The following is a 127,643-nucleotide window of genomic DNA, read 5'->3' as shown; positions in this document are numbered from 1 at the left end:
TTTAGGTGATCTTGAAGATCAAGATCCAGAGCTACTGAGAGTACCCCACCTATTTAGTGTTTGGGAAGTGCGAACGTGCTTGCTGATGATCCTGATAGCTGCTACCGTGGAATCCTTGAAGAGCCATTGTTGGGTCAATAAGAATAATTTCCTTCCCATGACAAACCTGCGTGCCAGTAGGCTAGCCCAGGCCTGTGCAACCTTTATTACAGGAGGGCCAGATGTAAATAACTGGGTGAAGCCGCGGGCCGCACGTTTATTTAACATGATTTCTAGGCTAGTAGTTGCAGGCACAAAAAAGTAGTTTTTTTGTTATTCATGTTATTCTTATGGCGTTATTAGGGGCTATCTTCTTTCAGAAATAATAAGTTAAGACACATAAATTTCTGAAGAAAACTGCTATTCTAATTTATTGTGACAAAGTCTTTAAACGAGATCAGTGAGAAATTTGCAGCTGGCTTCTTTTCCCAACAGCATTTTTCCAAATTTGGTTTAATGGAAGTGCTCGCCATTCGAAGTCCATTTTCCAAGTGTTTGTCTGTCAGAACCGATCGATAGGGTGATGTCATGACGCCCATTTTAGAAAAAAATGTTCGCACAAATACGTTGAGCCAACAAAAGCCATTTTTGAAGCCATGGATTTTTTCAAATGTGGAAAGTCATCTTAGTGGAGATGTTTTCGGTGAAAATCGCTAAGATTCATTTCTAAATACTTTGCTTTCAAATCCTTTTTTCTCTTGAAGATCAATAAGTTCAAGTTATATCTGCTGGTGCTTTGTCAATGTCTGTGTTGAATGGCGAAGAGAACATACCAAACAAATGTTCATGAGATTTGAAGTCCTTGAAACGAGCCAAAAATTCATACAATGTTTTCAAGTTGGTCTGCAAATTCAGTTTTCTTCTCAGGATGCATTCCATAGTCTCTCAAAGTTGGAAAGTGAAAAATATTTCCTGTCTGTACGTGAGCTTTTCAAAGTCGTAGATTGTTCATAATGCCTTTTATGTGACCATACATTTTTACTTTCCACAAATAATTAAATACAATGGATTAGCGGTGGCCGGTAGAAGATTTCTAAAATGGTTAACAGAAGGTGTGAAATCTACAATAATCCGCTCCACAACAAATTGTTCCCACGTACCAGACTAAACTAAATTGTAAACACGTTGCGCGGGCCGGACACAATTCAGAATTGGCACATCTTCGCGGGCCGCACAATTTTTCTTCGCGGGCCGCACAATTTTTCTTCGCGGGCCGCATTTGGCCCGCGGGCCGCACGTTGCACACCCCTGGGCTAGCCTGTTGGTTCCATTCAGATGCGAATCAAAATTGTTGTAGCTGATAACTTTAGCATAGATGGAGAAAAAATTGTATGCACACAATAGGCCTACAAGCAATGAAAATAGCTCAACAAAGCATTTAATCCATTCCGAACCTTTTACAATGCAAAGTTAAGGATCACAGCATCAAATAATAAAGGATTTGCAGTCTGATTTGATGCACAATAGGTTATGCATAGGCTGTTCGATAGGTTTTGAGTCATGGTGGAGCGTAAACAATTCACTACAAATTTCTATGTGCTAAAACCACGTTTTCAACTCACAGCCGTTCGAGATAGACCTAGGCTACCGGTACGGGTTTACGTAAACAATTCTCAAAGCAAAGAAAATATTTTAGAAAATTGTTTCGAAAGTTGCAATCAGTGATTTTTTGAGTAGAGATCATGGGGTGGTGCGTTCCGGTTTGCAGCTCAAGTTTTCTTTCTAGCTTGCTTTTAAAAGTACCAACTCATCCAAAATGTCATTATTGTGGGCTAAATGTCTAAATTTGTTCCACAAGTCCCAACTCCACTCCATGAACTCCAACTAAATTTTGCAGTGACATCCATAAGCAGGAAGGTTTTACCTACATCCTATAATCTTGCATGAACATCTTTCCTCTTCCAGGCATGTTGGATCCATTATCATATAGGCTACCTGGCCAACGCAGTTTTTGAGGTCAAGGTTAAGTTGGCCAAGCAAAAATAGCAGGCTACACGTTTAGCCAAAGCAGCACCAGTTTTCAAGATAAAACAACAGAAACGGTAATGTGATACAGAAGCCGCCCGGTTAGCTCAGGTCCGCCCGGTTAGCTCAGTGGTTACGCGCCCGGCTCAAGATGACGCGGCACTGGTTCGACTCTCGGGTGTGCGCTTGAGCAACGCATTTCAGGGCTGCTCTTCATTCAGCGGCACCTAGTGAATGGAATAATTCCCCGGCAACAACACTTCAACATTCGGAAAACTTTACTCTGTCAATCTCGGTAACCGGCCCTGCGTCAAGAACCTCTGCAAGTATGCGAAACTACCAGGAATAACCAATCAAGGCTTTGTCAGTCCGAGGATAAATATTCAAAACTAACTAAATTAACTAACGAAAACGGTTAAGTAATACAGAAGTCAGTAGGCTAAGCTTAATCAGATCTTATGTCTTGAAGCAGTTTAACATAACCTACGGTACGGTACCTTATAGCCTACGAGAATGATTTGTTCTTGATTTGAAGTAGCGCATTAATCGAAAAATACTTGGAACTACGCATTTCAATCAAAATTTGTTTAGTTTTAAGTTGTTACATTTTTATTGTAGGCCTAGTAACAAAAATGAGCCCCTCTCAAAAGTGACAAAACGAAAAACTACTCGTTTTTCCTTTACAGTGATATGCTAGGGGGGAAAGTTGCCCGACTTCCCCCCTCTCGGAGCCCATGGGTGTACGGTACTTCTTTGATTTGTTTATCTTGGTGGAATGGTGGCCATGCCAAATTGCTTTCTTCTACACCAGGGCTTCCCAAACTGGGGGTCGCAACCCCGCAAGGGGTCGCGTAACGAACTTTAGGGGTCGCAGAAAGTGTACCGATTTTTCACAAAGTACTCTATATTAACACTTCTGTGCAAGTTGTAAACTTGGAGAGTGGCACACTCAATACTTCTATTTTTAGAAATTGATGTGATAAAGTGAAATCAGAATTAAAGCCTTTTTCTTGCAATGTGAAATAAGATAGCTTTCAAAAGTTAAAGCTTTAAAAGGCTATTTAGTGTTGAAAATTGGAGTCGTGATTTTCTAACGAAAAAAAATCAGACTGAGTCCACCATTTTTGTAATGACATCTGGTTTTTAAAATTAAGCTTAAGCTATTTATCAAATTTGCTTGCAAAACTGAACGAACTTAACGGGTCTTCCAAGCAGAAAACAGCAATGTTTTTACATTGAATTCTAAATTTGAAGCGTTCATCAAAAGTAAGGACAAAAAGTTTAAACATCTTGAAAATGCTTGAAAATGAACACTAGGTTGAAAATGGTCCATTTGAAATGTTCTCATTTACTGAAGACTTTTTGGCTGACAATGATGTAAAATCAAATGTTGTTAGACCTCTGGTTATTAACCATTTGTCAAACCCGTTGAAACAGTTTCAGAAGTATTTTCTACCAAATTACATTAGATCCGAAACCTAGTCTATTTATGAAGTTATGAACAGACTTAATGTTCTAAGCAAAACAGCCATCACAATGAACATCAACCGAAGTATACTAATTGAAATTACTATAGTAGGCTAAGTAACCAAAATTAATAGACGGTACTGTTATTAATATCAATTCAATATGATTTCAGTGATTATAACACAATGTAATAAAGTAGCGTATCCAATAGTTAGCGACGACATATTCACGAAAAGAAAATAAATTTATCAGAAATATCAGTTAATTTACTAGATTTAACACAAGCAATTTGACCAATGTTAAACGATTTCAACTATTGTTACTTTGACACAGTAATCTATTTACAACGCAAAAACAAAGTACCGGGTTGTGATTTAAAGTTTAAATTTTCTTGAAATTTATGAATTTTGTGCAAAAAGCTTCACACTTTTTGGCTTTGCGTTACAACGGAATAGGCTACCGCCAGGCCCGTAACTAGCTTGGAGCAGCAGGGGGGGCAAAAAGTATTCTAGAGGGGGCCCAACTTTTACCTTCCGAATCATGTACGAAAACGACGTTTGTACACAATGTGGGTACATTCACGCAAGAACATTAATCGTAGGCCTAATACAACGTTTACATTAGACTAGTTTATCATAGAAACAGTCAGTGGCGTAGCCAGGAATTTAGAAAAAAAAGGGAGGTTGACGGGCGGCGGGCAAAGCCCGACAGCGTCTTCGCCAAAGGCGACACCCAGCAGCGGGGGGTCTGGGGGGACCTCCCCCAGAAAATTTTGAAAAATTACTATGAATTTGGTGCATTCTGAGAGCATTTTCAACAAACATGTGGGTATAAATATTCCTGTAAAATGGTACTGTCCGGTGGCATAGCAAAATGATAAGATCATGTTTTCTAGGGCATTTTTCGGTAATAAAGCTAAGTCTCTATGTTTTCTTGTTGCTAATTCCTGGCTGAGATATTTGAATGTTTGGTATTGGCAAAACTCGCTCTTTTAATGCAGTTTCGTTTAAAATTAGGCAAACTTTGATTTAGAGACAACATTCTACCCAGTAGCGTAGCCAGAAATTTTGAAAGGGGGGGGGGGGTTGACGACCCAGCGGCGGGGGGGCCTCTCCAAAAATTTTTTAAAAATTACTTTGAATTTGGTGCATTCTGAGAGCATTTTCAACAAAAATGTGGGTATAAATATTCCTGTAAAATGGTGCTGTCCGGTGGCATAGCAAAAGGATAAGATCATGTTTTTTTCGGCATTTTTCGGAAATAAAGCTAAGTCTCTATGTTTTCTTGTTGCTAATTCCTGGCTGAGATGTTTGGTATTGGCAAAACTCGCTCTTTTAATACAGTTTTGTATAAAATTAGGCAATTTTTTTTTAGACTAAGCATCAATCTCAATATCGTGACGTCACACGTGTGACAAAGGGGGGGTTGCAACCCCCAACCCCCCCCCCCCTGGCTACGCCACTGATTCTACCACACCCTTAAACACACAATGTTTACAATTAAACACAAGAAAATTGAGTGTAAAACTGAAAAGTCAGCGAACAGAGCTAATTTAACATAATTTTTTCCAGGGGGTGCCAACGTTTTTGCAGGGGGGGCTTCGCCCCCCCTGCGCCCCCCTAGTTACGGGCCTGGCTACCGCTGTAATCAATGCGTTAGTGAATGCGTCTGTAGTGAATGCGTTACAGCGGAATACCGCTGTAATCAGAGAATGCTATTTTTTGTCTTTTTTTGCGTTGATTCAAGGTCTGCAGATTGCACGAAAGAATGATTTGCAAGCTAGGTAAGCAGCTGTCGGGTTCATGGGTTGTTCGCGCTCAAGCTTATCTAAAATTATAATTCCACCTCCCTTTTGGAAATCCGTGACTTTTTGACTTTAGACTCAACTTTGCAAGTTGCAAGCTGATACAGCGGAATACCATTTTGTGTAGAAAAGCTTCACACTTTTTGGCTTTGCGTTAAAGCGGAATATCTACCATTCTCTTAATTAGCAGTAGGGCTAACCGCACTCCTGCTGTTTGTATCGACGCACTTGTGTTGAAAATTTTCAGCCGCGAAAACTGAAGTAAATGCTAAGCACTAGTTGGGAGGATCTTCTCACCAACGATTTAATTACAATGACCAGCTAAAGGCTTCCTCAACCAAGCAAACATTGATGTAGAATCGTGGAAACAACTTGCCAGTGACATGTCACTATGGAGGAAAAAAACTAGTAAAAGAACGGAATTTTTCGAAAAAAACAGCATACAAAAAGCTCAGGAAAAACAAAACATTAGAAAAGACAAGCTAAAAAGACGACGTTCTCCGCCCTCCATACAATGTGATTATGCCCACGTCTTTTCCACATTAGACTATGGGATTCCAAAGCCACATCCGCTGCTAGCATTAACAAATATTGACCCACAACTGGACTTGCTTTGTAGCAAAAAGCGGTCGTATCCATCACACTGAATAAATGTGTTAGGTTTTTAGTTTCTTTTCCAGTAAGCTACGTGTAAATTGTAAAATGTAAAGTGGTAGGCTTCGAGTATCGTTAGGTTGTTTTTAGTTTTCATTCGAATTAAACCTTTCCATAACTATCACAAACGCATATTTCGCACTGCTTGTCATTTTTACCATGAAGGGTCGCGGAAAATTTTAGGAGATTGAAAGGGGTCGCGAGCAAAAAAGTTTGGGAAGCCCTGCTACACATAGCCTACGTTTCTACATCACATGCACATCTTGAAGTATTATGGTTTTGCCACCTTTTGGCTTTGTTTCTGTATTCTATTTTTACAGAGTCGTTTTGCTCGGTTTGAAACGAAACCAATGGTGGTTGCGTTGAAGCAAGATTTCCATTAAATTACACTATGCTTCTCATGCATATTTCATGTAAAATCACTGATCAGTTTTTGATGGTTACAAACGGATTAGGCTACGAGAACAAAAATAATAATTCATTAAACAAATTTGGACTGAAATCTCAGGCAGACTCCAGTTTTGTTTCAGTGGAGCAGCTCAGTGGCAACTGGTTGTCTTCGCCTCAAGTTCCGGCAGTTTTGGTTTCTCTTTCCGCTTCAGTTTCGGTTTTATGTTTTATTTCCGACCACCAAAGGTAAAAGTATTACTTGTGATAACATTGCAGGGGCTGGATAAAACAACAAAATGCAAATGCTAGAGCGTGCTCGACACTGGAATTGCTATGTAGGACCAGAAAAATTTAGCACGGTTGCAATGCTTTGTGTCTTTGTAACAATATATTTCACTTTGGTTTGATTTCAGGTCAGGTCATATTAAAAGTTAATAAACGCAGTCTTCTAATTTTATTTTCACTTAAGCAGCCTAATGCTAAATGGTAAAGGTAAGTTAAGTTGATAGGTTATGTTTAGTTTAGGCTACTTTAGATTTTGCAGTAGCTGTCGAGGCAACATTTGATAATTTGTTGTTGTCAACAAGGTTGCTTGTTTTTTTTTATATATTTCTAGCCCAATTGCCACTAAAAGTTACCGAAAAGTAAGCTCAATTATTCACAAGTTGAAACAAGCCCAAAAGTGTCTCAAAATTTAGAATTTGCACAAGTTAAAGTCAAAAAAACAAAATTTTAGCTAAATATGGTTTCTACTTTGTAAAATTTGGTTTGAAATGAAACAACTTGCACAAAACCCGCGACTCCGAAACAAAAACTAGCCCAATTGCGCATAAAACCGTCGAGCTGACAATTCTAGTTGACAAATGCTGCTGACATAGCAACGTTTTGGGCTGAAATAACTTGGCATAGAGAAGCCATAGGAAAAAAAAACATACGAAGAACTGTCTGATTTTGTTCAATACATTTTGTGCTTATCACAATTTCTTGCAGAAATTAAACAGAATAGGCTACCCAAAAGTTTGGGTGTTCATCAGGACAATTATCGTTTCTAGCACTAGTTGCAACGTTCATCTGATGAAAGTGAAAGTAAAAGCAACGACAAACAATAAATAGCAGGAGGCCTAAGTGAAGCAATATATCAACATGTTTGTCGTTGCTTTACTTTCACTTTCATCAGATGAACGTTGCAACTGGTGCTAGAAAGTAGAAACGGAAATTGAACAAGCATTCAGCCAGATGAACATTGTAAAATCAAAGGTGAGAAACATAACGAGCACTGAAATGTAAAATGCAATTTTGACTTTACGAGATAGATTAAAAAAGTTAACGAAGCATGCTATGATTACAAAATTCGAGAAACTATGCTGAAACTGTTTTTTATTGGCACCAGATAACAATAATGCGGAAACTTGTGTTATGTGGATGACATTTTTTGCAGAATCAATGTCCAAATTCTGGAGAAGAGCTTTAGTAGTTGCGATCCCTAAGCCTCACAAGCCACCAGAGGACCCAAGGAGTTATCGTCCGATATCCCTCCTCTGTGTTCCTTTCAAGATCCTCGAAAGACTGATCTATGCCCGCGTCAACCCAATCATCGACCCGCTCCTTCCAAAAGAGCAAGCTGGGTTTCGGCGCGGAAAATCCACTGTAGATCAGGTCACACTGTTGACCCAAGACATCGAGGACTGCTTTGAGGCAAAAAAGAAGGCCGGCGCTGTCTTTCTAGATCTCACAGCTGCCTACGATACCGTATGGCATCGCGGCCTTACTTACAAGCTGCTTCGCCTGCTTCCTGACCGACATATGGTCCATATGATTATGGAACTTGTCAGGAATCGAAGCTTCACCCTCACCACCGGCAACCCACGGCGAAGCAGACTGAGACGCCTGAAAAACGGCGTCCCACAGGGATCGGTCCTGGCTCCACTTCTTTTCAACATCTACACCCACGACCTGCCAACCACGGTCTCCGCAAAATACGCTTATGCGGACGATCTGGCAATTCTCCACTCCACAAAGTCGTGGGAAAATCTAGAAGACACCTTGAGCCAGGACATGCAAACCATCTCAGCTTATCTCCAGAACTGGCGACTGAAACTCAGCGAAACCAAAACTGTGGCGGCAGCTTTCCACCTACACAATCGGGAAGCTGATCGTGAGCTACATGTCCACAACAACGGAAAACCTCTGTCCTTCTGCCCCGAGCCAAGGTACCTTGGGGTGACACTAGACAGATCGCTCACATACCGCCACCATTTGGTGTCACTGCGCAAGAAACTGACATCCCGCGCTGCATTACTGAAGCGCCTGGCAGGCTCTAGCTGGGGGGCGAGGGCTGACACTTTGCGAATAGCAGCCTTAGCCCTTGTCTACTCTCCAGCAGAGTACTGTGCACCTGTCTGGTGCTGCAGTGCTCACCGCCACAACATCGACACTGCCATAAACAGCGCCCTGCGCACAGTGACCGGATGCCTGCGTCCCACACCATTGGACAATCTCCCCATTCTCGCTGGCATCCAACCTGCTGAGCTTCGTCGCGAAGAAGCCACTCTGTCCCTCGGTCGACGGGCACTGGAGCCTAATCACCTTCTCCACCACAAGATCTCTGCCTTCCCAAACGGGCACCCCCGCCGACTGAAATCAAGACACCCATTCGTGCCAGCCGCTCGGCTTCTGATCAACGAAGCTGATGAACAAGACATCTCTGCGGCTACTTGGGCAGACCATAAATGGAATTCTGAATGGAGGTCAAGCACCACCAGACTCCATTCATTCATCCCCGACGCCGACACACGCCCAATCGGCCTGACACTACAGAGACAGGCGTGGGTGCGCCTCAACCGTCTCCGTACGGGCGTCGGCCTTTTCCGCTCAACCATGCACCAATGGGGAATGGCTTCTTCCTCCTCCTGTGAATGTGGTGCCGAGGAACAGACCGCAGACCACATCATCAATGACTGTACCATCTTCAAGCCACCTAACGGAGTGGAAGGTCTGCGCGTCATGGATGATGAAACTAAAGACTGGCTGCTCTCTAGCAGCCTTCCAGTGTAGTCCGGGAACATCGTGAATCTGGGGTGGTAAAAGGATAGACCCTCGGCCCCAGAAGCTCAGACGACGACGACGACGAATGTCCAATTTGGATATTTTCCTTTTCTGTTATTTTTTTTATTGGCATGTCGTAATGCGGTTAGGCTATACATCAGTATTATATGTTGGTTTATTTTTGAGTTTATTTCTGTTCGAGATTAGTTTATTCTGGTCTTGTTTAGGTTCATTTAGTTTATTTTAGGAAAATCAAGATGGCAACACTGGTCTTGGACTAAAGCCAAGACCTTGGTAGAGATAGGAGCGACGATTGCGACAGTTTTTTTGATTATGTTAATTCGCTCAAAGATGTAGGCTACTCTGTTTAATTTGCTCAAAGTGCGTCTGGCAACGCGTGATCTTGATGTGGGTTGTATTCAAATCAATAATTGAGACAAACGTTTTGTATATCTTTTATGTAACATACAAAATCTTAATTTCTTTGGTCACTTTAAAATTAAATAAAAGTTTGTTTTTACTATTTTAGATTTAATGTTTGGCTTATAATCTTATTTATACCATAGTGCGGCCCACGGACAAATTCAAATTCTGAACGCAGACCTCGAGATAAAAAGTTTGCCTACCCCTGCTGTAGAAGAATGATTTCATGCGTTTTCAAAGTCATTTTGACGTCACAAAGGGTCAGCTGTGTCAATTTAATTTAAAACAAAAGTAGCGGTAGCGCGCTACTTTAGCCCGAGTAGCGATAGCAGCTACCACGCTACTTTTATCGATTAGTAGCGGTAGCGGATGCCTACCTCCAGAGATGTACGTATACGCAGCAAATTCTACGCCGTAAGTATGCGGCGTAGACTTTTTGTTTGCGCTAACGCTTGTGGCCACATTTTTTTGGATAGTTTGCGCTTGAGGCTACGCCGTAAAGTTTTCGCGGTTTTTTAGCGCATAGCGTCAACGCATACTTTTTAATGTATTTTTTTCTCTACAACACGCCAATACCTTTCAGCGCTGCAGTTGAAAGAATGTTTTCAATGGGCACAGACATATTGGAACCAAAACACAGCAAAATGTCAGATGAACATTTTCAGATGCTTGTGTTTCTTTGTGGAAATTCAAAATAAAACTTGTTTGTTTCGAGTGGTTTATACCGTGTGAATGTTTGGCACCTAGCAAACAAAATTAGTGTACGCAAGTGTATGCGCTGACGTTGACGCCGCCAACTTTTTTTACAAGTTGCGTTGACGCATACGGCGTATGGTTTTCGAACGTTTGCGTTTACGCTGACGGAGTCAATATTTTTTGTATGCGCGTACATCACTGCCTACCTCTGGCGGTGGGCCGATCTGTTTGTTAGCGACAAATTTCACCAAACCTATTGTGGCACCAATGTTATGGTCCATAAACTTTTAACCATGGGCTAATGTGCAATGACCTTTCTTTTTATATAAAAGATTTGTTTCATCATTAAAAAATGCGTGTTCTGCTGGAAGCCTGTAAAATTTCTCCAGCTTTGTGCATGATAGTCCTTTCCCAGACACCAAAATTCGTATTTTCTACATTGATTCATCGTCTGCAAAATTTAAATCAATGCGAAAATGGCGGATTTCGCTGTCTGGGACTGCACGCAATCAAAAACAGATGCTCGTGTCTAACATCTAGCCTACTCGTAATGAAAAATTAGGGTAAAATAGTCGTGAAATGGGCAGGGTTGGAAGTCGTTAGTCGAAAAGCAATGACTAGGCCTATTTCACTATTCGATGGTGCCCAAAAAAGCAATGACTTTTTCTCTATCGATGCTTAAAAAAACAATGAATAGCAATTAGCTTACTAAAAATAATTTAATTAAAATTAAAATAATAAATAATTACTAACAGCAGAGATGAAAGCAAGCTAGCAGTTTAACTTTATTAAGAACAGAAATAATAAAAATATCACTTATTGGTTAATTCTTAAGTTCGAAAACCGGAAGGGGACTAGGTCGGATAGTAATCCGAAAACTAAATCTCGTAAATTCGTTTTGACGACGAAGTAAGTGAACAACAAAAATGATTCAGCAGTTCTCCTAAATATCGATTAGTGAAAAACGAATAATGATTTCGTTGCTTACATAAAAAAGCAGTGAATAACGCGCATTCGATATTTATTTTTAAAAGGAATGGATATAAGCATTCGATATTCAGAAAGCAACGAATAACGCTATCGAATAGTGACAACTAGTCATTACTTCCAACTCTGGATATAGGTTCCTCTATAAACGTTTGGAGCTGTAACTGTGTTGTCACACAGTTATAAAATACAGCAGTTTTCATGATCTACCCTGTGATTCTTCTTCTTGCGTTTGAAGACGCCGCAGATCACGTTGTTACATCCAGGCGCAGCAGCCAATAGATTGTGTGTTCATCGAGCGTTGTGAGGTCCACATATCTGTTCTGGGGTCCATATACAGGACAATGGTAGATAATGTGATGTGCAGTCTGAAAATCTGAGCCACACGCACAAGATGGTGAATCGGCGAGGCCCCATTGGAACATGTTGCTGTTGAAACGGCCCACCCCAGTCCGCAGGCGATTGAGCTTCACCCACTTCATCCGAGGTAGTTCTGCTCCTGGTGGAGTGTTGGTATTGGGAAGGACTGTGAATTGAGTTGATCTCGCAACTTCTCTCCATTCAACTTTCAAATTTCAGAAATGTGAAAGTTGAATTTACGGATAGCCGCAGCATGTCGGGAAAACGGGGGCGAGAATTCAAGCGCTTGGGTTTTTTACTTTTTAGAGTGCGAGTTTAGGACAATCTGGTTGAGGAGGTGGTCATCCCTTGACATAGCTTGTAGGACCAGATTGCGTATAGGCTACGTAGTTTTCCATACGAAATCTACCTGGGGCGATGCCTGATAGTACCGGCAGAAAGTCAGTGGGAGTTGGAAGCAGGCAGCCAGTCAGGGCCGGATTAAGGGTTTATGGGGCCCTGGGCTGAGCTGAAAGTGGGGGCCCTTATCAAGTGACATTTTTCGCTAAAAATTAATGGTGGAGTGGGGCAACGACACGGGCCGAGTTGCATGTATCTGTGGCACCGAGTCCCAAAGAGCGGACCAGTGGCGTAGCCAGAAAAAAATGTTGGGGGGGCCAAATATTTGATGAATTGAAGAGAACAACAAAGTGTTTGATTTGAAGCCATCGCCACTTGATGTGCAGTGGCGTATCCTGGTGGATTGAAGCAATAAAAGTGGTAGGGGGGTTAGAGCGTGCCGAAGGCACGCGTATTCTAGGGGGGTCCGGGGGCATGCTCCCCCGGAAAATTTTTGAAAAATTACACTCAAATAATGGATTATAGCGCTTTTTGAATACACTTTTAGGGTAATATTTGTATGAAATTTATTAGCAGATAAACAGCTATTAACTTATTAAAGATAGCTCTTACACACAAACGGGCAAAAACTGTGGCTAAATTAGAGAACACTAAAAACTCAGCTACACAAAAACTCAATAACTACACAAAAACCCAACAGAGTAAGCCATTCTGAAATTGCTTCCACAAATTAGTTCAAAGAAACGTAAATCGCGTAAATTTTGCGCGATTTACGATTTGCAAAATTTATTGGTGTTATTCTGTGTGTCTAAAACAAGTCCTTGGAGGTGTTAATAGCCAGATGTCTTGGAAAACGATATAAATTTCTACAAACTTTATTATATTTTCAACAAAAGGCTCAACTTCGGAATCCAAACTTGGAAAATTTGGGGGGAGCATGGCCCCTTTCGCCCCCCTGGCTATGCCTATGCAGCGGATCACCTTCTTGTTTGTCCTCGGCTTGCCACCCGGTGCAGTAGGTGAGACCTGTCAGTGTATAACTCCGTTGCGGAAGAATGTGTCAATCTGTGGTGTATCAACAAACTTTAGAAGACTCGACAGAAGAAGAACTGCTGCATCATATCTAACTGACCATCTTGTATCAGATAATGTCTTCAAAACAGGCAAACCATCTAGGAATTTTCGATGGACTTGCCAACGATGATTAGACGAGACGAGCCATGAATAAAGGCTTTGCAACAATTCAAAAACCTCAGCGGCAGAACGGCATGTTTCTACAGGACATTTAGGCTACCGATTAAATTAAGTGAATGTGCTGTGCAAGGGACATAATGAGCTACACTACATTTCTCGCGCAGAAGAGCTTGAAGACCGTTATACTTGCCACTCATATTGGCAGCATTATCATAACTTTGACCCGTAATCCGTACCATTTTCGGATATGAAAGTATCAAATAAATATGTTTTTTGTTAAAAAAACGAAGAAAAATTGAATAACTGGGGCTAGGCAGGGGTGCTGCAGCACCGCAGCACATATGGGTGAGCCGTCCTTGCTTGTTTGAGATACGAATTAAAGCAGTAATCTCCAGCTGTGCAACTAAAAAAATTAATAGATTTTTTTCTTTGAGGTGGGGGCCCCCAAAAGTGGGGGCCCTGGGCTTCAGCACAGTCCGCCCCCCCTTAATCCGGCACTGCAGCCAGTGATTATTAGTCCAGTCGTTGAAGCGAAAAAAAGGGCCAAACCTTGACTTAATTGGTGTAAAGCTGAAACCTTGCACATTGTTTCTGTTGATTATGTACATTGACCAAAAAAAAATCCCCGCGAAAATCTTTTGGTGAAAAAAGTTATCCACCTTTTTTGAAAATCCGCTATTTTTTTTTTTCAAATTGGCGGATAAATAAAATTTGAATATTTTTCCGAAGTATCGTCATACTACGGCTTCTTTAAAATATGATATTATCATTGTCACAATTAATAAGCAAGTAGGTACTCAATAACAACTATATTTGACTTTAAACGAAGTGACATTAACAAAATATTATAAGCTTACGTATAATAGCCTGCCGGTACAATAATGTAGCCTATAATAGTTCCAAAAACGATAATTTTGTTCACTTATAGTCAGGTCAATATATGGTTTGACCCCAAAAAATTCCTACAAAAGGTTTTCCAACAGTTTTTTCTAGTATTTATCATCAAGAATAATATATTAAAAAATCTAGGAGAATCAGAGCACCGGAAATTTGTCATTTTCAAGATGGCCGCCAAAACAGTACAGTGACAATAATTCACTTAATATTCATGCTAGAGCTCTAATTCTGGCGTCTATCCCTAGGTTTAAGGTGGTAAGGAATTCATTAAAACAATTCAAAATGAAATTAACTAATTAGTTTAATGGAAAGACTTATTAAGTTATATGAAACAAAACCAATAGTAAAACACTGGCAGTACAAGAATCGCAGAACACTTATTAAGTTATTTACATTCAGTTGCTTAATAAGTCCTGGTCATCATCTTCATCCAGTAACGACTGATTGTAGCCTACGTATTGTCACAGGCATCAAGTTGCACTGTCCACATACTGAGGTACAGGGTAGATTATTCTGCCTACAGCTACACCTGGCAGTGCTACAGGCAGTTGTGCAGTTGCAGTGGATAATCTATAAGAGGAAATCTGGGTCCGCATTCATGTCCGACTCTGTTGTCACAAACTGACTGCCTTCCGGTTTCCAACCCCACCCGCAAGTTTCCATATCACTCTCCTGTCCTAGCCAGACCATTATTTAGTAGTAAACCCTTAAACAGTGAAATTTTGTTGACTCAGTAGGTTGTAGGTGTTCTGGTGTCACAAATGATTGAGAAGAGACGACTTTTTTTCTTAGTACTCTGTAGTGCAATGACGAGAGGGAATCCGTCCGCGTGCCCCCAAAAATCACAGCCATCGCTTGACAATCTTTCTTCACAATGGATGCTGCTGTCTGCTTTGGAAGAAGGAAGTAATTGGCACAGTCTTTCAGAGTAGCATCACCCTTTACCAGCTTGTGAAAGACAGATTTTCTTACCCACACCAAAGATTCTTGATGTTGTGTCACATCCAGTGTAGGCATGTAGAAAAAGTAAATGGGAACATAATTCTGCACCCATCACCATTTTCAGTTCGTTTATATGATACACTTTGTCAGCATTTCCTTTGTCGGAAAGAAAATATAGATCTTTGTTTGCTTGTTGCGCATAATGGAGAAGCAGGACCAACAGATCTATGTCTTCTCCAATCAACGTTGTCGAGTGTTACACTGCACTAACAACAGTAGCCTTCGCAATCGGAACATCAGCATCCCCTGGGGCATTGATCACTTCGCAGCCTTTAGGCTACCCCGAAGTGTTTTACTGATCGATTAGGTCGATCATTTTTTTGTTTGTTCATGTACATTAACGTTATCTTCGGCCACAACACCATTCACAATATTCCTCAGGGTTTGATCCTGAGAAAAAGGTACATAACCAGCCAGTGATGTCCTCTGCGTTTTATTGGCAAAGCGGAGTTGCATGATTTCAATCCTAGTCTTCTCTGTGATGTTGAGTTGTGATATGTTGTGCCTTAGAATCACACGGTTTGCTTTCTGACCCGGTGTCAAGGCAGCAATCATTCCTATCTCGTGGAAAGTCCCCTTCCCATCCAGGGTGATAATATTATGATCAACATTGTCAGCTGCAAATAACATTGTACTTTCGAGTAGGTCTATGTTCTCTAGAACAATGGATTCTGACGCTACACAATCAGCTGCATTCTTTTCAAACCTCAGGACTTCTGCGTAAGAAGAACAATATCCCATATAGTGTAAACTGTAAAGTATCAACAAGAAATCTCGACCTGTACAAATGACGTCCTTGAACAGCAAGACCAGTTTGCAATGGTGCAATCACCGCTCGTGGTCTGACGATCTGGTCGGTCGAGTGGTGAGAACGACAGCTTGGCCAATACTTGCAACCTTTTGCTTTGTGTCTTTTACTACAAATAAAGAACCCAACAGTGTTGGCAAAGTTTCAAGCAAGTGGGCTACATTAGAGCAGGACCGAGATTGAGTGCCGGTTGCGTAGCCGAGTGGTGAGAACGTCTGCGGGACTTTTGAAAGGACGTGCGTTCGACACCGCTCCAAAGCACGCGGCTGTGTCTCGGCAAAGACACTTAATGGCAAGCCAAAATAAGGGGAGCAGCTGACTCGAAAACTAGATGTCACTTTGCTGCTTCCTGTCGTCTGTTGTATCGCATCTATGATCGCAGTGTTACTGTATGTTATGTATCGCAATGGGCGCACATAAATCACGATTAGGCTACTATTATTATTATTGAGTGCGTCTATGCTTGGATAGCAGATGGAACATCATTTTTGATAAGCCTTGCCGCAGTTTTAATTATTTCTCTCTTTTGTGACTCTTCATTATCCTCATGCCTTGTTTTTAGGTAGCCTAATGAGATCGGAGGATTTCGGATGTCTTCTCTCTCATAGTGACAATGTCATGAAGGTCCTGACCTTTAGCTATATGAATAGATTCACCGTATACTGTTTCTATAATTGGGTCTTCAGATATTTTAATCCATAAGGAAGGCAATCATCATTTGCAAAAAACTCTTTCGTTTTAGATCTGAGGTCTGATATCGTTAACTTTTCTTCGTCATTCTGTTCAAAATGGGAACACATCTTTAGAAATGCCTGGTCCTGTTCCTCATCCTTCGGTCGCCCAGATTTTCGACGTTTTACCTCAGGTACTCTGCCGCATTACAAAGTTTCGTTAAATCCATATATAAAATTAATACTACAAGAATGATGGTATAAACAGTCTGCAGCATGCAAATCGCCACCGTAATATTCAATACGACCTTTCACGGCGAATGACAAATCGTCAGAACGTCTCTCACAACACTCTAATAGACTATAGTTCTTGCAAAAACATCTGTTTTAACTAAACTAAAGCCAGGTCTGTTCGTGAGAACTCGAGTCCCACAAAACAAACAATGAGTCTTACCGTGGAAATTGCCATCAAGAATTCGAACACTTCGTTTCCTCGTGACGCAGAACCCACTTTCCTCTCTGTTCTTCTTAAGCTGTATATCGATTGGGTTGGTGTAACGTTTAGGCCTACGACAGTCTATGTGTACTTTTCGACCAGCTGTCGCAACAGTGTTGTCCCCTCTATTAGTACTGGCAGCATTAATCCCATCAGCACCCTTTTGACGCAGTATACTGGAGGCTTCAGAAGCTTGAATTTCCTTGTCACAGATCGTAATTTCTTTGCAGGCATTTTCCCAGAACCCTTTTCCGTGTATCCGTAAACTTCTTCCGGCAATCACGGTGGACCAAAACTTTGCCAAATGAAATAATTGCAGTATGAAATTTACTTTTAAATGAGCACCAACACTAACACTAATTTCATAAAAATTGAATAATTCAGTATTTGTACATCCGCCATTTTGAAAAAAATGGCGGAATTTCGAAAATAGCGGATAACTTTTTTTCGCCAAAAAATTTTCACGGGGAGATTTTTTGGTCATTGTACACAATGAACAGAACCAATGTGCAAAATTTCAGCTTTACACCAATTAAGTCAAGGTAAAACCCTTCAACGACTGGACTATATTCTCACGGTAGTGTTGAGGGCAGTGTCAATTTGCAAGTGTGTAGCCTACGCTGCGGCACCAAGTGGGGAAGCATATTCGGAGGTGCTGTAAACAAGTGCAAAAGCACTTGTACGGAGTGTGGATGTACTAGCACCCCAGAATGTTCCAGCTAGGCATCTCAGCGTGCAGATAGCTTAGCTTGGAGGGCTTCAGCATGGTGTTTGTAGGTTAATTGTCGGTCGAGTTTCACTCCTAGGTAGGTGGGTCACGGGTTATGTGGGGGTGGGTTTCCGTTGAGAGAGACTAACAATTGGCGCGTAGATTCCATGTTGGCTCAGTTTCCAGGCTCAGTTTTAGCATCCACAGCTTCAGGTAGTCTGCGATTTGGGCCATACCTTGTGATGTATTAAGCCTACATAACATAGTCAGATACAGACGTGAAAGGTATAGATTGCAGGAAATATCAAGCTTGTCAGGGATTAATTTTGCTATAGGCTGGTAAGTAAATGCCGGATGTGGGCATACACATATAGGCTAACACAGTGGTGGATTTCCAGAAGATTAGCTTCCGGAGCGCTAGTTTTTTACTTTCCAAATACGCTAGGTTCCGTAGAAGAAATTCAGAAATATGTCTTTATAAGACTTTGAAACAACACACTTGATGTACCTAAAACGTTGCTAAAGTAATTATCATGGTCTATAGATGGTATAGCGTTGTTCAATGCAAATATTCATATTTTAGTGAAACAATAATACAAAAAAATACAAGTTATAGCCTAAAAAAAAAAAAAAAAAAAAAAATTTGTTTTTAGTTTTTTCCACTTTTGATTTTTGATTTTTCAAGTTATAGCCTAGCCTACAATTTTTAAGACACTTATCGTATTCAAAATCATAAAACCTCTGGCGACTTCGGGTCTCAATTGCCGGGTTACATCCCTGGCGCAACCAGGATCCAACATACTTCGCTGGTTAAAACTTTCCCAGTGGAAGACGAATCATTCGTATAAAGAGTAAACTTGAAACAGTTACAGTGTGTAGAGAAGCACGGTCAGATGTCATTATGAAGTTCATTTGTGAAAATCCGCGCTCACACTCGCTCGATGAAATTGGAAGGGATTATAGTGACGTTATCAAATTTTGAAGACTCTGGAATCTTCTTTTCGTAGTTAGCCTATATATTCACGAAGTCCTCTCACAGCAGCTTCGCGTTCATCTAAGCGCAATCTCTTTGCCACTTCAATGATTTCGTTTTCTCCGTGTGTCATTACTGTGTCCTCTGGCCAAATAGTTGAATCAAGTATTTTTCAGCTGTTAATAAATGACAAGTCTGTTGAATTCAACAAGCGATCTTGGATGGAATTTCCTGAGTGATTATATACCCTTCTCTGTTGGGTGAAAAATACCACCCTTTGGTAGGGTGGAAATGACCATCTTTCCCAATAGGCTATGGGGTGGGAATGAAAAAGTAGAAGTAGAATTTTTAGACCACCCCTAGAAGTGGTTAAAACTAAGTTACACTTTTTGATTTACAGTGTAGAAGATGCGGGGATTGATTAGCGGGCTATTTCTGCAATTGTTTACATGTAATTCTACACCTTTGAACTCTAAGTTTTCTTCAGCATCCTTAGCAATGCCATAATGTCGTCCGGGTTCGTTCCGCGTGTTTCAAATAATTTTGCAAGATTATTAATTTTGTTATCTGCATCTTAAATAGTATAGCCTACATGCTCTGTTTTACAGTTCAAGGCTTAGGCTATTTTGGATAATTCTTGCTAGTATTCGTACATCAAAGCCAAGTCCAACAAGAAATCCGTGGATGTTATCTTCTCTTGTGTCGCTAATAGCCCCCTTTTTGAAAAATTCGACAAGTGCTGGGAAATCATTCCAGACGGCACTAACTGTGCGGAAACTCGAGGCTACCCAACGTGTGTCCAGCACCCTTCCGATTTTCAACAACTGCACTTCAACAGCCGCTGCACATTCACCCAATTCCCTGCTATTGTTAGGAGAAGCGTGGTAATGGCTATAGCATTTGTCCATAAAAGATTGAAATCGATTCAAATTACTGACTGATTTTACAGCATGACGAACCGATAGTTCCAATCTATGGTTGCACAATACCACACCACAATGTCTGGAAATTAATCACGAAGCCATTTTGCTACACCATTTTGGCGACCTATCATCACAGCCGCGCCATCACATACCATACCAATCAAACAAAAAGATAAAAATGTTGTAGACATGCCATATGATTTTAGGCAGCTCTTCAGGGAATCATAGATGCCATTCGCCGTAAGAATAGCGAGCTCAACAAGACAAATACATTCACAGGTTCGCTTCTGTCAAGACTGATACGAAGATATATTATCAGAGTGAATACCCGATTTAACGTGTTCGACTCATCAAGAATTATGGATATACTTTTACTGAACAGGACAAAACATAATAAGAGTATAAAATATTTGAGCTTCCGGAACGCCGTTCCGGAGAAGTCAATTTTTTAATCAAGCTTCCGGAGCGGCGCTCGGACCGCTCCGGCTGAAATCCAGCCCTGGGCTAACACGAGGTTTTGTACCGAAAAAATCTGAGGAAGGTTTTAAGTGTGCTCTTGTAAATTTTTATGCAAAGTCGCCTGTGAACTTTATGATACAGGGTACAACGGTTAGCGGATTATTTGACAATATAAACTTTGATGAGAAGTTTTTGCTTTTATCTTTTCTTGACATTAATGACTTTGTTCTTGCAATTACCTTTTTTACTTTGTACTGCTAACTGTAACATTACTTGTCTCATTAGACCTCTGTTGTCTCATTAACATTGCTTTCTTGTTCACACAGCATCAGTGACAATGCGACTGTCGTTGAAGAGATTGCTTATATTGATCACGATTTTGATGTTTCCAGCCTTTTTGTTGAGAATGTTGCTTGAAAGGAGTGAAATAAGACAACCAAGCAAAACTGTCCAAAAGAAACTTGACTCTCAATGCGCTGAGGAATTCAAAAGTTTAAAACTGCGCAACAAGTTGCTTCATGCGCTCACACTTGGAGACCCTGACACATTCATGTTTATTATGAAAAAGTTTTTGCCAACATGCCCATTACGACTTAAATATAGCTCGTATGGCTATGGGTTGATAAAACCAAAACTTGAAACTAAAAGTACATTGACTACTAATGCCACAAACATTTCCTTTACTATAAAACAGCATGAAATTAAAAAGTCAACATTGAAACCTCTTTGTCCTCCGCAGTCTCCGTTACTTCGAAGTCACATTGATGTAAACATTCCCGGTAAGTAAAATGTTTAGTTTCTATTGATTTAATGCAACGAGATGTCACGTTGAATAATTGGTAGGCTAAGCCTGCAGGGGTGAATCAAACCAAGCAGGAGAATCAATGGAGTGAAACAAACTAAATGAGAGTGGGGATTTAGATATAAAAGTAACCTCACTTTTATTAAGCCAAAACTAAAGCCGAAGCTCCTTTCTTCTTTTATTTGGCAGCAGTGGCCGAGTGGTTAGCGCGTTGGGCTCGCAGTCGAGAGCCTGCATGTTCGACTCCAGCCACCCGCACTTGCTGTTGTTTCTCTGGGCAAGAAACTTTACGATAATTGCCTCTACCTAGTGATCGATTTCGAGTAATGGGTAGTACCAAATTTAAGTCATAAGTAGAGTAGACAACCGGAAACAGACATTGCAGTCGGCTGCAGCGTGGGTCAGGTGTACGTCGGAAGGCGTACACCGATGCATTGCGCTCAAGTCCGCTTTCCCGCAATGCAGGATAAAGATAATAAAACAACAACAAACAACATTTGATAAACTTTTATATATTTTGGTTGAAAGGATATGTAGCCTACAGTACGGCATATCTCTAAACAATTGGACCTTATCTCTTATAGCAACCTATAACTTATAGGGCATAGTGGCCAACTGAGTAGCCCAAAGTTAAACGTTTATCTGGAAAATTTTCGAACATCTAGTGACCTAATCCGTTCCTGGTGGCGACCACTTTTTAGCTTTGTAGTATCGGTATCCTTTGTTTAGCTGTAAATTCTTCAAGCTTGTAAATTGGCCCTTTTTTGAAAAAATACATATAGTTGGATGGACTGCACTAGGCAATAATTAAGTTAAAACACAATATGTTTTTATTCATTCATTGTATGCAGAACGTTCTAAACTTAAAGTGAGGAAAAAAAATAAGAAGAATATTAACTGGCCTGTTACGTTTGAAGAGTTAGCTGTTTCATATCCAAATCTTCAGTTGGGAGGATACCATTCGGGGCCACAATATTGTGAATGTCGTGGCTACAATGCAGTAATTATTCCTTATCGAAACAAAGAAAAATATCTCAGGTAAGTAGATTGATGCAAAGATTACAAAATCTACTTTATGACATTTCAGTAACCTTTCACATACCTACGTGGTTCTTACACTTTTATCCAACTTGGCCCCTTTAATAATTCTTTATGCTACTTTGCAGCAACTTCTTCGTGGAACTAGCTGAGAGAATTTTTGTATGTTGTTTCTGGTTGAGTAAACGAATAGTAATTAAATAGTCAATTAGGTTTAGTTAAAACTGATAAGAATTGTTTCCAAAAAAAAACAAAAAAAACTTACCGTATTTCTGCCACAACGAGACCTGAAGGCCTCCCCTGACCGATGATACAGTAAACAAAAACATAACCACTTGGCGCAAATAGCCTAACGACGAAAAACGATTTCATTAGCAATCGAGAGTTCTTCGTTCTGCAGTACTTTACATTACCAGAGTGGTATGAACAGTAGCGCGACAAAGAGGTCCAGAGAAGTAGGCTACTTTGGATCCGGCCCGGGATAATTTTGGCGGCCCGTCCCCTTCCCAATAAAGGGCCAGGAACTTGAAGAAACTGACACTTTTTCTTCGAATATGGTGTATTTTTGTTAAAATTATCGATTTAGACGACCGCATAGGAATTTCACTGGTACCGGACCCAAAATATCCTAACGGTCCTGGGTGTGAAAGTGGCCAGATCACAGTATAGCCTATATAGTTTACAGATTGAAATAAGGTGGATTGTTGTGTCAAACAGTGAGATCCTAAATGGAGTAATGAGGGTAAATGAAACCTATGCTACAATGCTTAGTTATTTTGAGAACAGGCGTTATTTCATCTTCTTTTTTGAAATAATTTAATGCATTCTTAAAAATGTATGATACTGTTTCCATTGGATTATTAGGGAGACTCAAAGACTTGTGCATAAACCCCAAAAGTTTCATGTAGCCTACCCCGTTTAAAGAATCCCTGTTTTTACATGAACACTTCCGAATGTGGCGCCAGGCCAGTTGAGAGGATAGTTTATGCCCGTAACGAAGTGAAAAACTGCTATTGTATTTTGACTAGTATTAAAATGTTATAACGATTACATGGATTTCCTATTTAGGTGTTTCCTTTACTACATTCATGAGCTGCTTCAGCGACAACAACTGTGCTACATTGTCATTGTGTCAGAACAGGCTGATGATGAATTATTTAACAAAGGTAACTTGCAGGACGAGTGGCTTGTCATAAATTACTGCAGCCCTGTGCAATCGAGAGTATTAGTTAGACGATTCACCGAGTTTTACAAATCGAGATATTATTACAATTCATATTTTTAAAACAAGATTTTTGGTTTGATTTTGATAGAAAGTCAAAAGAAAGGGCATAAGACAAAAATAAATGCAAATTTTGTTGAAGTAAAAACCAGGCCGAGTCGTAAATGGGTTACCAGGTTCAATTCGCTTAAAAAGTAATTGGTTGTGGGAATCTTCAACTTTGGACTAAGAAATCCTCCTTAAATTTAATTTGGCGGTTTCACATACTTGTAGAATGTAGAGGATTTGAGCTATTGATGTCAGGCCGGTCAAAAAATTAGCAGCATGAAAGCTTCCGGTTGTCGAAGTATTGTGGGCCTATTTATATTTGAAGCTTAAAATCACCTTGGCTTGGTGTTGAATTTAGTTTGTAAAGTCAGGCGTGCATCCATTTTGAGCTACTTAGTAGGTGCCATTGTTTTGTCACAAAAAAATCATACGCGTAACGAAGAATCCTCTTAGATTGCTCCTGGCTAGAAATGCCATGGTAGGAAAATGTTATTGTATGAGTAGCCTACTACGTGTAGTTACATGAAGACGCCCAATTAATCATTTTTGTTTAAAATGCAAAGATCTGCTCAATTTTGGCTAAATCTTGTTAAGACTGTTTTAAATAATTAATGTATTGGTTTATTTTGACATTCGAAATTTTTGGTGTCACCCATCGTTGGCTATGTATTTGTATCAGATAAAATAACAAAACAATATTTTTGCCTCGTCAATCGTCTCCCTGCTTTTCATAACAGTCATGGAGTTAAAGCTGGAAGAAGTTTAACGTGTCTTAAGTGAAGTCCAGTAGCGTTGACAGGGGGGTCCGGAAGGTACTTTTGGATCCTGGCCCGGCATGATTTTAAAGGCCCGTAACATTTCCAAGGGGTCTGGGAGTTTAAAGAAACCACTACGTATTCTTTGGAAGTTTAAATAGTCTATAATGCGTTTTTCTTGGAAGTGTCTTCATTTAGGACCCAAGGATCTCATTGGTAACCTACCAAGCACAAATTAAAGTAGTCCTATGTAGCTTAGTAGACAAAGTTATTTGCTCCAACTTCACAGGCCTGTTTTTCATTTGTTTCTATTCAGGTCAACTTATGAACACTGCGTTTGAGCACGCGAGAAAATTGATGCCCTTTGATTGTTATATTTTTCATGACGTGAATATTATAGCGGAAGACGACAGGATACTGTACACATGCAGAGGTAAACGTTTTGTAATAGTAGTTGTATCAGAGCCCCTAAAGCTCTGCTGTTATGATAATGCTAAGTCTAAAAGCTCAAGATGATACTTAGCGAGTAACTTGCAAGAGGGATTTCCGTTCAATGGATTTAGAGCTGATTAAAATTAACGCCCTGTGAAAAATGGCAGATCCATTATAATACGTTTCTAAATTGGCTACCTTTGGGCATTAGGAGGAATTATTCTGCAAGAGATGTTGATGCCTTTGTAGACTCGAACCTGACTAATTAGGTCTATAGGGTTTTCTATTCACAAATTTCATTAAAATCATCGCTTCATTTAAAAAGTGGCTTTCCTAATCTAAGCACAATTAGAGAACCCATACCCAAATCCACAAGACACTTTTCATGAATGAGTGAAAAGTAAGAAGGCAATACTGCACAAGTGCACAAGCATTAATAGGTGATAAGGTCGATCACTTAAATATAAAGAAAGTGTACAAAAAGTTTAATCATTTATTGGTTTAGAGTAAATTTAGAATATCGCAGAGAGAAGACAGATAACAAATTCACTGGATTGAATAGCATTATTCAAAACCTAACTTATAATAAACTAACACAGTAAGATAGTCCACATCGTCGTCGTTTGAGCTGTTTTCTTACGCAATGACACCAGGTAGTGACGATATGTTAGCAATCTGTCTTATGTCACTCGGAGGTACTTTGGCTCGAGCCAAAAAGACAGAGATTTTTCATTGTTCTTGACATTCAGCTACTTAGTAAGTGCCTTGCATGTAGCCTACTTGACTGCCGAGAAACACATCCAGCTCACGATTAGCTTTCCGATTATGTAGATGGAAAGTTGGTGCCACGGTTAAAAACGGGTTGTCCACACACGCGTATTTCACGGAGACCGTGCTTGGCAGGTCGTGGGTGTAGATGTTAAAAGGAAGTGGATCTAACACCAGTGGTGTTGACAGGGGGTCCTTTTGGGCCCCGGATCCAGGATGATTTTAGGAGCTCATACACTTTCCAAAGGAACCAGAAACTTGAAAAAACTACCGCGTGTTCTTTGGAATACAATATAGTAAACTTTCATTAGAAATCGTTTGATTTGGGGCCCGACGATCCCTTTGATACCAGGCCCAAATTATCCTCTCAACGGCCCCTGTCCAGGACCGATCCCTGTGGGACGACATTTCTCAAAGGTCACAATCTGCTTCGTCTTGAGTTGCCGGTGATGAGGGTAAAGCTTTTATGCCTGACAAGTTTGGTGATCATGCGCACCATGCGCGTTCTGGCAGCAGGCGAAGCAGCTTACAAGTAAACCCGCGATTTCATACAGTGTAAAGTGTACAGTGTACAATGTAAAGACAGTTGTAAGGTCTGACAAGAGTCAAGACAGCGCTGGCCTAAGTAACATGTTAGCATAATAAACTCAGTGGTTACGCTTGACCCAATAACTCAGTGGTTACGCGCCCGGTTCAAGGTCACGCGGCGCTGGTTCGACTATTGGGTGTGCACTTGAGCAACGCATTTCAGGACTGCTCTCCATTCAGCGGCACCTAGTGAATGGAATAATTCCTCGGCACCAACACTTCAACAACCGGATAACTTCACTCTGCCAATCTCGGTAACCGCCCTGCGTCAAGAGCCTTTACAAGTATGCGAGACTACCAAGAATAATCTATCAAGGCTTTGTCAGTCCGAGGATAAGGATTCAAAAAAAAAAAACTAAAATGTTATGGTGAACAACAACAAAAAAACAACTAAATAACTGCTTTAATAGGTCTTATGTTAAATGACTAAGAAATAAAATTTGGAACAGTTCTAACTGTTGGAATGAAATTTTAAATGTTAATAACCTATACGATTTTTATTTCATACAAACACATCATCTTTTTCTAAACTTTTTCACTTTTTATTTTCTCTGCTTCACAGAAGACAACCTCGTGCATTACGCACCATGCATTGAAAAACACAATTATACACTTCACGATTATCTATCTATTGGCGCAGCTGTTGGTTTCACAGAAGATCAGTTTCTTGCTGTGAACGGGTATTCCAATGAATATGAAGTAAGTCAAGATAAGGTATACCAATATTTTAATAGTATAGTTTGTATAAATTGCGATTTTTTTCAGTTTTTATACCATTAAAGATTGAATTTAATTTTGTAAGGATTGAATTCTTGGCAAGGCTTGACTTCTAAAGCAGTGCTTCCCAACAGGTAGGTCGCGCTATATACTGCTGTAATAACTCGACATTTTATAGCTTAGATTGCATAATGCATATATCGATATTGTATTGTTGATCATCATTTAGAATGACTATTTTAAATCAGAAAAACTAGTAAATCTATGCTATTTTGCTGAAGTCACAGAGGAAATAAAAGCCGACTACGCTCTCGCTTTCTTGGAAAATGTGGGTTGATAGCATAAGACTTGTCCAAAATGAAATGCTCATGAAACGACAAAGATGTTCAATAATAGCATCCAGAAGCGTGGACAGGGATTATCCAGCGTGCACTTTTGCATTCAAAGTGATTTTTTGTAATTCAAAAACATTTCAGGAGCAGAGAGGACTTGCCTACGGAAGGAAACTCTACGCAGCCATTCTTTTAACTAAGTTTATCATTGTTTACGTATAGGCTGTATACTATAGCCTGCTGTATTCAACCTACCGTATTTTTTTTAAGACAAACAATGTGTCATTCTTTTCTCTAGTTTTTAGTTTTTGTATTTTAAGGGTGATGCAATTACATGTTTTAGAGACGGCTTTTTTCATTGCCAAATTATGCTCTGAAAACGGCCCTAAAATCTTTTAGTTATTTTAGTTAAACGCTATAGCCCTGTGTATTGTATATGTAGTCAAAGACAGAGTTCAAACAGATTGTGAAGTCAGTCTGATGTTTTTGTATTCACACCTATGGTTTGAAAAACACTTTAGGCACCTTTACTAAAAAGGATAGGCCCACTAGTGAATTTCGGAGGCAGGGGGAAGGGGCGGGAGCAGTATGGTGCTCACACGGCTCTGTACGGTAGCCCTTCTTTTTCGTTATATATATTCAGAGTGCGATAATTTTGTTTAAAGTACTGTAATAAATTGCATATGATATTTAAACTTTCACAGAGAGGTTCGATTTATACTTTAATCTTGGGACATTGCAGGTTAACCGAACTGTTACAGTTTTCACTTATCCATTTAGTCCTAGGGCATACTATCATACTTTTCGTATTCACATAATAATAATTCAATCCAAAAGTACAGTTAGGCTACATACGCAAAGACAGTGAGAGTTTATATTTCACCAAATAGCCTCGGCTACCTTAATCCTTGGTCAGACTATAAAGTATAGCATTGCTACTCTTGATAAAAAAATCTCAAGTCATATCGAACGCTCTATACTTCCCCAGTAACAAAATCCTGCGTAGCCTACGCCACTGAACGTACCGTCAATACGCATGGTTTATTGGGTTGAGTAAGCTCACTACGTCGTGTACGCAAGCTACAACATTATATGCGACGTCAAGAGTATTATATCACATTTTTTGTTTTCAATACAAAATCTTTCCAATTGTGTAAACTATAGTTGCTGTAAACTAAAAAATTATCGTCAATGCAAACTGAGTATGGTAGATTAATCTTACACAATATGACTTATTGGTTAATAATTATTAGTAAATGGGGGTTTTTTCAATTTGTTTTCATTTGAAATCGAAAAAAAAAATCGAATGCCCTCCCTAGAAAAAATTCTGCGTACGTCATTGGTTGTAGCTTATACTGTATATATATAATGGCCTAAGGCCGAAACGGTATGCACTGTGCGCAGTTATGGACGCTCTTGGATTATGCCGATTGAGCACTTTACTGGAGACACCTTGCTGTGCATTGCGCAAAGCTCACTGCTAGCAGTTTGAGCACTTTGGCAAGGTTGGCAGTAGTACACTGCTAAGTAAAAGGTAGGCTATATAAATTTCCACCCCTAGGGGTGGTCTCTGTTTTCCACTCTATGCTTTTGTAGGGTGGATTTTTCCACCAAAAATGGTGGATATTTCCACCCTTGAGCAATGGTGGAAATTTTCACCCCCAAAAAAATCCACCCTAAACTGTACAAATTTCCACCCTAGTCTCTGTTTTCCACCCTAGGCCTATACACTTATAGGGTGAATTTTTCTACCACAAAAGGTGTAAAATTCCACCCTTCATCTGAGGTGGAAATTTCCACCTCAGTAGCATATACTCTCAGGCTGTCTAAATTTCCACCCTTTAGGATAGTCCTAATTTTTACCTTATTCCTTTTGCTTCAGTTGGAAATGTCCACTCTACAATTCAGACCGTTTTTTTTGTCGCATTAATTCGTGTTCTTGTATTTTTTTGTTGCACTTTCTGCCTCCCTATACGCCAGGTTGCTTAAAAAGTGTTCCTTGCACAAGTGTTTTTCAACCTTCTTTGAGCCATGGAACACTTTATGCATTAAAATAATGTTGCGGAACACCAAATCGGATTTTATAATATGAGCTAATCCATAATGCAAGAAAATAAACAATACAACAACAGTTTAATCACTTTCAGTTTTTCTCAATGCGATATTTGGGCCTGTTTGGATGAGCACAAAGTTGATATTCGGGCAGGAATTGCAGAAAGACAAACGCAAAGCCGTTGTGATTTTAATTTTCGACCTGTGTTCCATAGAACGCTAGTCCATTTTAACAAATTCTTGCGGAACACCTGACGATCTTTTACGGAACGATATAGTGTACCGCGGAACATAATCATGTTGAAAATCACTGCCTTACACCAGCACTACCAAATTGTTATTCAAAACTGATTTATTAAAGCTTGCACATGTGTGCTAATATCAACGGACATGTCACACAGGTAATTTAAAAGTTGTAGCGTTTCGACGACTTCTTGGGGAAGTTAATATCAAATATCCAATACGTCTACAAAAGCAGAAGCAGTGCAGTTATACCATTTTTTGGAGGATAGTTCCACAAATGGAAAAACGTCACACGGAGGTATATATCTCCGTGGCCTTGCCCAGTGTACCTACTGCGCTGAGAAGGCGGAAGGCCGAGCGGTGTGCACTGTTTTCAGTTATATGTATTTTTAATATAAACTAGAACAAAACAATCATATTATAGCTTATACTTACAGTATACTTTAGGAACTATTTTTTTCAGGAGTGGAGAGGTGAAGATGATGATATCTCAAAAAGAATACGTGCAAAAAAATTTCTAGTATGGAGGTCAAATAAAAACTACACAAGGTAGGCTATTCAAAATTGTCTAGTAAATTATTTTTTAAAGAATAAGTTAAATTCATTTTTAGTTTTTGTTATGTGTCATTATCATTTTCAACTTGCTACTAAAACTAGTCTGCTGTAACAAAAAAACTGAGCTCACTTGTGGGCTGAAATTAGAGACTTCTAGAAGTGGGCCAAATGGATATAAAATCACCTGCCCGGTGTCGAGAGCGTTAAATAAAAACGTTTCTAAAATGTTCATTCAGTCCGATAATGTTATCCTTGACTACTTCAGAAGACCACTGGTTGCAGTTAAATCTATCCTAGAAGTTTTAACACGCCAAAAAGTATTTTGAAATGAATTTTGTTCATGAACTTATTAATAAAAATCAAGGTGGCGTAAATTATTTGGAATGTGCGCCCTCAAATTATATAAGAACAAGTGTTGGTAGAAATGCAACAAAAATTTTGTTGACCAGTGTAATAACCCTACAGTCGACCGAGGTTTGACGGAATAAACAGCCTGGACACGGTTCTGGTTGACAAAGTCCTTTACAAAACACATACTAGGCTCAAAGTAAAAACCTACAGGGCTGGACTGCAAAAAGAATACGAAAGAGATGATACTGAAAGGTACAAAGACTCAATCTAACAAATGTGGAATAATCAAATAATAGCCTATGGTAAATACAGTAGGCCTACCCTAAACCAAATAACCTACTTCCTTTTCGTCTATTCGAAATTGATCATCGCTAATTAGAAGTTTTTCACTTGTAGCCATACAGAATCGTGAAATTGCTTTTTTGTGTAAAGAAATAGCCTGTTTTCATTTTGTTTGGGGGAAGCACTTTTGCCAGAAAAAGTCTTTACGATATAGCGCACTACTAGCCTAACCAAAATATTCTAAACTTTTCTTGAACACTCCATTTGTAGCATTTTTGTAGGAATATTTAAGTTTTACAGTAATATTCAACGTTTAAAACAACTTATGACGTCAGAGGGGTGAAAGGTCACAAACGCTAAATACTGTATTAAGATCATGGGGTTGGTTTTGGTTTTTGAATCCTTATCCTCGGACTGACAAAGCCTTGATAGGTTATTCTTGGTAGTTTCGCATACTTGTAGAGGCTCTTGACGCAGGGCCAGTTACCGAGATTGGCAGAGTAAAGTTTTTCGATTGTTGAATTGTTGTTGCCTGGGAATTATTCCATTCACTAGGTGCCGCTGAATGGAGAGCAGTCCTGAAATGCGTTGCTCAAGTGCACATCCCGAGAGTCGAACCAGCGACGCGTGTTGTTGAGCCGGGCGCGTAACCACTGAGCCAATGGGTTGACGACAAACGTCATATTTGACATTACCGTACTATTGCTTATTTGTGGGAGTCTTTATATTTAGACAAAACAAGTTATTTAGAAGCTTTGGTGAAAGCAGGATAGAAGCAAGAACGTGGCCTGGTATGGTATCTGAACAGCTTTTTGAAATACCGTAGACAATCTAAGTAAATTTTGAAGTCTTTGTGTGGCCTGATCCGGACCCTACCAAACCATTAGCCTAAAATGTAGCGACAGAGCCAAATCGTTTTTACTTAGTAATGTCATTTTGGTCTCAAGCACGCTTTAAACTTCACATTTGGTCGCTTGTGGAGCCTACCTTTTTAGACCCCTGCTTTTTAAGTTGCGGAAGTAGCCTATTAATTTTTGTATAAAAACAAACTGAATTAACCACTTCGTCCACGGCAGTGTTTCGGTTTGTTGCTACAAAGCAACACGACATTTTCTCATGGATTTTTTTTAAAGTGTTGCGCAGAAAAATAACGAAGGAAGCTCTGATGCAACGAAGCAACCTGGCACCTGACGACGTTTGTGGTCAAGCGCCAATCAGATGCGAGCTCCAAATCACATGATTGAATTTATCATCAATTTGGTGAAGAGATTTTCAATCCAATTGTTCCTACATGGCATTATGTCCGCATTTCTTTCTTGTCGATTGGAAAACGCGAAAAGCACATTATGTTTCTGCTATAGGTCTTTTCAAGTGCTCCGTTACAATTTTGATAGATTTTGTAGTAGGCTACGCTCAAGCAGGCAACTTCACGTAAGTTGGCTTCAGAGATTGTTTTAAATTCTTGACACAGTAAAGTTCAATTATCGCATTCATTAAGTTACACAGCCAATAATGTCATATTTGGTATCGCATGGGAGATGGTTCCGAGGTTGGAGCTTTAAAATAAATGAACGAGAATAAAATGAAAATAAATTTTGATCTTCAAGCATGTTGCTAAGAGTCATGTCAAAACACAGCCGTGGGCTCTCGAACCGACGTCCTTCCAATTGTCGTACAAGTGCTCTCACCCCTCCGCCATGCAGCAAACACTCGAGGGAGTAAGTCAATCTAAGTTCGCCTTGTTTGAATCCCTTGATAACCGGGTTCTATTAATAATATTGTGTTTTACTCAGCAGCAAATATATGCGTTGCTTGCAGTGCTTTACAAGACAGAGATATAGGTGTAATCAAGCGCCATATAATTCAATTGTTTATTAAAAAGTCTTTGATACGAGCTGACAGGGCATCGAACTGAAGAATATCGAATCAGGTGCGGTCACTCTATGCAGTAAGTTATCGAGCGGGAGCAACAAGATGTTTGGTGCAAGGCAATTAGGAAAATAATTTGGGTCGGTTCCAACGAGATCCTCGGGTTCCAAGTCAAGATATTTCAAAGAAAATTTAGTTGTATGCAAGGAATACGTGGTGATTACTTCAAATTTCCGGGCCTTTAAAACCGATACGGCGGCTAAAACCATGCCGGGCCGGGAAATTTTTTTCCACAAACTTTCTGTCTCATTTGCATATTTCTGTAAGTGCAGCCATTACTGGTTACCGCGCGTAACTGTTTTTACCGATTCATTTTTTTCGCGCGGTTTTCAAAGTCAGCAGCCAATTCTCGCCTTCCAGGTCCAAATCTAAACATTTAACTTAAAAAAAAACGTAGCCTGGAGACACACTTAGTTTAGTCAAATTTTAAAAAGTTGAGAAAAGAAATTCTGGTCACTCTAAAAGTAAGATTTTCCGAATTGATTAAGAATTAACCCTAACCCTACTTTTTTTGAAAAACTTTTGTGCATGGCAAAAATTAATTTAAAGGAAAAAAAAAGACTTCGAACCGTTGTCCTCAGAAACATTAAGCACAAGATGAAACCACTGAGCTAAACACGCCAACGAAAAAATGTTTACATTCACACGGTATTACAAACTCTACGCGAAGTAACAGAAAGTTCGTGGGGGAAAAATTCGCTGCCGGGTCCTGGTCCAAAAGTACCCTGTAAACGCCACTGGTTTGGTGTCTCTTCTGGGTAATTGAAAATAGCTCGTCGGGAGTTATCGTCCCTTGGCAAGAGCGGGCTTCTTGACAAAGCATACGGCCACCCTTGCATTACTAACACAAAGACTAAGAAAATTTCACACAGCAAATGTTCAACTTCCTATTTTACTATGCACTTCAATAAATTAAAGTATTTGCACTAAATATCATACATTCAACAACTGGTTCCATAAGCTTCGGTAAAATTCTTGCACTAGACGACTATCGCATGAAAAATGTCCACAATGCTAAGCAAAATGCATGCAGAACATCGGGAATTTCTGTTAATTTAACAGAAGAGAGCAACAAAAAGCGAAAGACCGCATTTCAATTCCCGACGTCCAAATAGGAACAATATTAAAGGTTTATATCGAAGTCCTATTTACAGTAAATGGAATAAAAGTAAAAACACTTAGTGTTGGTGTGGCCTGTCTAATGCGGTAATTAGACCTTTCGCAATGTTCGATCTACGTATATAAATTGTTTGTTTACTAACACGTGCTATAGACACGTAAAAGCTTCCTTATTGTAACTGACGGTGAGGTTTGGTGCAGAACAACAGAAAACAAAGATAAATTATTATTATAAAAACTTTGGAGGCATCGCCTACGTAGCAACATGGGTAGCTTTAACGTTTATTCTACGTCTGAAATCGTCAAATCACTGTAAAAAACTAATGTTGTGAACTGGGTGAACACAATTTGTCTCTATAATCGCATCTCACCACCGGTCAGACCCAGCTAGCAAAAGCTGTCCGCCTAACATCGTTCAGCGACGTTGAATTGATGTAAAATGGAAAGTTTTGGCTAGCTTTGAAAACAAATGCAGCTCGAACCAATAAAAATCCGAGAGAATAATTAAAAATATAGAATTCATTGACTAAAACCTTTATGAACGTATATTCGATGCAAATCGACGGTTTATTCACTACATGTCAGAAACATAAGCCTAAATAAATTACTAATTCTATAATATGACCTTCCCATCATCCCATCACCAAGCCATTGCCAAGTGCCAACACAGGGACCCACGACCAACAACTAAATAATTAAGCTACAACAACCCAGGCAGCAGAATCCGTCATTTTTACAGCAATGTGAAAAAGCGGATTTTGCTGCCTGGGAATGAGAACGCTACATAATAAAAAACTGCAAGAGACGGCACAATCTAACCAGTCGTCAAAAGTTATAGCTTTTTACATCATTTCAACGTCTTGTAATAGGCAACCCAAGCGGAGTGAGTAAAAGCTGGTTTTTACATATCACACTAACAAGCTTCGTAAATAAAATGCAAAACTGACAAACAACTCTTCCTTCCAATAAAAGCGCAACTGAGTTTGGGTCAACACTCAACGTGGACGTCTAATAGCATCTGGACTGGAAGCCAAACGTTCAGCCTCACCTTGCACGGCAAACAGGGATTGCCATATTGGCGGTTTTAACGTTTTTTTAATACATTTTCAGATTAAAATATGGCACGGTCGCAACACCTTAGTGTATGGTATTGGTAGTAGTCATGCTGTTGACAAAATCAGCCCAAATTGCAATATTATGAAAACACCATCAAGATTTTGGAAAAGTTTCCTTTTCAAAGCTGATGTTTTGTAAATAGGCTACTGCGCATTGATAAAACAGAGTTTTTAACACTATTTACAATGCTGAAAAAAAATCAAAATGCCAAAGCCAAAGTGGTCTGCCAAACGCATGAAAAAACGCTCAAAGTGCTAAAATTTGGAGTTATAACTGCCAATATGGCAATCCTGTTTGCCGTGCAAGATGAGACCAAGCGTTTGGCTTCCAGTCCGGATGCTGTTAGTGACGTACACAAACTCGACATCACCAAGCACCGAGTCATTCGAGCATCAGGCATGAAATCAACAATCAATGGCTCTGCTTCACAAACACTAAAACCCGTCATTTTTACATTGATTGAACGTCCGCAGACGTAAGAATGATACAAATGCTCCATTAAAGCGGCTGTGCCTAATCTTCGACTAAGTACGTAACGTTTGCAGACGTTGAATCAATGTAAAAAGAGACAAAATTTGCTGTCTGACTTGTCTTGGTTCGTACTCTCAGCCAGCATAACTTTTCATTTTTACATCGCTTTGACATTGACGGACGTCAAAAAAATGTAAAATGAGAACTTTGGTCGGCTGGAAAAGGTTTTCGAAAGGGTTATGTGATTGTCCGCGAATTAACAATGGTCATTATTTTCAGGCGGAAGACGTCGGCAGACGGGTATGAAAAGTTGAGATAGACCTTTTTACATTGTTTCAACGTCTATAAACGATCCAACGCAAGAAACGATTAAATAAATATAAAAAGACATGATTTTGTCAGGTGGGAAAAAGGTAGCACCATTGCCTTATAAAATCACTTTCCCAGACAGCAAAATCCGTCATTTTTACATTGATTCAACGTCTCCAGACGTTAAAGTAAAAATGACGAATTTTGCTGTCAGGGACCACAAGAAATGGAAGGTGTCAAAATTCGGCGCATGATGCGAATCTCCACCAATATACCAAACTTGGAACAACGGTTCGCACTGACACCATAAAACAACAGATCTTCTACGCAAATCGTTCACGACAAAGGTCGGGCATAAATACGCTTCGTTTTGCTATACAGTCAACACAAACATATTGCAATAAGTCGTTAAAAGATAATTCGGAACATGCACAGTAACGTTGCAACAACATTAAACTCCGTAATTTCTAAAATGATCTAAAGTGAAAAATCTTAGTTGACACAACAAAAGACGCATCTGACACCGCTCGAAGAAATACTCGATCCGAAGGTGTTCGCATAAAAAATCCTACCGCGCCTGGACGCTAGAGATTAACCTAGAAGTCCACGAATTTCCTTGTGCATGTGACACAGGAAATCCACGTAAGAAGCGGCTGTGCCTGTTCCTCGGTCTTCGACAAGGAAACGTTTGAACCAAGGTTCTAGTTTGTCTCTCTGTCGTACAATGGTGAGCTGAACAAAAGATATTACAATGAATACCCAATTGAAAGACTAACCAATGTGAGCTATCCCATTTACATTTCAGGCATTTATGGATTTAAACCAAAAATTTACGACAGTAACTTTAAGAACTCAGCCGAGGAATGATAAAATGTTTTCATTTCTGATTCAACAGCCGTGCATAGGGCTGTTTTAATTCTTTCACATTCGATGATTTTTTTCTAACTGGAGGTTTTAAATCGACTGCAAATAGTAAATTGATTTCTAGAGACTGAATCTCCAAAATACCTTCATTTGCCGAGACCTCCCTGCTTGCAGTTTGGAAATAACCGACCGGATGTTTTTCGAGTCGTCGTTGTCAAACACAAGCATGCTTCCCTGAAAGGAGAAAACCTCGTTTAGGAATTAAGTCACCATGTTATGATACAAATTGCAAGTAAGAACAATATTGTGAATGCGGGGTAGCGCAAACGCCAACTCATACTGTATTGTCGAAGCCTGCCGATTATACCGTTCACCTTATCGTAAAGACTCAAAACCAGCCAATCTCCATGGATGTGGATTAGGAAAGCTAATCGACGGATGACTGATCCGCTTTGTCAGTAGCGTTGGCAAAAGGGTCCAGGGGGTACTTTTTCATACGGGCCGAGAAAAGTGAAGAAAAAGCCAACTATTTTGTGCAGTTGCTTCAAGTCTATTTTATTTTGAAAACCACAGCTGCTTTTTATAAAAAACTACCTTTCTTAATGATTTTAACAAGTATTTCTCCTTAGGTATGGTTTTTCAATATATACTTTAGCGGTGTGTCATTTTTAGGCCCAAAAATGTTATTGGCACGGAGCCTAAATTATACTTTCAACGGCAATGTGCTTTGCTGTGAGCTTCTGTTTGTTTGCCTATTTACTTGTGATACGAGAAAATCAGCTGCCTTTGTTGGTCTTGAGAACCTGCTGGCATCCTTTACAGAATCATCATCAATGAGTTATGCACGCAGTCTACTGAATACGCCATTGTATTGGGGCATTAAAATAATCTAAATCTGCCCAGATACTCAAGCGTCTATTATTATAAAGACTAACAATAAGACAATGAAGACTCACCAAGTCCACATCAATCTGCGCCTGGCTTTGCACACCGAACACATTTTGTATCCAGGCTGGATCAACAGACTGCCCGACCCATATGAAGATGTTGACGCCATTCTCGAGAATGTAAACCTCGTTGTCTTTGAGCCGATCGTCAGAGCAACGGACGGCCAAGGGAAGACCGTCATCAGAGAGGGAAGAAAATAACTACAAATTGAAAGTATTAAGTGTTAACAGCAATGTTTTTACATAATTAGATATTGAATGAATGTACAAAAGAGTGAGTTTGTCAGCTGGGCAAAGCTAGCATTCTTGGAAGTACAAAACACACAGCTATGATTTTACACGAAGATTTCGTTACATAGCAAAGTAAAGATGCCAAAATTAACACAAGTTAATTTACAACAGTAATTCCAAACCTCATTGCAACCTCAAAAACTTGAGTATGGTAGACTATCGAACTCGGTACATAGCACTAGCAGTAACAGCCAATGTAGTCGGTGAAAGAAAAACAAGCCTAAAGTCTTACCAAAGGCATTAGTTTCGGATACAAAAAGACCTGGCTCTCAGCAACATCCATAGACATGATAAGCTGACGAAGATACGCCCTGTCGTCCGTGGATATGTCTTGGGATGAATGTATGGCGTCGTTCTGGGTGAATGACACACAAATTAACACGACTAACTTCAATTCTTGCTGCACAAAACATAGTGAGTTATAATCAACGATGTCAACGTAAAATGCTATCTACGTTATAATCAAACGGTTCCAGTGTCTTGAAAACATTTTCATGACAATATGTCTGCAGTTAATGCAATAACTATAGCATGTTTCGCACTTGCAAAAATCTTCAATATCATTATCAACTTGAAGCACGAAGACCAACCTGAACTACACTGCGAGGCTGCTAAGGACCAGCCCAACTTTGATCTCATAGTCTACAAAGTTGGAAAACCAACATTTCTACTTTATGAACAAAATACATCAAAACAGCAAGCTACTTCTTTGCTTTGCAGTCATCACTCAAAGTAGCAACTGCCCAGACAGCAAAATCAGTCGTTTTTTACATTGATTCAACGTCTGCAGACGTTGAATCAATGTAAAAAAACAACTGATTTGCTGTCTGGAATATGATAAAGAAAAAAACGTTCTGGCTAGCTAGTTCAGAGACTAGATGTTATGGATTAGTCAGAAATGAAAATGAACCTATGCCAAATGCCCACCTTTAACAAACAATTTAAATAAACGGGAATTAGCTTCATGCTTTCAGGCAGGATCAGTTGCCCGGCCGACGATGACGTCGCCACATATTTGCGATACATCGCTAACATCGTTGATGCTTGGGAGATGAGGTCTTCCCGAACCTTTGTGGGGGATGTGTGTAGGCCGGCCCTGGAGAAAAGATTAAAAAACGAGTTTTTATGTCTGGAGACGAGGAAAAAATGTTGGGCAAATAGTGTGAAAGTTATTTCTAAACTTGACCAAAAGTCAACCATAACCGGTATTATATAGGGATCCCAACGACCATACAATTCTTATCAACGACAAAAGAAAAAAATATATCAAACTGCAGTCTTTCTGGAGAGCTTCTTCATAAATTACTGCTGATAACGCAGAATCTGGTGAAACGTAACATCTAACCTGCTGCTTCTGACTGCAACCAACTGTACTTTAACGTTCTTGTGCTATCGTGGCTTACTTGACAGCTTTTTTGACAAAGTAGTTCATCAGCACATCCGTCTCGCAGTTTCTGTAGAGGTCGGCGTATTGCGAGCACACGCTGAGGTTGAGGTTATGGAGTCGAAGCCGCCGTTGCCCACTAACCGAAGTATACAGAAGAGCAACCTGAAAAGAAATCATGGGGTCAGGAAAAAGTCAACAGGAGTACAACATACAGCGCTTAAAGTGCCGAAACTATACTCACAATTTTACTCATGCTCGGTAAACGTTTCTCGACTAAACTATGATCATCTGTGACACCGAAGATGAAAGCAATATAGCTCTCGAAACGTTTACTGAACATGAGCACATTTTTGCTGATTAGACTCTGCACTCTTTACTAAAAAATGTGGGATTTTTAGCAAATAAGCAACCAAACAAATTTCTCAATAATAAATACCTTTCTTGCGTCGTTCCAACGTGTTTTTACATCCAGGCATGCAAATTTTCAGTTTGTGTAATTTTTACCTGCACGAATGCGCCATATTCTTCGGCTATTTTGTCATCGTGCTTGAGTTCAACGTGGATTGCCTTGTCACAATCAATGGCGGCCAGTTCAACGTCAGTAGTATTGTTCATGTACAAGGCTCCCATGAATTCAACAGGACGAATGCCTAGAGAAGAAAATCTGTGCTTGTTACATGTTGACGCAAAACTGAAGCGGTTACCCAGGCGGCAAAATCGGTCATTTTTACATTTATTCAACGCCTGCAGACCTGTAAAAATGACGATTCTGATGTTTGGGTACGAGAACATAAAATGTGGTAATTCACTATGTTTTCAAAACTGGAAGGGATTGCCTGCCAATCAAGATGGTTCGCTTCTAGCAGTAGCAGTACCCATCTCATGACAAAAAGCGAGAAAGTACAAAGTGTAATGTCGATTCAATGACGTCACACCTTTACCAGGTCAAAGTTCAACACTTTGTTTGACTTTGCTTTTGTGATTACTTAACGAAGCACACTAAGCAAGGTCACTGGAAAAAGCAGAAAAAACTATGTTCTGACAGTCGGACTCATCCAACGCTACACATCAAGCTTACTGACACACAACAGTGTAAGGAACTTTATAGCAATTAAAGGTATTGGTTATGCTATACATCATATTCACAACAATAGAAGTTGGAGAAAAAAAATATTTGAGAATTTTTTTAGCAGTTTTACCAGTGCTGGTCCTAATTCGCATGACTGCGTCAAACGCGATGTCCCGCTGGAGATCGTGAGAGAGTTCCTTGATGAATCTGTCACCATCTACCTCGGCTCGAAAGAAATTGTACCTGGACATAGAAAGAGCGGTTTTGCTTGCACGTTATATCCGAAGTGTTTGATTACGTGCCAAAAGATTACTTCTTACCTTTGCAGCTTGAATTCTAAGTCACAATTAAACAGAGATTATTTCATCAAAATAATTGACATATAAACTTCACATTAACTAGACACACCAAACAGACGTTTACACACTAAGTGCACCAAATCATAAACTACTCACTTAAACAGCTGGCCACCGGTGAGGAGAGGCACTTGGCCAAGGGTGGCCACATCTATGTATTGGTTAGGAAACAAGAAGAGATCTACACAGAGAGCTTGTGCAACGCAATCCTTCGCTAACTTCTCGTAGAAGTTTGATGACGGAACAAACAACGTCTGCGTCATATAAAAAACGTGTGCGTCAAATAACGTTTGCGTAACGACGTTTCCATGAAATGTTGAATTCAGCGGTAAATAAAAACGTCTGCGTCACGTTTTCCAAAATTTAAAAGTCAAGTGATTTTAAGATTTCAAACTTGAAAAAGTTGAAATTTAAATTTTCAAAAATTGTACAATAATTTGCATGTAATGTCTTTATGAGATTAAGTTTGCCACTTTTACAACATTGGATTTTTGAAACTGACCTTTTCCTTGTCCGTGCCAATTAACTTCCGATCATCTCTGTTCTTTAATTTGCCAGGGGCTTCTCCTATTGGAAGACTAGAATGGAACATAAATAACTTTGCTGCGCACTGTGCTGACTAGAAACAAAAACAAAGTATTTATATATGCTGAAACATACACGTTTCAAACAAAATATTTTAGCCTTAATTTTGCGACAAAAAGCAATTTCCTTTAAAAAAAAACAAATTATATAAGTTTTTTTTTCTTCTCATTTTGAAATTCACAAACAAAAGCACTGCATAAAACAGCAGTTAATACATAATGGATGTTGTTAGAAGCCTTATGAAATTTGAAACGGGAGTAACGATGATCATGTTACAAGGTAGAAGACAATCTTCTGAGTGAGAGATGTAAAAACCGACACATGAAAGCACTACCCGAACAGCAATATCGGATTTTGTTGTCGGATGTCTCAGTAGCAGTTATGAAAAATGTTTATTGTTGCACCTCACACGCCTGTCAAAATTTCTACATTGAAGCAACATTAAACGACGTAAGCTTATACGTAGGCAAGCCACCGAACATCTTCCAAGCTTACTTGGATGGCCTGAGTCGCAGCTTGAACGACAGGCGCGAAAACCAACTCTGTTTCTTCTGTGTCTTGAAACATTTCAGGTATTTGTTCCAGCAGACTCTCAATGACGTGCCTGAAACGTCACAACATACAAGGAATTGCCATGGCAACCAAGCATATCGTCAGTACTTCGTGACGTCAGGCCAAGACAATGAAGGTTTGGCACTTGCAACATTTTGAACTGAGGCTAATGCTCTTTGCACAACTGCTCAAAGTACACTCCATGAGCCAAACAGCAGCAAAGTTCATTTATGCATTGATTTAACGTCACGAAATATCAGTTTAACGCAAAAGAAACGGGTTTGCTTGATCAGCGGAAAGATCGAGCATTCCAAAATAAACAGGTCAACAGCTGGTTGCGCAAAAGTCCAAACATGGTTCCCAGATAGCAAATCAGCCGTTTTTTTACATTGATTCAACACCTACAGAAAAAAAACGACTGATTGGCTGTCTAGATTGAACCACAAACAAAATGCTAAAACGACTTTTTAAAAATTGACTTTGCAGTAGCCCAATTTTCTATTCATTTATGTATTTCGGCAACTTACACACACATCAATCACGGCAGATTATAATTATTATTATACTGGAAAAAAACGGACAATTTTGAGGTATCAACCCATTACAGAATAGGATGGATGAGGTGTCACTATAAAAAGCAGAACTTATTTCAAACAACCAAATACTTCGCGCTTGTATTCATTTCATTGCAAGTTGTATCCCTGAAGAAATAAGATGAAGCACAAATAATTTAACGGATCCGTTTCAAAATGTAAATCTCATCAAAATTTGTTTAATCTGACCATAAAAAATTACGATTACGTGAAACATACGTAGTTACCACTGAAACTTACTCACCTGGACTCTTCTAAATTGACCAGAAAACCATCTTGCAACGGTACAAAGACATCACTGACGTCAGATACGACCATCATCTGGGGTTGGGCAAGAGAGCTCTGCGATGAACCGTCGTGTAACCAGACAGCAAAACCCGTTATTTTTTTCACTCAACGTCTGCAGACGTTGAATGAACGTCAAATAACGGATTTTGTTGTCTGGGGAGGAATTGTGACAGAATAGATTATATACCAGTCAACAAAAGTTGTGGTTTTTATATCGTTTCAACGTCTACGCTGGAACGATGCATAAAATGGCGAGTTTTACTGGTTGGAAGGAATGTCAGCCAATATACAGTACAAGTGTTAAAAACGTATGTGGACTGAGCATTCCTACTACTCTAGGTAAGCTATGAAAATGGTCCCATCACACTTTATTCATTAGCACAACATTTCATCACACACGCGTTAATCGAAACGGCATTTCGTATAATACGTGTTTGTCACAAACGCTCTCCCTCTTTTCCAGTTGTTTACAGTGTTTACCAAAGCGGAAAATTATTTGACAAATTGCAAAACTTTATCTCGATTTGAAGTTTTGAAAAGATAAACAGTGTCTTCATACAGCGACTTTCCTGACACGAATACTTACGTTTAAATTATAAAAATGAAGAACACTGCTGTAAGTTATAAATCCAATCTTAATTGATGATTTTTCTTGATTTAATTCTCTCGGCAAGGTATCTAAAAGACCGCGCAGCTGCCCACATAATAATCCAACCAAACCGGATTTGATCGCGTTATAAGACACGTCTATGGCGAAGATAAAAGCTGGGGAGTTGGGAAATTTGTCGTCCTGTAATACAAAGTTATGCATTTTATGCGAAAGTTTGATACAATTCCGACTAAAAACGAAACAGTTAGGCTATTACAGATCTGGGTCACGTGGTTAGGGATAACACGTGACGTTAGAGATAACTTTCAGTGGTGCTGCAAGACCACACAGGGTGCTGTTAAAAAAATCTCGATCAGTTTTGTGAGACAAGTCACCATGCTTTGTTTGTAAACTCGAATATTTGCGGTCTCTTCATATCCTAACGAAATATTTTTGCACATTGTATGAAGCACATGGGTGTCGAAATTACTTTTAATAAAAAAATGGAGTTTGGCAACACTGTTGTCACAGGGCAGCAGGGTGGCCGCATACCAAGTTCTTCTTTTTAGTAGTGTTGTCTGAGGTAACTTGAGTACAGCTCCGAAGCAGTGAAGGTACGACACAAAGAGATGTTCTGTACTCTCTCAGTCAGTAAACCAGCTGTACGTTTACATTTGATGTTTATTCCATTGCATTACTTTGTTTACAAACAATGTAAATAGGTCTAGTTTCTCGGAAAAAGAGAAACGTTTTCTTTCCTGTCCTGAAAATCATCGCATCAAATTTCGTTCACTCACGCGGCAGTAGTCCTTGGTGGTGACGTATTCATAGGAACCCCTGCACAGTTCAGCACGCCGATGCTTATCCACACGCTGATTCATGTGGTCGATGTGATCGAAGTAGTTGTGAGGAGTCTGAAACCGAGTTAAAAATTAAACTATTTGTCTTAGAATTGCAGTCAGTGTTTGAGCGTACGCTGTACTTTGAACGCACCAGAAGAGTTCACACAGAGCTTCCGGCAAAAAACAAACAATTGGAAATTTTCAATACAAAAACAACATAAGAATACATCGCATTGCTCATAACAAATGGATAGTTTGGATTGCAAAAAATACCTTTAATCAGTAATTGTCCATAAGATATAGAGATATTATATCGTACTATTACATTATAGATACAAGACATTGATATGTGACGAATAAACGACACACTAAGGCGACGAAAATACAGGTTTATAAATATGCCTTTGTGCATGAATGATTGACCTATTTGAAAAGTACCTCTGTAATGGCGTTGCAGAAGACGCATTGAAACCTCCTTCCACCGTCAGTAAAACCAAACTGCGGGCACATGTATGCTTTGCAACGCTTACACCTGATTGGTCCGTCCTCGCCAGGATTAACAATGAAGGGTGGAGCTTCACCGTCACGTGGTCTGGCAAGAGGCTTGATGACGATGCTCATTGGTATCTGCAAATGCACGTCACTGGGTGATTGAAACTCTTCATTGTTTCGTCACAAGGAAGGTCATGGCAAGAACAACCCAAAAAGACACAAATTGGTCTTCCTCGATCACTTTAACGTCGCCAAAATTTGACTGTTTGCCGAGATAACGATTCGGCGCAACAAAATGGGTTAAGATTAGCACAAATAATATTATTTATAACAGTGGTTCCTGAACTTTTATTGCTGACAGGGCCCTAAAAAATTGTCAACTCTCACGGTACCCCAGTCAAACCAAACTTTGCAAGCGTTTGATAAAAGTAAGAAATCGATTTTTTTTTAATCAACCTGATAGCCAAATTATACTTTGATGCACGTTCGTGTGTATGCTGCAAATAAAATATGAACGCGACAGTTTTTGGACATTTACGCAGCGACCCTGACAAAACCTTGGGGCACATCAGATCACCCAATTTGGGAACAACTGACCATCTTTTTCAATTAGAGGCATTACAAAAAGCGTGTGTACAGTTGTCTCTTTCCTCCCATTTTGTTTCAAAGAATCCTGATCTTTATCTCAAAACAGGTAAAATATTCCTCTAATTATAATTTTTACTGAAAATGACATCGGGGTAATTCAAGTTAATTACGGTGTAAATAAAACAGGCATAACGTTTTCTCCAAGATTGTCCATATTCCATCAGCGTAAAATAACATGAAATCACGGCAAATTGCATAAAATATGTGGAACATAAAAACAAGATAATGAGGCAAAGAAAATGATACCATCAAAAGTTAATTATTCATGACGTAAAGACAGCTTGTGTGTTCGAATATACCTTGCATGTTTTCGCCATGTCAGCAGTAGAAGGGAGATTGTAGGTCGCACACCGAATATACCGAGGACTTGCGCTACCTGGTGAAAAAAACGTAATTTCTACAACATTTCACTATTGTTTGTCTCACCGATGTTACATCACGTAATAAAGACGCAATTATCTGACGTTAAATTTTCTTAAAAAATCACTTCCTTGTTATTTGTGTCAACTTTGCAATGACATAATACGGGATGCACAAGAAACTAACGCTTCATTGCGTGGGTGACAAATGTTGCATGTCCTTGCTACTTCCATGCGCTCAAGTGCAACACTGCAATAGCTGTTTACATACCATGCGCAATTGCGCTTATGCCATGTGTTGAAATTGCAAGGACTAAACTAGCAAATTCAGTCCTTTTTACATTAAACCAACGTCTGTAGACGTTGAAAGCATGTCAAAAATACTTGTCATCTGAGAAGCAATCAAATAAAGAGCGAACCTCAAAGATAAAGCAGATGCTACAAATATGAGATAATGTTTTTGAGATAACAATTCACGACCGAATGACTAAAAATTGTGGAGATGTGGGGATTTGTAAAGTCGCTAAGGCCCGACCGAATGAAAATGAAAGACGCCATACTCGAGTTTCACCATTGTCTGGGATCATCAGCGATCAAGGACGAAACTATAGAATGACAAACAGGCCCATTACATATTGATTCACAAATAAAACGACATACCCATATCTTCAACAGTGAAGTTTGTAGTAACAAAAGGTGGAATCAATTCTTTGCCCTCAGTTCGAAACGCTTCCCTAGAGCGGGTTAGTCGGTCATCCATAATAACCTGAAAGATTGAACAGAATCAATATTTTGTGCCAATGTTAAGAATTATAAAAATCATGCTTAGTAAAACAAACGCATAGGTGGAGTTAAATGAAGTTTAAAAAATGAAAAAGTTTATGAGGATTTTCAGCGAATTTGCTGTAACATCAATCACTTATTCAATTGAACTACCGGGTACATTATTATTCTTAAAATGACTTTCGCCGCTGAGTTTTTTAGTTGGTACTCATTAAATTGTTTAATTTTTTAGAAAAATTGTTAAACATGCGATGTACGCCAAATTTCAGAATTGTAGCTTTTATAATTTTTGAAAAAAAATTACATGTTTTAAATTATTTCACCCAACCGATCATAATCAATGACGTTAAGCTCATCAAACACATCAATAATAATGAATCTAACAATAAAATACATCGCTGGATATGGATATGGTAGTGCTTGCTTCACAGTAGATTTGCAGACTGCAATGGAATTAATCGAAAAGCAGCGTTTGAATAACCAAGTTTTACACGGGTTTATGTTTCACATCATTTCATATTTTACACCCTTTTAGTTGAGAAAACCAGGCCTTAAAACTCGTGTTTTTTTCCGGCAGCCATCGTGGCCTACCGAGAGCTCCTTCTCGGCGGACAAATCTGCGCGCTTGGAGGCCAAAATATAACATGATAGGACAAGTAAATAGAATTAAACTTGCAACAGTGTTACAATGATCACTTAGCGTTGTTGAAGTCTGGGCGACGTCCTGCTATAGAATCGTTGTACCACGCAATAACTGCTTTATCGGGATTGTAATCCGGTATTGTAGGACCATCTAACGACACTACATTGTTGCAACTACTCGCAGCTCAGAAGATTGTTTTAACTGCATTAAACCGCCTTTCATAAAACCTGACTATTTATTCCGTTATGATGCAGGTTTTTTTTTGCTGAGTCTTTTCGGTCATTTGTCTGAAATGACTTGAAAAATTTCGGTTATTTTTTATTTATTTCGGTCATTTTTTCTGATGAAAATAGTCCTTTCAAGTATAGCTGATACAAACCAAAATTTGCACTTCCTGACTAGCTACAACATTAAGTTTCGCTGAGAAACGTTGTCGTGTTTTATCTGAGAAAAGTTAGAACAGACAAACGTTTCTTCAACGTTCATCAGCGAAACTCAACCTTGCAACACCCGGCCGCAGCCATCTTTTATTGCACCGAATTGACTATATATTTTTTCGGACATTTTGACCGAATTGACTGCATTTTTTCGGACATTTTGCTAAAAAATCAGTCAATGACCGATAAATGACCGAAAAAAACAAAAAAACAGTTATGATGTCACCATTGAAGGTGTGAAGTCACTAACCCACAGCCGGAACATTTCTCAACTATGAAGACACGTGTTTTCCCCTCCGATTTCAACTAACCTAGTTCTCCTTTTTAACAACGATTCAATGTCAGACAACATTGAATCGATATAAAAACAACAACATTGCCAGCCTATGTAAATTATCACTTCGGATTAACACTTTGTTAAAATAAACGTCGGGAATTGCAAACAAGACTTACAGCGCTGGTGATCGCAGCTGGATGTATTCCATTTACAATATATAGGCCTACAATAGCAAATGTTCCCGCGCAATACTATAATGGTGATTATGAGGCGCTGACCTAATTCTGCGTCACTCTTTGATACTACATATTTTCGACATTTAATCCACGATCATTCTAATGCGAAATTAAATAATTGGCTAGAAGAAACCGGCGGCCAAACTTGGCCGACTGAGGAGGTAGCACCGGCGGTTATTTAAGCAGTACTTAGCGGCCATGGCCGCCGGTTGCTTTAAGGCTTGGAAAACCATGCCAATTGGGGGTAGTAAAAGTAGATCTTCAACTTCAAAGTCTAAAATGACGACTGTTTCACTATGAATAGTACAATGAAGCCTCGCTAAACCTGTATCGGACTTGGTATTGTATCCGGATCAAGTCGTTGTTTTGAGGAAGCTGGATTCTGGTTAGGATAGGAAGGACGTACACCGGGCTGGCCAGGAAAACCTATATCAAAGATAAAATATATCAATACAAAATGAGTTTCTCCTTGTAGTAACTAATAGAAAGGCAAGACAAAATAAAATGTATATACATCATAAAAACCTATGCAATCACACAATGCATCATTGCTATGGTGAGATTACCAGGTTGTGTGTGGGAGGGGTATCCTCCGACTGGAGAATGAACTCCTGGAGGAGCCTGTCCAGAAGGAGGAAGCATGGGACGTGGAACAGGTCCTTGTGGTACACCATGAGACTGCGAGAAAGTAAAAGTTAGATCAGACTTAGTAATTTAGCTGCACTGGCAAGTTGGTGCCAATTAACGCGCCAGGTAGTCTATCAAAAGTTATTAACTTCTTAAAAATAGATTTTATAGCACACAGTCATCAGCTGTGTGCACAGCACAACTGCACAAGTTTCACAAAGGTGGTGCTGGATGGATGAAAATCTAACCTTATTTTAACATTTTATCAAGTGAGTGCTTGTAAAACCTGGGCCTTGTAAGCTGATTCATTAGTAGTATAAAGTAGAAATCAACAAGTTTCAGACTTATGTCAAGACAGTGTACGACTACGAGGTAATGAAAGCTGACAATCAATTTGAGATGATTGCAAAAGATTGATTAAAACAAGTATAATATAACAAAAGCTTCGGAATTTTTTTAACACAATTCATTTATTGCAAAAATAATAAATAAAGGTAATTCCATGCTCAGTTACTAAGCTTGGGGGAATGTAAAAATTTTCATCACCCTAGCCCTTTGGTAAAAACGAAAGTTGAGTGGCCACTCCCTTTCTCTCGGCCACCTTTTCTTCAGCAACTATGTTCACCAATGTAGTACTTCCAGGGTAAAGGTGAGTGGGTTCATCAACAACCAGCTTAAGCCAGATGTCAAATCAAGTGTGCATTGTTGGAAACCCAACGCTTTATCTGATGCACCATTCCCCCGCTAATGTAATAAGATATAATAAGTCAGCTATCTTACCCCATAAGATGCGGTATTATTGCCAACTTGCATATTTTGCATTTGCTGTACAGGAGGTTGCAGTTGAGATTGTTGCAATGGAAGTGGTTGTGAAACAGGGGAACCGGTATTGAAAGCTCCAACTACATCATTAATCATACAATAACAATGTTTTCTTATACTGCATTAGTAAAAGTGACGGCAAATTGAAAAGCAATAAAAAGCATTCAATAAAAATATTTCAAGTAAATCTCCATTTGTATGTACCATGATAAATATCATATCAATCAATATAGATCATACGTAAACATTCTTACAAGCATTGGCTATGAAATTGTGTTTAGAAATTATGGGAGTTGCATCTCTCTATCACATTAGTGCTTTCAGCCATGACAAACTAACCCAAACATAAATGGGTAGCTATTCAACAAGTTACAAATTTTAAAGCAGAGCACAAACACAACTTGCAAACAAAACAATACCAAGAGGACCAGCAGAATAATTGTGGGATGGATGCTCTCCTCCAGCAGGTCGAGGAGCATGTTGAGATGCAATCGTTCTAGAAGTATCTAGTTGCATAGAAGGAGGTGGCATGCGGCCTACACCATTGGAAGGGGAAGCGGAGACATGTCTGAAATGAATTAACAAATATAGATGTAACTCTAGTAGTTAAGTTATGGTACAGAAGACATGACAGTTGAAAAGTTATCTTTTGCATCCAACTGCCTAAGATAATTACAGCACACATTTTTGTTACACATTTTAATATCACACACTTTAGTAATTTTTGTTGAATTCAGTAAGTAAATTATATCACATACATATATAATGCTCAGGCCTCGAAATTCGTTTTTGTTGACGGCGGACAAACGTGTCCGGTCTGAGCAGCTATCTCGGCGGACAAATTAAGTCTCACGGCGGACACACCAGTTTTAGCGTCGATCGTCATGCTTAATCAATAATCACTTTATCTTGATAATTCTTCACCATTTGAGAACTATAGCTACGGTTTAGAAGGCCTTTTAAAATTTCAGAAAAGTCACTGACTCTGAAAAGCTTTCATCAGAACAACGACGTACGCTTGAAGAGTCAAGGCGTCGCGTAACTGCTTAATACGCCGCATAACTGATTAACTTCCACCGAATGAGGTCGTGTGGCTTCTTGCATCACAATACTCTGGGCACGAGTCAGAAAACTTCTACACTAACGCTACTAGTTTCTGTTGTGCAAAGTTTCACTAGGCTTTTTTTGTTAGGTTTATTTTTGCGTGTCATGTGTGCGAAAGTGAATTTTCCCTGGGCCTTTTCTTTCTTACTGAAATACCAAAACTAAGCAAATTTTGCTGCATCTTGCTGTAATAGCCTATTCGTATAATATAATTTTGTAACCAACCTTGCCTTATCAATATTACTCGGAGATCAAAGCCAGACATTGTGACGTGAGACTTGAACTAAGTTGCGCGTGATTAGTGTAAAAGTACCGGTACTCCCGTTCTTAGCGAAGAATTCACCTTTGTTACGCTGATTCAATGTCACCAATGGTTGAAACAACGTAAAAATCGAAAGTTTTCCTGCTTGAATGGAAGCTCAGGGACAGTATTCACATTTTCTAGATGCGCGCTAGAATGCGTGGCAATTATATATTCGCAACAATTGCTCGTGCTATGCAATGACGATTTGTATCGCTATTTCTCGGCGGACAAATATGTTCAATCTAGATGGTACTTCCCGCAGACATTACATGCTGTGACGGCGGACATGACCGCCGTGAATTTCGAGGCCTGAATGCTATTTAAATATCCTTTTATATTATAAATTGTTATTATGAACTAATTATTATAGAAGAGGTACCGGTAACACAACGCATGTGCATTGTGCAAGTGAATACATTCAATTGAATTACTGTGTGTAAGTAGGTGGTGGTTGCTGATGCTGATATGGCTGTTGATAATCCATTTGATTGTGATGATGCCCATTGATGGTTGATGTGGGAGGTTGCTGTGTTGGCATAGTGCCGCTTGTTGCAGGCGGCATTTGCTTTGTAGTTTGCAATACTCCCGGCTGAGTCTAGAAACATACTTAATAGTTAACTTACAAATATATATTAAAAATAGACCTGACACTGCTTACAAAGGTTACAACTCTTTTGAAAAATACCACTGAATGTATATATATGTACTGTTTGCTGGTATGTAACTATGTATTAGTATCAATATAAGTTTCATACTCCAGGCCTATAAGCTCAATTATTTTTCTAGCGACCAAGCATGGCCTACCAGAGCTTCTTTCTGGTGGGAAAATAGTCAACCAAAACAAAAAATCTGCTAAAAAATCGTGTCTTTAGAAATCCGTTAATTGATATGGTAGTTGTACGTTCACTCAGATAAGGACTCAAACAAGGGTTTGAAACATATTTGCGGTTGCATTTAACTGCATTGCTTCCCAGGTAGGTGTAGAGTTAGTCTGCGAGTTTTTATAGGTCCACAGCGACACTCATACTTTGCCTTGTTTTTGAAAAAAGGTTGCAAGTGAAGAGAAAAACGTCTCAAATACCAATAGTTAAGCAGATAACTTTAGATTTCTCGTAAAATACTTCATTTGGTGACACAAGCATGAAAATTGGCACATATGTACCTTAGACCATGTAAATTTCAAAAGTTTAATTAACCAAACGAAAATTCAAAGCGGCGGCCCGTGACGTCAAAATTCAAAATAGCCGCCATTCCGGTCCTGGACTGACGTAGGAAAGTTGTTTTATGAGAGCAATTTAGGTGTTTTTCATTTCTTACTATCTTGAAAATGTTTTTTGTGACATTTTTAGCTAGTGTTTATTATTTCAGATTGTACCCCTCATTAAAAATCTTCACAAAATCGGGGAAAAAAACGGTTTTTAGTGTTTTTAGCAAAAAAGGGTGGTCATATGTTACTTAAAAAATGATAGCCTCAGCAAAATCCATCGTTACTGTTCACCCTCAACTTCAGTGTATTTAAAAAGAGACAGAAGTAGGGGTCCAACTCGAAAGTCACCAGAGTAAATTTTTCGAGCAAATAGAGGTGGTATTTGTAGTAAAATCTGATTGTTGGTTTGTCAATTATTACAAATAATTATGTTTCGCGGGCGTCAGAAATGAAGTTTTGTGCGTAACTATTGGTTAGCTGCCAAGAGTAACGTACAAAAATTCCTTTCTGACGCTGCCGAAACGACAATGTTAACCTTGACCAATAGCAACGCACAATCACGTATATATATATTGACATATTTTATTTACTTAATAAGATTATCATAACAAAGGCTTTATAAAAACATAGCTAAACATAAACATAAGTTAAGCACTTAAACTCTTTACAACCTCACAACACAGCTGAACTAAAAAGTAGACATTGAGAAACGTGAACAAGAGCTTCACGAATCAAGCCAGAAGCCAACACGTCGACTGCGCACAGAGCAAGTTTGTGATTTAGAAGACCAACAGAGAATATTCTGCGATTGCTATTGACCAAGCCCATGAACAGAATAATGCCATTATGAAAGGAGATGGAGGGATAATTGGAATCACAGAACACGAATCAGCCTTGCTACGATGGACGGTAGCAGGCCCTGAAGTCTGTAGAATTATACAGGAATATGAATGTGTTTCTAAAAGTCGAGAGAAAGTATCCCTAAATCATCATAAAGCAACACCATCAGCACAGAAAGCATTGCTCAAAGACGTCATTTCTCTCACCCGAACCATTGAAGAGATGGGCAATCCCTATCTTGAGGAGCAAAAGGTAACAGATATGCTAAAAGACTATGATACAAAAGATAAAAATTAGTTGGAAAACTTCACATCAGAATTAGACAAATTCTACTCACCAATTGCTCGGAACAAATTCACACTGTTTAACTCAAAAAAGGCAACACAAAAAGGGAATCACAGCACATTGAAGGGTGACTGCAGCCTTTTTTCAAAGCTCTTATTTCATGCCAGATCCGACAACTTCAGATCTGCTTACTCTTAATACGAAAAATGCCATGGAGCAAAAGGTAACAGATGTGCTAAAAGACTATGATACAAAAGATAAAAATCAGTTGGAAAACTTCACATCAGAATTAGACAAATTCTACTCACCAATTGCTCGGAACAAATTCACACTGTTTAACTCAAAGACAACACAAAAAGGGAATCACAGCACATTGAAGGGTGACTGCAGCCTTTTTTCAAAGCTCTATATTTCATGTTAGATCCGACAAGTTGATCTGCCTGAATTTTTTAGCCATGAAAACCAACGATTCCCAGCAGCTTTAAGTTCAGGAGGTGATCTTTACCAAACACAGAAAGCAGATTTAATGGGTTGCCTAGAGAACGTGGTACCTACACAACCTACTTCACTGGACGATGCAGACATGATGGTGAATTGGTGATAGATGGAGCCATGGAGCATGTTTAGTACACTCTACTACACCAAAACATCATACGTTTGGTGAATATGCCCAGAAGGACTTCGTGGAGAAAATTAAGCCATATGCCAGAAAGCACAAACGAACGGATGTTGTGTTTGACACTTACAAGGACGGAAGCATCAAATCTCATGCTCGTACAAAGAGAGGTAATGGTAGCAGGCGGAGAGTGACTCGAGATGTGATAGTCCCAAAGAACTGGCCAAACTTTTTGCAAAATACAGACAATAAAAAAGAACTTTATTCATTCTTAGCTGATTCCATCCAAGAATTCATGCCACCGGATGATATCGTTTACGCTTCCAAGAATGAAAAAGCTGTTACTAATAATGACAATCCCGCTTTAGTCAATTTGAGCTCAAACCAAGAAGCCGATACCAAAATATTTGTTCATCTTCATCATGGTCTCAAGTATGAAACTATACAAAAAGCAGCCATCCTGGCTAATGACATTGACGTGGTCGTTATTGGAATTGGCTTGTTTGAAAACTTGAGCAAGGATGGACTTCACGAACTCTGGATATCTTTCGGGAGAGGAAACAAAAGAAGATGGAGTCCTATTCATCCGATATTTTGTCCTGGGTCCACAGAAACACAAAGGGCTGTTGTTCTTTCATGCCTTTAGTGGCTGTGACTCTTGTTCAGGCATGAAAGGAAAGAGGAAGAAGTCGTTCTTTGCAACATGGTCAGTGTATCCAGATGTGACGCCAACATTTCAGAAGCTCATTCAGTGTCCAGAGGAAATAAATGCAGAAGATTTTGCGATCCTTCAATAATTCATGGTATATCTTTATGATAAAAGTAGCAAAATTGCATGCACTTCGGGCAGCATATCAGGCCGGACACATTTGGGAACGAGCTCTTGAAAGGAGTCCAGAATTGCCATCTCCAAGTAACTGGGGGTGGAAATCTGGAGATGGGGGAACATGGGACATTATGTGGACAAGAAAAGACCCCGTAGCCGAAGCATGTAAAGAACTAAGACGATGCAACTGTAAAAAAGAATGCAAAAACTGTAAGTGTAAAACTGCAAATTTACCATGCACTTCACTATGTTCCTGTCCTTGTGACCATGAATAGATATTACTTACATGTGAATCATTGTCATGAACATGATTTACGTACTCAGTAGTAATACCTGATAACAGAAATGTTGACTGTACATGAATTGTCTTTTTAAGAAAGTACTTAAGTCTGTTTGGGTGGATGTATCAAAGTTTAGACTATTCTGCGCACCTGACTGTCAAATTTGTGAAACCCTTTCTCTGTCCATAGCACGTTACACACTTGTTTTTGTTGAAAACCATCATAAATCATTCATACTGTCTTAAAAATAACATTTTCAAGGTAGTAAGAAATGAGACACATCTACATTGCTTTCATAAAGCAACTTTCCTACGTCAGTCCAGGACCTGCATGGCGGCCATTTTGAATTTTGATGTCACGGGCCGCCATTTTGAATTTTTGTTTGGTTAATTAAACTTTTGAAATCTACATGGTCCAAAGTACATGTGTGCCAATTTTCATGCTTGTGTCACCAAATGAAGTATTTTCAAGGTTATCTACCTCACTACAACAAAATGGAGAAATGTTGGCTTGTGGAAGCCGGTGACCAAACATGACCTACTGGCATGGTAGTTTATGAGGCTATTTAACGACTTCTCTGTGGCCAGGAGCTTAAATGCCTGATACTTCAATAACAATTTATTTTTCTTGGATAAATAAATATAATTTACTATTCGATGCAGGTACCTTGTTTTTCTCTCACATTTTGCATGTTATAAATTGTTGAAAATAATATTCTTAAAGGAAGTGGCTATTTCTCCATGCTAGTTGTCATGGTTGCAATCAAAAAGCATAGTTTCATGACAGGTGTTATCAGAGTTAGAATTAAGGTTGGGATAAGGATTAACAGACCTCGAAATTTGTACTTTTTTCCGGCGGTCAAGCATGTCCTACCGGACTGGCCCTTTCAGCGGACATTTAATATCTCAACCGGATATATTTTTTGCATGTAGATTTTGCACAAAATCACACTACAGTATTGTGTGGTCGTGTTTGTAGAAGAAGGTTTTCTACAACAGAATAACTCTGCAATAGTTGATGGCTTAATTAACTGACCAAATGTATCAAACACCCTCCCTTCTGTGCAAAAATTCTATTTCCATCAGTATCAGCGTGAATATGGTCACCACATTCGCCTAAGCACGTGCGGAGCCCAGCTGAGACTTGCTTCTCTGTGATGTTTCTTTTTAACAAACGATCAATGTAACGCAATAACCCTCATTGTTAAAATTAGAATACATATCCTGCCGAAAAGTTCAGACAACTTTATTTCAAGGCAACATTGCAAGGCGTTGAAATGATGTAAAAATGGCTACTTTTGCCATCAGCTTGTTAACCACGCCACTCTAATGTGATCGTTAAAGCAATTGCCTGTACTATTATTGTTTCAGCTCCGTATTTGTTCGCGTTACACAAACAAATTGTAACACTTCAAATTTAAAATATATTTTTGCTGCATTAGCTCTATTTTTGTCAAGAATTTTGCGGCGGTCATTTATGACCGACCAATGAGTCGGCTTCGGCAGACATTCGAGGTCATTCCGGAGGTCATGTCCGCCGGATATTTCGAGACCTGGATTAAGGTGAATTCCTTATCTGGCAACATTTGCATTGGAAAAAAATAGCCACAGCCTTCTTTTGAAGCGCATTACAGTTCAGTTGTTTTTATTTGCGCCCATTGCGATAACATACAGTACACTGCGATCACAGATGCTATACAACAGACGACAGGAAGCAGCGAAGTGACGTATAGTCTTCGAGTCAACTGCTCCCCTTATATTGGCTTGCCATTAAGTGTCTTTGCCGAGACACAGCCGCGTGCTCTGGAGCGGTGTCGAACCCACGCCCTTTCGAACGTTGCGCAGACGTTCTCACCACTCGACTACGCAGCCGACAAAGGTTCTGAAACATATAAGTCTAAACTAGTTGCCAAAATATATGGTATTGTTAGGAAAACTGTTGCTCTACTACACTTACATAAGTTACATTTCCACCGCCGTTATACATATTGGAAGGGGGAACAGAGTGATACCCTGCAGAAGGCTGAGCAGGGGGATAACCTATCCCTTGCCCACTTATTTTGGCTTGATGAGGAAGACCTGTGGGTGGTTGCATCATTTTCTATGATTTAAAGATTTTAATTTATAAAAAATTTCATCTTTTTAATAAACAAAAACAAGCACTGTAAGAATATACTAAATTAATTTATGATTGTACCACAAGGAATGACAACTGAAAAAAATGCTTTGATGGTGAATTTTATCAAACTATTATGTGTTGAACAAGTCCAGTTAAAAAAGTCACTAACCTTTAAACCAGTGTTTCTCAACCTTTTTTGGTCCAACGCCCCCTTTATAAACTGGCGAAATTTTACTGCCCCCCAACAAAAACGATTAATTACGAAAAGCTAATATATATTTGCGAACATGAAAACAGTATACTGGTAGTAGTGGTTACGTCATATGGAACTCACTAGATTTTGTGATATACTGAACAATTACTGAAATTAAATTTTAAATTGATAGCGTTTGTAAACAAAACGGTTGATCAATCAAATACGACGATGGTGTAAGAGAAATTGTTGGCTATCGTGCAAGCATGTAGGCCTATAGATTATCCAGACAATGATGCGACAAAATCGTTACGCTGGTCGGTAAATTAGAATGCCCCCTAACATGTCCACCTGGAGATGCGCCTGATTTGTCACATTTTGCAGATTTTAAATACCGCTAATGCTAGTGTTTGACTGACATTTTTTGAAATGCAAATGAGAAAAAAATTGAAAAACGCTCAATCAGACTGTTATTGAAAAATTAACAGTCTGACTAAAATCTTCGAAATCAAATTGTCTTTGTTTTTCAACATCTGATGATGTTAAAACCTATTGTGTCATCTGGGGAAAACAGTAAAGAAGGAGAAAAAATATAATTTAAAAAAAACTTCATTTCAGCAGTCGTCCAAAGTTGACCAAATCTGAAAATTTCTTCAAAATGTGACAAATCAGGCCGTATCTTTAGGCAGCCATGCCCCTAATAATCAAAACGCCCCCCTTAAGCCGAGGTAATCATACCGCCCTCCTGCAAAATCAAAACGCCACCCCGGGGGACGGTACTGCCCCCGTTGAGAACCACTGCTTTAAACCAACGTTAAATATATTGATAGATTGAAAAAATCATGAAACTACATATAGGCAATAGCAGTCTTTTAACATAATCAATTCTAGAGGCTGGTAGGCTATACAATAGGCTGGCGCAAAATCTCGAAAAAAAAAGTTTTTTCTTTTAAATTTTTCGTCAGTTTGTAATATTGTTCCTTTTGGTAAATGTATCTCCTATACCAAATTTCACAAAAAAATATTAACGTTTGACCCTGGTTCACCTGGTTTGAATTTTTTCAAAATATTGAAGTTTCGCTTATCCCTGAAATTGCTCACTCGCTATCTTTTAATGCACTAATGCACTCTAGCATCTTAATGGACACAATAAGAGGCAGTAACACAAACTTGTAGCAAGCAAAGTGGTTTAATTAGCAACTCCATGAACACTGACACGTGGGCAGGACATGTGAGAGTCATTTTAAGGTATTTCGAGGCCCCTGATTCTGAAAATGCACTAAGTTTTATCGAATTGGCTCTAGTTTTTGAGTTAGCCAAGCTTCCAGCTACCACTTTTGATAACTAAATCTTTAACTACAACAGTAGGTGGTAGAAATGGTTTTGAGAAAAAAGCTTGACCTTGCTCCAAAACATTCTGAAGGTATTGAGGTTACTCTCAGTCATGCCCGTTTTCCTATTGTTTCAAGCAAATCACCACTTGAAACAAGAGAGGGCAAACAAAAAACAGAAATAGCAACGTCCACGCAATGACTGCCTTGCCCATTCCATGTAAACATCATGTTCCAACTTCCTTCGAACATGCTCACCGTACAGAACAGAAGTATCAATTTTCATGGTGATTCCACGGCTCTCTTTATGCCATGGCACTCTGAACTTCTTAGCCTTGAGCCCAGAAACGGGTTTTAGTGCAACGTTTGCATACTTTAGGAGGAATCCAGGACTTATCTTGATCATCCAGCTTCATGTCAAAGTAATAATAATAATAATGCTTGTTTTTACATAGCGCTGTATCTATCGCAGAATGCGTTGCCTCATGCAGCAAAATATATTTGGGTTGTTGGTACAGCATCCTACTTGTCAAAGGCGTATTTTATTAGCCTATAGGTATGCCATTTATTTAGCCTATAAACCAGAAAAATCTTCTTGCAGCAAAGACTTGGCCTTAGCAAAGGCTTAGAATAAAATTTCATTTGTACAGTATCCATTTCAGTAGGCCTACCTTTTCAATATAAAGCTGCATTCATAAACACATGACTTTCGGGATATTTTTCTTGTGATGTAGACTGATTCACAACTGTTTTCATTGAATATTTATGTCTCCCTTACATTAAACACAGTTCATTTCAACCTTTGCTTGCGTTTTGAACTTTCGTGCAATATGAACCAATTGAACTAGACAAGTGCAATTATGACTTCATAATGGTAAACAGGGCTAAAAATAAGTAATTTGCTAATTGAAAGCTTTTGAGTAACGATTTCCAAAGTATGTTCATTGTCGAATATCTCGAAAACTAGAGCCAATTCGAAAAAACTAAGTGCATTTTCGGAATCAGGGGCCCTGAAATACTCTAAAATGACTCTCATCTTTTGTGCCAAAAATTTTTGTTGGTTTATTATATGTTATAGATTCACTGACTGCGAAAAGGCTGTAAAATCAAATAAAATGACACTAAAAGCATGCACTATTAGTGACTCTCAGACTTGGAGTAGGGTGAAGATGTTCCACGTGGAAGTTAACAGAGGAAGTGACGTCAAAATCACGTGGTCAAATTTTGAGAAATCCCCTCTTCAGATACTGCTGAACCACTTTGAAATTTATTAATTTTTCAGAAAAATTCAGAATTTCTCCTTGGGTGAACCAGGGTCAAAGGTCAAAACCCAACAAAACTTTTTGGTTTGCAAATATCAGTGAGCAAAATGGAACATTATTCCAAACTGACAAAAATTTTAAAAAACATCAAGGAAAATGAGCCACCCTACTATACAGTATACAAGTATACAATTCTAGGAGCTGGTATCATAACTACATCACAATTGTTTTTAAACTTGTACCACATCTTTCCCTGACACCTTCTTCGCATGTCTTTGCAATTTATTCTCCATCTATTACAATCTTCAAAAATGAAAAAAACTCACTGAACTGTTAGGTATATATATTTCTAACACAACCTGGGTTTTTTTTTTTTCGGTCATTGACCGAATTTTTAGCAAAATGCCCGAAAAAAATATAGTCAATTTGGTCAAAATGTCAGAAAAAAATATATAGTCAATTCGGTCAAAATGTCAAAAAAAAAAACGTTTCTCAGCGAAACTTAATGAACTTGTAGCTAGTCAGGAAGTGCAAATTTTGGTTTGTATCAGCTAGATGAAAGGGAATATTTTCATTAGAAAAAATAAATAAAAAATGACCGAATTTTTTTAAGTCATTTCGGACAAACGACCGAAAAGTCTTAGCGAAAATAAAAACCCAGAACACAACTCCTAGAATAGACTATTTATACCAAATGTATAGCCTATTGAAGTTGCTAAGAAAAGAAACAACTGGATCTCAATCGTCTTAGGCTACTGTGTGATGTCGGAATGGCCCGTTTCGGTGAGTCCGATCCCTTAACGGGGGATTTTTTCAATTTTTTTTTTAAATTATCGGGTACCGTAACCTAATTATCATTGCCGTTTTAGGGTTAGGGGTTTAGGGGTTAGAGGCTCACCGAATCAGACTCGCCGAATCGGACTCACCAAATCGGACTCACCGAATAGTAGCAGACCCGTGTGATGTACAGTCTGACCATAGAAAGAGCTCAACACCTGCTCTCCTATGCCATATCGAAACGGGCTTTTGCCTGAGGATGGGTTTCTTTTATGTCCGGTTTTCTTTCTCCATCCTATTTTTATTATTATGACTGCTCATCCACTCCACATCAATAGTAGGGTGTAACACTTTTTGACTTTTTTTCTTAAATTTGTTTTGGTTAGTAATTTTCTAATGCCAAATGGTCTAACTAAAAAAGTGGTAAAAAAGTTTTTGAAAAATTTTGTCATTTTAGCAAGCCCCACGGCCCGTTTCCATGACAATCGGGCCCAATTTCACAAATTTGGTTTAACTCTGGCTACGAATGTCCCAAAGAGCTAAAATTAGTATCAAAACACTCGGAATAGCCAAGTTTATATATCACTTCAAGAGGAACTATAGGTCTAATCCTTTTAGTTTTTGAGATATTAGCCAAAATGTCAAATTTTCTCCATTTTTTAGTTACCCAGCAACATAATACAGCAGTTATACCAAAAAATCGATCTTTAGCTCTGGTGCATGCAAGATAAGCGACAAGCGCAATATTAGTCTGCGATCAACCAGTGATATTTTGAATGATGTCGCTGAAAATCTGTCAAGTGTTGGTAGTAAACGAAGCCACATGACACTCTATCGAAAAAAGAAGAAGTTGCGTCATGAAGCTACTGAAAAAGGAGCGGACAAGCTGAAAAATGCACCTTTTCAAATTGCAATTGACGGCAAAAAGGTGCCGGAAAAGAAAGATTTGCTGTTCTAGCAGTGTTCAAAGAAGGGGAGTATTTTCTTGGCCTGAAAACCTTTGGAGAAAACGAATCCTGCAACGCTTCTGCCTGTACCGATTTCATACTTAGGTGCGTACCGTACTATATTTTTATAACAGCCTAGTTTCATATTCATATCATTAAGGCATGAAGCCCGAATTTCAACTTCTGTACAAGTCAAATGCTTTTTGCTCAGGACACTATTGGCCATGCTAGATGGCTAACATCTGAAAATGGCTATTTAAGAATCAAGCTGTTTGGCATTCAAGACTTAAATGCTGAGCAACAAATCTCATTGAACAACATTGTCCAGTTTATAGTGGATGTCCATGCCCCATCATTTTTTGAAATATATTTCAATCCAAGCGCCATTCAAGGATCAAAAGTGGTGTTGAACATCAGGGATTTTATGAAAGCATCAACAGCATCATCACCTGCAAAGAACTGTTTCATTGACCATGCTGCTAGTTGGCTAATTCCAAAAACAGCTGCACTTGGAGTTTTAGAAGCAGACATGGATATAACTAGAGCTCGACCGATATCACTTTTTCAGGTCGATACCGATATTTATGAAATTTTTAGGCCGATACCGATATATATCAGCTACGAAAAGTTTGTTACCAACAAAGTTATTAAGCAACAAACCAGTCCAAGAAAGTTTATGCATTAGTTGCTGTAACAAAAAAATCATTCTTAACACTAATCACAAAAAAACACCAAACAAAAAAGAAACAACCCAGGCCTCAAAATTCTTTTTTGCTGACGGCGGACAAACATGTCCGGTCTGAATTCTTCGCCATTTAAGAGCTATGGCTACGATTTGTAAGGCTTTTTAAAATTTCAGCAAAGGCTTTCATCAGACCAACGAAGTGCGCTTGGAGAGTCAAAGCGCAGTGTAGCTGCAATACGCCGCATAACAGATTAACCTCCACCGAACGAGGTCGTGTGGCTTCTTGTGTCACAATGCTCTGGGCACGGGTCGAAAAACTTCTACAATGACGTGACTATTTTCTTCTGTGCAAAGTTTCACTAGGCTTTTTTTTGGGGGGGTTATTTTTGCAACTTCTACAATGACGCTACTATTTCCTTCTGTGCAAAGTTTCACTAGGACTTTTTCTTTGGGTTTATTTTTGCATGTCATGTGAGTGAAAATTAATTTTCCCTGGGCCTTTTCTTTCTTACTGTAATACCAAAACTTGACAAACTTTGCTGCATCTTGCTGTGATAGCCTACTCGTATGATCTACTTTTGTAACGAATCTTGCCTTATCATTATCACTCGGAGATCAAAGCCAGACATTGTGACGTAAGACTTGAAATAAGTTGCGCGTGGTTAGTGTAGAAGTACACCGGTACTCCCATCGATTCTTAGTGAAAAGTTCACCTTTGTTACACTGATTCAATGTCATCAATCGTTGAAGCAACGTAAAACTCGAAAGTTTTTCTGCTTGAATGGAAACTAAGGGATACAGTATTAACATTTTCTAGATGCACGCACTAGAATAGGCGGGAAATCATATTCTCGCAACAATTGTTCGTGCTATGCAAGCACATTTGAGCAACTTGTGTTTCTTCTAAAGGCATGCATGGCTGGTTTTGAGTTTGCTTTTGCTGGCCAATATTTATCGGCGAAAAATAGCCGATACAGTATATCGGCTACACCTGATATCGGCCGATATGTATCGGCTGACCGATATATCGGTCGAGCTCTAGATATAACTCGTTTGGCTGCTTGCATCCCTGACACCAAGACTTTACCGTGGTCAAACCCACCACTTGCTGCATTCCTGAATGCTTCGTCTGCAACTTCACCTTGTCTAACCAGAGGAATTAAAGCCGATTGGTTGGCTTTCCGCAACAACAATACTTGTTGTGAAAGATTAATTGGGCGTATGAAAGACGTCTTGGTTAAGAAAATGCTGCATGATGATCAAGACATAAATCACAAATTGCAAGGATATATCAATCATGCTTATTACCTTGATTGACATTCTTTTGGTTATGCTATTTTTTGAAGTGTTGGTGCAAAAATGTTTTTGTTAAGTAAAAAAAAAATGTTTTAGTTAAGTTTTTTTGTTACACCCTAATCAATAGCCTATTGAAACTGGCAAATTCGATCTACAACACTTTTCATTAGGCTGTCATTCATTACTACATCTGTGCTTCTCTCTGTTTTTGTTTAAATTTTTGCTATTTGTTTTTTGGGTTTTGTGGCCGTGCTAACTATTGATATATAGCCTACTACATGATTTTCCATTCAGGCACGTTTTAAACCTTTCAAGGTTTTGCCACCTTTTCCTGTTCATTAACGTGCTAGTAGGTCTATATCGATTTTTGTAGTAGTATATTTTTCGTCCCGGACGCGTTAATGACGAAAACTAAAATGATTGAATGATTGCTATGTCAAAATTAACTTCACTTCATTGGCAATAATGTTGTGACAATTTAGCTTTTTTATGTAGAGCTCAACACTACCTCTCAGTTTGATTTTAATTATGACCATCAAAGTGTTATTTTTATGTAGGCCTTCACCACCTTAACAAAAATTGGCCAACTCCTTGGGAATAGAAGCCATGCCATTCGAGAAAGTTGTCAACAACAAGTTAACTGGGTTTTGTGGCCATGCTAACTACTGAGTACTGATATATGGTACTGTATAGCCTACTACATGATTTTCCATTCAGGCACGTTTTAAACCTTTCAAGGTTTTGCCACCTTTTCCCGTTCATTAACGTGCTGGTAGGTCTATACGATTTTTGCAGTATCTTTTTCGCCTCGGACGCGTTACTGACGAAAAATAAAATGATTGATTGAACAGAACAATTTGATTGAAATACAAAATACATAGCTCAATAGCCCGATAGCTCAATTGGTTAGCGCGTCACTTCTGGAACAAAGAAGCTTCAAGATCAAGCGGCGCTGGTTCGACTCTCGGGGTGTGCGCTTGAGCAACGCACGTTAAGGACTGTTCTCCATTCAGCGACATCTAATGGATGGAATAGTTTCCCGGCAAAAAGACTTCAACAATCGGAAACTTCACTCTGTCAATCTCGGTGACCGGGCCTGCGCCAGTGATTCAAAGCCTCTACAAGTATGTGAAACTGCCAGGATTAAGCTCTGCAAGAAGCTTTCCCAGTCCGAGGATAAAAATTCAATCAATCAATCAAACATCAACAGAATCCAGCTGTGTATCTGCATCACTTACGCCACGTCATGGATACCAATCTAAGTTGCCAGATAAAAAGGACCAGAGAGTAAAACGCGTTATAAAAAAGTTCATCACAAAAATTTCCACGTAGTCAAAAAATAATACGGTAGTAAGATAATCATAACCTTTGGTTAAGTGATTTGCTTCATATTGTGAAAATAATTTAACAACAAAGTAGAATCAAACTAAATTCTGCAATAAATTCATCTGAAAGGTCTACTAAATGAAATTTTCAAACGGGAATTAAGCATTAAAATGCGTAAACTGAACATTCAAGAATACATTTAAAAAAAAAGTACCGAATAAAATTTGTTTTCAATGGAACTGGCAAGGCCCAAAGTCCAATGTTTCATTTATTTTTAATTTTTTTAAAATGACCAAAAAGTGGAAAACTGCTCGAGAATACGTCATTATCGACAGCAATAACAAAAGCCACGTTACCACCAGGCGCGAATCTAAAAGTTTTTTTCGGGGAGGGCCAGAAAATTTGAAAATCAATTCAAAAGAAAGAAAAATCTAAACAGATATGAACAATGATACTACGACATATACGATATGCTAGAAAATAGACATTAAAACAACCATTTTCATCAATTGTGATGCCGAGGGACTAATATCAGCTGTTTAGAAGCATATCAAACCATTTGATGCGGAAACATACAATTTTTCACAAAATTTCGGGGGGAGCCCGGGCCCCCTGGGCCCCCCCCATAAATCCGCGCCTGGTTACCACAATACCACATCTGATGTTTTCACATCAGATCTGATGTTTTGAGCAAACTGTGTGATATTTTGATGTTGAAAACTGATGTTTTGTTGTACATACATACATAGCCTACAGTTAAATCGCCCGCAGTAACAACCATTGCGCGATTAGCTGATTTCCAGTCTATACTGACGTAGCCTGTACAGTCGCACGCTTCGCTGCTCACGCCCATTCCCATTTTGAAAGCTCTGACTAAAGCATGCGCGGAAAGCTGATCAGACCACAATGGGGCAAAATTTTATTGAAAATCGTTTTATGGTAGCATCTTAAACACAAAGATCGTGAAAAATCGCCAAGTCAGGTTTTTCCTTTACTATCCCTTTAAAAGGATTGACTTGTCAGTTTACAGACTTCAACGTTGGATTCTTACGAAGCAACGCATTTGTATTGACTTCAACGTTGGATTCTCACAAACCAATGGATTCACAACGTTGTGATCTTAACTTATTCTGGCATGTTTTTAAGTTCGTTGTCTCCCTGTCAGTTTCGGAACTTTTGCAGTGTAGCTATAGGCTATACAACTTGCATATTTCGACTATGTAGCCTACTGTTCCTGTTTATGGCAAACAAACCATTGATTGATTGATGTATCCTAAGGTACGTCATAAATAAAAAGTCCCTTGCTTATGTTTGTCTTTCCCAGTATTAATTTGCATGCCTCGATAAGTCATTTTTGTTTTTTTTAGTTTTGTTTACGACACACACCATGTTAGTTGTTACCATATTCAATTAGTCATGGCCAGTAGCGTAGCCAGGAATTTTAAAAAGGGGTGGGGGGGGTTTGACGGCCGGCGGGCGAAGCCCGACGTCGTCTTCGCCAAAGGCGACACCCAGCGGCGAGGGGTTTGGGAGGCCTCCCTAAGAGAATTTTGAAAAAATATTTTGAATTTAGGTGCATTCTGAGAACGTTTTCAACAAAAATTTGGGTATAAATATTACTGTAAAATGGTGCTGTCCGGAGGCATAGCAAAAGGATAAGATCATGTTTTCCTGGGCATTTTTCGGTTGTACAGTAAAAACTAAAGTCTTTATGTTTTCTTGTTGCTATTTCCTGGCTGAGATATTTAAATGTTTGATATTGGCAATACTCGCTCTTTTAATGCAGTTTCGTTTAAAATTAGGCAAAGTTTGTTTTACAGACTGAAAGCATCATTCTCAATATCGTGACGTCACACGCGTGCCAAAGGGGTGGTTGTAACCCCCAAAACCCCCCTTGGCTACGCCACTGGTCATGGCTACCGCACCATGTGTTATTTAATTGATTTCTCGACATTGTGGCACGAAGCAGCTAAATCCGTTATCCTGATTTTGCTCTATGTCCAGAGTGCTTATGTCAGTACAACAAACCTAAGTTGTTTCTGGTAGAATGCTGAGCAACGCATCATCGTAAGCTTGTGGTACGGTAGTATTTATATTTAAAGTCTATCTAATCAGTGTTTATTCTTTAATTAATATTAAGACTATCTGACTACGTGATGAAAGTTCTATCTATCTATCTAATTTAGCTATCTGACTCCAATAAACTCTTTCCACATAGGCCTAATTATTAGTCTAACTATATTTTTGAGGTTAACAGAAGGTGTTCATAATTTTGTAGGCATAATATAACGAAGTGAGTTTAATATTACGGGCAGTAGCGTAGCCAGGAATTTTAAAAGGAGGGTTTTTGATGACCGGCGGGCGAAGCCCGACAGCGTTTTTGACAAAGGCGACACCCAGCGACTTGGGGTCTGGGGGACCTCCTTCAGAAAATTTTGAAAAATTGCTTTGAATTTGGTGCATTCTGAGAGCATTTTCAACAAAAATGTAGGTATAAATATTCTTGTAAAATGGTGCTGTTCGGTGGCATAGCAAAAGGATAAGATCATGTTTTCTGAGGTATTTTTTGGTAATAGAGCTAAGTCTCTATGTTTTCTTGTTGCTTAATTCCTGGCTGAGATATTTGAATGTTTGGTATTGGCAAAACTCGGGCTTTTTACTGCAATTTCGTTTAAAATTAGGTAAACTTTGTTTTACAGAAATAGAGACTGAAAGCATCATTCTCAATATCGTGACGTCACACGCGTGCCAAAGGGGGGTTGTAACTCCCAAACCCCTCCCCTCACTTGGCTACGCCACTGATTACGGGATCGTGAACAATATTACAAATTAATACATTTTAACAATAAAAGCTACACAATCTATTTAATGTCTTCTAAACTCACGCCAAATGCGAAGGCTACAAGCCATTTTTTGTCTGCTCCCTTTTTCCTATTTACTTTGGGAGCAGGTTGCATGGAAAACTACAGAATCTAATTAATCATTTAATTTTTGTTGAAAAAAGTCTTTTCAATACTATTTTGATATTTATACATACAACATAACTCAATGCAGATCATGCATGCACACGGGCAACAAATACGACTTTAGAAAACAGTCCCTTTTTGAAATTAATTTTTGTGGGTGTTATGGCGATATTGGCATCCGGGATTCTGCATTTCTAAAAAAATATGTAAGGCAGAAATTCTCGCGCGTAATCACATAAAGTGACTAAAACAAAGACTTTTTTATTAAAATTTTAACAAAAAAAAAAGTGCAATGAATGATCGTTACTTCATTTCATTTGCAAAGTTTCGGATTTTTTATTGGAGGATTTTGACTGTGTGTGAACAAAGTTAAGATTTCAAATCGCTATCAATCTGCATTCTTCGCTGTGAAGTGTTGACAGTTGCAGCAGCAAGTTTTTAAAGTTATACCAAATTGTGCACTGAAAATAGACAACAGGCATTATTTTATATTTCTGATAGTTGCGGACTATGATATGTCATTAGCAACTTTTAGTGTATGTGCTGTGCATATAGTTTGAATGTTCCACCATACTTCAAATAACACTAAAACAGGTGTGACTGGCATTAGTGATGCAATAGCCTAATGATTTAAATCCAGATATTGTAACTTTTGGTCTTTCTATAGCACTAATATAGCAATAAACTGATTGTTACTTCAAACACTATTATGCAAATTGTCAGGTGCAAATTGTAAAATTTGCTAATGCTTTGCTGCAAATTGTCAGGTGCAGAAAAAACAAAGAAAAGGGCATGCAACAGTTTAAATCTGACAGTTTCCAATCTGTTGATCACCTACCGGTACTAGTAGGCGCTGCTCTGACTTGAAATTGGTACCGTACCGTACGCCAGGGTTTCCTAAACTTTTTTGGGCCACGGACCACTATTTATGAATCTGTTTATTTGCGGACCCCCAAAACAAAGGTAAAAATGAATAAAACCTAATTTTCTTTATTTAAAAAACTGACAACATCAATGGGACGGATGGGATTGCTTCTTATTGCATACCGTAAGTCATCAATTCTCGGAGTTATTTGTGAACAACAAACTCGTAAGTCAGTGTCCACAGAAAGTCTGGACCTGTATTTTGTCTTCATGTTGGTTTGAGCTGAAAATGCTGTCTCACACATGTAGGTTGTGGCAAAAGGCAATAAAATTTTAGTTGCTTTTTGCGATAGCAATGGGTATTCCTTTAAAACACTCAACCAGAAAGATGCAATAGCTGTTTGATTGAAACTGGTAAGCATTAAAGTTCGATCAGATGATAATTCGGCTAATTATTCTTCTTCGCGTCCTGACAGATCAGTCTTTGTAACAACAAAAGGGTTTAAAATCCAGTCAAAATTTTCATTGGTCTCTTTTAAAAAGTACTTCTTGAAATGTGCAGAAAGCAATTCCAAATGTTGTGTAACGTCAAAGAAAATAAACTCTGTATTGGTAATTAAGGGTTTGTTGGTAATTTAGTCACACAGAACAGGAAACATATCCACAACATTATCATTTATCCTTGTTTCCTTATGTTGATTTTTTTTTATGAATGCTGTTATTTTGTTTTGATTAAGTAGAATGTGCGCATCTCTTCCTTGAAGTGACAAGTTCAAAGGTTAAAAATGTCTGCCAGGTATGAAATGATCTCAACAAAATCGCGAATGGCGATAAGAATATATTATTACGTCATAGACCAGAAATACCAGAATTTTTTGTGAGCAACTTTTTAACTGCAACGAAAGTGCAACAAGTAAGATTCACGATACTGGATAACAAAAGCTTTCGAAATCATTTAAGTTGTAAAGAACTGCGGCAATTATCTTTGACAAAGTACGTACTGTACAATGTAACTGCAGACAGGACGTCACTGTTTCGATCTTTAGGTCTCCTCAGTGCAGTAAATCGTACACTAGACAAGAATGCCTTATTACTATATAAGTAATGCAGCGTGGGATTTTTCCATTTGTGGTACGCAAGGAACCACATTTGGATACTTTCACGTGTGACTTTATAATTTCTTGTAATATCGCCACGGACCACCTGTGCAGTCGTCGCGGACCACCAATCTTCCGCGGACCACAGTTTGGGAAACCCTGCCGTACGCAATGGAGCAATTGCATATACCCATTGACAAGGATTGGTTTAAAGTGCTATTTTAAAATGGCAATGCAATCGAGGGATGGAATCTAATATCGACTTGAAATTGTAGGTTTGAATGCTGTCCTTCTTTGAAATTCAGACGCACTGGAGTATTAGCATAGCCTATGTGTTGACTTATAAGGATAAGTTTTAAATGCAATACTAGCTTAATATTATAGTAAAGGGGTAACTTTGTTGAACTATAAAACCAAGCAACACCACCTCATTTAACATAACATAGCCTAAAAGATTAAAGTATCAATTGCAAAACTTTTCGTGATAGCTGAATTGTTTTCAAGACTAGTTGCAACGCTTATCTGATTAAAGTAACAGCAGTCAAACAAGTTAATGTATTGCTCACGGATGCAACTTATTTCGTCCCCTGAACACTTCGTCCCCCGATTTTGGCCCTAAAAAAACCGACAGAAAAAATAGAACAAAGCCGAAGTTGCTGATTGGAGTTCCCGCATACATTTTAAAATGTTCCCCTTAAGTTAATCATTGAATTTTTATAGGCCACCACAAAATAAGTGTCACTTTTTTTTGTAATTTTGTCTAGAAATGTTAGTTAAAAGTGAATAGATCATTCCATTTGATAAAGTGAATAGATCCTTGTGATCATTTGTAATAGAGGGGCTACAATCTTATTTTGATAACCCTAACCCAAAAGTGAAGTTCGGTTTATCAAAATAACCCTAACCCGAAATTCGGTCTTATCAACTATTACTTCAAGTTATAATACTTAACGTGGTCAACTGTTTTATCTTCAGCAACGGCGATTTCGGTGTTTCTGGACTTTTTCTATCGATCTTTTCAAAAGAAAAATTTTAAAATGTTTTTGTCAACTTTGATCAGCGCCTACGGCTCCTGTTGTATTTTTTTTCTCAATTTTTTCAGGGGAAGAAATAAGTTGCACCTTTGCTTCACTGACGTTTTGTGTAACATAACAATGCGCAGGGTTCAACCTTAACTTTTTTTCGCACTGACCAACCGGACCAGTGGCTCACCATTTGCACTGTTCCGCACCTGGGTTTTTTTTTGCTGAGACTTTTCGGTCATTTGTCCGAAATGACTTGAAAAAATTCGGTCATTTTTTATTTATTTTGGTCATTTTTTCTGATGAATATACCGTACTTCCTTTCAAGTAGCTGATACAAAAAAAAAATTGCACTTCCTGACTAGCTACAACATTAGGTTTTGCTGAGAAACGTTGTCGTGTTTTATCTGAGAAAAGTTAGAACAGACAAACGTTTCTTCAACGTTCATCAGCGAAACTCAACCTTGCAATACCCGGCCGCAGACATCTTTTATTGCACACTAACACACGTTCAAAAATAACGCAAAACAAAAATACAGTACAACGGAAAGGAATAAAAACAAGTAAGAATGACCAAATAAAAAAACACATTACGCTCTAATGGTCCGCAATTACAAAGTGAATTAACTCCTCAACAATTTCACCGCTCACGTTGTAGCGTGCTGGCTTCGCGTTACTGTGCCAGTGCGCATATGCCGCGTCATAATTGAATGTTTTGTTTGATGCAGCATTTAACCTCAAACACATAAGTTTACTGGTATCTGCAGTTGAACAACGCAAGCGATTTCTTGTTGGAGTTCGCAACCGAGAAAGCAAACTGAATCCACGTTCTACGGTTGCGTTCTCTGCATTAAAAGTCAGCAAAGCATTAGCAATAGCTGCCAAACTTGGCCAATCTATGCCACGCTTCGTAGCTATTGTTAAAACTTTCCGCCAATTGTCACCTGGTTCGCAATCAATAATGTTAACAATTCAAGCATAGACAGTGTGTATTGTGATTTCACAAGACCGCTTGCGTAAAATTTTCTCGAAACTTCATGGCGAACAAATGCGGCTGACGAAAGTGCGAACCCTAGCAGACAAATGTCGGTTTTTGTAGGTTAATCGCAGGCATGTTTGCGATGGCCGCCTTCAGTGTCGAGGCCTGAGTTGGAAGCTGTTTTAATTCGTATTCAGGTTAAGAAATTACGAAATCGTTTTACTGAAAAATATCTCTTTTTCAATTTTGACAGGCTTTGAGGCTTCCATTGAGGATACGCCCCTGAGCATAGGCGCCTAAGCCGTGGGGGCCCCACGCATATTTCTGCGTGGGAGCAACTTTTTATGCTGCATTGATACATAAAACAATAGATGAACTAGCGATCGGCAGCAGAAAAACATTTTTAATTGCAAACCGCAACACCTTCGCGATAAATAATCACTAGAACGAGTAGCGATGCTACAATCCCACCCCAGACAAAAAAAATCAGTCATTTTTTCATTGATTTAACGTCTGCAGACGTTGAATCAATGTAAAAATGACTGATTTTGCTGCCTGAGACATAGCAAAAATCTACCATTTTGCGTCGATTCAATGTCATCAGATGTTAAATGCACCCAAAAACAACATAATTTGCTACGTTGACGCAGCGTGCGTTTAGCTTAATGCGCTTGCAAACAGACTCGATGTCGCTTTCGAAAGTCGAAACCTCTGCAGAGGATTGTCGCGGCAGTAAATCGCTTGCTGTGAAAATCAACTTGACGTCTCGGCCCGAGGTAACCACTAACCAACGTAACAAGGGCTGGTACAAACCGCATTGCGCACACGTGGCATAATCAACACAACAACGGACATGCGCAAACTGCATGGCGCACACACGACCGTTGCCATAGAAACCCGATCAAAGGCGGGGAATATGCGCATCTTTTGTTTCATCTGCAACACGAAAACAGGCGTATTACAGCGAATTGAAACTTGAAAGCTGGTCAGCGATAAGTTGCGATATTATAGTGAAAAGGGAGCAATGTTAAGTCGAAAACTTAATCAAACATCTCTCCGTAACCATTTTTCAAGGGCTGTTTACTGATGTCAGCAACTTTTAAATTTACTCAAGGTGACGTGCTGTTGAATTGATGTAAACACTAAACATGAATGATTTTGCTTTCAAAGATTTTACTTTTCATTTCTTTTTCAAGCATATGATCAAGTTAGTATTTTCATTCCATTTACAGATACCTTTTAATAAACCTTTTCGTCTCTTGTTTCATGCTAATAAATCTAGTTCGTTGCTAAACTTTATGTTGTGCTTAGCTTAAAGAGTCAGTCCATCAGGGGCTTCTTGCAGTCCATCAACCGCTAGCCAACGCAGACGCATAGCATGTGTTTTGGTCGAGTTTTGTTTATAATAATTAACGGTAGGTCGAAGTTCAAACGTAGCGATAACTCCGAGTGTGGCAATAAAAGCAATCCTAGTGTGACGACATACAGTAATTAGTACGTCATCCATCTGCGTGACATTTTGCCGAATTTACGTTGCTGCTGATGAAACACGCTTTTGCCCCCACGGCCAAAAAAATAGTTAGGCGCCTATGCCCCTGAGGCTACTCAATATATACTTACTGAAAACGAAAAAATTCCAGCTAGATTGATATGATTTCCCACTTGCTCATTAAAAAGTTACAAACAGTTATATTTTTGTAGCGCTTTTTGCGTCTACTCAATGGAGTACGACGTTGCAAAAACCATCACACAAAATCATTATCTATTGATGTGGAGTCAAACATTTCACAGAGGAGCACCAGCTTCAAAGTTAACAACATTATACAATATGCTGGGATAATTTCCCAACTGACAGATCAATTTTTTCCACGACTCGAAGGAAAGATTTGAAAACACAGTGGCATTTCTAGAAAGTTGAAGTCTTTGAGTGTGTTATTTTCATGTTTGCATTTATCACAAGCAATGAGACATTGGATCAACGTACAAAGGGATACTTTGTTGTTTATCGAGGTCTGGTCAATAACATTTCGAAAGGGTTGGCCACCAGCTCAAAAATTGATAATATATGCAACATGCTGAGAAAATGTCCCAATTGACAGAAGAGACCGATCAATCTCTACCAAGCGGTTTGACCTTTCCAAGGCAACGCAACATTGCGTTACACTTGAAAGCACCACGTCAGTCACGTTTGGGAAATATTACTTCTGTATTTACGTTATCACATACAATAAGATATATATTGGATCAACGTTCAAACACTAAGTCTACGTCTTGTATTTCCGATTGATAAAAAATCGTAGAGTGGCGCAAGAAGCTTCTTTGCAATCACTGAAATCGATTTGCATGCGTAGTGCGTACATATTTTTTCTGACATTTTGACCGAATTGACTATATATTTTTTCGGACATTTTGACCGAATTGCCTATATTTTTTTCGGACATTTTGCTAAAAAATTGGTCAATGACCGAAAAAAAACCCAGGTCCGCACGAGATCGCACTGGTCCGTCCCGTTTACTGATAAAAAAAAGATTGTCGTGGGAAGCACGAGGCCAACCCAGGGAAAACCACCTTAAAACAACAATAATGAATGGTGGCAATAACATGGAAATATACAATGGCAATAACAGTAACAACAGTTTATCTAGACAAGACATTCAATCTACGTTGAGTCTTCAATCTACTTGGGGCTCTTCTTCAATTTCTGAATCCGATGCTGGGTCATGATCGGAATCTGATGATGGGGCGATCACGGGGTCATAATCGGAATCTGATGTGTGTTTGTCTGGCCTTGTAAACACATAGCCAGTGTCGGGCCTTCTTGACCTCACAGATGAATCGTTTGCCAGCCATGGAAGTATGGCAGGTTTGGAGTCGAAATCTTTTATTTTTGCTGACTGTATCTGGATGGTTAGAAGATCTGTTACGTGGTCAGCCCGGAGCCTTGACCTCAGCTTTGTTTTTTTTACGATTTAACGCCGTCACGTGATGTTGCGATTGCTTTTTTCTTACGATTTAACACGTGATATTGCGATTGCCTTTTTCTTGCGGTTTAACACGCACGGATCACGTGTTTTGTTGTTTGAAAAGAAGCGAAACAAGAACCACTCACTCTAAACGATCAAACGACATAATACGATGATATTTTCGCACTGGACAGTCGGACCAGTGTGAAACGATTTGTACTGGTCCGCGGGGAACTCGCACTAGACATTGGCCAGAGGACCAGTGCTAAGATCGAACCCTGCAATTAGGGGTGTTCAATTTCGATTATTTGAATATTCGAAATTCAATTTATTTTCGAATTTCGATTTCGAATATCACTACTATTCACCAAACTGCAAAATGTGATTTTATTGAAAGAAACGACATGAAAATTCGCTAGAAAACGCGAAAAAAACCATGAAAATTTGCAAAAAAAGAACACAAAATAACGTCTACAGCTCCAGGCCCATGTTGGTGTTTATGAACACAAGCTGATCGACATGGTCACCCGTCAGTCGGGATCTCAGTTTCGTGACGGTCAGGCCAGCTTTTGAAAACGATCGCTCCGCTGGAGCCGAGGTCGCTGGGATCCCAAACACTTCAAGTTCATTTTCACAGCGAGCGATTCACTGCCGCGACATTTCACTGCAGAGTGCAGAGGGTCGACCCGAAAGCGACGTCGAGTATGTTTGCAAGCGCATAAAGCTAAACGCACGCTCCGTCTACGTAGCAAATTATGTTGTTTTTGGGTGCATTCAACATTTGATGACATTGAATCGACACAAAATGGTAGATTTTGCTATGTCCCAGGCAGCAAATCAGTCATTTTTAGATTGATTCAAAGTCTGCAGACATTAAATCATTGTAAAAATGACAGATTTTGTTGTCTGGTGTTGGATTGTAGCATCGCAACTCGTTCTAGTGATTATTTATCGCGAAGCTGTTGCGGTTTGCATTCAAAAAGTGTTTTCCTGCTGCCGATCGCTAATAGTTCATCTATTGTTTTATGTATCAATACAGCATAAAAAGTTGCCCCCACACAGAAATATGCGTGGGGGCCTGGCCCCCACGCAGGCAGGCCCGCAGCCAGCCGGGGGCCTCGCCCCCCTTGGCAAAATCTCAACATTCTCGAGCAACAGCTACAATTATAATGATTTTGCCCATTTAAATTTTTTCGGGCTCCCCTAAAAAAAAGTTGCCCCCGCCCTTGCTCTGCGGTCTGGCTACGGCCCTGCCCCCACGGCTTAGGCGCCTATGGATTCGGTAAAAAATGGATAAAACTGCGACAAAGCTCACCCTACACTTTCTGCTATTGCACAACCTAGCTATCTTCATTCTTGAGAAATTTGGCATTAAAAATGCCAACCTGGCATCCCTGGCCGTTGGACCCGCGAGAGCGTGTGATAGTCACGTGATCGACGATGCACATGCGTCGAAGTCTTTTTTCGCTTGCAAAATGCGACAAGACAGATTTCGCGCCACTTGCGTTACTTTCAACCGCGTTCAGCCGAAAGGGCGGCTATAATTTCAAATATGTCCGATACGAAAAACGAATTTCGAATATCACCTTAATCGAATCGAAAATCGAAATTGAACACCCCTTCCTGCAATGTAGTGTTAAGTTTAATCTGAATTCATGCATTGTTGCAGTCCATATGTTTTGTCTTTCTGTATATTTTGTAGAGTTGTAAGTATTGCAAGGCTTGTTCCACACAAAATTTCTTGTATTTGTTTCACTCTTTTTTTGTATGTGCGATTATGCATAGTCGTAATGATAATTTCCTAATGTTTCACTTTAGTAGTCTTGCCTGTAAAAACTGTTTTGCATTATATTTGCCAGTTTTAATGAAGTAGTGGTTAATAATAATGAGTATATAGTTAATAGATTTAGTCAAGTGGTTTTGGAAACATTTGCTAAACATGAATTTAGTTTCTACATTTTGGAATCTTCATATTTTTTTAGATTGACCAGGCATGCCAACCATTTTGCTCCTTGATTAATATTGTTTGATAATTTTAATAAAGTATTAGTTGTTGATTACATTGTTTAAAATAAACTTTCTTTAAAAAGAGTATATATAGGAAAGGAATTTCACCATAATAATTTTTTTAAATGTATGGCAATGCAGGGTCTGCTACTATTCGGTGAGTCCGATTCGTGAGTTCTTAACCTCTAACCCAGTGTTTCTCAACCTTTTTTGGCCCAACGCCCCCTTCATGAGCTGGCAAAATTTTACCGCCCCCCAACAATAACGATTAATTACGAAAAGCAAATATAAAACTATGAATACCGTACTATTAGCCTAATACTACAAAAAGTGCTCAATGCCAAGCAAAAAGCCAAGCAGAGCGAATTACATCAAATATAGGCTATTACCAGTCTCTAAAACCTTATAACTTGTTTTACCCTAAAAGGTGGATCATCAGAAGGTTCTTATTCAAATAGAATTCTATTTCTATTAGAATGTAAGGACCTTCTGATGATCCCCCTGTTAGGGTGAAACAGGTTGTAAGGGTTTTGGCGACTAGTAACTATTTATTTACAAGTCGCCAAAACCCTTACAGCCTGATATATATTTGATGAAAAGCAAATATATATTTGCGAACATAAAAACAGTATAGGCGTACTGATAGTCAGTGTGAGCCTTGGGCTTGGTGAGAAATTGCCAGTTTCTTCACATCAGGTGTAAAGCCAGTGAGAAACATTTGAAGATCACCTCTTATGTCAAGTGGGTTTCGCTGTTTGGTATGTAGCAGAACAACACAGTTGAATCCCTTTTCCACCAGGTATGAGGTAGGAAATGCTACCACGAAGATACGAGCTCTTTGACGAAATCATTATGCTGGGTGGTAGGTGGGTTAAACCAGAATGCCCCCTAATAATCAAAACGCCCCCCTTAAGCCGAGGTAATCATACCGCCCCCCTAAAAAGTCAAAACGCCCCCGTTGAGAACCACTGCTCTAACCCAAACCCTAAAACGGCAATGATAATTAGGCTACGGTGCTCGATAATTTAAAAAAAAAAATTAAAAAAATCCCCCTTTAAGGGATCGGACTCACCGAAACGGGCCATTCCGGGCAATGCAGGTGGCATCAATGTCATGCTTCAGCCAAATTCTTTCAAGAATATGAATTGATATTGCCATGTGCATTTCATTTATTTTATATTATTATTACACAGCTGGCTTGTCTGTGTTACTTTGACATAACGTCTTCTGTTAGTTAAAAATGCTAATCTACAGGAAGATCAATTTACCTATTTTTATTTAGATATATAGCAGAGTAATGCATTAACTTAGTGTAGGCACAAGAGTGCCATTTGACCCTTGTAGTGTCATCTGGCCTTGAGTAATACGTTCATCTAGCATAAGTTATTAATACAATACATGTTTCTGTTGACACCTACCTCAGTTAATCACTAGCACCATGACTGCATTGTAACCAATCATTTGGTGGAGATCATTTAATCCTAAAGAGTCTTGGTGAACAAAGAGAAATAGATTGTGACAATATTTAGTACCACCAAAACTTGGAAAATTCTCTTGAGTTTATTTCCATGGATCCAAAAGACTTTGCTATGGGTGAAGCAGAACGTCTTGATTATGCTTATAGGTAGGCTTTTTTCGTAGTTATGGTTATCAAGCAGGAGAAATCAGATGAGTTAATTAACAAATTGAAATTGTGAAGCAAATTTAAAAAAAGAAAGTTATTTAAATTATGATTCATAGTTTTGAAATATTAAAGAAGTTTTAAGATTATTTTTGTCCATTGAGTTTTGTCTACGGGTGTTTTAGCTGTAACATTCCATACTGTCTCATGCTCATGGTAATTTTGTAAAAAAGCAAATTCCCAGCATTTGCCCTGTTTATCAGCTTTCTATAGCAGGAAAAGGCTTAAAAATATTTACTGTATGTTTTACATGACAGTGTATTTTCTTTACTTAGGTGTGTTCTGCAGTAACACAATGTATTTTCTTTGCTAATCAAGCTATTTTAATTATGTTTTTTTGAATGTTACTATATTAAAATTATAATTGTCTCATGACCTAACTGATTGTTTCTTTATTAGGTTACCTCTTTACAGCACAATGGAGCTGTTTATAGAAACTCTAACAGGAACTTGCTTTGAGCTGCGGGTTTCTCCTTATGAGACGGTGATATCAGTAAAAGCAAAAATTCAGCGTTTGGAAGGTAATTTGGTGTATATACACCAAGCATGTTAAAGTTTTTCTGGTGCAATATCAATTTTTAATGTTTTCCATTGCCCAGTCGTTTTCATTTTAACAGCTGAGAGATGCGTCTCTAATCTATCAAACACAAACGATTTCTGCTGATCTTTTGCACACTGCTTTAGCATGTGAAACAAAAACATAAATGATATTGTTCACCTTAATTTTCTACAAAACGTTTTGTATTATATTAAATAAAGACGCATATTATACAATTTAAAGCACACTATCAGACCAGTCATGCATTTTTATTGCTGAAGGTTTTTCATAATACTGGTAAAAGATTGCAAGTACGGTAGCATATGTTTTTTTAGATTTATTAAAAAGGTTTTTATTTAAAAAAAGCCAGCAGCCCAGCATGCAATAAGTTAATCAAGCTGTGTCACTCAAGTTTAGTTGCACAGAATGTTAAATTGATAATAAGCATATTCCTTTGAAATTAGAAAACAGAAAAGAATGTGTGCTCGACTGCTCGTGTTACATAAAAACATGGTATTTGTTTTACCTTCATGGATGTTTAATCTGTACGTAATGTAATCTCCCTGTTGGTTATGTCAATGTAACAGATACCTTTATTCCCAGGCTCTTCAAACAAATACAGTATGTAGACAAGCTCTTTAGTTGAGCCTTTTCATAACCACTGCTGTGTAAAGCCAAGTTGATGACCTGTTGGATATTTTATCTGTGTTGGAGCATAATACATTAATGACATGTAGTTTATCCCAATAATGACCGTTTAAACTTGTTCATTATAATTTTACTACAGTATGATGGTGGGTTTGTCGCTATATCTGAACTGTTTCATTTTTAGGTATCCCCATTTCACAGCAATTTCTTATATGGCAAAATGTAGAATTAGAAGATGATTATTGCCTTCATGACTATAGGTGAGTTTGCCATTCTTAATACTGCTTTACAACTGTCTATTTTTCATGAACTGTCTCTTTTATTCTGTGGTATCTGCTCCATTTGTTGGTTTGGCTTCTGGAACATAGGAACAATGATAAATCTGTTACTGTGGACAAAGAGGATTATGGAACAGAAGTGTTTTTTGTTTAAATTTCTCATTAAACATTTCTATTTTGATAAAGGTCCTTTTTCTATTGATTGCAAAAGCATTTATTGTTGGGTTGCATTGTTTCAACAATTTAACTTTTTTTTAGATTGTGGTTCAGGTTAAATTCAGTACCAATTTTTACAGTGTGTGCAATGTACATCAATAAACAACACGTAGTCGTACGGTACGTCGTTAATGTTTAAAATCGTAAATGATTTGTGTGTTTCAGCATAACTGACGGCTGTACTTTAAAGTTGGTTTTAGCGATGCGAGGAGGACCCATCAACACAAGAAGAAGTTTGTATTGTTATCGTAAAATCATACTTTGATTTAAACAGTTTTTACAACTTACAAAGAATAGTTTAACGAGAATTGCAACTATGAATGGAAAATGCAGACATGGCATTCAGTATGTAGGTACAAAATGTGTGAGGTGCTAAAAGTGCTTAATTGCATAACAATTTTGTTTCGTTGGCAAATATTTCTGTCCTTTAGCAAATTGTTTGCTTGGGATGAATCAGTGATTTTCAGTCAACAGCTAAAACAACACAAAGTTTAAGTTCCATTATATTTATAATCGCTCTTTTCTCCTCTCTGTTGTTGCACGGATGGGTAATTCTTCCACATTTCAAACGCTTATCATTTGCTTGACCCTGTAGCCAATGCTACTGTACAGTCTACATTCGTATTAATTTTGTTGTATTAACATTCTTAAACATGTTCTTATTTCTAGTTGCCATGGAAGATCCAGGGCTGAATGAAGTTGCCGATTATGTGGAATCTAATAGAGAAGAGTTGCTTGAAAAACTCTCACCTCCTCCAACAAGTGGAAACGGCAATAAACAGGTAAAGAAGTTGTTCTTTAACTGAGTCCTTTTCCAATCAATAAAAAAGTTGCAAACTTTCTACTGCGTACGTGTTTTCACCAGGTAACACTACTGGTCTACCATGATGGCGACCAGCTAAATTTCTTTCGGGTTGTCGATCGGGGTGACGGAACACTTACACCATTTTCTGAATCTCTCAGGTAATTAACATTAAGCTTGAAGTTATCACCTCCATGAGCTTCAGTTTTGTGAAGAGTCTAGGAACTGTCAAAATATAATATTACACTAGTTTCTTGCCCCTTTTGACATTTTTGCTACTTTCTATGACGTAGTATGGTAGTTCGGACACTCCCGAAAACATCATATTTGAACAGTCCTGACGATGCGAAAAATGTTTCTTATCTGCTTGGTGTACTTACACTTCTTACCCGCTTTGACCCAATAGTCAGCTGCGTGACGCAGTGGTGAAAGCTCTGCGCGATTCTCAAAATGGTATCGGCTCGACGACGCGGCTGTGTGTTGACAAGACATTTGGGGTCGGTTGCACTAACAGTGGATTATTTACCGATTAACCCTTAGGCGGTTGGGCTCCTGGAGTCTTGCTCAGTTTGGGGGGGGGCTGTCGATTCTTCTTATGCTTTTGGAGTGATATCTCTGTTATTTTTTAAGGCACGGTTTCAAAATTTGGGATTCACTTTGTAAAACTATTCACGCAGAGCATATCCGAAAATTAAAACTATGTAAATTTTAGAACTGCTTATATACGTTGAAATGTTGATGTGACTTATGACGTTTGAATTATTTGGTATTTTTTGATAGAGTAATGAAAAACATGCATTGCAATGTTGTGAATAATTTTTTTTTACATAATCTCAATTTAAATCATTTGATTAACGAGACATGGGCCAAATTAATTGCTTTCATCCAGCTGGTGGGAAAATTTTGAACAATAGAATATGAAATATTTCAGAGGATGTGCTGAGAAATGCCTTATATCTCTCAATTTATAACCTTTATTCGCTCAAAATTTCAGCTCAATAGAGGTGAATAAAAGTTAGGAAAAGTCAAGAAATCTCGTAGTCGCAGCCTCAGTGGTTTTAGAGATACAACTGTTGATACAAAAAAGTTGAATTGACAGCCCCCCCCCAACCTTCAAAGGGTTAAGCAAATCTGCTGGTTGAGCAACATTTTTGTGGATTAATCTTTTTGTTATGCACCAACCACCATAGTCCGCTGATTGTAATCGCAGATTACCAGTCCACATAGAGATTCGACCAAACTGAATTTCAATGTTTCAAACAAATGGTTAGCTCAGCCGCTTAACAGATCCGCTTTTGGTGCATCCAACCCTCAACGGCATGTGCAATAATTAGGAGAAGCTGACTCGATGACAGCATGGCCTTATGCTGCTTTCACATGTGCATGGTGCTGCATGTGGGATTTGCAGCGCACGGCATCTTGTCGCGATTCTTAGTATAATCGTCATCATTATTATCAAATGATGATTATTTAAAGCGGTTCCGCCTGCAACTTGCGGGATGATGATGAGGAGGAGATCACCAACGGAGGACAGGTTCGAAGATCTCCGGGCCAACAGCCACTGAGCGTTGCACAAATGGTCGAAAACAACATCACAGCTGCTAAAATGAAGCAGTTACGATCCCAAATGCAAGCTCTGCAACTTCAAACCACCGCTGTTGTCGGTAACAAGAAACAGGTGACGGATTTCCGCTGTGTTCATGCGCTTTGCAATTACAAATATCTTTTTCAAACTACATTTAACTGATTAACTTTTGAATTTATCGCAGCACTCAAATGTTTCAATTGTGGGCTTTACTTGGGAAGCGCACAGTCAAACATTGTGCTTTCATGGTACAACCCGCAAAACAACAGTCTGTAGTTATTTTTTGGGTAACTGTATTCTAGAGATTGATATGAAAACTTAAAGCTTAAACGTAGATTCGGTTAGGTGTCAACTAATTTCTACAGCGTGTATCGTATAACCCATGCGTAAGCATTTCGACTTCAATGACATTTTGTTGTGTTCAACCGGAATGGTGTTTTATTTACAACGCACACTTTGAGATGAATTCGCCTTCATGTTCCAATTTCTAATATGCTTAATAGAATTTATGAAATTCTTTTTATTTTAGCTGCCTTCAATAGTTCAAGCCACTCCAATTGTGAAAATGGATGATAAGCCATTGCGGCCAAAGTCGCATAAGACCAAGGACATTCCCGCCCTTCGTGGTACGTTATCTATAAAAACTCTGTATTTTCTCTGTAATATCCGAACTATAATTGGCATCAGATTTTTTTCACTCACTTTTTCCATTTTTAGATGCAGGTCACTCTTCTGGACACTTTCCGAAAAATTCGAAGCTTCAGAATGAATTTCAAAGTAGCACCCCGTTTGTCACACCCGAAGAAACTACCAAACTCAATAAACCAACTACCGGGAGTTCCGGTAAGGGTAACCTACACTGCATGGGTCGCATATGTCTAAAGCTGTTTTTTAACTTTGGGTTGATACATTACGTCGCTTGTATTAGTGTGTACATTTTGTGATGCTGTGATGATTCTACTTACGAAAACGGTTCCCATGATGGTGTTTGCCTCAATTCATCTTCCCTGACAGCAAAATCTGTCATTTTTACATTGATCGATGTAAAACTGGCAGTGTCAAGGAAGTATGGATTTAGAAAGCACGGTGTTTACTTGAAGCTGATTGATGTCTTGTTGCACCAGGTGATGCAACTACTTGCCATCCATCCACCTCCGGGCCGTTGTCTCTTTCCCGCGCGGATTTCAGACGTGCTCAATTGAAGCGCATGAAATCAGTTAAAGATAGCCAAAAAGAACCAGCTAATTCAACGGTTAGTTTTATCTTTTTTAAGAACGCAAATTTGTCAACCTGACAATTTCTGTCTTTCTGTTTCCAAATTTTGTGCATTTCCGCATTCGATTTCCTTTTCTATTCAGCCTAATTAAATCTTTTCTGGTGCCAAGAACCTATTTAAAAATAATTGTCAACAGAAACCGACGAGTGAATTTGTGTTTATTCAATAAAATAGCCTGTAAATCTTTACCGACCACCTTGCCAAGTAACTCTACCTTGCAAAGGATTGGATTTGATTGCTAATGCTACAATTTGAGGTCGCAGCTCAGGAAAGCGTGGTTTTCAATGGTAGTTGAAATAGATTGCAGTTTTAAGGTTTAGTTTTTATTTTCATCATTTCTATAGAAACTAACCAAGATAATACGACCAAGGGTTGCACTTGATCGATTAAAGTACTAAGCGCTATTGTATTGCGCTTTGGTCCATGGTTTCACCTTCAATAGAATGCGTGCAGATACCACATGCCCAGACGTTGAGTCAATGTAAAAAGCGGTTGATTTGCTGTCTTGGCGGCGCCCCATTGAACTGAATATTCTTTTGATCGCTGAAGTGTTACAAATATAAAGATCGTATAAATTATATTTACTTAGTTAGATGATTTATTTTGATAACTTTTGCCCTGTGATGGCAAGTTGAAGTAAGGGAGTAAGTAATGAATCATGTTCAAGCCAAAGTGCTTTATGATGTTGTCTTTCCTGTTCATTGTAGATAAAAGAAGCACCCGCTTCTGAGGAAAGTAGCTCCAAAAGTGATGCAGAAAAAACAGTAAACAAATTGGCTCCAAAAGAAATTGAATCGGCAAAAAGTCTTCCAGATTCCGAAGGTAGTTTTGTCACATATGACGTCGACTTTCCCATTAAATAGAGAGTTTCAACTTGATTGTGTATAAGCATTCAGTGTTCTTCTGATCGACGAGTCTTGTGCTGTTTTTATTAGCTTTACGTGAATCGATCGTTGCTTTCAGGGCCCAAAGACAATTCTGACGATCAATCGAACGGACGATTCAGTCCTAGAACCAGGCGTTTATTAAACGCCCTCGAAACCACTACTAAGCGGTCACCAAACATAACACACGCTAAAAATGCATACAGGTCCTCAAGGTAGGTTGACAGTTGCTTTCATTGTGAATGCTGAGTCAGTACGATTACCCAATGATAAGTTTTGTTTACCACAATTAATTATATTTTTAAAAGCGATTTGTGCGACATAATTTAACTTGCTTTCAGTATGGTCGTTTGCAACTATTATCAGTTTGCATGGGTTAAACACTGACTTAGTTATAAATATGTGTTAATGCTTTTTCCCCAATACAAACTTTGTACATGTATTTTTGTCTAAAAATGTCAGTGCTAAGCGACTTTTGGTTTGAAAGTGCAATCTACAAATCAAATTTGAAAGACAATAAAGCATTTTTTATTTTTGATGCCAAACTTTTCGATGCTTCATATAATTTTTGTTTTTCAGGCCAAACGTGATGCAAGGAATGACGTTCAACAGACACGACATGTATCTACGCTCATATGGCTTAATTGCGTCACCCGATGACGTCGCTGAAGAGCACGTTACGTCTCCTCCTGCTGAAAAATCCTCCGCTCAAATGTGCGTCAGATTGCGTGCACTGTATTTGAGATGACTTAACATTATTCATGATTACATTTATACTTAATACTTCTTGATTACTTTTATACGAATGGCAAATGACAAAGAAGTTTGGAAGACCATGATCGCCAACGTCTGTATAAGATCAGGCACATAATCATCATCGTTCATTACTTAAGATTTATACTTAACATAAGATAACTTAACTTGCCCGTAACTGTTCAGAGTCAAGGTGTAACTTGTATTCGATTACACGGGTGTTGAAGGTTTTGACCTGTTTGAATTTGTGATGCTTCTTTTGCTCGAGTAAATACGCTATTCATGGGATACGTAGGCTTGGAATCAAATGCGGCGCTCAGTAACTAGCTGATATTAACACCAGACCTTTCGTTTTAGGGATCAACCCTTTGATAGACGATAAGTGAAGACATTCAAAACAAATATTCTTACAGGAAAGTGGACGAGTCGGACAATCCTAATAAAGTACTTGAAACTTCCCACGGAGTGAAGTACAGCGCTTCAGGGGGCTCCACAGGGCAAATGGTCGGTGCTGGACTTCGATTTCTAAAGAGCCCTCCTGGATGGCCACCCTCTAAAGACACAGCAACACAACCCACAGCAACACAACCCGCCCCTTCAACCAGCTCCAACTGGCTTAAAATGCCAAAACCTTACCAAGCGCACATGCTTGGGGATTCCCCGAAGTATAATGAACGTCTTTTCCGGCCGCCTTCATCGTCGTGTCAAAATATCCCGAGCCACGCGGTTCACCAAAAGTCATTCTATGACACGATGATGGCCAAAGGTCCCAAAAACATTCGATCCACAGCTGACAATGTGCCCGATAGTTCGCCCGTCAGACAGTGGCCAAAGTTGGACTCTCTGTACTTGCCCCAACCTCCGGCACCAAACGTTGCCACGGCTACACCTGGTTGGCAAAAACAAAGATTACGCCGATTGAGCCTGACTAAACCCACGTTAGAGACTGGTCATAACGTGCCAAGCCCACGCACCGATGTCAACGCCGCCGAAGATCCGCTGTTGAGCGCAAGAAGACAGTTTCGCCAAACCTCCAGCAAGTCCGGTTTGAGAATGGTAGGTCGGGTAACGGGTTTATTATTACATAACTGTTGACCTAAATATAAGTCAACACAAATTTACATGAACCAACTAGTTGGTGCACTACATTTTTTCTGATGTTTTTTTTTAAACTATGTCGCATCTTCGTCACGCTTAATACTGAACGTTTTTTTTAAGTACGACTCTTTTACTTCCCATTTACTTGATTATGTCATGATATCAGTATGTTTTATTGAACTCGGTTTTACTGTCTGACTTCTAACTTATACTGATAATATTTTGACTAGAGATGTACCGATACCAATATTTTGGCCGATACCGATCCCGATACCGATATCACTTTTTTAGGCCGATACCGATACTGATACCGATATTTTGGCCGATACTTTGGTGTTACAAAAAGAAGCAATTTTGGTATTTGCAAGGAATTATATCAAATGCTAAGTTTTACCTTATTTGCATAAAACTATTAAAAAAAGCTTTCAATTGGCATTATTTATTAAAGATTCAAGAATCCAATCTCAACCGCATTGTTGTGTCATAATAGTAGGTTTTAGTAATGAAAGGCCACCATAATTGAGGACTGGGGTATAAGGGAAGAAACATTACATCATAATTGGGGTTTCTGAAAAATTAAATAAAGTGTTTGCGCAAACTCTCCATATAGGCAATCATAATTGATAATAAGATGTAAAATGTAAACCAAGTGATTTGTGTAGTCGTACAAAAACTATTCGACAAGTAATGTGCAACCTAAGGGCGCTTGTCGTTTGGTTGAAAAGCTTTTGCCAGGCCAAGACCACCCAGGCAGCAAAAATGCACAATCCCGCATCGCCCCCACACTGCTAAAGGTCCAAAAACTCTTGCAACCCCCAGGCAAGCCGGCACCACCAGTCCGCGACTCAACTTCCACCCCTCGCTGCAACAAACCAACCAAGCTCAAACAATGCCACGGCAGAACAAGCAGGCCCAAAACGAAAGCAATGGGACCACGAATCCTCACCAAACCGATCAAAACGGTCCTGCCGCGCCCAATACGACAACCCCACCGCAAAGAAAGGAGCGCCCCTCCCGGCCACCAGCACAAGGCCGAGCACCCACCAGCACAGCGAGCAGCCGCGACCCGCCAACCACAACGGTGCAGCTTCCACACTAGCCATTTCAATTCTTGTCGATGTCAATTCTTGCTACAAAATGGCTGCCGAGAAACATATAGTTGATTGGATGGTCTAAATGGCTAGTGTGGAAGCCACACCGCTATGGCCAGTGAACCGCAACAGTGAGCGCCCCGCGCCGACAGCCCGGAAGAACACTCCCCCCACAACGAGGCCGCCATCCAAGACGCAACAAGGCCACTTATTGACCAGCCCAGCGAGGACCCGCAGTCCACCGCTCCCACTCACTCCGCCACGACATTGCCCAAGCTTGGCGAGTCCACCACAACGAAAAGTGGAAACCAAATTACAAACCGACAGAACCAGACCACCAAAAACAACCAAGTTACACGGGTCCCCCAAACGTCCAGCAACGCTAGAACGATGCAAAATTACACATTTCCGCCACCTGGGCAGTCCTGGCCTGGTTTTATCCTCTGATAAGAGTAAAAGAGAAACACAAATGATAAATATTGGAGAAATTGAGTCTCCTTCACAACTTAAGAATCAAACAACGCAAAACTGCTGAAACAAAACGTTTTGTTTGAGTGAAAGAATCACTGTAAGCAGACAATGCCAAAAGGTGCGCGCATGAAGTCATGGGAGTGTGAGGTATCAAAAATTTGAACAGGTTTTTATTTTTCTACATCAATGTGACGTTAGTTACAACTTTAAAAAATCTATATCTGTGCTTCTGCAGAAAATCCCCAGCAAACTCCTTTTTTTTACATGTTTAGTATCGGCCACAGTATCGGCCAACTTTTGCCGATACCGATGCCGATACCGATACTCAAAAAATGGCCGATATCACCGATACCGATGCCGATACCGATATATCGGTACATCTCTAATTTTGACGTTACCTAATTTGAGCTGATCATGTGAACCTTTACGTTTTTTGGATGCATAGTAAACTAGCGAAATCAATCTGGAAACGTTAAAACGATGTAAAAAAGGCAACTTTTGCGAGCTGGGTATTAAGTTTGACAAACTGTACATAGAAGGAATCACCTCATGGCAAGGTGGAGTCGATATCGAGGCAAGAAGCTCGAGAAGTTGTTGATTTCATAAACAAAGCCGTGGACGCCAGCATCCTGAGGACCCTGGTGCGAAGTCCAATAAAAGACGGATCAACAGGTCGGATTACGCGGTGCTAAAGTTGTTAGTTCGACACCCGCCATGAATGTGCTAGGCTAATGCATTGGCTAGATGTGGTGACTGGACACAGACTACTTTCTTGACTACGTAATATTGTAACAATTTTAACACCAATGTAACTGAAGTGGTAGAAAACATCCTACCTTTAAAATACGACAAATGCTTAGTATTGTAACTTTCCAGCAATGTGTGCAAGTCGGCTTTGAATGGCGTTAAAATGGTGTCTCATCGACACTTTGCCACCGTATTTGGTCATAGCCCTGTGGTTTGTTTTGTGCAAGACTAAATTGTCATGCATCATTCAGGTAATAACGGACAAAGCTCACACCGACTGCACACTTCCGGTTATCGCCATGCGGAAGGAATCAAAGGCGTGCTGCAGGTAAGCATGACCGCTTTAGCTCTGTCTGGAAGTTGCTATTGAAAAGTGAATTTATATCTTTAGGTTCATATAGCAATAATACCGTGGCTTTGCTTTTAGTAGATAGGAGACTGTTAAAGCATCATATAACGCCATTTTCTGTTGTATATTTGATAACAGTTTCACGTAGTGTAATGTTTTAAGTACCCAATGGCACATGTTCAGCAGGAAATTTAAATTTGTGGCTTGTCCAGGTAGTTTTATAGCAGTAAGCACGCTTCAACGTCTGTGAAGCTAGTCATTTTATCGCAAAAATGATCGGTATCGCTTCTGCGCAGGCCCCTCACGCCAATGGCCACCATTCGAGCAGCAGGCAACCATTAGGCCCTCCAACATTACCTCCGGTGAAAAGGCAAACCAAAAAGAAACGTTGTTTCCTGTGCGCGAAGCGTACAGGCCTAGCATCAAGTTATGTTTGCAGGTACGTTCGTGCGTTGCTCACAAGCTGTGTGCGAGTTATAAGAAGTTTTTTTTTCGTTATAAGCCATGACATTTTAACTGTTTAACCTAACCCTTAAAAATTGCTTCCTTATGCAGATGTGGAAACAACTTCTGTGCGACGCATCGCTATGCCGAAACCCACAATTGCACGTACGACTACAAGACAAGTGGCCGCAAATTACTGGAGGAGGCCAACCCACTTGTCAGCGCTCCCAAACTACCGAAAATTTAAACATGTGTTTGTGCCTGACTTCTTTTTTTTTCAGTATTACTAATTGTGGTTGTTTAAGAACATCTCTGAATTAGGTGTGAAATTGTGATTTCTATTCAAGTCACTCATTTTGTTAGTGTTTTAATTCGCTTCCTATAATTTCTGTGTTTTGTTCTGTGGCTTGAGACTGCCAGTATTCCTAATCCTTTTTTTAAGTTTGGACAAATGATTGGGCTGCTTTGTAACAATTTCACCCTGGCTTGGGAAATTCCTCAATTTTTGTATAAGCTTCACATGGAACAATATACAAAATTGTCTTTCCGACTGTGAAAATGTAGCCATTTTGTGCTTCTGTTCTGTACCACTGTGAATTAAGTTTTAGAAATAGAACAGAATGTAAAATTATCTTGGTTTTCTTCAGCACAAAAATAGACAAGAGCTAGTAATAATAGAATATTAGCAGTTAACGTTTATTTTAATTGTTGCTTAAGAAATCGCCCTTGATATGCAACGTTCTAAATAAGGAGCTAATGATCGAAATGTCGTGACCCTAACCCCAAGGAGCCGGATTACGTTTTAACAGTCCCTAACCTTATTCAGGTTGTTTAGTATGAGACTGGTTCAAACTTCTGTGCAAGGGATGAAAATCCAGGTCAGGTAGATTTGTCCAGTAGGCCCAATACTGCAGTATGCATTCTAATTGGTTCTATGCAGATGGAGAATAGTTTCTCTTCACTATCGGGCATCAAACCCGACTCGTGCAGTTGATATCAACCCAAATAATCTTGGTGCGTGTTTAATTATTCCAAAGAAATTTAGTTTACCAGGACTGAATACATCGACCAAAACACGGATAATTTGCATACCGTACTGCAGGCTACCTTACGAAGGACACTGAAGCCGAGTTCAAGTCACGACAACATTTATTTGGCGTAGTTCAACTTTGTAACTACGGTACAAAACGTCTCTGCTTGCAACAAGCACCATACGTTCGGTAAATGAATGACGTTATCATTGGGGTAAAATCTTCAATTGTAAGCATGCAATCGGTATGTTTTAAAATCTCTATAGTTGAAGCATAAACAGGATCTCTTGACCGCTTGGACACCACCGCTCTCTTGGAGGCAGCTTGGCTTTCAATTTGCTCATAGAACAAATCACGTCTGGCACTTAGGATCCCATTAATTTTCGCTTTTTTCGCTGCAAAAGCATAACAACAATGTTGACAATCTCTAACCTTAATTAAGCAGATTTAGCAAGCAACGCTTTTAGGTCTAAAATCTGTACGGTAACGAATTGATTGGTGCACGAAGGCACTGGTTCAAATCTAAGGGTGTGAGCTACTACGTAGAGCAACGCTTTGTAACGACTGTTCTCTATTCAACGGCATCGAGTGGATGGCACACCGCATTAACAAGCGAGAACCCCACTATCAATCTCGGTAATCGGGTCTCCGTCAGTGGTTCAACAAGCAAGCTTGCAAACTTTTTAGGATTAATCTTTCAAAAAAATTCCGACAAATGCAAGCTATCAAATATCAAGTTTTTGTAGCATACTTTTTTTTCAAATAGGCAAAAAACGATGGACGGATTAAAAAGGATTTGGTCCCCTAGCCAGGGGGGCGGATTAACCGCCCTACCGAGCGAATTATTTGCTACGCCACCCCACCTCTTGATTAAATATGATTTCAGTGCAACTTATTCTGAACGCATTTTTGTATCACTTTTAAATTTTTAATCAAAACTATTGTGATTGAGACACTATTACCTAATTGACCGACAAAAGCAGCCGTTGAGAACAATGTCGTATGAATTAGTGGTGCGATATTTATGAGCCCAGCCTTTGGCGAAACACCTGTCTATCGTTGAATTCATGCTACACTCGACTGCCGAGAAACAATGTTACGTAGGGTATTCATATTTATTTTTGCATTCGGTGTTACATGCAGATGCCATCATTACATCACTCGTCAAGCACACAGATGTTTATTTACAATCACGTAAGCAGCAATTAAGTTTCGGCTGGACAATATTTTCCAAAAATATTGGCTGATATACCGTTCAGTAGACCGTGTGTTAATGTTTCAGAGGACGTTCGCGCCGAACCCCTGAAACAGCTTCGTCGAACCCCAGGGGTTCCATCGATCCCTGGTTAAGAACCACTGTACTAGAGCAACGCTTTGTAACGACTACTCTCTATTCAACGACATCTAGTGGATGGAACATCGCATTAACAAGCGGGAACCTTAATCTCGGTAACCGGGTGTGGTTCAACCGTCCCCGGGTTCAACAAGCAAGCTTTGCTAAACTACTAGAATTAATCTTTTAAAATAGATTTCAAGTCCGGGTATATGGATTCCCACAATCAATATCATAAGACTCCGGTGTCAATGATGATTAAATTGGTACCGGTAAAGTGAAGGTGGTCTGATACGTGCTCAGTTACTGAGCTCGTGTAAAAACGTTCTCATTACCGGTATATTACGTCTTCGGCACTAATGTGAGTAGAGTGGGCTGTTCTTTTCTCTCGGTCGCCTTTAAGCGATTAAGCTTACCTAGTTAATTATGGAAGGACGCTCGTTTTCCAAAAAATGTGAACCTAGTCGTCAGGGCTGCGATTTTTGCCTTTTTCGGTGACGAGGTCACTCGACACGCGCCATCACTATTCGACAAACGCCGTGCCTTACGAAAAAAAAGGAAAAAAACTGAGAGAGGACTAAACGTCGTCAGGTGGAGGAACAATCGGGGGGAGGGACCATCACGTGATGCAATTATAAAAGTGCTGACTTACGTAGACTTTCTTGCGCCAGGTACTTCAAAGCAAGGTCGAAAAGCGACGCTTCACACGAGAAACTCCCAAGGCGCCAGCGCCGCCATTTTGAGCACTGCGGGAGAATGCTTTGATCGAAGTTCCAACGCCTGGCATTGAACATTTCGCCACACACGTTTCGTGCTATTCGACACAACGGGTTTCTTTAGATGAAATAACCTAGGCTACATTGAGTTTTGTCAACGTCTATGCCAGTTTGTATTTCGCCGTTTGAGCCAATTAACAATATTGCTCTGGTAAAATGACTGTTGGATACTTGCTATGAAAGTTTTTCACATGTAGAAAACAGCCTAGTTTCCGACCAGATGTTCAGAAATACAGATGAAAAAAGCCACTATTTTTATGGAAAGGTCCAGAACATTTTGAACACTGTGGGAAAATGCTTTGATCGAAGTTCTAACGCCTGCCATCAAACATTTTGCCACACACGTTTCGTGCTATTCGACACAACGGGTTTCTTTAATAGATAAAATAACCGAAGTAGGCTACTTGTAGTTGTCAACGTGTTTGTATTTATGTCTGACTTATGCACTTGTTGTTCCAAGATTGCAAAAATATTTTGCAATGTGAATAAAGAATAGTAGACAGATAAACACGGTTGCAACTCGACTTCCTTCCACTAAAAGAGTTTCTGTGGTTACGTAATGGGCGATTTTGCACATTCACAAAAGCACACAACCCAGCTAGCAAAACCCGTCGTTTTTACATTGATACATCTGCAGACGCCAGACGTTGAATCACAATGCATGACATGTATAAACTAGTTTGGTGGCTGGGAAGTCTGGACATCTGAGTAGTTATATGTGAGCTTTCGGCTTTATCCTACGGATTGGTGTTTGACGTCACTATGACATCACGTATGACGTTGCTGGATTGATGACATCATTCGATGACGTGCATTGACGCGATGACGAAGCTGGAATAACGACATCAATCGATGACGTATGCTGTGTTGTATTGGAAACCTACGGGCTTCATAGTGTAAAGCAAACACCAATCCGAATCGGATTGGTGGTTGACGTCACAATGACATCACGACATTGAAATGACGACATCATGAGATGACGTACATTGAGGCGATGGCGTCGCACATGACGAAGCTGGTTTGACGACATCATTCAATGACGTACATTGAAGTGTGAGACAACGATGTTTGGATGACGCCATCATGGAATGACAGTTTATAGAAAACCAACAGGTGACGTCAGGACAATACGTGACATCACAACCACCCGAAGCACATTGGACAGCAAAGTGACAAGATTTAACAGGATATTAGAAACCCACATGTTTCGTCGCGCGGAAGTGTGACATCATATCCAAACATGATTTTAATAAAGCAATGAAATAACACGTGACATACGACAGCTATCACAAAACATATTTGATACAACCCAAGAAAGCAGAAATAAGTTGATATTACACGGAGCAATAACAAACGCCCGAGGGCTCATAAACAAGACATAAAAATGGACAGTTATCGTGACGTAACAGGTATTGTAAACTGAAATTGAAAACATATGAAATGCATGCAAAGACGTGTTTTTTACAACTCAATAAAGCAGAGGTACGCTGATATTAAACGAACGAAGCAGACAATGTGAAAACGATGCAATGCGACACAAAAAAATGGATTAAGGTGAATAGACAGTCCCATGTAAACTGCTATATTGATATAGCAGTGATTCTGACCCGGGTGGTAATGCATCAACGGTTAGACGTGGTAATAAAACCCACCACAAGGAAGGGTGAAACAGATATCGAAAATTCCCACACACTCGCATTTCAAAATATCCAGTGTCCAGGTCATAATCCGGATCAAACGCTGATAACCAGTCCAATTCATCAGGAGAGACAAAGACCAAGTAGGGATTGTCACAAAAAAGCTGTGTGGCCACCTGCCGCAGCTGGGCATCGTTGAATTGAACTTTGCCACATCGCACGCTCAATAGACCGCGACGCATGTGACCGGTGAATGCAAAGCCTCCGCATTCACCCTCGTCCATAATTTTGCTGAAAGCTTCGCGGATGCTGACCGATTCCTTTCTGAGCTCAGCCGCACGTTCAAATAGATTTTGCGCCTCCATCAAGTGTTCGTAACAAGATGCGTAGGGGACGTTGTCAACGTTTGTTTGATGGCTTCTGGCTTGCTCTTCGAGGTCGTATGCTTGACTCGACAGCATGCTTTGCGATTGCGATTAAAATACACACAGTTATATAGCTCCCATAACGTGCCCTGCAGGCTACAAAAACAGTGGTGATGTCGTGACATCGCCATCGGCGACACGACGTTTTATGTACAAGTTGGAGATGGCACCTCGCTTCTGCGTGTACGTGTCAGCACCATGTACTTTGAAACTTGTGTTTTCTCCCGATAACGTTTCCCTGGTTGTTTCTTCGCCGCCTACCCACTCACCGCCGCTTGTTTTTGCAACCACCACTTGTGGTTGCCCTCACCGGCCTGATAGTGTATTGTCCGTCTGTAACAGATAGTGTATTGGTTTGTATAGAACTCACGCCGCAAACTTGGAATGACCGCCTCGTCGAGGGTCGCAGTGCGCAGGGCAAGATATGCGCTGTCCGTATCCATGTAAGTGTATTGGTAATTTTTTCGGTGCAGGTACTTGTCTATGAATTCGTAGTAAAAATTCTTATCAAATCCTTCACCACAAATACGACATTGATATAGTTTGCTGTACATAGAAAAGTCACTTATGAAAGTGAAATGTTTGCTGTTCAAATTTAAACATAAGGATGGTTCCGTCTTGTGGGTCTTCTCTCTCACGCTTTGCTTTATGAGCTCGGCGTAGACCTCACCCTCTTCATTTGTTTGCAATGTATATATTTTAATGTTAGCATTGAATAATTTCTCCAAATCATTAATGTCCTCTAGTTTGACCCCGGGAAACGTCTCACTGGGCACCTCCATGAATCGTCGTTGCAGCAGCTTCGCTTCCCTTTCCACGTCTTTGCGTCTTCCTGTCCTGTGGACGGCCAAACAACGAAAGAAGCATAAGCTATCTTGACCTCCGCTGGGTGGTGACAACGACAACAATCCTTTGTTATTTCTGATGTGGGTAGAAATTTGTGTTGGGTTGCCTATTGGGAAATTGCCCACGCGGTACACGTAAAATGTCACGTTGACAATTTCTTGTACAAACCAACCTGATGACGGTTTTTGCCTATGGCACCACACCGGTGACATGCCAATACTCCGACGGTATGAATGGTTGTATGCTTCAGTCAAGTCCGAAAGCACATCGACGTATCTGTGACTTCTGTGGCGGGTGAAATATCGCCACATGCGCGATTTAAGGGTGCGATTGAAGCGTTCCACTACACTCGCTTTTGTTTCCTCATTGTGGGTTGTGAAAAAGTGGATGTTGTTGTCCATCAACCATTTTTGAAAGTAAACGTTTTTAAATTCACTGCCCTTGTCCGTCTGTAACACTCTCGGCTTTCGTTCGCTGATACGGAGAATCTCGGAGAAAGCACGCACAAGTGTTTTACCAGATTTATTTTTAATAGCAATAACCCATGCAAACTTTGAAAACACATCGATACAGGTCACCAAGTACTTGAAGTCGTCATTATCCTCCTTCAGCTTTGTCACGTCCACAAGGTCGGCTTGCCATTGGGCATCTATACCTTCGACAATCACTCGACGACGGGTAAAACGATGTCTTATCGGTTTATGTAATGTGTAAACGTCCTGTGACATCAACCATTCCTTCACAGGAGTCTTTATGGCACGCTGTAGTCTTTCAACACCTCCGTAGCTCGATGGTTTGGCCGGATCGTAGTAACTTAATTCCATCGATCAAATGATGCTTTTGGCTTGTTTGCAACCCTTTGAATGAAAGCGGTGGGAGCGTTCATTTCTTTCAAAGCATTTTGAAACGTTGTCTACCCGGTCGGTTTGGTTTGTCTGGGCTTGCGGATCGCCGTGTTTATCAATTCTTTGATGCTGGTGTTTGGAACAGCCTCGTTCTTGTACATGAATTGACCTTTGTCATCCCAGCTCACCAAGGGATGATTGTCAATGAGGCTCATCAACTCCCTTGTCCGTGATACATATGACTTTGGTACTTGAAAGAGTATGCCTCTCTCAACCCAGCTGCGGTCCGGTTTTTCTTTGATCTTGATTGCCATTGGTTGGTTCATTTGCTTATGCTAGTGAGTTATATAGCTCTGAAGTATTTGTTGGTACATTGTCAGTTTTGTGTCTTCGTCGAGGTCTGTTCTTTCCAGCACGGTATGCATTTCTCTATCCAATTCATTCATAACCTTTGTGGTTGTTGAGCGTTTTATGTCCTCATTTTCTCTCATCTGATCTAGCATTCGGGCATCGACCAGAGCCATCTTTTTAACGTTTTCCATTACTTCCCAAACAACAGGCCGGCGAGTGCCGGGATGACCGTTGCCAGAAGTGTACCCAGAAATCCTCCTTTCTGTATAATTCTTCTTTTCCGTTTAGTTCCGATGGTCTTGTTGGCAACTTGACGCAGTGTTGTCCTGTGTCTTCTTAGTTTGTTTTTTTGTTTTGGGGTGATACGGACGTTACCCTTCAGCACGTTATGGACACATTCACAAATGCACTTGACCAGATCGTCGCTAGCTGTTTTGATTACCGCTTTTCCCATCTGTGGCTTGGCCTTTGCAAGTGTCTTGAGCGTCTCGATGTGACGTTCTAGCCTCGCTGACATGCTTACGATATATCAAGCCTTCTATAACTTGCGTTAGCTTTTATACATAGGGTACGTATACGATGGTTCTTTGGTCGGGAAAAACGTTTGTACGCAAGCGCATGTTTTCCGGTGTCGTTTGTTTAAAATCCAAAAGGAGATAGCCGTATGGTGTCGACGTGGCATCGTCGAATGCTTCTTGTATGATGCGGGGCTTCCTTGGAAAGACTTGCTTACCCAAATGATTGATTTGTGAAACATCTCTCGGATTTTTAAATACAATCAGGTAGTGGGCATTGAGACTAATTGTCCGATGCTCCTTTCCTTTGTTGAAAAGATTTTGGACGATGTACATTACGCTGATGTCTTTGTGATGACTTCCTTTGGTAAAGAGATTGGTAACATATTGATTTGTTTCATTCATGAGGTCATCGATTATCAGTAGGTTCCGTTTTCTTACGTCGAAATGATCCGGTGGTGGCAGTCCTTGGATAAATTCCACTGCTGGTATGGATGAAAACAATGGCTGTCATTCTCCATAACACCACGTGATCGATTGTGGTGATGGTGATATCATCTCGTTCACATTTTTTAGCACTTTTGTAACGAAGTTTGTTTTACCACTTCCCGTAGGTCCGCTGATGACGCATGTAAATGGGTGTTGCAATCTTTCATCCATCTCTCCACATTGCACTACGGTTGTCTGCTTATATAGGGTGATCATGATCTGTAAATTTTCATGATCTTTGTCAGCTTTGCTCTGCAAATCGGGCACGATTTCAGTGACTTTGCACACTCGATACAGCAGCACATGTGCTGGCATGGGAAGAGTAATGTATCCATGTCCAGGTCAAGACAAACCTTACATAATCCACCCCATTTCTCTTTTGGTCTATCATTGTGTGTTTGTTTGGACGACTCTGAGGGGTTTGATTGTTTCTTGGGTGTTTCGCATTTGATTGTGGTGGTAATGTCTGGGGTCTGCTCCGCGGCTTGTGTTCGTTCGGCTTCTTGTGCGTCTGTCACTAAATCGAGTAGCTTTGTGTATTCTCCCCCGGTACACCGCTTTTTTTCTACTAAATCCTTCACCAAGTCCTTGGAAAATCCGAACTGTATAGCCATCGTTGAGAACGTGTTTTCTAACTTCATTATTAAATTGTCTGTTTGTGGGTTTTGACAGTTGATTTTCCGTATGTACTCCCCCCCTTTTTGCTTGATCAGAAAACCGCATCTGAACAATAATATAGTTAAATACACGACTTGTTGTCACAATCACTTATTGCGGTACCAACATTGGAAACCATTTGGCGTGTTCTTTCCATGGATCGTCGTCGTGTCTCCAGTCCCTAAGTCCACCCTTGCATGCGAAGCATTTCACTTTGTCCTGGACATGAATGTACTGAAAGCCGGCTTCAGCCAATGCCAGTGGATTGGGTTTATTTTCGCCGGGCCATGTCCGGAATGTGGCCAATCGCGATACCACTGACGTCATTTCCATTTTTATACTTTCTGTTATTGCACCATACGGAAAATGTGTTGTGCAATGGAATGTTATGTATCTTTATGGCAAAACATGTGGGGAATTACCATGGGTGGTGTGATAACTGTCGCATGTCACGTGAGTGTATTATTTGGATGTGATCCAGTGGTTCTGATGTTGTCACTTTGCTGTCCAATGTGCTTCGGGTGGTTGTGATGTCACGTATTGTCCTGACGTCACCTGTTGGTTTTCTATAAACTGTCATTCCATGATGGCGTCATCCAAACATCGTTGTCTCACACTTCAATGTACGTCATTGAATGATGTCGTCAAACCAGCTTCGTTATGTGCGACGCCATCGCCTCAATGTACGTCATCTCATGATGTCGTCATTTCAATGTCGTGATGTCATTGTGACGTCAACCACCAATCCGATTCGGATTGGTGTTTGCTTTACACTATGAAGCCCGTAGGTTTCCAATACAACACAGTATACGTCATCGATTGATGTCGTTATTCCAGCTTCGTCATCGCGTCAATGCACGTCATCGAATGATGTCATCAATCCAGCAACGTCATACGTGATGTCATAGTGACGTCAAACACCAATCCGTAGAATAAAGCTCACATATAACTACTCATCTGCAAGAAATTTGTCTCGCACCAGGCGAGATGCCATCCTTTGAAAGATTTAACAATGATGGATTTATGTAGCCAGTGCATGATGACGAAAACAAATTTAAGATTTCCTTTCCGTTATATAACTTAAAGCAGAAGATTGATACAGGAGAAAATAATCGCAGAAGCACACAATAAAGCCTACTTATTACGCAAGTTTTTTACATCAAAAAAATAGCCTAGTTTCCAACCAGATGTTCAGAATCAGAAACACGGATAAGAAAGGTCGCTATGTAATAAGAGTTCGCTTCTACAAAAATAGTAGGTAGTCACTGGGAGTGGACAAGGCAAGGTAATAGGCAAGTTGTAAGAACAGCATAGCTTTGCCCAACTACAGATAGGATAGTCTTCAGTTAGTCAGTATTTTATAATGACTAAAAAACGAAAGAATCTTCTGACAACACGGATGGCAAAAGCTTCGGTCGATCTTACCGAGAAGCGGTTAAGGTTCAGCAAACAGCGAGTGAAGTATGGGATCTGTTCGAAGGAGCTATCGAGAGAAGCATTGCCACGTCACTTTGGAACTTATCATTCAGGGAAACTTCCGGCCAATAGCGTTTAGTAGCCTAACGTCGCAAAGCATTCTCAATTTTGAACATGTTTAATAGTGGTAAGCAAAAGCATGCTTAATAAAATGCGCCTACTACGTTTTCATTTTTCAACAATAAAATTTTATAGATAAGCCCGTTCAAGTGCATAAGGAACAACGCAGTGATACATTCTTTTCTCGACGAGACAGTGATAACGTTTCTGAGTTTGCCCAAGCACAATCAACAAGCAGTTCAAGTTCGGTCGGTTCAACCATTTACGTACTAAGCGAAACTAAAGAGATGCCAAATGAAAAAATCTCTATCACGCAGTAGGTTACGCTAGCGGTATAGCTTAAGGGCTTTTTTCTTTTGCGATCCTCAGTTTCGCGTTTACAACAGTTTTCTTCCTGGAGCAAAACAAACAATATACATGTCCGGTAGGTAGGCTACATAACTCAGCGCTGGATAGCCTACTCCTTTGCAATTACTCAACCAGCGTGCGATTAAAAACGTAAGTAAGTGACTCGGACGTACAGTACATCCACACAACATGTGCGGTAATTTGCGGCCAAGCGCTTATCTGACTCTTGTGACGTCATATTACTATTCGACAAATAAATGGAGAATTTTTGGTCGTTCGACAAGAAAGCAAAAATCGCAGCCCTGCTAGTCGTCAAAAAACGCTTATCTCTGCCCCGGAGGGTGTAATAAATTAGCTAGACTTAGTTGCTGAAGAAAATGCCCTGTGATAGGAAAGCATTGATGTACTAGTTACGTTGATTTGAAATAGTCTTACGAAGTGATGACCGACAAATGCAGGCTAGCAAATATCGAGTTTTTGTAGCAGGGTTTATTCTTTTTTTTTTAAATAGGCAAAAAACGATGGACGGATTAAAAAGGATTCGGTCCACTAGCCAGGGGGACGGATTAACCGCCCTACCGAGCGAATTATTTGCTACGCCACCCCACCTCTTGATTAAATATGATTTCAGTGCAACTTATTCTGAACGCATTTTTGTATCACTTTTAAATTTTTAATCAAAACTATTGTGATTGAGACACTATTAATTGACTGACAAAAGCAGCCGTTGAGGACATTATGGTATGAATTAGTGGTGCAATACTGATGAGCCCAGCCTCATGGGCGAAACACCTGTCTATCGCTGAATTTATGCTACACTCGACTGCCGAGAAACACATTAAGACACTAATTAGGAAATTCACACCACTCACTAATTTTGTGTCGCCATGTTCGGTATGCAATTCGTGTTTCTTCGCCGGATTTCTGCAAAACACAAAAAAAGTTAAGCTTAATCAAGTTACTCATAAGCATTAAGCATATTGTCAATAGAAGCTACAAAGTTATCTTGGCAGTCAATCATGTCGACAATGTCCACAGATTTCTAGACTAGGAGTCTAGATATCTCTGACAATGACGAGTAAACATACTTCTCTTCCATTCCTTTTCTTGCGTTTCTGTGATGAGGGAACGTTGGCATCATATGTGTCTCACAAGCTGGAAGAAACAAACACAAAGATTACAACAAGTTCTATCTTATTGCAACCTTTCCAAACCAGTGGTGAATTGTATAACTTCTAAAATCCTAATCTAGCTGATGCTTTTCATTTTACAAAATTCCAATTATTTGTGGTCAAAAATACCACTGTCATGCTCGAACCAAGAGTTACGGATAGACTTCGCCAGTAATTACCAGCAATTCAGCCCTTGTTACATTACACCAACGTCTGTAGACTGGCTACCCAGCCTTACAATTAAAGTTCTAATGCTACAAAGAAAAACATAAATTCCTAACACCTACGAAGTGGCTTCTCTTTAAAATATGAGATGTCAATGCAGTCTCTGGCAGTGATGCGTTTGTTGGGGTCAAACATCAACAATAAGTTTAGAAATCTCAGTCCTGCATCAGATAGCCATGGAAATCGGTGCTTCAGATTGTTGAAAGGTTGGTTGCGAAGATAAACAGTTTTAATGGCGGGGAGTTGGGAAAAGCCCTAAAAGCAGCAAAACTTCCGTAAAGAGTAAAACGTATCTATGTCTCAGAAAAACCAACGAAGAATCCCATTGTTTGGTTACATTTGCTGTATGACTGGCCGACTCCGACTTCAATGTTGCCAAATTTCTTTTAAGCTTTTCTTATCAGATTCATTTCAATCGTGTTGTGACAAGAAATAACATTTCTGTTCTCTGGTAAAGTTTTAGAGTACGATATGACGAACAAGAAACAATATTTTAAAACAAGATTGCAAACAAACATTTTATTGTTCATCGTTTTGTATCAAGCCGGAGTCGGCCTTTTATTTGACGAATCCGACTCCACAGACAACACGCTCAGGCCATGTTACTACATTGACCAAATCAACAGTTACTTTTAATTTTAGAATTCGCTTATGCTTGAAGAATAATAGGCTATACATACCGGCCATATAGCCTCACTCGGAGATCCCAGCATTTCCACAATAAGCTCAATCATTTCCATTTCACCCTTACCGGGAAATAGTGGCTTGTGCGCAAGCAACTCAGCAAATATGCAGCCAGTCGCCCACATGTCTGAAAAAATAAAGTAGATTTGAAACAATTGAAAAAATAATTATTAATGGGGGCTTTAGTTTAGTTGTTTTTTTTCCTGACCATTGGAAGCGAAAACAATATATATCAACCTAGCAAGGTCTAGAAGCGACGGCTTCAAATGAAAATGCCTAGCCCAAAGTTGAAAAATTTCAATGTTGTGTAATGTGTATAGTATAAATTGAATAATAATAATGCATAGTTGTCTACTATTAGGAAGTACGTGTGTTGTACAAAAAAACAACATTTCTATAGATAATACGTTCTATTAAATCATTTAAAGACTGTGGTTTTCGTCATTGCAAAATCTTTCGCAAAAAAAGGACATTTTAAGCAATTAAAACTATTCGTCTGCATATTACACTGGCACTGTGTTTAGATTCCAAGGAGGCAAAAGCGTTCTTCTGGTATTTTCTATCAAAAAAACTTTGCACTACTGAATTTAGTTTTATACGATAGTGGTATGTGTCGCAGTCTGTTTTAAATAAAAAAGCCAGTCACAGTAGCTGATCTGACTAATTGATTTAAAAGTATGCAACAGCAATACTGAAACCTCGGAATTCTGAACTTACGAACCTATAGCTGCATCATGTGTGGTTGCGCCGAACAGTAACTCAGGTGCCCTGTACCAAAGAGTAACCACTCGAGGAGTCATGTCCTTCTGTGGCCAACCATGGGTGCGGGCCAAGCCAAAGTCAGCAATCTTTACAACTCCTCTGTCAGTCATCAATAAATTAGACACTTTGAGGTCCCTGTAAATGATTGTAACGTAATAAAAGCTGTTCAATTGATGTCATTGTAACTACAGTATGCACAACCTTGATATATATTGTTAACCTAGGATGGATAGAGAATTACAGTGTAGGAAAGTTTTCAAATTTGTTTAACCAAAACAAACTACTTTTCACTTTCTGGTAAAAGAAAAGCAATCTGAAAATTGAACAGTTTAAGGTAAATGTTGTTGACAGAATTACACCACCTCTGCATGCTTTAAAAAATGTAACATAGACTATTATTTTGCTTGTTTAACGTATAAATGATGAAACATAATCTGATGAATACATACAAGTCTTATCTATTAAAAAAGGAAAAAATAGATGATGACGGCATTCTAAAAGACACAGAAGTTATAAATTAGAATTTTAACCTGTTGTTTTGTGGTTTTCACTAATACACATGGTTATATCAATATATCATATTTACTGTACCTGTGAATAATAAAACTTTCATGCAAAAACTTTAAGCCATGAAGAAGTTGCAAAACAATGCATTTAACTTGAGGTTCAGAAAATGGTGACATCATGTTGTCCAGTAAACTGGCAAGATCCTGTTCACAATATTCCATCACAAGAAAAATACTGCAACACAAAAGAATGTTTCAATGGGTTTAATTTACGTCAGTAAAAAAACAAGACAACAAAGATGGCAAAACATTTGGGAGCGGTTGACTCGATGACTATGTGTCTCTTCACTGCTTCCAGTTGACTAATTGTGGTGTATCTGTCATTTACTGAGTGTGTTGTATAGACCAGGGCTTCCCAAACTTTTTTGCTCATGACCCCTTTTAATCTCCTAAAATGTTTCGTGGCCCCTTATGATTAAAACGATGAACAGTGCGAAATATACATTTGTGATATTTATTGAAAAGCTTAAATCTAACGAAAACCAAAGATAATTTACCGTTCTCAGTTCAGTTTGTTTTTATTTATTTCTGACCATCACAACGAAGCCTATGGGTAGCCTACTGCAAACAAAACAAAAAAGCAAACACATTTATCCACTATCCAGTGTGATGGGTGTGACTGCTTTCTGCCCCAAAGCAAGTCCAGCCGTGGCTCAGTGTTTGTTAATGCAGGTCTCAAGACGGTTTCAATGTTGCTTAGATTGGAACGGTAGGAGAAGTGAGAACATTTCAGATAAATCATTTTAAAATTTTTGTTTTCAGATGTTCAATTTTTTGATGAACGCATCAATTTTAGATTTCAATGCAAAATATTGATGTTTTCTCCTTGGAAAGACAAATTTAGTTTGTTCAGTTTTTCAAGAAAATCTGACATTTGGCATAATTCCAAAAGCTAGATGTCATTGCAAAAATGATGGACCAAGACTGAAATTTATTCTGTTGGAAAAACTACGATTTAGGTTTTCAACGTTAATTGGCTAGCCATTTTAAAGCTTTGACTTTTGAAAGCCACCTCACTTCACGATGCAGTGAAAAAGTTTTTAACTCCGATTTCATTTCACGTCATAAATTTTCAAAAATACGAGCAGCCTATTGAGTGCGCGACTCTTAATAAAGTTAATTAATAACTGTCACTGTATCTCGCACAAAAGAGTTAATATGCAGTACCTTGTGCAAATTGGTGTACTTTCTGCGACCCCTGAAGTTCGTTACGCGACCCCTTGAGGGGTCGCGACCCCCAGTTTGGGAAGCTCTGGTATAGACTGTATACCGGTAAGTGGTTGCAATTTGTGCAAATTAGACATAAATATCAATATCGTAATCCTAAAAATATAAAAAAGATTTGATAAACCTGTCAAGTCGCTGCCCAACAACCACTTCTTTTAATTCCACAACATTTTTATGCTTCAAGTTCAGCAGCAGTGTTATTTCTCTCAGGCTGCTGATGGAAATTCCATCCTTTTCATTTTCGGTTCTCACTTTTTTCAAAGCGACTATTTCACCAGAATCAGTATCTTTTGCACGATCTAAAAATTATACTGTTTTTAATTTGTATGTATATACATCATTATGACAAGAGAGGGCGCAGTGAGACAGATTGATGTGAAGGCGATTGTGGCATTTGGAGGTGGATCCTGCCACCCTTGGTAACAGGGACATCCCCAGATTAAAACTGGACTACTACTACTACATATAAATATAGGAATTTAAGAAGTGTCACTACATATAACTTAGAGATATTTGCACCATTAGAAATAAGTTTTTGAAAAAATGATATAAATGGTAATTCAAATAATGCCATTCAGCAGATCTCTTAATATATCATTAAAATATTAAGCTTGTAATACAAGCTACCGTAGGCTATAATATATTCTAATGACAAAACAAAGATAAGCTCGGACGTAAACTTACAAACAATGCCGTAAGTGCCTTCTCCAATGCGGTTAAGCTTCTCAAATGAAGTTACACTTCTGCAGCGACCAAGCTGAAGTTCAGAAAAATATAAAAATGCTATTACGTTTATAAACATGTATCGCTACACATTGAAGTACTACTGCCTGGCTTGGCTTAACAATCTATATCATATCAAAGCAGCATAAAAAAAATTTAAGTTTTTAGTTTAATACAGAGACAAGAATCTAAAGTAGTGTTTACACTTCATTCACCATATTTATAAACACCTTTCTTTTACATTTAGGCTTTAGATAACTTTCTTACTATAAACCTCACGTGTGCATGTCTTTAAGCCTGTTAAGCATACCATAAATTTTAAAAATACCAATACGGTTAAGATCTGTACGCAATGCTTTTACAATGAATGATGAAGCTTTACTAACAATTTAAAGTAAATTAACAGTTTCATAAAAATAACTACTGCCATATTATAATAAACACCTTGTCCTTTTCAGGAATTTTCATCAGTTTACCAGTAGACAACGACATCAAATATCCATCTTGCAATGCAGATTCACTGCCATGTCTTGAGCTACTACCAGTTGATAAGCTCATAGCAAATTAGCAGAAAATTGTCTATACCTGCCAATAATCCCTTTTATCGAGTTTCACAAACCTATGTTATCACATCGTTAAAAGCCTATGAAATGTTTACGGTACCAGTGATAAAATCAAACTTTTACTCTGAAATTTCACTGCACTGATGCCTGGGATGAGCATCATTGTTTGCATTTAGCAAAACTTTCAGGGCATTGTTTTCTTCTTAAAACAGAAAATTTGAAATCATATCATTTTCTCTACATCATCCTACAATAAAAAAAACAAACTGAACTAAACATGTGCTCAGCAGCCTAGTGGTTGTAACTTGCAAGTAATGCATGGAATACGGCTCGGCGGCCTTTTTTTTATTTACATTGAAATAGAATGCTTGATAAAACCCAGAGTTGCCATCTCCGCGGTTTTTCCGAGGAACTTGGAATGTTTGTTTTTTTGAGCTGCGAGATAAATTTTGAAGTTGCTCGTTACTTCATTGGTTTCGTTTTGCTTCGAACGTTAATTTTGTTTGAATGATTCACTGTTTAAAGCAGAATAGTCTTATTAATTTGTATTTCCGAACAAAAACTCAAGCAAGCAGGCAAAAACGGGTTAATTTCCAAAATAAACGTTATTTTCTCAGTTTATCAAGCCGCAGTTAATAATAATAGGCCTGCCTGCTTATTAAACCCAATTTGGTCCGGTCAGGAATTATTAACAACTTTTATCCATAGTCAATCATCCGTATAGGAGTGACAGAAATTCGTCCCCGTTTATTAGGTTAAGCCCAAAATCGTCTGGTCCGAAGTGGCCTTACTAAGCGTGGACTTGGCGTACTTGCAATGTAGGCTACATAACATGGCATATAGCCTATCGGTATTTACAGTAGGTTAAAAACAAAAACATTGTTATTTTGCATCAACTTATTTTTACCCAGGATACTCATATGATCCAGCAACCCAGAAGCTGCCAGAAGCATTCCAGAGGTTGGAGCAATCAATCTTTGGTAGTAGCTAATCAGTGATTAATTTCCAACAAATCGCGTTGAATCAATAATAATCAACCAATTATCAATGGTTTATTTTCCAAAACAGGAACAATAGGCCACATGTTAAAATTATGCAAGTTGTATATAGCCTACACTGCAAATAGGCATAAGTTCCCTTAGCCTACTGACAGGGACAAACAAAAAGACTAAAGACAAAAAAAAGGACAAAGAAACAACCATACGACCTTACTAGTCAATGTAAACTCTAAAAAAATGATTAATTTTGTCATTTCAGACACAAAAAAAATGTAACAGAAAAATACAATGATAGCGCGTCTCAAAATACACACAAAAAAGAAAACAAAAATATATGATATAGGCTATTTGAGATATAAAAATATTTTAGCACAAAAATACTTCAAGAAATAAGCAAAGATTAATTTGGTTTGGAATCTTTATCCTCGTTCCTCGGACTGACAAAGCTTTGATAGGTTAGCCTATTCCTGGTAGTTTCGCATAGCCTATTTGTAGAGCAGAGGTTTTCAACATTTTTTTTTACAGCGACCTCCTCATAGCCATCAATTTGTGGGGGCACCTTGACTTAGATAACGCATGTTTTTTTCGGTGCCTCCATGGTGGAGTTTCCATATCAAAAAAGCGATTTATTATAGGCCTATCTACTGATGTGTAGGCCTACATTGAAAATGAATGTGGAGCTATGCCGAAATAAACTTGATTGATTGATTGATTGATTGTAGCCCGGCGACCTCCATACAAAGATTCAATAAAAACATATTTTAATTTAAAATTTCACCAAATTTTATTCATGTGGACACTTGTTTAGCTGTTTTAATACAAACTTCTGAAATCAAAAACGTCTTTTCGTGATGTTAGGCTATATTAAGAATTAGCCTACTGCTTTAATTACATTTCTTCTGATTGTTTCCATTTCCTATCAAGCTTGGCTAGATTATAGGAGTAAAAATAAAAAATAAAAGATAAATTTTTAACTTTTGACATTTTTACCAGTCGAAATCAGTTTCTGTGAGATGGTTGGTGCTGCATCTTTTTAACAAGTTTGTCAATGCGTGGAACTACAAAATTTCAGTGAAACTGTTACTGAAAAAACTTTCAAACAAAACTGCTCCTGGAAACGACAGCCTTTACTGACAAATTCACACAAATAAACTTGCTCTTTTGCCATAGCGTCGTTACTGGTTAACTTTAGTCTGCACAAAGCAATAGCCTACGTGGGTGAAAAACATCAAATGGTTTCCTATTGTTAAAGCTTTTGCAACGTCTGAAAGCTTAATCTTCACTTGAGAACAGGTCGATTGCGAAAAAACACAATTTTGAAATTTTCTGGCAAAAACTTGACACAATAGACACAAGCACACTGGATTTTCAGGCGTCTTGGACCCCCCGGTTAAAAACCATTGTTATAGAGACTTTTGACCCAAGGCCGATTACTGAGATTGGCAGAGGCAGAGTGAAGTTTTCCGATTGTTGAAATATTGTTGCCGGGGATTTATTTTATCCACTTGGTGCCGCTTAATGGAGAGCAGTCCTGAAATGCGTTGCTCAAGCGTAGGCCTACACTCGAGAGTTGAACCAGGCGCCACGTGATTTTGAGTCGAGCGCATAACCACTGAGCTAACAAGCCGTGGGACGAACACTGAGCTGATGTTAATCTTAGATTGCTATAAAACGTAATTTACCACTCCCAGCGGTAGGCTAATAACTTTTGTATGGCATGATCGAACCTATCAGAACATAGTGGCTCTCGTCCAATTGTGACCAGGCCCGGATTTAGGGGGGAGGGCAGTTGCCCCGGGCCCCCCGACTTTTGAAAGGCCCCCCTATGTGGAAAAAAATGTGATTTTGTGTTGTTTTTTCTTTTTGGCCTTTAAAGTTTCTGCAAAATGCTGTGCAGTAGGCCTACTGGACTGATGCTACTGAAGACGTAGAGGTGGATTTTTGCGCCGTAGGCGCAAAAAAATTTTTCACACGGGGGCCCCCTGATCTAAAAGTGTACCGGGCCCCCCATCAGCTAAATCCGGCCCTGGCTTTGAGATAAAGCCGAGAATAAAACAAACCTTCATTTCGTCCCTGAGTGGGCTTGAACCACCAACCTTTCGGTTAACAGCCGAACACGCTAACCGATTGCGCCACAGAGACAGTTAATTAAACAAGTAGGCTATTCATCAAAAATTTTAATTGCTTTGAGATAAAGTCGAGATTAAAACAGTTCTCTATTTCGTCCCTGGGTGGGCTTGAACCACCAACCTTTCGGTTAACAGTCAAACGCGCTAACCGATTGCGCCACAGAGACTGTTAATTGAACAATTATTCAACAAAAATTTTAATTTCTTTGATATAAAAACGAAAAGAAAGGAAGTTTCCAATTCGTCCATGAGTGGGCTTGAACCAACAACCTTTCGGTTAACAGCCGAACGCGTTAACCGATTGCGCCACAGAGACTGTTAATTGAACTAATATTCAATAAACATTTTAATTGTTTTGAGATAAAGTCGAGAATAAAATAGATCTCTATTTCGTCCCTGGGTGGGCTTGAACCACCAACCTTTCGGTTAACAGCCGAACGCGCTAACCGATTGCGCCACAGAGACGGTTAATTGAACAAATATTCAATAAAAATTTTAATTGTTTTGAGATAATGTCGAGAATAAAACAGATCTCTATTTCGTCCCTGGGTGGGCTTGAACCACCAACCTTTCGGTTAACAGCCGATTGCGCCACAGAGACAGTTAATTGAACAATTATTCAACAAAAGTTTTAATTGTTTTGAGATAAAGTCGAGAATAAAATAGATCTCTATTTCGTCCCTGGGTGGGCTTGAACCACCAACCATCCGGTTAACAGCCGAACGCGCTAACCGATTGCGCCACAGAGACAGTTAAAGTGAACAAGTATTCAACAAAAATTTTAAATCTTTTGATATAAAGACGAAAAAAGATTTACAATTCGTCTCTGGGTGGGCTTGAACCACCAACCTTTCGGTTAACAGCCGAACGCGCTAACCGATTGCGCCACAGAGACAGTTAAGTGAACAAATATTCAACAAAAATTTTAATTGTTTTGAGATAAAGTCGAGAATAAAACAGTCTGTTCCCTGGGTAGGCTGGAACCACCAACCTTTCGGTTAACAGCCGAACGCGCTAACCGATTGCGCTACAGAGACAGTTAAGTGAACAAATATTCAACAAAAATTTTAATTGTTTTGAGATAAAGTCGAGAATAAAACAGATCTCTATTTCGTCCCTGGGTGGGCTTGAACCACCAACCTTTCGGTTAACAGCCGAACGCGCTAACCGATTGCGCCACAGAGACTGTTAATTGAACAAATATTCAACAAAAATTTTAATTGCTTTGAGATAAAGTCGAGATTAAAACAGTTCTCTATTTCGTCCCTGGGTGGGCTTGAACCACCAACCTTTCGGTTAACAGCCAAACGCGCTAACCGATCGCGCCACAGAGACTGTTAATTGAACAATTATTCAACAAAAATTTTAAGTTCGTTTGATATAAAGACGAAAAGAAAGTTTCCAATTCGTCCCTGGGTGGGCTTGAACCACCAACCTTTCGGTTAACAGGCGAACGTGCTAACCGATTGCGCCACAGAGACTGTTAATTGAACAAATATTCAACAAAAATTTTAATTGTTTTGAGATAAAGTCGAGAATAAAATAGATCTCTTTTTCGTCCCTGAGTGGGCTTGAACCACCAACCTTTCGGTTAACAGCCGAACGCGCTAACCGATTGCGCCACAGAGACTGTTAATTGAACAAATATTTAACAAAAATTTTAATTGTTTTGAGATAAAGTCGAGAATAAAATAGATCTCTATTTCGTCCCTGGGTGGGCTTGAACCACCAACCTTTCAGTTAACAGCCGAACACGCTAACCGATTGCGCCACAGAGACGGTTAATTGAGCAAATATTCAATAAACATTTTAATTGTTTTGAGATAAAGTCGAGAATAAAATAGATCTCCATTTCGTCCCTGGGTGGGCTTGCACCACCAACCTTTCGGTTAACAGCCGAACGCGCTAACCGATTGCGCCACAGAGACGGTTAATTGAACAAATATTCAACAAAAATTTTACTTTTTTTTGAGATATAAAAACGATCTCTATTTCGTCTCTGGGTGGGCTTGAACCAACAACCTTTCGGTTAACAGCCGAACGCGCTAACCGATTGCGCCACAGAGACAGTTAATTGCACATACATTCAACAAAAATTTTAATTGTTTTAAGATAAAGTCGAGAATAAAATAGATCTCTATTTCGTCCCTGGGTGGGCTTGAACCACCAACCTTTCGGTTAACAGCCGAACGCGCTAACCGATTGCGCCACAGAGACAGTTAAGTGAACAAATATTCAACAAAAATTTTAATTGCTTTGAGATAAAGCCGAGAATAAAACAAATCGTTATTTCGTCCCTGAGTGGGCTTGAACCACCAACCTTTCGGTTAACAGCCGAACACGCTAACCGATTGCGCCACAGAGACAGTTGATTGAACAAGTATTCAACAAAAATTTTAATTGCTTAGATATAAAGACGAAAGAAAGAAGATTTACAATTCGTCTCTGGGTGGGCTTGAACCACCAACCTTTCGGTTTACAGCCGAACACGCTAACCGATTGCGCCACAGAGAAAGTTAAGTGAACAAATATTCAACAAAAATTTTAATTGCTTAGATATAAAGACGAAAGAAAGAAGATTTACAATTCGTCCCTGGGTGGGTTTGAACCACCAACCTTTCGGTTAACAGCCGAACGCGCTAACCGATTGCGCCACAGAGACTGTTAATTGAACAAATATTCAACAAAAATTTTAATTGTTTTGAGATAAAGTCGAGAATAAAATAGATCTCTATTTCGTCTCTGGGTGGGCTTGAACCACCAACCTTTCAGTTAACAGCCGAACGCGCTAACCGATTGTGGCACAGAGACTGTTAATTGAACAAATATTCAATAAAAATTTTAATTGTCATGAGATAAAGTCGAGAATAAAATAGATTTCTATTTCGTCCCTGGGTGGGCTTGAACCACCAACCTTTCGGTTAACAGCCGAACGCGCTAACCGATTGCGCCACAGAGACAGTTAATTGAACAAATATTTAACAAAAATTTTAATTGCTTTGAGCAGGCCCGGATTTAGGGGGGGCAGAGGGGGCAGTTTCCCCGGGCCCCCCGACTTTTGAAAGGCCCCCCTATGTGGAAAAAAATGTGATTTTGTGTTATTTTTTCTTTTTGGCCTTTAAAGTTTCTGCAAGATGCTGTGCAGTACTGGACTGATGCTACTGAAGACGTAGAAGTGGTTTTTTCGCACGGGGGGCCCCCTGATCTAAAAGTGTCCCGGGCCCCCCATCAGCTAAATCCGGCCCTGATTGTGACCCTTCTAGTATTCAGTCAGAGAATTGGTCAGTGCTTTGAAATTACAGAAAAACAGTTATGACAAGGGTGAGAATCGAACCCACGTCATCTAAATGTATTTTCTAGCCTTAATCCTTTAGGACACGTTGGCTACCGCGTGACGTTCACTTGGTTTACTTTTTATGTGCTAGCAAAAAAAGTGCCTTTCAATAACGTTTCTCAACACTACGGATACATATCAATTTGTGTTCATAAGAGAACTCTCTACAACATTTGAAAAGTTGAATGATGGTAGCCTACAAGACCTGAATATTGCTAGTAGAATGTTGAATAGACCTAACTGTAGTGAAGTAGCCTACATGTAGTGGAAGATTTATGTTATTCTGACGATATGTAGTGGAAGATTTATGTTATTCTGACGATATCTCTTGAAGAGATTGATTGATTGATTTGATCTTTATCCTCGAACTGAGAAAGCTTCTTTGACAACTTAACCCTTGCAGTTTCGAATAGGCTATAGTCTATTTGTAAAGGCGTTGTACCACTGACGCAAGCCGGTCGACGAGATTGACAGATTGAAGTTTTCGATTGTTGTTGAAGTGTTTTTGTTGCCGGGGAATTATTCCATTCACTGGGTAGGCTGCTGCTGAATAGAGAGCAGTCATGAAATGCGCAGGGCCGTTGACAGGATTTGTCGGGCCTGGTACCAGTTTATTTTCGGGCCCCCTTCATCAACAAAGTTATGAATATAAAGGTTGTGTACAAACTTTTATTGATGTCGTTTAAGCATGGTCATTTAACAAATCTTGCTCAATCTTAAAAATTCTTGAACCGCAAAAATTACTATCTCTATCTAGCGGTTGCTTTTTTAAACTTTTATTTGTCACATGGCGCTAGAGTATTACTTCCCGATTTCATTAATGTTTCACTGGTCATTCTAGGCTCACCAGAAGAGAATTTACAGCACTGCAGATAATCAGAAAGTTTTCAATTTGATTTCGGAAAGGTGTTTTGAGCCTAGGTCAAACATTTACTGATTGCTGCACTCAGAAAAAGGTTTTGGTCTAATTTTTAGTGCAGAAATAGGGATAGAAATCTTTTTACCTGTGCCATTTCAGTTGTTGAGTTTGAACAAATATTAGCCTGTTTATTTTAAAATTCGTGTTTCGGGTAATATTCGTGGTTAGGGAAATCACTATACTAGACTAAATTTTTATTTTACTGTTTGGTGGCAGAAGTGGCTATTTATTGTAAAACCGGCATCTGCGCCATGAGACATGATGACATGAAACGATGCATGCAAGGGCGTGTCGTTGAACTGAGATCAGTTCATCACAGAGGATTTCAAGATGTTCTATGAAGCTAGTTTGGATGTTACCTGGCGCAATGGAGGTATATTCGCTGAAGTCAAAACGAAAACTACAAATTAAAGTTTAAGATTTTATTTTGTAACGTTTTGAGTTTGCAATACCACGACAAAGCTACCCAGAGAGGACCTCTGCTCATGACCCTCTGAATTGCACTCCTGGCCCCTTTAGGGGACCAAAGGCCCGGTTGAGAAACCCTGTACGAGTGGAATGTAGGCTAAGCTAGGCCGACATGCGATCCACTTTGTTTGAGATCAACTGCATGCTGAAAACAGTTGGTAAGTTGATTGTTCAAACCCACCATGTATAAACAAATATTAGTACCTTCACTGGTATGCGAGTGTGGTGCAAAGTCAGGTAACATTTTGTCCGCCCGAAAAGTCTACTCAGTTTAATTGCCTTCGTGTGTTTCGTTTTCAAATCAAAGTAGCTTCTATCAGCACCAGCCTGATGATAAGCAGGTGAAGTGTGATCATAATATTAAGGGTATAAATCGTGATGCTCCCCGTGATCACAAATCATAGTCTTCTTGGCGGCCAAACGTGTCCGAACAACGACATACACACTTTAGAAAAACAAGCTCACCGATTGTTTTTACAGATGCCGTGAAGTGGTAAATCAACGGACATTGCACACGTGGCATAACGTAGGCTAGAGTTGCACAGTGGCTTAATACAACGTGTTGAATTGTTTCTTTTCTTGCAAAGGTTACAGCAAGGCTACTCAAAAGCAATATAATTCAAATGCCCTCACTGCTGTAGAAGTTTAATTATAAATAATAGAGCCTGAATTGCTATTAAGTGGAAGCTTAAATAAAATACATTTCAGAAAGAATAGGTAGGCTATACGAAAATGCAGTGTTTTATGATTAGTTCAATTTTTATCCTTATCCTTTTAATTGGAGGAAGAGCCGAAGATTCGAAAGGAACTGTTGAAGATCAAGTGGAGGCAAAAGCTGAAGTAAGTTATCTAACGAAGAAATGTTTTCTCTTTTAATTATGTTTATGAAAAATGGCGATCGAGTTTCATGGGAAACCTCTTTGCTTTCAGACACACAGGTTTGTATTTTAAGTCAATCAATATATCAATTAGCTTAAGACCTAGGCTAATTGGCCGTAAAGTATCCGAGTAAAGTGTCTCTCAAATGTGGGCTCTCGCAACCATCTCGCAAACGTACCGATAGATAACTAGTCTACTGCATTATTTAATCGGATGTTTTAGTTTCTATAGTAGCCTATATCAGCTCACATTTCAATACAATTTAAATATGTAGGCCTCAGTTGTAGGTTGAAAAGTAGTTTCCGGCTTGTCACAATATGACTTTGCTAAACAAGTGAACACCCAAACAAATGGTTACACTACGCCACTGATTGCAACTCAATTGACAGGGAGGCACCCTTCAATAGGTTATCATAGTTGCATGGCGAGTCTAAGAGCATGTTGTAAAAGTAAAACGATAAGCGTTATGGGTGGTCTGTTCGCTCTAGGGTAGGGATGTCCATTGTCCAACCTGCGGTCCGCCTGAGACGTTTGTGCGGCCCGCTAGTCATTTTTACTCCTTGTAGCCTAGTACTTTTTAGCAAAATTTCTAATAATTGAAAAATACTAACATTTAAAATTGTTTTATTTCATCTCATATTATATATTATGAAAGTAAATTTCGGTTTCTTTCTATGTGTGTGTGTTATTTGTTCCTATTTTCAAAGATGAAATTAATGATATTTAATCATTTTTTTATGTAGGCTATCAATATTTCTTAAAATTAGGTTCTGCGGCCCATTGAATTATTTCAAGTGACAATGCGGCCCACTATTATAAAAAGTTGGACAACCCTGCTTTGGGGTGACGTGGGGTTTACAGTAGGCTACTGCTGCATTACCACGAAAATATACAGTAACATCAAAATTTTCAATTAGAGTTTTTTTAAACAATTAACAGTTATAGCAACCCAAGCAATTTTATGTTGCCGTATGTCGCGTAGGTAGCCTACATGTCAATTAAATATGTGAAGTTATAGAACAAAATGGTTGAAACGCCTGGTTACTCTAATCAAAAAATAAAGAGCCCAAAATGTTGTTACTAAACTCCTATTCAGCAAACAAACGTTTCGAAAACTATACTCTCTTCATCTTCAGTCCTATCAGAGATGGGCATGATCTTGATTTGGAAGATTGCAAGTATAGGCTAACAGCTCATTTGGTTAGCGCGTGGCTTCGTCAACGAACCAGCTTATTTATTTTCAGGAATCATTGAAACAAGAGCTGGATACGATGAAGAAGGCCAAAGCTGACCGGGTGGCTGATCCAAAGATGTTTGGTAAAAGATTTGTAGCAATTTCTGTGGAAGTTAACATCCTTTTAAATAACCTAAATAAGAAAAATTCACAACTAACTTGAGCTGAATAACTTGCAAGGTACTTCAAACTACTTCAAATAGGCTATGTCATGCTCTTAAGCTAAAAATCTACGAAGCAGACAGATTTATTTTTAAAAGTCTGCTGACTGCGCATCCGAATGGAGAGAGCCCCTCCGCAACTTTCGAAAAGAATTCGATTCGATATCTCTACAGAGCACCCAGCAATAATGTTTGTGACAGAAAACTTTAAAAGATGGACACGAAGATGGGATCTCTTGCGTTCCTGTCTACTTAATCTAATTTTTTAACCACCGATCATTCGATGCTACAAAAAAATCAAAAATCTGTTATTGGGATAGTTTGAACAACGCCTGTTTTAATCTGTCTGCTGATTTTTTGTTGAACTGGCTTAGGCTAATCGCCAACACAATGTTATTTTAGAGTACGCAACAACCAAACTGAAAAAGGCTCTTCTGGATAAAATTGCTGCTACCATAATGCCAAAGGGTGAGTGGTGAGCTGTACATTCAAGATAGTCTGATGTAGGCCTATAACTTACACAAATTGGTCTTTTGTTGTTTCTTGCGATGGTAGCCCAATTTAAAATTCGAAAGAAACTTTTTGGAAACTTATTGTTCAGTGTGTAAGACTATCCAAAGTTGTTTAAATTCAACCACAATAGAACGTATAAAAGAACATTGTAAAATAGAATGTTACTTATCATCTGCTACGTGAGAATTGCCTTATTCATTGCAATGCAACTTGTGTTCAAAAGTGCTGCAGCGGCCAGCGCTATCTCCAATACGCAGTTTTAAACTTTTTGTACTGTAGGCTATTTGTAGATTTAAAAGCACTTGTAAATTGGAGTTTAAGAGCATAAGGTATGTAAGATCTTTCTCTAAGAAACGTACTTAGGTTAGGATGCATTTTTTGGAAAAGTCATGGCTGTTTCAAAGATACTGTAAACTTACGGAAATGATAACAGTGATAGAAAGTCATATTTCCTTCATCCAAACATTTTTTTTTATTTTACAGAATTGAAAGATGAAAATATAAAAAAGACGCTTTCTCCAGAAAAATTAGCCTCGATAAAGTTGAAATACGGTAATGTTCTAGTGGCTTGATCCATCTTGCACATATTTTTATTTTCTGTTAGCTTAATTGGTTTATTTACTTGAAATACATAATACTGTAGATATGATGGTAATTGCACCATCGTAATCAAAGGCTATGCCTCTGGCAGTTACGGATTTCCACTTTACTGCAAATACCTAAATCAGTGGAAAAACCATTGCCTACCTAATTATTGAAAGTCAATTTAGACTTAATCAAAACTGCACTTTCTTCACAAATCACAATAGGCTATGCCAGTATGCTATGTGCCTTTTAACTTCTGTAAACTACATTTCGTTTTTCTCAAAGTTTACTGTCTTTCACATAAGCTATAAGACGGTCTTCTTGTTAGACTTAATTATCAAATTATTTCTGTAGAAAAGGACTTGGACCGCGAAACTAAACAACTGGAGAAACACATGGACGAAGACTTCGAGAAGAATAGAGATGAAATTAGTATAAAACTTGTATTTTCTTGATTCTTCTTCTTTGTTTGAACCTTCTTCGCCACTCCAAGGATCGACAGGGATTCTGCCTTTTACCGCCCTTGAGCAGTGGCGGCGACTGGGATAAGATTATCCATAAATAATAAAACAAACAAAAGCGATTTGGAACAGAGCACCACTCTAGAAGAGCTTACTGAAAAGGTGTAGTTAGTAGTAGCCTGTCAAAAATCAAGAATAACGTTATCAAACCTTGTCAAAACACAAGGATTGACTGTATAGTACCTATTCCTAAACCAAAATATCTTTCTTCAAACTTAAAAAAAGTTGAAACTTAATTTTGGCAGATTTATTTTGACAGGTAATGACAGCCCCCTGAGAAATTAATCTTGCTCCTCCCCCCACAAAAAGGTTTTTTAATGCTCTTACAAAGTTTTAGTGACATTATACCACATGCTAAATGACGTTGCATAAATGTTTGGCTGCATTCAATAACTGTATTTTTAAACAAAAACTCTTTATTTCAAATAGAAATGTTTGTTTCCCCAACAGTTGCTTTTGCCCCCTAAAATTTTCTTTGTAGCTACGTCGTTGAAGCATTTAGAAAAATATTAAGATGTTTAACTAAATTAAAAACGCGTTATTATAACTTTCAGGTAAATTGACAAAAGAAGATGTTGAAAAAATGATCAAAGAACTTGATGAAGACCTGTTGAAGATGGATGAAAGAATCAAGAAAGAACTATAAATCTGAAAGTTTTATTTAAAAATTATTTATTTGAAAAATTAAATGTAGATACAAAACAGTTTTTGAATAAACCTTTCATAAGTGAACGACGTGTGTTGCTAACCTACTGTATTACGATATCAGTTAACAAAAGTCTATGAATGTAAAACTTAAAAGAATATAAATAAATAAAATTGTGGTCGATAAATAATTTTGTGATTTACTCAAAGAATGAATATTTGAATTAAAAAAGCAAAGGATATATTTTAGCACTTACTTGCAAAATTTCTGCAACATTAGGAGCACAATTTTCTTGAAGTGGTGGTTTGTCTTCTAAAGTTTCGAGAACTGGGTGTTTGTAAGTTATTGCGTTAGTATATTTGCGACAACTTTGTTGTTTATCAACTGTTTCTTTTGAATGATGAGCACGTCAGCTAAATGTCAAGATTTTCTACAATTTATTGCTTTTTTTTTATAAATTGGCCAGAAACTACAAAAAAAATTTATAATGCTTTTTCGAAGCAGTTTAATACTCCGACAGTTGGTAATCAGATTTCAGGTGTCTGAAATTAATTTACGAACATAAGCTTATGTCAATACAGTATAATATTTTTTTGCAATAATATTGTACAAAATCTGTCCAATTGTGACCAGAATCAAGTGAAATTACTACAATCAATATAATCAGGAATTTGGTAGTTACAACTCGTAGACCAACTTTTAATTTGGCTGCTCGATAGTTTCGATTATGTTATAAAGCCTGCATGTTTTACAAGATAATTTAAAAGTAAAGCCAATATTTCATACTATCGAATTCACTTATAAAATGGCGAATTGTTTGTTTAACTATGTGATGTTTTCAACAAATATTGAATGGTGGTGGAGCTTCGATAGACAGCTCACTTTGTTGTGCCACAAGCAGAATGTAGCCTACAACTACTCTAACACAACCGGATTAAAACTTATTTGTGTTACTTTGATTTATATATTTTTAGGAAAGTCTTCCAATTTGAAATCATATTAAAATAATTTAGGCTCCTGTATTTATTATCGTCACAATAAAACTAATTGAAAGTAGTCAACAAAGATTACTTTGTCCGCGTTTGGTTTGATGTTGACACCAACATTTTTCACTGCATTCTATGGATATATTGATATATTAAACATTGTTACGTAATTTAACTAAGGTTTTAATCGAACTGCTGAAAATGAATGACTTTTTTGCAACGTTTTAAATAAAATTTTAAGCATAAAAAATGTCCTAATTGTGAGAAAAATTCTTAAGTATCAATTCAATAAAAACAAAGAAGTAATATTTTTAGATCAGAGTAAAAATAGTTCCGAAAATGATACAAGAATTATAATGTAGCCTTCTGATAAGCGCAAGTTATATATGCTGGTCATTTCCTTCTAGCTTCATTAAAATGTGCTTTTTCGTCAAGATTTATTGCTGGAAACAACATGATTAAACTGCTTTAATACAAGTGGTTTTGTATGGCGAGACATCTTGGTTCCTGTTTTATGTTTGTGGATTCGAGACCTGTCCAAAGATATTTCTTTTCTCGTGGTGGTAGTAATTCAATCGTGTGGAAATAATATAATCTAAGTTGCAATGAAATCGAAGCTTGGCTATACTTGCCGGATGTAAGATACTCTAACTGCATTATCAATGTTAGAAGCACAATATCTTTGAAAATTAAAGTTAGTCTCATGGTAAAGATGAAGATGCAGTTTTTTGTGATTGGTTCTATTTGTGTCGTTCTTCTTTCAATTTCCGGAAGAGCGGAAAATTCAAAAGGAACTATGGAAGATCAACTGGAAGCAAAAGCTGAAGTAAGCTCCGAGAAAAAATAACTTTTTCTTTAAATGTTTTGTATTTTCCAAGTCGATAAATTTGATGAACAGTTTATTCCATTCTACACCAATGGTGTGCACAACTTTTTAATTCTACGTGGCCTATGTCGTCTAAAAGCCACAGGCTACATTTAGTTTCTGCATTTTTATACACAATCCATTTTAGGAATCAATGAAAGAAGAGCTGGATACAGTGAAGAAAGCTCCCCATGACGACAGAGTGGCTGATCCAAAAATGTTTGGTAAGAACTCTGTTGAATACAATTTAAAAAATTTCTCACCAGCTAAACAAGAAAAACATAATTTTGATGTAATATAGCATCGGGCTCTATAATAATTTGGCCATGGGGTTATATCATATTCCCAGAAGTTGTAGCTTGTGAGAATTTTGTGCGTTCATACAATGTACTGTATATCTCTATCTGTTTGAAATTTGCCTACTGAACGGTTTGTCAACTCAAACAAGATATAATTTGTTTCTTATGCTAATTCACTTTAGAATACGCAACAACTAGACTGAAAAAGGCTGTTCTGGACAAAGTTGCCACTTCTATGATGCCAAAAGGTAAGCTGGCAATTTTGATTGTAGCTTATGAATAAAAATAGTCACCGACTAGACCAGTAGGCTATTCTACGTGCTTCTTGTCGCAGTAGGCTATTAGCTTAGGTAAGTTATGGCCAACCACAACCATCATTTGAATTTGCATTGCAGAATAGTCTACTTACTGTAAATGCAATCGCTTCCGACTAGAGATAGCATGTTGGTTTGGTTTTGAATCTTTATCCTCGGACTGACAAAGCCTTTGATAAGTTATTCCTGGTAGTTTCGCATACTTGTAGAGGCAGTTGTCTACGAAGTGATGAATTTGAAGGGTAGGCTATAGGCTACTGGTCTAACTTAAATTTTTGCAAAAAAATAAGATAATGAGTTGAGGAATACTAGTTCTTTGAGTCTGGTTATTCAATTTTTTTCTCTTTTTTTGCGATACTTTTGAAATAGTTTTTTCCAAACGTTTTTTTTATCAGCTGCATTAAATAAGACCTTGATCGAAACAGGAATTCAAGATACAAAATTAAACAGTTCTGTTGTTGATTTTAACAGCGTTGAAAGACAACAATTTGAAAAGCAAGCTTTCTCCACAAGAACTCGCTCTTATGCGAATGACATATGGTAATGTAGACTGGTTTGTAAGCCATTTCACACAGCTTACCAATTTCTCGTATTCACTCAGGTAGTAACTTGACAATAAAAATGTAGGCTAAATGCCTATGAGAAATAAAAAAAAGTACTAGATAGAAGTTCTGTATCAGGCTAGTGTTTACTTCACGCATTTATGTTTAACCTGCATGATAAACAACAATTAGGCCCAGCCTTGTTTTAATTCAAATCAAAATTTTGACTGAAGGATAGTGAAAGTAACTGATTTGACTTAAGTTTTGTCGAAATCTTATTGTAAATTAGCACCTGTACTTCTGCAGAAAAGAAATTGGAGCATGAAAGAAAACAATTTGAAAAACACATGGCAGAAGACTTCGAAAAGAACAGAGAGAACCTAAGTAAGAAACTTTAAGTATTTTCAACATCCAGCCGAGTGAATTGCGAATACTGTATTATGAGAAAACATTTAAACAACCCCTCTTCTAGAATACCGCAGGACAGTGCGACCGCCAATACTTACGGACTTTACATCTGAATGTGATTCTTTAACTATGCAGGCTTGTACTAAGCCATTTTAAATGGGCACACTATCTATTATTATTCTTGAGATATTTTCTTGAAAATATGTTCCAATCACTACTTTTTCATTTTAAAAACATTTTAAAACGAAAATCCGTGACATTGATCCGGAAACAGTTCCACTTGTTTTGCATAGCCTATTGCGAACAAAAAATACAAGATTTCTCAGTTAACAATATACTAATTATAATTTTCAGGCAAACTATCAAAAGAGGATGTCGAAAAAATGATCAAAGAACTTAATGAGGACTTTTCAAAAGCAGATGAAAAAATTAACAAAGGAGAACTATAGTTCTAAAAATTTTGCGTACAAACTTTTTTGTTGTAAAACTAATTGCGTTATACCAAGTAGTTTAAGTCAACGTTATACCAAGTACTTTAATTTGATGTAGGTTTGTTTGAGCAATAGACCTTTTAGCCTAATTACCGTCGGGCATGCGATATTTTTCAGTGGAGCAGTAATATCAATGCAACATTTTCAACAGCATAGAGCCATAGACAAAACGTATTCATTAACTTTTTGAAGTTACCGGTATCTGGTGTCCATAAATATAGAGTAAAGAGGAAAGTCGGTAAAAACCCCACTTGTAAAAATCTTTCCTAAAAATATCTACTTTGGAAAATACCCTCCCACTAAATACTTTCATTTTTCATTGGGGAGAATCTTTATCACAGAGATTATTTCTGGGGAGATACAGGGTGTATTTTAGCCCGATGCAAGCTGAAAATCTCATTTGCTAACTTAGACAGTAGGCTACGGTAGCTGAAATGTAGGCTTGCTGAGTTGAAGTACTTTCTGGGTTGTCTCACGCCAAGTGATCCGACGACTGTATTTTTTCCGAGGGATGTTTACCACGGTGGATTTTTTACCAGGGTGTTGTGTCCACAGAAAGTTTTACCAAGTTGTTTGTCGATATTGTATTGATATGTTCCTTTGGTCCAATTTGATTTAATGCACATGAGTAAACAGACTCGACATAGTGGTTTATTTGTTTTTTTTTTAAATTGTTCTTGACTTGAATCCTTTTTTAGCAAAAGCTGCAAAGTTTATTGTATAAACGCCTTGTTAAATTTGGTTTGCAATTGAATAAAATTTTCACTCATTAAAATTTAAATGCAAATCTTCAGCTTTTAATTTCTAGTTCGGTTACTAGTTCTAGTTCTTCATAATAGAGCTCTTGAAAAGATTTTTTTATTCTTATTGTTTACATAAAAAATGTTTATTATTCTGGAATGGATTTCTGCATGCTAATTACATCTTGGCAAAATAAACTATATAGGCTACATCAAAATGTTGAAATATTTTATTTTTCCAGCAAAACGGTTCTTTTATGCCAGAGAAAATCAAAATCGTCCTTTTTACAAATACGAAACATAAGTATTTAAAGAACTTTATGCGTCTCATTAGTCTACAAGTTTCTCTAGAACAGGTCCTTAGCAAGTTGGAGTCCAGACTTCAGAGGTTAAAAAAAAAAACATTTTGAGTTCAAACGTCTATATGTTGATCGAAACCAGGTTTTTCAATCGTTTGAGGCCATCTGCCTTTGCGTTCTCCTTCATTTAAGTGAGAAGCATAAATATTAAAGCAATTGAAAGGATTTTGTCGAAAAGCAACATTTTGCATTTGGACACTCTGTTTGAAAAACGTGGACTTAAAAACTACGGGCCTGCACTAGAAACGTGTAAATTGATATCACGACAAAAACAAACATTAAAGCAAATTATCTGTGTACATTGAATGATACGAGTCAAATACTGTACGTCCCACTGGTAGGAGGTTGCAAAAACTTAATCACTATCTCCAGGTCGGCATCTCCAGGCGGAGGAATATCAAGAAGATCATGATTTTCCAGGATTAAAAAAATAAAAGTATGTAGCCTTCATATCACGGTAGTTAAACGAAAAGTGTTTATTTACTCAATAAAAAGTTTTTTTTTGATATAATATTTACAGATCTTTGAAACTAGAACAGTTTCACAGAGTTTCTGTAAACTCCAAGCAGTGCCTTTTAATGCGCCCAAAATGAAAATGAAACTCACGAAATGTAGAAGCGTCAACGCAAAAAAAGTTAATAAAACTGAATTTAAAGTCAAAGTGAGCATTGCATAATTCCCAATTAGTTTATTCAAACCTATGACTTGCTAAACATTTCGTTTTGAGTCCTATCAAACGAAATTTCTTGGTAAAGAGCTTTTCGGACAAACAGCCTATAATTTTTTTCAAACAGTGCACCTTGTACACTGCTGTGATGCAAATACAAAAATCAATCTGGATTGTTATCAGTTTAGATGACTTTTAAGTTCGTAAACAAAATGTCCAAGAGCTGAGAAAACATATTCTGCCTCAACTCATGTGGGTTCATAAATTTCAGACCCTTGTGCAAGTTTACAGTTTTAACAATCTTAATAGATTGTTTTTGCTTGCAACGTTAGGGTGCAAAGTTTGCGAAGTCCCAAGTTAAACAATATCGGGATATAGGCAGTGATTAAAAAAGTTAGAAAATTACAATTTGCAATTTTTATGCCTGTCATCTAGATTTTATCAGGGGTGCCCAAAGTACTGTTTTTGGAAGAAAAAAAAAGCTATGATAACGTCTTACTCTTAGTTCATCTACATTGAAGCTTTAAGCCGAAATTTAAGCGCAAAATTAATCACAAGTACAGTATATTGTAGCCTACTGCAATGCAACCCGCCAATGAAAACTTATCAAAAGCAAAATGCAATCTAATGTCTATAAAACTTTGTTTAGCCTTTTATTGAACTGTAGCCTCTAGTGGTTATTCTTACGGCAAAACAGTTTGATAGCCTTTCTTACTTCACTACCCACAATGCAATACACAATAAAAAGAAATACACCTTGAAGACCGTTCACAATAGCATTGATATAAAGAAAAAACAGAGTAGTTGTATAACTTCCAACACCTGCAATCAAAGCATAATAAGTTGAGTTACTTGGTTTACCATCGGTAAATTTCTGAAGAATGTTTAACAAAGGAATATGATGTAGACTTACTTATATAAGGCTTAAGCTGGTTAAACTGGCCCTAACTATCATATATTTAGCAAACAATTTTCTAAACTAGGTACTTTAGTAAAATTTGCAGTTCTGGATTTGTATATTTATAGCGGGGCTTCAGGAACGCAACTAAATCGGCGCTAAGCGGTCGCCAGCAAATTGAGTTTAAAAAGCTAAGAAATTTATTTACGATAAAGACAATAACCCTAACCCTATCATTAATACTTTCTAGTTATAGAGTTGATTTGTTGTAGGCCTACCGAATTTGAATAAGGCGAAGAGAAGGTTTTCATTTTTCAACGCTGCAGTTATTTTCGTTTGACTCTCTTCAGGAGTTTGTCGTCAGAAATAACATAACTTAAATGTAATGAGGTATAATAATAATAATAATAATGTTAGTTTTTATATAGCGCTGTATCCATCGCAGAATGCGTTGCTCCTCAGCGCTTTACAAAGCAGACAGTGTCATGTTGTTTATTTTTTTTGTGTCGTTGTTGTGTCGTTTGTTTATTTTCATACAGGTATAAGGAATTACGAAAAAGATGAAAAGTTTGGCTAAAGTGGAGTAGCTTCAAGCTATGTCTCAACGAATGGAAATGTATATCTAGGGACTTTACGATTAGACTACACCTTTTGTTTCTCGATTTTCACCTTGCAACACCAGAAACAGTATTCATCACAACTCTTGATTCTGACTTACGCGCCAAAAGAATTCGTTTATATTCAAAAAATCCTCCGTAAGCCTAAAACTATTTGATTTGTCAAGTTTTTATCGCCTTTTTCTTTTTGGATCCTTCCACCTGAACCTCACCGCATGATAAATGACGTCATCCTGACGACAAGCTCCAAAAGAGAAAAAGATGAAATGATTTATATTTGCTTTATTGATTTGCGACGCTTTCATTGCCGGTTTGTGAAAAAGAACCCAATATTGATAGGCCTATCTTATTTAATTGCAAAGTGATCTAATTTGTTATAACCATGGCTACCTAAAGGTACGGCCTGATTTGTCACATTTTGCAGAAATTTTCAAATTATGCCAAATTTAGGCGAATGTTTAAATGAAATTTTCTAAAAATTATATTTTTTTGCCTTCTTTACTGTTTTCCCCAGATGACACAATAGGTGTTAACATCATCAGATGTTGAAAAACAAAGACAACTTGATTTCGAAGATTTTAGTCAGACTTTTACTTTTTCAATAACAGTCTGATTGAGCGTTTTTCAACTTAATTGTTATCATTTGCTACTGCTTCCACAAGCCAACGAAAAGCTTTTGTATCATTAAGAGACAGCAAAGAGGAAAAATATCTCAGAACATGTCAGTCAGACACTGGCAGTAGCGGTATACAAAATATGCAAAATGTGACAAATCAGGCCGCATCTCCTGGTGGCCATGTGAATATAGCTTATTAAAATCAAACCTGTGAGGATACTTTCTTATCTTACCTATAAAAAATGCCGGAATCCAAGATAATCCAAGTACAGGGAAGAGGAGTAGCACTGCCCGACAACCATCTTTCACTGCGTTAATGTGTGCCTTGGCTAGATTCTTTTGGTCTGGTTCAAACTCTAATAGCTTTTTGCTCATTTTCGTCACGAAAAGACCAACTTTGATGGCAATAGCAAGATTCGTGAAAACAATGATTGCCATTGGTATGATGACAGCATACAGTCGAATGCCAGAAGTTTCACTTAGCCAACACTGATTGTATTTTTGTACTAAAGATGCAATGGAAGTGTTGTAAAGATCGTTGGATATGTACGCGCTGTTGATGTCGATGTAAGATTCTTGAAAATAGCCAACAATGGCGGAAATGCTGACAATCAGAGCAGGGACCGCCCAACCGAAAATGTAACTGAATAGTCGTATTGTAGAAGTGGTTTGATGATCAGAATAGTTTAAAGCATTTTTAGAAATTTTAATAACCAATCCAATTCCTTCGACCACCATCCATGCTCCTATAAAGTGTAAATTTCTTGTTATTGGCTACTGTAGATACAGAAAAATAATATGGTAACCAAATTAACAATCTAAAAGATTAAAAATTGATAAGTAGCATTCGTGTTTATTATTATTATTCATTTGCATCAGACAAGAATGTCCATATTCGAATAAACAAATAAAAAAGTTTATGCAAACCATTGGCTACGTAAAGGTATAAAATAGATTATATGGAGCATAATTGCATGACGAAACTCGTTTAGACTATGCCGTGACTATGGTTACAGTAATAAATTAATAGCAGGTTACTAAACTGAACAAGTAAGCCTATTCTACTTATGGCAAAATCTTGTTATAAGATTTATCAAAAACATCTTTAAATAATAACTGAACTCTACAAACCTGAAGCAATAAGAAAATAATGAATTATCACAGTTATGGCCACACAAGCCCGTTCATCTTTGAGAGCAAGATCATGAAACAAGTTGAAGATGTGCAACAGAAGAAGAGCAACAGTGAGGTTCATTTGTGTTGGTATGCGACCATTTGTGACTTTTTTTCGGACCATGAAAAGAATGATCAGTGTAGCAAGAAGGCAGACGACTGAAAATGTTTCCATCAAGTAAGAAGCAATCTATCAAGATACAGATTACTGTATTTTATGATTTAGGTTAAAGTTTAGAGTCTTTAGACTACAGTATAGTTCTACAATTAGCCTACTATAGTCAGGTCCGGATTTA

The 127,643-nt window shown here is 38.7% G+C and overlaps 5 protein-coding genes and 6 non-coding genes across 12 annotated transcripts; 3 read left to right on the top strand and 8 right to left on the bottom strand.

Annotated features, from left to right (window-relative positions):
- Positions 1-16,878: 16,878 nt before the first annotated feature.
- LOC145787949 (beta-1,4-galactosyltransferase 1-like) lies at positions 16,879-31,723 on the top strand. Its single transcript, XM_082599787.1, has 9 exons — positions 16,879-16,935; positions 20,996-21,080; positions 21,955-22,141; positions 23,210-23,307; positions 24,483-24,599; positions 26,517-26,653; positions 29,762-29,847; positions 30,319-30,456; positions 31,620-31,723. Exons 1-9 carry the CDS (start codon positions 16,879-16,881, stop codon positions 31,675-31,677), a joined length of 963 nt encoding a protein of 320 aa, XP_082455913.1. The 3' UTR covers positions 31,678-31,723.
- A 1,574-nt stretch (positions 31,724-33,297) lies between these two features.
- LOC145787947 (protein transport protein Sec24C-like) lies at positions 33,298-56,677 on the bottom strand. Its single transcript, XM_082599786.1, has 23 exons — positions 56,537-56,677; positions 50,957-51,120; positions 49,537-49,685; positions 49,076-49,197; positions 48,235-48,346; positions 47,994-48,094; positions 45,953-46,058; positions 45,233-45,309; positions 44,232-44,420; positions 43,749-43,865; positions 42,949-43,152; positions 42,319-42,416; positions 41,425-41,533; positions 40,847-40,963; positions 40,444-40,598; positions 40,119-40,231; positions 39,424-39,569; positions 38,936-39,081; positions 38,460-38,628; positions 37,765-37,887; positions 37,251-37,442; positions 36,439-36,528; positions 33,298-36,162 (listed from the first exon to the last, which is right to left on the bottom strand). The coding sequence occupies exons 1-23, from the start codon at positions 56,675-56,677 to the stop codon at positions 36,022-36,024; spliced, it is 3,081 nt and encodes a 1,026-aa protein (XP_082455912.1). The 3' UTR covers positions 33,298-36,021.
- A 21,022-nt stretch (positions 56,678-77,699) lies between these two features.
- On the top strand, positions 77,700-89,899 carry LOC145787397 (AN1-type zinc finger protein 4-like). Of its 2 annotated transcripts, none has more exons than XM_082599137.1 (18): positions 77,700-78,037; positions 78,494-78,615; positions 79,465-79,540; positions 79,940-80,007; positions 80,444-80,556; positions 80,640-80,737; positions 82,053-82,254; positions 82,691-82,787; positions 82,879-83,004; positions 83,286-83,413; positions 84,145-84,259; positions 84,401-84,536; positions 84,901-85,035; positions 85,488-86,130; positions 88,274-88,406; positions 88,733-88,809; positions 89,127-89,269; positions 89,386-89,899. In XM_082599137.1, exons 1-18 carry the CDS (start codon positions 77,982-77,984, stop codon positions 89,519-89,521), a joined length of 2,604 nt encoding a protein of 867 aa, XP_082455263.1. In that variant the 5' UTR covers positions 77,700-77,981; the 3' UTR covers positions 89,522-89,899. The 2 variants fall into 2 exon arrangements, with proteins under 2 accessions (XP_082455263.1, XP_082455262.1); XM_082599136.1 differs by having other exon boundaries at positions 88,271-88,406.
- A 520-nt stretch (positions 89,900-90,419) lies between these two features.
- On the bottom strand, positions 90,420-106,074 carry LOC145787357 (cyclin-dependent kinase 10-like). Its single transcript, XM_082599085.1, has 10 exons — positions 105,867-106,074; positions 105,384-105,456; positions 104,824-104,998; positions 103,498-103,647; positions 102,866-103,041; positions 102,141-102,271; positions 101,523-101,715; positions 101,152-101,218; positions 100,936-100,987; positions 90,420-90,700 (listed from the first exon to the last, which is right to left on the bottom strand). Exons 1-10 carry the CDS (start codon positions 105,978-105,980, stop codon positions 90,671-90,673), a joined length of 1,161 nt encoding a protein of 386 aa, XP_082455211.1. The 5' UTR covers positions 105,981-106,074; the 3' UTR covers positions 90,420-90,670.
- Positions 106,075-109,503: 3,429 nt separating this feature from the next.
- Positions 109,504-109,577, bottom strand: Trnan-guu (transfer RNA asparagine (anticodon GUU)). The gene has a single exon. It is a non-coding gene; the product is annotated as a tRNA-Asn (tRNA).
- A 356-nt stretch (positions 109,578-109,933) lies between these two features.
- Trnan-guu (transfer RNA asparagine (anticodon GUU)) lies at positions 109,934-110,007 on the bottom strand. The gene has a single exon. It is a non-coding gene; the product is annotated as a tRNA-Asn (tRNA).
- A 217-nt stretch (positions 110,008-110,224) lies between these two features.
- On the bottom strand, positions 110,225-110,298 carry Trnan-guu (transfer RNA asparagine (anticodon GUU)). The gene has a single exon. It is a non-coding gene; the product is annotated as a tRNA-Asn (tRNA).
- A 1,254-nt stretch (positions 110,299-111,552) lies between these two features.
- Trnay-gua (transfer RNA tyrosine (anticodon GUA)) lies at positions 111,553-111,626 on the bottom strand. The gene has a single exon. It is a non-coding gene; the product is annotated as a tRNA-Tyr (tRNA).
- Positions 111,627-111,700: 74 nt separating this feature from the next.
- Positions 111,701-111,774, bottom strand: Trnan-guu (transfer RNA asparagine (anticodon GUU)). The gene has a single exon. It is a non-coding gene; the product is annotated as a tRNA-Asn (tRNA).
- A 224-nt stretch (positions 111,775-111,998) lies between these two features.
- On the bottom strand, positions 111,999-112,072 carry Trnan-guu (transfer RNA asparagine (anticodon GUU)). The gene has a single exon. It is a non-coding gene; the product is annotated as a tRNA-Asn (tRNA).
- Positions 112,073-114,565: 2,493 nt separating this feature from the next.
- Positions 114,566-118,568, top strand: LOC145787945 (uncharacterized). Its single transcript, XM_082599784.1, has 6 exons — positions 114,566-114,673; positions 115,957-116,029; positions 116,510-116,575; positions 117,104-117,172; positions 117,560-117,637; positions 118,281-118,568. The coding sequence occupies exons 1-6, from the start codon at positions 114,566-114,568 to the stop codon at positions 118,370-118,372; spliced, it is 486 nt and encodes a 161-aa protein (XP_082455910.1). The 3' UTR covers positions 118,373-118,568.
- Positions 118,569-127,643: the final 9,075 nt, after the last annotated feature.

Source organism: Aplidium turbinatum, chromosome 18, assembly GCF_918807975.1.
Source record: "Aplidium turbinatum chromosome 18, kaAplTurb1.1, whole genome shotgun sequence".
Classification (NCBI taxonomy): Eukaryota; Metazoa; Chordata; class Ascidiacea; order Aplousobranchia; family Polyclinidae; genus Aplidium; species Aplidium turbinatum.
This window is presented reverse-complemented; position numbering and strand designations above follow the sequence as displayed.

Coding starts and splice junctions, on each gene's coding strand:
- LOC145787357 (XM_082599085.1), bottom strand. CDS start 105,980: ATGAGCTTATCAACTGGTAGTAGCTCAAGACATGGCAGTGAATCTGCA. Junction 102,272..102,865: donor CACACATGATGCAGCTATAG/GTTCGTAAGTTC, acceptor TTATTTTTTCAG/ACATGTGGGCGACTGGCTGC. Junction 101,219..101,522: donor TTTTAAAGAGAAGCCACTTC/GTAGGTGTTAGG, acceptor TGTTTCTTCCAG/CTTGTGAGACACATATGATG.
- LOC145787397 (XM_082599136.1), top strand. CDS start 77,982: ATGGATCCAAAAGACTTTGCTATGGGTGAAGCAGAACGTCTTGATTAT. Junction 79,541..79,939: donor TATTGCCTTCATGACTATAG/GTGAGTTTGCCA, acceptor TGTGTGTTTCAG/CATAACTGACGGCTGTACTT. Junction 84,537..84,900: donor AATGCATACAGGTCCTCAAG/GTAGGTTGACAG, acceptor TTTGTTTTTCAG/GCCAAACGTGATGCAAGGAA.
- LOC145787947 (XM_082599786.1), bottom strand. CDS start 56,677: ATGATGCAACCACCCACAGGTCTTCCTCATCAAGCCAAAATAAGTGGG. Junction 38,629..38,935: donor TTTGTCAAAAAAGCTGTCAA/GTAAGCCACGAT, acceptor TCTTTTCTCCAG/GGCCGGCCTACACACATCCC. Junction 37,443..37,764: donor ATCCGAAACTAATGCCTTTG/GTAAGACTTTAG, acceptor TTCAATTTGTAG/TTATTTTCTTCCCTCTCTGA.
- LOC145787949 (XM_082599787.1), top strand. CDS start 16,879: ATGCCTGGTCCTGTTCCTCATCCTTCGGTCGCCCAGATTTTCGACGTT. Junction 16,936..20,995: donor TTTTCGACGTTTTACCTCAG/GTACTCTGCCGC, acceptor ACTATAAAACAG/CATGAAATTAAAAAGTCAAC. Junction 26,654..29,761: donor GGTATTCCAATGAATATGAA/GTAAGTCAAGAT, acceptor TATTTTTTTCAG/GAGTGGAGAGGTGAAGATGA.
- LOC145787945 (XM_082599784.1), top strand. CDS start 114,566: ATGCAGTGTTTTATGATTAGTTCAATTTTTATCCTTATCCTTTTAATT. Junction 114,674..115,956: donor AAGTGGAGGCAAAAGCTGAA/GTAAGTTATCTA, acceptor ATTTATTTTCAG/GAATCATTGAAACAAGAGCT. Junction 117,638..118,280: donor GAAGAATAGAGATGAAATTA/GTATAAAACTTG, acceptor TATAACTTTCAG/GTAAATTGACAAAAGAAGAT.